General features: G+C 39.5%; 6 protein-coding genes across 13 annotated transcripts in view; 5 read left to right on the top strand and 1 right to left on the bottom strand.

The window, feature by feature from the left end:
- Positions 1 to 1,712, top strand: part of LOC128918521 (NF-kappa-B inhibitor zeta-like) — an 8,945-nt gene extending 7,233 nt beyond the window's left edge. Inside the window, exons 9-11 of the mRNA XM_054222810.1 lie at positions 120 to 286; positions 369 to 479; positions 1,587 to 1,712. Coding sequence (XP_054078785.1) covers positions 120 to 286; positions 369 to 479; positions 1,587 to 1,712 — 404 coding nt within the window. The remainder of the gene's footprint in view (positions 1 to 119; positions 287 to 368; positions 480 to 1,586) is intronic.
- Positions 1,713 to 33,058: 31,346 nt separating this feature from the next.
- LOC128918671 (uncharacterized) lies at positions 33,059 to 41,796 on the top strand. 2 transcript variants are annotated; one of them, XM_054223169.1, is made up of 11 exons: positions 33,059 to 33,155; positions 33,566 to 33,823; positions 34,658 to 34,798; positions 35,671 to 35,862; positions 36,342 to 36,509; positions 36,669 to 36,812; positions 37,774 to 37,984; positions 39,132 to 39,218; positions 39,928 to 40,050; positions 40,524 to 40,675; positions 41,384 to 41,796. In XM_054223169.1, the coding sequence occupies exons 1-11, from the start codon at positions 33,078 to 33,080 to the stop codon at positions 41,489 to 41,491; spliced, it is 1,662 nt and encodes a 553-aa protein (XP_054079144.1). In that variant the 5' UTR covers positions 33,059 to 33,077; the 3' UTR covers positions 41,492 to 41,796. The 2 variants fall into 2 exon arrangements, with proteins under 2 accessions (XP_054079144.1, XP_054079145.1); XM_054223170.1 differs by lacking the exon at positions 34,658 to 34,798.
- A 195-nt stretch (positions 41,797 to 41,991) lies between these two features.
- On the top strand, positions 41,992 to 45,676 carry LOC128918694 (uncharacterized). Its single transcript, XM_054223227.1, has 4 exons — positions 41,992 to 42,300; positions 43,200 to 43,394; positions 44,598 to 44,722; positions 45,095 to 45,676. Exons 1-4 carry the CDS (start codon positions 42,019 to 42,021, stop codon positions 45,324 to 45,326), a joined length of 834 nt encoding a protein of 277 aa, XP_054079202.1. The 5' UTR covers positions 41,992 to 42,018; the 3' UTR covers positions 45,327 to 45,676.
- Positions 45,677 to 48,191: 2,515 nt separating this feature from the next.
- Positions 48,192 to 49,796, bottom strand: BTG4 (BTG anti-proliferation factor 4). Its single transcript, XM_054223158.1, has 4 exons — positions 49,624 to 49,796; positions 48,893 to 49,030; positions 48,523 to 48,718; positions 48,192 to 48,368 (listed from the first exon to the last, which is right to left on the bottom strand). The coding sequence occupies exons 1-4, from the start codon at positions 49,794 to 49,796 to the stop codon at positions 48,192 to 48,194; spliced, it is 684 nt and encodes a 227-aa protein (XP_054079133.1).
- Positions 49,797 to 70,838: 21,042 nt separating this feature from the next.
- On the top strand, positions 70,839 to 82,401 carry LAYN (layilin). Of its 6 annotated transcripts, XM_054223175.1 has the most exons (9): positions 70,839 to 71,120; positions 72,657 to 72,680; positions 73,829 to 74,117; positions 75,709 to 75,866; positions 76,236 to 76,274; positions 76,648 to 76,731; positions 77,466 to 77,565; positions 78,272 to 78,362; positions 78,438 to 82,401. In XM_054223175.1, the coding sequence occupies exons 1-9, from the start codon at positions 70,913 to 70,915 to the stop codon at positions 78,627 to 78,629; spliced, it is 1,185 nt and encodes a 394-aa protein (XP_054079150.1). In that variant the 5' UTR covers positions 70,839 to 70,912; the 3' UTR covers positions 78,630 to 82,401. The 6 variants fall into 6 exon arrangements, with proteins under 6 accessions (XP_054079150.1, XP_054079148.1, XP_054079149.1 ...); XM_054223173.1 differs by having other exon boundaries at positions 78,272 to 82,401; XM_054223177.1 differs by lacking the exon at positions 70,839 to 71,120 and adding an exon at positions 71,162 to 71,400 and having other exon boundaries at positions 78,272 to 82,401.
- A 3,801-nt stretch (positions 82,402 to 86,202) lies between these two features.
- On the top strand, positions 86,203 to 143,267 carry SIK2 (salt inducible kinase 2). 2 transcript variants are annotated; one of them, XM_054223260.1, is made up of 15 exons: positions 86,203 to 86,428; positions 97,250 to 97,366; positions 100,313 to 100,376; positions 110,746 to 110,907; positions 123,355 to 123,479; positions 125,642 to 125,765; positions 126,746 to 126,966; positions 128,474 to 128,626; positions 131,067 to 131,231; positions 134,465 to 134,693; positions 135,424 to 135,705; positions 135,886 to 136,049; positions 137,121 to 137,237; positions 137,913 to 138,004; positions 139,609 to 143,267. In XM_054223260.1, the coding sequence occupies exons 1-15, from the start codon at positions 86,279 to 86,281 to the stop codon at positions 140,195 to 140,197; spliced, it is 2,754 nt and encodes a 917-aa protein (XP_054079235.1). In that variant the 5' UTR covers positions 86,203 to 86,278; the 3' UTR covers positions 140,198 to 143,267. The 2 variants fall into 2 exon arrangements, with proteins under 2 accessions (XP_054079235.1, XP_054079236.1); XM_054223261.1 differs by lacking the exon at positions 137,121 to 137,237.
- Positions 143,268 to 143,485: the final 218 nt, after the last annotated feature.

Raw genomic sequence — 143,485 nt, 5'->3', positions numbered from 1 at the left:
AGGAGAGCCAATCAGTCTTAAGAGGCATCCCCTTATGAATAGCCAAGTGTGGGATGGTTTACTCCAGTGAGGTGTTCAAGCACTGGATTTGTTTGACTTCTGTGGTCTGTTCTGATCAGGTTTAACACCACTACACTGTGCTGCTCTTGCCCACACTGTCTTGGTTACGGAATCTCAGAAAACTGACATCGATACTGACATGGGAAGGTTTCTCAGACTACGCAAAGATCAAATTCTTGAGGGAATTAACTGCTTATTACAAATGGGAGGAAAGCCTGAGTTGCAGGTGAGGACCAGCAGCAGGCTGTTTACTGTGGCCCTACGTTTTCTTATTCTTTTGCAATCACAGGTTTCGCTGTCATTTGCAGGTACTAAATTCATGTCAAATTACCACTACCTATTTAAAAATTGAGGAGAACACAGAACTCATGTGCTTGCTTCAGACTCATAAACCTACGGGACAGAACATTCTTCAAGAGGTAACTATCTATAGCTACTTTTACACAGGCTCTAGCATTTGTACCCAAGAAACCAAATACAATAATACAAGCTGTACCACCTTGTAAACACAATAGATGATGCTGCCAGCCTTGCCCTATCTTGCACAGGGCAGAAAATCCCCTTTTCAGGGAAAAAGCACTGTACAAGCTCTTACCACACTTGGTCCCATCCCAGCACTAGGGACTGCTATATTTGCTGTAATTTACAGGAGTCCAGTTGCATGCAGGTGCTGCCAGCTTAATTGCTCACACCTGTCCCCAATCCAAACTCCTCCAACAATGCCTTCATTTCCAACATTTTACACCACACCAAGCCAGAGAAGGGCATCTCAGAAGCAACACCAGGAGAATTCTTCCTCTGCTGATAAAAGAATGCTACAAGGCCCAAGTACTGCAATATAATGGCTATATTCAGTTATCTTCAGCAGCTTCTTAAAAGGGAAAGAGCTCATCTGCTCTGTCCCTTAGCACACACATTCAACACCAAAACTACCCCAAATCTGCATTACTGGGCCAAAAGATAACCAGATTATCCAGTGGGTATCAGCATCTCTTGCTAAATTTTTGGTGCAGGACAAGACACCAACACTGAAAAGCAGATGCTTGTGTGCTTAACAGAGGACTAGGTTTCTAGGGTGAAATTCTGCTCTGTTGAAACAATGCAATATCCGCAACAGATTCCAGTATTCTTGTCCAAGACTAAGCAAATATTCAGTGCTTAAAAGTGACAGCCCTTTTACCTTTCTCAGGTCTTTTTTGACCCTGTCAGGTGGGAGTTACCACCAGCGTACATGTACAAAAACTGAGAATATAATAAAATTTCAATTAGAAATACAGAATTAAAGTCGCATTTTGGAACCTATCTTCTTAACAATTATGCTCTGTAGGAGATAAAACACAGCAGAAAAAAATAACTTCCTTCCAGCTCATTATTGACTGAACTATTAAACATGCCACCCTCTCTAATCTTATGGTAAAGGGAAGAATCTAGACTTCGTGTGTCAGAACCAGTACACGTTTTTGACACAAAACCTGCATCACTGTTAATGCTGTAAGTTTACTATTCTGGTTTCTTCATCTCTATAGAGGTACAGTTTGCTGGATGCTCCAAGAAGAATGCCCAATCCATTGTCACCAAATAACTCTTCTGAACTTTTTTCCATGTCATCTTCGGATCTCTTTGACGTCATTCTTAAAGGTATTTTGTGGTAGGAAATTGATTTTACCTAGTTGTGGTCTTTGTAACTCAACAGCTGTAACGTAGTGCCTAGCTCCGGTACCTTCCCTGCATTGCTACATAACAATCAATCAGTTCATGTGGAACTGATGGAAAAGATGCCCAGTGACTTATAACAGACTTTGGATTAACTCCAGAGTTCTGCACAGAATCTCTTTTGCTTGCAAAACTCTTTACTTATCCAAAACCAAGTAGAAAACAGGACCATAAATATGCGGCATTAGAAGGAACACTTAGCATGTAGATTGAGCTGAATATTTGTTGGTTTATTGCCTTCCAGGGAAATGCTGATAAGGCTCATTATCTGCATCTCATGGTCCACGTGCTGCAACTGCTGCTGAAGAATAAACAGAGAACAGACAGTAATAGTCTTCAAATGTATTACAGCTTGAACTGACTGTTGAAAATACCTCCTCAGTACCCAGAATTAAAGAGTAAACTAATCAATGGGGAAACCCTCGAGCCAGGTTTCAACAGTATTAGGCATTCAGTGTTAGATACCCCAGTAAAGGAATAGGTCTTAATTTTCTCACAAAGCTGAGTGCTTGTACTTCTCTTTTGACGTCCATTTGAGTTGTAGGTGTTCTACATTTTGAAGCTCTGACAAATTTTTAATGCAGGTGCCTAGCTTAAGAAAAAAATCCCTTTGATTTTAGCCATTAAGAGCGTAGTCTTAAGGGTACCAGTGTAAGATTAGTCTCTACGGTCCGAACTTGATGTTTGGATGTGCTGAAAATCTCAGGCAACATCTAATTTTAAACATGAGCTATGGGAACTCAGAATCTGATGGGCTATATTCAATACTTTGCAGCCTGGCTCTGAATTTGTCCAAGGCTGGAGTTGCCACGCTTTAAGGCAGTCCTATTGGGAAAAACATCCCTCCAAAATAAAACATACCCACACACTGCTACTGAGCATGTTTTTTCAACAAAAATCAAGCTCTTTATTTATTCAATCAGAATTTGCCACCAGTAATGGATTATAGGTGAAGTCTGGGATAGAAAGTGTTTTGAATCAGTTCCTTTCACTCTGGATGATCTAACAGAGGAATACACCTTTATAAAATTTAAATACATAAGAACACTTTACAAGGATCATTTTTTATACTACACAATTTTGCAAGTTAGAAGGATAACTAGGAGCTTAAACTATTCTGTGCTGACAGATAGCCAAATATTCAGTAGAACTCCTGTAAATTGGATAATTATTGTAAAAAAAAAATAAATTATCTTCCCAGACTTAGTATCATTTTGTTTTAACTTCTGATTGTGAATTAGCTGGTTTCTATGAAACTTCCCTGTTTGCTACATATGGAGCAATCCACATTTACGTAACCTGCAAAATGACTGATCCAGCAATCAACTCACGTACGTACCTCCTGTTGAAGTAAATGGGAGATTTTTCATGTGTAACAATTGCAGGATCCACTATTAAGTACTCAGCATGTTTGGGGAATATTTTTTAATGAACCCTTTCCATTTTCTTCTTGTAAAAAAGGTTACTTTCCTCTTATTGGATATTCTTAAGTGTTAAGCTCCAAGAGCTATGTTGCACAATGGTTTACTGAAAAATTACAATGTTTAAGTTAATTCCACTGGGATTTGGGTCACATCCTGTCTCTTATGTCCTGAACAGCTAAATAGTACTCTTCTGTATTTTATCTAGTTTGAATGAGATGTGATACTTAAAAATTTTAAAGTATTTTATTAAAATAAATAAATTTATTATTCACATGATGAGTTGTATAACACCATGGAATATTCGTCCACCTCCTTTCATAGGTGTCCCTCATGTTTTAAGCATGTGAAATATTTTCTTTTTCCCCTCTTTGTCCCAGGTTTTACTTGGAAATACAAATATATTCCCCTCTGATGATTTTTCTCTGTCCCCCCATCACTACTCATTCTTCCTTCATGTTTGCGTTTTAACTCACATCTGTGCTCACAGAACTTTTTATTCATTTGAAGAAAATTAATGAGGATCTTCTAGGCTACCCAGCTTCCACTCGTGTGGTTTAAGGATCAGATCCAACACCCATTGAAATTAAAGACTCCTTATTTTCAGTGAAAACTGATCAAGAAATTCTGCATCACGCAAAGAACCAAGAATGAAGCAGTATGGTGAACAGAGAAGTGCATCAATAAGCATACTCAGTGAAGAAAAATGAATTTGCTTACAGGATATCTTAAAACAAAAAAAAAAAAGTGTAGAAAACTATTGTATAAGAATAAAATATTAACCAAGTTTTTTAGTCACATGGAAACCATTCATATGAAAGGACAGGAATCTTAAGCTATTAGTTTGTATCATTTATTCAATATACTCAAAGCTGAACTAGCTTGTAAAGTATATTCTACAAGTTATACTTTAATTGCATTAACATTAGTTGGTAAGTTTTACATTGTTTCATTGTTCCTTCCTGTCAATAAATATATTACTTCATGCAGTATACAATATGTAACTTATTGATTTTTATGTACTGGTGTAGTCATACTACGCTCACAACAGAAGTGACTATCATGAAAAGACCAAGTTAAGCAGACTTTAAAAGCTGACAGATATGCAAGGGTTTTTTTTTTGTTGTTTTGTTTTTTTAAGTGTACAGCAGTGCCTGTGCAGAAGCACAAATTAAACAAAAAAAAACCAAAACAACAAAATTCCTTCTTTTCAAGGCACATCCATTAACCCACTACCTCTAACTAGGAGCTAGACAACTGTTTTTTCAATGAACCATAAAACTAATTCTCAACATTTTTTCAGCATTAAAATTTTTGCCTACAACTGACTAGTCTCAAATTAGAAAAAATAACCCATGGACCTAAGGAAATGAAGTAATACAAGAGCTTGCTGAAAAAGCTGTAGCTTTTCAGTCATTCACTGTAGCTAACCGCAACAAACTACATACACCAAAAAAGAATAGAAGAGGGATTTGAATAGGATTTGCCCACACTGGTCTTTAAACTGAAGTTTTTAATACATACACATGAACACAAGCCTACTGTTCCGGAAATACACCTGTGTTCCCATTAAACCCTCTTTCACATTAATTACAGAAATTGGCTTCCATATTCAGTCCTGGTGCTGACAAGATTTCAGGTCACTGAAGCCTAAGGAGCGACCTCTTCACCTCAAGATATGTCCTGTGCTTTATTCACACAGGCTACTACCATGCCCATAGCAGAGGGAGAGGAGTTACCATTCTGCACTTGCCGCAGGGCACGACAGAAGCACCCCCAGGACGAAATCTGTCCAGCACAGAGCAGGGGTCAGGCCTATTCTAAGCTGCGTTGACATTATCAACCTGGCTCAAAACTCCACAGCCCTGGGCCCTTTTCAAAAGCAGCAGCCGCAGCAGCATAAAATTCAAGGTGCACAGCTAGACTGTGGCATGCCTGGGACAAAGTGCTGTGCTTCTGACACCTAAGTACCAGTTACGGTGACCAGGCTAGTATTTGCAGTATGAATCCTACAGATAATTCATTCTAAAGCAGATCACGTGCTCTCACAAGCTATAGTCATGCCTTTGACCTGTGACACAGGCCATACTTAGAAAAGCTGCTTTCATTCTTTACCTTGCTCCTCGCCCTGTATTACGAAATGAGTGCTGTTCACTGGGTTACATGGTTACTTAGGTTGCCTGCTCCTTTGAAGATATATGAGCACTGGCATGCATAATTATTTCTAAGAGTAGTGTAGAAGATTTGCCACTGAATTAGTAACAATTCAGCAAAGAAAGATAAAAATAAATAAATAGAACAGATCCGGTGCTTCCAGCAGTTTTCAGTGATGCTTTTAATCAGGAAAGGGGAAACTCATGAGATATCTGTTGCAGAAGGCCCTGGCAAGGATGGAAGCTTTACTTTCCCAGCAGGGCTTTCTGATGGATACTGCACATATTTACAACCAGTGATAGTCACAAGGCCACAGACCCCGTACATAAAGTGAATGACAGAGCAACTGTGGTTTTCAATGGATGTACAGGATCCTACAGCATTCACACCAGTTTTCTAGGCTTTCCTCGCCAAGTCTTGCCATTCATAGTTGGCTGAAAAAAAAAATATGAGCTGGAACCTAAAAGCTGAAGTTACCCAGAAGACAAGTTGCAAGTTACAGCAAGGGGATGAACAAACACATCTGTTACAACAGCCTGAGGCAAAGGATCAGGAACTCTATCCTAGGTGTTACCTCACTATGACTTTTGCTGAATATTAGATCTTTCTCCTACAAAATCAACATCTTAATGTTCCAGAGAAAAACAGGACATTGTCACAGATGCTTGGATGCTGCTATTACACAGTCATGAATGCAGCAAGTCCTGAAAACAAAAGCCTCCAATGCCAAGTCATTGAGCTCTACTGAATAGCTTTTCTGGTGCACACACATGTATTTCCACTAGCTTTCAGAATTTATCAGTAACACAGCTTCTTAGTAAAGTCTACTATAAAATGCTGTGAAAGAACAAAGTACAAATGTTGCCACCTAGAAGCTCATCTATATCTATGAAATGTACACTAAACAAATTGCAGAGGTGTCAGATGGCATTGCAAAAGATGAAAAGATTAGGGAAGATATTTTACGGATTAACAAGAAACTGTGTGGTAGACACATGGAAGCTCTTCTAGATGCTACATAAATTAAAAGAGTAGAAACAATAAAAGAATGAAAGCAGAGAGATTCTGGCCCGGATCTTCAGGGGCATAAAATTCTGCAGGCAGCAGAATGCCAGATGGAACAACAGGACCCAAATTCTGTTTGGCAGAAGGGTATCCCAATCTGGAGGGATCCAACTGCTTTCTGACCCTGCCACTCCAGCCCAGTACCTCACCAAGACTGACCACAGCAGAAAATCCACCTCCTGTTTTGTTTTTATCCTCCAAAATGTGTCCTTGAAATCATGCTTTGCTGCCTATCCACAATTATTGCATCAAAGACTCACCAAGGCTGCTGGATTTTTGCTTAAACAAGCTACCGTCTTCCCAGATCCCAAAAATTTACCTGAGAAGCATATGAACTGTTGCCCACTAAAACAGATAATGTTAAATAGAGAACAATGCCATGATTGTAATTAAAACACATAAAATAAATTACATTTTAAAAATTCCTTCTAACACACAAACAAAAAGAATCCAAGTTTTTAGATGAGGAACCAAGAAAAGAGTCAGGGGGAGGCTGGACACGGAAGAAAACCCTCCACAGCCCTTTGAGATATATGGATGAACAGCTGACATTCAAGAAGAAACACTGACATTTCCTCTACACCACTCTGCATCCTGTTTCCCATAACTCCACATCTCTCTCCATGTGATGACACCCAGGCTGAACTGCAAGCAGAGCTGGAGGAGCCAAGTTTCTGAGCCAAGCAAGAGGGAGAGGCTCAGCTCTTGGCTGGTTCAGATTCTTTTAGAACAGTCTCACCCATCAAGTTTTATTTTTCCTGCTTTCTTTGTGGCTAGAGAAACTTGGAAACCAAATGATTCAATTTAAAACAAGACATGTTTCTGCAGCTGTGCTGAACAGGACAGATTAAATAAATTTAGAGGAGGGAGACCCACTAACCGAAAAATGGAGTGTCTCAAGCACTTTGAAAAGGGATCACGGTTGAGGAGAGGCAAGAAAAGGAAAGAGGACAGGACTCCCACTCAACCTGGACAACAGAGCTCTCAAGCTGCAGCAATCTCTATGACCCAGACTGCCCCAGCCACACACACACACAAGCCAGGAGCTGCAGTTCAATGTTGCCGCACGCTTCATCGGTTTGTTTACCCAGAAGTTTCACTTGTCCTGAGGATAATCATGCTATGCAGCTTAGCGTCTGGAGGTTGCAGGATCAGCCCTAAAGAAGTCCCATCTGTCTTGAGACAGTCTAAGTGGGCTGGAGTTTCAGGCGTCCCTACTTGCCCTAGTTACTTACATCCATGAGGAGCTGGCCACATGGCACCTGTGCCCCAAAGTACCACACTATGACATTCCTGTCTTTTTTTCTGCCCATACCTCATTCCACGTGGTTTCTAGCAGGAGAAAGGAGATTAAACTGAGGTTATCAGGAAACATTTTTCCTGAAGAAAGATGGTGAGGGGAAGGGGGTTCTTGCTGAGCTTCCTGCAATGCCCAGGAAAAAATACTTATTCTTTCTTCCCTGGGTTTCCAGGTTACAGGGTTTGTTTTGTCATCTGTTTTGAAGCTACTTCACCTTTACTTCAGTGGCACAGTTTTGGGGTTCACTTGGCTTAGCAGCAAGAGTTTAGGCTCCAGTGGATAAAACATCACTTCTCAGGTACAAAAGTCACAGAAGATGTTAACCAGTTGATATCAGGAAGGCCCCAGGCACTGCTCTACTCCATGCTTGGCCATACTTCCCTGCTGCACCCATGAGAAGCCTGTCTGGGTAGGTCCCAGCTCTTCATTATCTCTATTTGTTATCTCTATCTATCATCACTAGCCAAATAAGTTTACAGAAGTCTCATTTTTTTGAGCATAACAAGATCTCCAGACACAAATACTGAAACGTGTGTGGTGTGATAAGTACATGCAGAAATCATAACACCATTACCTCAGTAACCAGAGGGTTACTGTGTAACCCAGAATAACTACTCACTTCAGATCTAAAGGAAAGCATGCAGCTTGAATTAACACAAAAATCTGGTGGCAGATTTCAAATATAGATTGGCTTGGTTTTGCTTTGTTTTAAATAAAACCCTCTGGATCCCTTTGCTACTGATGAGTAACCAGTTTTTGAATCCTTCACAATTACTTCTAGAAAGGTATTCACAGCTAATTGGTTGCTAGCGGCACAGAATCACAAAACAACCTGCCTTCAAAGGTCTACACAAAGGCCAAAAAAGATGTAAAGATTTTCATCCTCACAAACCATAAGATTTAGCAAAGTATTTTAAAGTCCACAAAGCACAGCCCCATTAAAACTCCAGTTTTCATTTTCTTCACCAAATTCCTATGCATCTTTTTCTGCTTCTTTAGAGAGCAGGACTAAAAGGTATGTTTACACCTCTACTCTGGCTATGATGAAATCACATTTCAATTAAGCAAGAAATATCTACCTGCTAGAAAGACTCTAGGAAATAGTGGTGAACAGAAATTAATCTACTAGGACTTTAAGTAGTTGGACAGCTTCTGATTTCATTCTCTAAAGCTTCCAGGTGTACACGTTTTGACTCCTAGTTAACATGACCTTTCCATTTCACTGGAATTATTACTCACAAACAAAGGCAATCCTTTTTCTGATATAAAAGAAGATAAGCTTCTGCAGAACCCAGCAGTGCTTCGAGTTCACAGCCAAATAGACTGTTTGCTAAGGTGAAGCATGTACACTATTAAAGACCATCTCGATGACAGTTATGTATGTAATAGAGGTCATTTTAATACTGGATTTTTATTTTCCATGTTCACAGCAGGCTATTTCCAACAAAGTACTTGTCTATTATAAAACAAAAACCCCAGCTACATTCTCTTACAGTTTAAATAAAACCTTGTTTTCTAATTTCCTGAAGAAGTGAAATCCATGAAGCCAAGCACCACTGTGTTCCCCACGTTACCTACTCTCTCAGAATCAGAGCCCAGCTTCAGAGATGTTAATTTGTATCCTCCAAGGTTTTAAACAATATAGCTATAAAACATTGCTATTGCAAAAATACAACTACAAAGTCAAACCAAAAACTTCCAGTCTCTGCATTGTCCCTGGGAATTGAAAAAAATCTTTGGCCTATATCCTCATTTATTTAAATTTAAATTATGATTCAGATGGCTTTTCAGGTTTATCTCAGAATAACCAGTCTTCAAGCGTTTGGGGTTTTTTTCCCCAACACAGCAAGAGTCCCAAGTGCCAGAAGCCTTACATTCATTTGATTCTCCAACAACTAGAAGAGCAGTAAAGAGTGAAGAATAATGACAAGTAAATCAGAGAACGCATGGAAAGAGGAAGGAAAGTAGAATGAGAACCTTCCTCATGTTTGATCAGTTTCACCACTTCAATTTAGTGGGTAGTGTTTGTTTTTCTGAAGATGGCAAATAACCCCACAAGGCTCCAGGTTGTGCTGTCACATGTTTGTATTTTATGTGGAGAAAAGATTCCTTCCTCTTTTGCAGGGATTAAATACATTGCAGACCCAAAAAAAGCAGCGAGCGAAAAAAAACCACACACCTCCCCCCCAAAAAAAAATAAATAACCAACCCAAAACCCACCACGAAACAAAGAAAACCCAAGCACAGGAAAATAAACACATGTTGCAACTCCTACTTCTTCAAACAGGAAGTAGGTCTGCAGGAACAAGTGGTAAATATTCCAATTTTTCCCTCGGATTGGGCATAAGATTAACTTCACCCTCCCCTCTCAATTCAACCAGCTGTGAAACTGAAAGGGAGCACAGTGAATACTTGAAGTTTGTCATAATGTCCTCACCCTGGAGCGAGGTGGAAAGGTTCAAGGTAAGTTGCAGTTTTTAGAGTAATAAGTCCCCCGAGAGTCACTTGCAAGTAATGCCACCAGAAACATCAAAATTACCTTGGCTTTGTGCCAACTGTCACAGCCCAGCCTTTCACTGGAAGTCTTTAAAACTATTTCAGCATTTGCATAAGCTTCTCTTCAGAAAACCCATATGATTGTAAACAAAGCATCATCTAAAGGTAACTGGCCTTCTTTAGCAGAGTCAAAGGCTACTTGTAAACATTATCTGGAGAAGAGGGTTTATGTGGAAAAAGATAAAAAAATGGTCGAACTATGGAGTAGGTTCATCAAATATTTGCAGAACATATACCACCTGTGGCTGTGTGAACACAGCCCTCCCTTTGTTTAGAAACCCTTATTCAATTTTACAGAGAAATAAGACCAAAATTTTGCTTGACTGCCTTACTAAATATGGATCTTACAAACATATTGCTACCAACTTATTCAGATACCATGTAATTAAAATAACAATTAATTCTCAAATCCTAATGCCCAGGAAGAAAAATAGCTATCAATAACATGCAGTTTGTAACATGAATCTGGTAAAGCATAGACTGAAAACACCAGCGATTAAGTTCAGTAAGGGGGAAAAAATAGCATTCCTAACCAAAACGATTACAGGAGTTAAAAAACTGCATGCGCATCAGGGAAGCTTTTACAAATTCCATATCAGAGAACAGCAAGAAATTGCTTTGCTCTCTTCAGGAGCTATTTAAGAAGATGTGAAATCTGCAATTTCAGTGTTCAATAGTATGGTGCTTTTAGGGGCTATTTATCCAATAGCCTTCTCATTTTTCCATCTTCTTTAAAAATTGAATAGAAAAACTGCAGTTCATTGTACTTGGCTTCCCCCCCTTTTTTTATGTCCTTTTGCTGGACTGAAAAGTCTCAATAGGTAATGACTAAAGGGTCACCATGTCAGCCAGGCCTTTGAGAATGACTCAGGCAATCATTCTTTGTCCTGATTACAGTCACGAAACATTTTATGGGGCTATTAAACTCTGATCCCTGCCAGGAAAATGACGGCTTGAGCACAGAGCAACACTGTATATCAGTTCTGTGGAAAAAGGAAGTTGTGTATCTGCTCAGGATAGCAAACAATCACTAACCTAAGACCTAACTGGGAAAATGCTATCACAAGCTATTTCCTTATTCTAGACCTATCACCACTGGACACTGCTATGTGTAAAAACAGCTGTCAGATACATGACTATAAGATACTTCCTATATGAAGGAAAGCTACTGGCTTCATCTCATGCTCTTTGCCTATGAAACCTAATGCCTCAGGGAATCTCAGAGGTCATTTCCGCAATGTTATGCGTGTTGCATTCCCAAAGGCTGAACTCTACCAGATGCAGGACTAGGAGGCTTACCCAACCTCATCTTCCCTAGGATCGAAAGAAAAAAAATAAAATATTCCAGCACCAGAAGTTCTAGACTTACAGTGGAATCCAGAGCCTTGTACCAGCTCACTGAAATGAAGATGTGCTGCTAGAGGTAAGGAGCTGAACACGAGCATAGAACTACTCACTGCTTTCTCTAGACTATGACATAAGCAGCTGCACAGCTCTGGCTGAACAGAGTAACAAGATTAGGCACTCATGGCTCTGTGATCTTCCTTTTGCCCTCCTCCCTCTGCTCACAGGTACTGACTGGCAGCAAGGCACTAGCTTATGAGGCAAGAGATGCAGATTGAAAACTCTCTGGGAAAGAAGGGAATTGAAAGTATATTTCTGTGTGAGTGTTCCAGCTCCATGGATGTTGGCTGGCAGGTGGCTCTGTCTTTTATCTGCGATGATAAAAAAAAAAAAAAGACTACAAAGAATATGACATGGAGAAATGGCTGCTCTTAATTTGGCAATTACCAGAACTTACTAGGTGTGCTCTGAGACTAGGCACCAAAGCAAAGCCCTGCAGGGGACAAGACAATAGGCAGAATCACAGCTAGTTCCTGCATTCCAATCTGTTTTAGGCAGGACCTATGCACAGGATTTCTCCAATGGGGGGCAATTCCAGGCATGCTCTAAGACAGAAATCTCTATGGCTGGGGAATGCAAACTCAAACAAGGAGGTGAGTTTAGGCACTTCCAGCATTAGGCAGCCACTGAGTGGGAATGTTTTGGATTGTAATTTAAAGTGCAGGCAATTCAGATCTAAGTAAATCCTACTTTAAGAACCAAACTCTTTAGCAGATATTCTATTGCACGTTCCCCTGTAAAGCACAATGTTTGACTGGGGACTCCAGCCATTACCATTATAAAAACAAGGTATACCAACTAACCTTTCCCTGTAAAACCAGAGAATTGCCAGAGAGGCACCAACAATTTCTGGCAACCTGCATGTTGACAATTAAGATGCAGTCCTAACTTTTGCTAAAAGATAAATAAGTATCTCTTCTCTCTGAATGTGCTCTCTTGCTTCCCATTTTTTTCCAGGCTAACTAACCAGTGGAACAATGACTGCCATTCAAAATATATCTACAAAACACTCATTTATTTTGTCCCTAGAAAGTTCACTCAGCTACAGTAGTATTCTTGCGAAAGATCTTTAAGAAACATTATGTGCATTTACTAGTGCCACAGAAGGTACAGAGGATAGCAATGGGAAATGTCATCCCGAAATGCTCTTGCATTATTTGATCACATACTTCACAAGAAAACAGAAGTCTCTGCCAGATATATGACACCTCCTTCATGACACATGCAGGCTGGGATAGCTGCCTTTTATTATAAGGGCAAAGGTTTCAGAAGCGCCTCAAATGCCCATCAATATAAGATGTGACATTAACTCCCTTTACCTAGATCTCATTACACTTGAAAAATCTGTTTCTTACGTGACACTGAGAAGCTTACCAATACCTTGTCCACATCGAAAAGAGAACAACACATTTCATACAAAACCGAAGGAGAAGGAACCACCCCAGTTCCCTTCCCTGTGCTTACAGATGTCTCACACAAGTCAGCGGCTGCTGAGTGCCAGGACTGCGGGGATGCTGGGCGGGTGACGGCGGCTTCTACAGCCCTAAGGAGAAGCCAGGCTGCCCTCTGCTGAGGGAAAGGCATCCAGATAATGGGACAAAAGCATTGCTCTCCTGGACAGCAGGGTCAGAGCACTTACTGGTTTTCCCACCTTTAAAACCCCCACGAAGAACTGAAAAGCAGTCAGCATTCAAAACCAGGTCCCCTGGACTGCATTCTAAGATCTGCCACAGATCTTAAGAAACAGAGGGGACAAACCATGCATGAATAATTACATTTTCTATAGTAAACACTGAAAAGACACTAATTGCTTAACAGTTTTTTGTTTTATGCTCATTATAAACTATGCAGCCTGTCCCAAAAATAAAACCCAGCATATCCCATACTAGCTGATGATCCCTTATGGTAAATTCACAGACTTTGGAAAAAATCACGTCTGCTGTAGGGACTCTGAAAACTTCAGATTACAAAGTACAGTAGCAAATTGTCCACATTCATAAATAAGCACCTATCTGTGCTGCAGCAATCATATATCAAATGTAAATTCTTTAGACTGGACAGAGCACAGCTTCTGTTATATAACCTGTAGGGAAGTACAATAAGCTCAAATAACTTCCATGAATATTTTACACCAATCCATTAGCATGTTTTAACTTCCACTGACCATTAAATATTCAGTAGCTGAATGGAAAGCTCTCCTTATGTGCCTCTGTTACTTACCCACATTTGGCAATTCAAGCTAGTCAGTACGATAGATAAATGGCACTCTTCCTCTTCATTTTCTCTATTTTTTCAAGCTTACCTTGTGACAACGGGGAACTACAACTTCAAAATGATGAGGACTGTCAAAGTGGAACTTACTGCGAAAGAAGAGAAAAGAATCTGCCAATTTGTCCAGCAGGTATTTGTAGATAATTTACCAGAAACTATTAGCTTTTTTAGAATGCTTCTCAGTCATCTATTGCTCAACAAAAACGCAGTCAAGACTTTAATTTTGCTGAATGCTACACGAGCTCTTAGATAATCTATTGGGCTTGCTGAAATTCATATTGTAAAAGCTAAGCAAGCTTAAACAGCACGTATAGAGCATTTAAATTTATTGTAAAAAGATTCACAGATCAGAAGACTTCCTTTCTGTACTACAAAGTAAAACAATATTGAAATGGGGGAATATTTTTGTTGAAGCAAGATTCATTTAACTGATTTAGGTGTTATGACGTAAATAAGCTACAGTATTTAAACTGGAAAGACACTAACTCATCCATCTACATAATACAGCTGCAGTACATAAAAAAAATTGACAAGAATTTTTCTTGTTGTTCAAAGGCTTTTTCTGCCCTGAAGGAAGCATCACACCAGTTCCATGTCCCCCAGGAACTTTTCGTTCAGAAGGAGAAGCGCTGATATCGCACAGATGCTTGACATGCCCAGTGGATTTCTTTAATCCCATGCCCGGCCAAAAAGCGTGCCTTCCATGTGGCTCAGAGGCAGTGCAGCCTGCAGAAGGGCAAGAAACATGCACCTGTCTTGGGAAAGGTCAGGTGTTTCAGGTACAAGAGCTGTCCTCCAAAAGCTGTTCAGTTTTAACACACATCAGTATTACTTCACACTCTGTTCTTCATTCTCTTTACCTCACCTGCACTGCCCTATTCAGTCCCCCTCTCTTTAGCATTGACAGCCTTTGGTTCTACACCTCATGTCCAATTACACAGACCCACAGAGAGGGGGACACAGACACCAGATCTACACATGTTCCGAGTTTCTTCAGGGCTACATCAATCCTCCCCCTTTGCTGAAAGGTAAAGGATATGTGTATGGACATCAAAGTTTCACCTGACCTTGGTCAGACAAGGTGCAATGCTTAATGCAGCAAGGTACAGAACAGTATCTGCATGAGACTGCAGGTTCCTAAACAAATACCTGCTTTTTCTTACAGCCCCGTGATGCTCACTGCACATGTGCTCCAGGTTATTGGAGGTCCTTAAGTGACGGAAGAGACTGTGTCAGACAAGCATACGATATTTGTCGAGATTCAGCCTCCCGAAATCAGGAAGGACAGTGTTTAACCAAGAAAGGATGGGTTCGTTATTGCTCAGAGAAGGTATTTCAATTTTTGCATTAGTTAAATCCATAGAGAAACTGCCCTAAAAGCAAACTCCCATGCTCTTCCTTCAGAAGGCACCAAGAGCATAGCAACCAAACGTTATTAATGCTTTCACTGGAGGTTTTGCCTCTTCTTCAACCTGAAATAGGAAGCCCAGATTTCCCTCCTTGCTTAAGGAACACTGGGACATTAGTTGTACTGCTATTTAATTCCTTTTATTCCCTCCTGCAGGTTTGTACTGTCCCCAGAGATTATCAAGGCTACGACAAGGTTCTTGGTCTCTGCATTTGTCAAACTGACAGTCTGGAGAGCGTGTGTAATTCTGAGTGTAGAAGACAACAAAGAGATACTCTGCAGATCGCTTGTACAGAGGAAAACACTCAGCTTTCTATCACTTTCAGAAACGGGAGCAAGGTAAAAGTTGCGATCATTTTCACAATCTACCTATTTTTGCTAGGCTTTTTTGCTTAGATTTTTAGTAATCTTTTAACCAAATAACACCCTCATTCCTTTTTTTCTTAGCAAATTATAGAAAGCAACAAACAAAAACCCCAGACACTATTCTATTATATGCATAGCGTATTTTTGTACCTGGTCTTATATTGCAACTGTGTGAAAAATTCACGTAAAAAATTTTTCTGAACTCTTTTTCTATTAGACTGCTGTTTTCTTAGAAGAATTAAGAACAGTTCTACTAAGGCCATCTTTCTTTTTAAAAGACATCTGCACTTCAGAACAAAGCAAATATACCCATCCAACATACATCGTGAAAATGAGTGGTAAGGGAAAGAAATACAAGACTTACACTGTTATCTGGCTATTAAATGGCTTTTATACACGACAAGCCTTTCCATGGTATTTATAACACAAACAATAAGAAATCTTGACACTTATATCCTGATAGTGTGCAGCAAATACGAATTCATCACTCCATGCAAAATTCATCCTATTCAATCGCAGAACACGCATCAGAAATCTGTATATTTCCAAAATTACAGGAACGGATAGATATTCAGAGATTTCCCCCCAGTTCCCTGAATTACGATAAACAGAGATAAAAGATATCTCTGCCTGCCAAAGGCCTCCTTTCTCAGGTGCTTTATCCGTACAGATTTTCTCTTGGGCTTCAGATTTTAATGTGCTTTTACCAAATAGAATTAGAACATTTTTCCCAGGATTCCAGAACCAAGCCATAGGCCAAAAGCACTATTTGCACAACCATGTGAAAATTTAGAGATAACAACAGGATAGAATCATTTGCCCATGGTACCTTTGCACAGTTTCAATTACTTCAGCCAAGGAAAACCAGTTGCTACTTAAGGAACAGGTCTTACAAAACCAAACAAACCCTAAAGGCTTTGAGTAAGGCCCAAACATTTCAAAGCACTGCCCTAGAATAACAGGAATGTACTAAAAAGTATACCATCTGGCTTTAGATTTTGCAAATTTTACTTGGGGTCTTTAATTAGCTGATACTCACTAAAGCAAAGTCCAACATATTGAAATCCAGAAGTAACCAATACTTTTCGTTTCATTTTAGGGAAAGGATTTTTAGGGGTGTATAATCCTAACCCACAACTATTTCACAACTTCATCATGCTAAACGAGGCTTCATCACATCACAAAAATAGGCCTTCGGCAGCAACAGATCCACGTAAGTTCTCCTGTACAGCTCCAAAGCATATATTTAATACAGCTTCTCTAAGATTTAATTGTGCTTATCAACCACCTCCAGTGCTAACCTAAGCAGGAAATAACAACAGTCAAATCAAACAGACTTCACCATCTTCAAATTCCTGGAGAAACTGTACACGCTAAGCATAGCGAAGTCAAACAAAAAGCTTACCTTCTCTGTACTGCAACTCAGAGCCTCTGCAGCCACAGCCCAAACCCACTGGTCAGCAGACTGCTTCCCTCTGGCCCCCCGCCTTTTCCCCAGGGGGAATGAGGAACAGCTGTGTGAGCTACTGTTGAGGGCCTCCACCTGTGCATGCATGTGACCTGGCACACATGACCAGCCCCCTGCCACCGCTACCACCACCACATCCATAGGTATGCAGAGAAAGCAGAACCCAGGAGCAGCTACCAGAGCTGAACTTCTCTCGTTTCCTCCCACATCTGTCCTTTGTTTTAGTAGTCCTGATCCACAGTTTAGCTTCATTCTTCAGTTCTAATCTACACTATCCTTTCCTTAGCTTTGGGCATGTCAGATCACTTCCTTATTATTCCTTCCACTTGCATCCCTCTCGGAGCGCAGGACTTGAGTCTGCAGGAATATCCTCTAATCTATAGACAAGGCAAATCTGACTAAACATAAAAGGACAAATCCCTTATAAAGGCTGCCAGTTTTGCAAGAAGTGCTGCATCTTTACCAGGATGCACCTCAGCAAAGCTGTTGCAAAAACACAAGAAAATGTGGTGTACAATTATCCAATGTCAAGAAAAGGCAAGTGGCGTGTTTGCATGCTGTCTTGACAGTAAATCTTATTCTAGAAACCAAATTTGCATGTATAAAGCTTAGTCATAAAAATGAAAAGGAAATGCTATATCCTGCAGTTGTTCTGTAGACGGAAATTATCAGTAATGATCCAAACCTAAAAAGGTCTGTGCTTTTACAGTTAAGTCCAGCCATGAAGAACGCAGGTCTTCCCGGGTACAAAGTCTGACACCTTCAAACTCCACATCAAAAATCATATTCACTGGCATCTTAAATCCTACCACATGCATTACTGTTAACGTTACCATCATGTTCATTGTCTCCAAGGAGCATTACCCAGTTTATGATGTGTAAGTACAAATGCTGAACATAGAATAACTTAGCTAATGCACTTTTCCTTAAACTACAGAGAACAAGGCCGAAGTTTTCACTTTTTTCAACATAGAATTAAGAGAAAACGTTGACTAGGAAGAGTAGAAATCTCATTATTAAACATAATTCAGTGTCTTTTTGACAGAGAAAACATTGTGGCACAGTAGGAAATAACATGCAAGTCATTAAGAAAATAACATTCACTTATTAAAATAGGAAAATTAGATATATACGTACTGTTCCTTATGTCTTGCTGATGCTATTTCTGACATGTGTTCACACTCTTTGCAACCTGACTTCTCACTGACTTATGCTGTATAGTCCCTCTAGTTGACCTTAAGTTCTCATCCCTTTTTTTTAGCTATTGATTTTAGGATCTTACTGGAGTTAAGGTGTAAGCTTTAGTAAACTAACCTAAATGGAAAAAAGTAGTTCCTACTGCACTGAAAGCCTTAGGAGTTCTGCTTTTGGGGTCTTTATTTGTTTGGGTGGTTTTGTGGGTTTCTTCCCCTACAGCCTATTTTGATTTTATTTCTGCCATTCATTCAGTTTCAAAGCATAAAAACACCAGCTACGTGTAATCAATAACACAACCTATGTGTGGTTTCCATGTTCTCCATGTTCACATCTGTGGTGATTAATAAAAAATAAATAAACCACCATGCTGCTTAGGGTTAATTCCTGCTAATTCCCATTTGTTTTGGGGAGAACTAATTGGAGTGGCCCAAAACCAAACAGGGGGTGAGTCAACAGTGGGGCTGTGTGGACAATTAGACGTTCATTGCCTAAACTCACACTGATTCTCAGTTATTTAGTGGTATAGATGAACCCTGAGTGACAACTATGCTTTAGTGAATCTCGGCTGTAATTATGAGTCTACACCAAAAAAATGGGTAGTGACAAGAACTGACTTTTGTACTTTTGCTCCCAGAAACAACCTGTACAACACGAATGCTGAATTTGACTGGGCAGACCTTCGAAGCCTCAGAGAGGAAGTAAGAGAGGCCTCCCAAAAATTCCTTTTCTTCCTTTTCCGGTTCCAGTACCCCGGTACCTATGTGCTACGGCTGAGTAGCAATCAGCACAAAAAAATGGTTTGTATCAAGGAATTCTGTCTTTGCATTTACAATATCCTTCTTAGCAAAGCATTTCATGTTCCATATGAATGTTTGGAAATGCAGGAGAATTTAAAAACAATAGTGAGCAGCTTTTCATTTTTGTACATCATACTGTACAGGTGAGTACAGCAATAAATATGTGAGCTTGCATGCATGTGTGCTATGTATATGAGTGCAAAATGGTGCAACTGCTGCAAAGCTGTGACTCAGTGTAACAGACAACACTTCATATTTAAATCAGCATGAGTATTTAAATCAGATGCAATGACATGCAACTGGCATTTCTATTTATGCTCATTTCATTAAGTACATTAGAGTCGTGCCGCTTGGAGGACAGTGTTACGAAGAGGGGCCATTCTTCCCCACAACACCCAGATACGCTGTACAGGTGGGCATTGCAAAAAAACGAGATCTCCTACTGAAATCCAACTGGACAGCAATTACTGGAATAATCACAGGTCTTCTGATATTGCTTATTGCCTCTGTGGCGTTAACAGTAAGTAACAGTTACACAAAAATTTTTTTTAGAGGATATTACAAGATTTTGTACAATGAACCTACAAGCTATTTGTTCCCTTAGGCATCACCTATAAAGTTGAAAATTAGAATAAACTGGAGCTCAACCTCATATTTTATATATGGGGTAAAATTCATCCCTATGAATTGATCCAGCACCACCAAAGCCCTAGTATATTTACCTGTTACTCAGGCCACTTAGAGACACTCAAGATGTAGGTGAATTTCATTCCTATTTTCTTATTCATTAGAAAATAGTAAAATTCTTCACAACTCGCATCTCTTCAGGAAGGAATGAGATCATCAATAAGATTATAACTATTTTTTCTTTAACATCTGACCAAGCCTGCCTCAAAATAAAAAAGACATAGGTAAGTCCTAGAAAGCCATTATAAATAACTGTCAGTCATGAATAAGTTTCTCCAATGGTCATTCATGTGACATTCAGTTTTGCACTCCTTATTCAGAGAAAAGTCACAGTGACCACAACATACCTGAGATCAGATGTGCTGTTTCACAATTAAAAACCAAGATGGTCCTTCAGACTGTTAATCCACCAAACAGCCATTCCTTTACGTTTCTAGCATGTTCTGAAACCAACAGGCTTTTTCTGCAATCAGACTACTGAGGTAATGATAGAAAATGTGATTTATTCATGCAGTAGATACAAAAACCAGATAACTATACTTCCTTCCCCTTGGTTTCAGACTTAATCTGCTGGGATTATTAATTCTTCTGTTTCAGAACAGATTAATGATGTATTTAGAAAACAGACTCTCAGGGTCTTTGCCGAACAGGTGATGATGCATCCTGCTTGTTGAGTGAATAACATGTGAATCATGTTAATAGACCATGTCAAAATAAGAAAAGGAACTTACTTGCTTAATTTTGTTGTGTTTTACAGCTGCTTTGTCAGGGACTCAGCTGGTCACAGAAAGGCACTACCTGCCCTCCATTTCGAAGGCAGCAGCTGAAGTATAATCTGGACAGCTATTCCTCCAATATATCAACAGTCTTTCCCATTAAAAAATGTCACCCCTTGCTGCAGCACAAAGGTAGTATGAATTATGACTCTTGCAGCACTGATGGAACAGGTCAGATAATAAAAAGGCTAAACAACAGTGCATCTACCTGGTTACTTGCATATAATGGAGCCAGAATCCCATGTTTAGCAATGTGCAATGGCTGCTAATTTCCATGTTTTACATGCATTCTTTGTTCAAAAAACAGTCTTAAATGAAAAAAATACTAATAAATGAATATCCATGTTTCAGCCTGCTTCCTGAAAAGGGGTGATGTTTGTGAGCCTGAAGAACAGATAGACCTTGAGTCATTTAATACCAATGTTTTCTTTGAACTTTTGCTGAGACAGTCACTATCTGTAACAACCAAACTGGGACATTTCAAAGAAGAGGTAAATTGTGTTTTGGGGCTACTCATATTTATGTAGAAAGAGCCTAAAACATGTAACTTTGTCTGTTACCATTGTTTCATTAGCCTTTGGCTTTTAGTTACATGCTTTATTTCAACTTTCTAGAACACGAAACACAATTATGCACCCATATTCTTAAGCGTGTTGTTAATACCATGTAATACAGTGGGAAGAGTAGTGACCTTAAGGCAAAACATCCTGTTTTCTTATGGTTCTGCACTGAACCGATACCATTTTTGGAAAGTAACTTCATCTTCCAGCTTCAATTTTTCATCTGTAAAATGAAAATAATATGGATTTCCTAGCCAAACACCTGAGAACTGCATATTAAATTGAGGAGAAATAAAGGAATAAACGAATACACAGTAACACAGATATGGACCATCATTCTGTTATTTGAATTTTATAATAAACTCTCAGATGAAATCAATGGGATAGCATTTCACAGCCCTAATGATGAACCTACCTGTAATACTAACTTCATTCATCTAACTTCATTTGTGGTCTAAAGGACAGTAGAGGGAGCTGGCATTACAGCATGCAGTGAACAAATGAGTAGAGTGGAGAAATCACCATACCCTAATCTGAGACAAAGCTAACATTAATGTATTTTTTACTGAAAACTCAGACACCAGCATGTGTTTATATTTAATAGAGAGGCATCTGTTTTGAAGAGAGACTTCACCACCTCTAAATCATCTCTTCCAGTCCTAATATAATCTCTTTCTCTTTTCTTTTTTTTTTTTCCCCCTCAGGTGAAAACTATATATCGCAAGCTTACGAGTGAAATATCTTCACTGAAAAACCTTTGGATAAAAACACTGAGTAACCCAGAAGACATGGAGGCTTATGAGACCAAAATGACAGAGGCTTACTTAAAAGCAAAACAGCAGGTAAAGCTCAGTTCAAGTTTCAGCATAAATTCATCTGCTTGAGTGTGTGTTGCAACTTCTTTTTCCACATCAGAATTATATTTGTCTACATTGTTACAAAAGTTCTAAGAATGAAACTATTTCATGTCTTGAAAACAGAAATATCCTCATTGTCTCACTTGGAAAAATGCATATGCTACACAGTAAGGAGTTGCAAAATCCAATTCTTTCTTAGGGACTTATTACATCACTTGTTTAAAGGATACCCTAAGATATTAGCTTGCTCAGATGATCACTTAACATGCCAGATAATTGTAACTCAGCATATTAGAGTTTTCAGCATATGTATGCTCAAATTCAAATGAACACACCAAAATTATTTTAAATTTCTAATCTTTGCCATTTTAATAAAGGGCAGAAAGGTTGTGAGCTCTGTTTACATTTGGATAAAACAAATAAAACATATTTGGATCTTATATCCCACCTAGGCAGAAGAAGAAATGCAGCAAAGGAAAGAGCTGGCTGCTGAATATGAGGAAAGTTTGAACAAACAGATGCACTTATTACAGCATGATCTGAAATGTCAGGAAGAGCACTGTGTCAAGTTCAATTCTGCCTTGCGAGAGGTGGTGAGATTGGCAGAGATGGTGACAAATAAGGTGGCTTGTAAAGGAAACAAAACAACGCTGTCTCAGCCAGACTACACAAGGTAATAAACAAATGCAAAATTCCGCTGCAACTTTCTTCTCGCTAGCTAGAAAGCATTTGTGGCAGGCAACTGGGTTGGCTTGTGGTTGGCAGTACATGTACCTAGAAGCTGAAAACTGATTCTTGATCCAGACGATCAGATGATGCAGATCATAATTTTCATATTTATGTAAATCAAGCCTAGAAAACCTCCAACAGAGACATAAGCTCTGAATCAGACTCCCATCATAATTTCGGGGACAGCAAGATTTGTGGGTAGTTTCTTGTGCTACTAACTGATTTGGCTCTGGGATATCACACCAGTTCTAGTCAGTGTGCCATCCGTGCTCTGACAGGTCTTATCACTGTCAGAATCAGAACAGTGCCAACAACAAGAAAACAGAAAAACAGAAAAGCAGTCTTTTTTACCGCATTTGCCAAAGCAAATACTCATCAAGCTCTCTAATTGCCAAAGCGCAGGTATCATTTGCATGTCCATCACAATTCTTCCTTTTCCGCTCTCTTTAAATTATTGTACCATATCTTCAGATGACAAGTAACTGTCTTTATCTCATGAATTCCAGCCTGTTAGCCCAGATAGAGGGTGCAACCAGCAAGATGTCAAGCATGATAATAAACGAGAGTCGGCGCCTCAAAGCATGGGGAGTGCTGGATGAAGGAATGGGAGCTCACCTTCTTAACAAAGCTCAAACTGGGATACTTACCAAGCAGGAGCTAGTGGGTAACTACAACATCTAGAAATTTGCTTGAATATTACATTAGTGTGTAAGGAAATGTAGGCAGGCTGGTGTAGCATAGGTCACAAAGAACTAATAGAAAAGTCAAACAAGACTGTGTTTAGAAAACAATGTCCTCACTGAGTCCCCAACAACAACTTGCGAATTAGGGGGATGTTATGAAAGCAAAGTTGTCAGAAAAACTCTTCCACGTTGTTTCTTAGGAATAATGTCAGATTTGCATTCATCAGGATCTTTGACTGGGTACTTACTAATTATCCCCAGCAACAGAGAGGGAAATGAACTACTGTAGGCAAGTCTCAATAAGTTCAATTAATTTGCTCCTATATGTTTTTTTGTTTTCTAATATTGTTGCATGTGTTTTGGTACGACAGAATGTAAAAGGTACCCCGACACCAAGACACCTCTTTCTTTCACCCTTCTAAAAGGAACAGAAGTAAAAAAAAGGACAAACTGACCTTGGATGTTTAAATGAATGTTGCAGACTGAGGCAATGAGATCTAAAATCCTGAAAGGACACTCATGAAACACCAGTGTCCTCACTGTTACGAAACTCATGCAGACATGGTAGAGAGATAATTGAATTGCCATGTACTATAGACTTTTCCCCACAAGCAACTTCTGTAAAAGGCAGTGGAAAGATAATTTTCTTTATTCTCACCCCATCTCTGCTCCCCATCTATTGTAAAATGCTTTTAGACTCAAATGGCACTGCCCGAGCACCTGATGTTGTCTGCACGGATCCTGTCACTGGATTATTAACTCCCTACCCACACTGCACTGTGCTGCTGACCAGTCAGTGCCCTGGGCCAGTACCTAGCAACCATTTTCTGCATCCCAAGACTGGAAAGGTACTTCACGTAGCTGGTAACGTTGGTTATGATGCCATCAGATCTAGGCTGGTCTGTGCTGTTGATTCTCCTTCAGGTAAGTGCCACAATGCAATAACCAATTGATCCAACTGCCTATTTTTGGAGTACAGGTCTAGTGGGGGTACTGGTTGAAACAACAAAACAAAACAAAAAACAAAACAAAAAAAACCCCCAACTTGCTATACTCGTATGTACTTTTCCCATAACAAAACCTAAAGAAAATCCAAGAAAGCTTCTCATTAGCTTGGCACTAGAAGATAATGTTGTTCAGCTAGATGTAAGACTTACTAGTGTAGATAAGATGTATTAGATGTTACAAGGCTTGTTTGTAAGGAAGTGTTGAGGTATTCTTTGTTTCTGACAGATTTCAGCCACTCTGTTAATTAAACTATAAAAAAAATTACATGCTGATGAACTTGCAACTTTAAGGGAATGGTCAAAGCAAAAATTAAATTTAAAAAAACCCATACAATTGTAAGGGCTTATATCCATTAATTTAATTCTGGACCTAAAGACAACAAAATCAGCATCCTCTGAAAGTTCCATAGTTTCCATTCTGAGCTCTAATGCTTCCTTACCATTAGCATTAGTTTGTATAACAATGTTAAATTTCTTCTGGTTCTACACGTAGGTAAGCGTCATAAGCCTGAAGTGCCTATATTTCCCTACATTCCTTACCCAGTTTGTTCCAACACTGGCCTACCCGTGAAGACAAAACTTCCAGTCTTGTGTCCTGAAAAAATGTTTGATATGGGAGGACTCATGCTAGATCCGGTGACAGAAATAGAGGTTCCGGTGCTTGGGGTTACAATCCATCCTCACACTGGGCAAAAGTTGACTGTTGGTGGGACATACCTTAACCCCCTTACTGGCATGTTGACACCTCTGGAGATTGGGGGTCCTATGACTGAGCCAGAGGGCGGGAAGATTGTTCCAATACTTGGAGTCGGTTTGGATAGTAACACTGGTAGGTGAATGCTCTTCATTATTCAGTAAGTGTGGTATGCACTGTTCATTTAACCTGCCCCTAACAGATTGATTCGAGGCACAGAACTGTGGAACAGTTGTGCAACTTAGCTTTTACAGACAGTAATCCTTCTCTGTTCTCTAGTTTCATTTTACAATTTATCACTTTAAAGGTCAAAAAAACCATCTAGTGAAATTGTAACAGACACCTGAGGTCACCATTCATTAACTATGACACAAACTACTAAAGTTGATTTGACTCTTAAAAATGGTTCAATTGTCCTATTAAAATATTAAAAGTAGCATGAAATGCATTATTTAGAGGCTTGGGCGGTTGAGGTTCTGGAAATATTTTTACATACCTAATATTCTTTATGACGCATGTTAGAAGATACACTAGACCCCAAAAAAGGAGAGGGGGCCTTAATTTTCTTCTAAAGTAGAAACTAGGAGACTTATTTAAGAACATTTTGTGAGCCAAATTATTTTATAAACAACCTCAAACTTCCCCACCCTCGTGTCACATTAGATCTATTTCTGCTTGTAAAGTAAAGTAAATGATCATTGTGCCTTTTTCCAAATGGGAAGGACTGGACCATAATGACAAGTTGCCAGGTGATGTTCTGACTGTCATTTCCTTTTCCTTGACTACAGGAGAAGTTATACCTCTAGGTGGGCTGGTGGGTCCTTCCGGAAACCTAATGCTTCTTGGAGATTCCTTCACCGAACATCTGAGTGGGAAAATCGCCCCAGTACATGGAGCTCACGTCCAGAAGGACAAGGTGCTGCCCCACAGTGGAAGTTACCAAGCAGTGTTGGAAGCTGACTGGCTAGTATCACAAACCCATGTGGTGAATGCTCTAAAGCAATTTAAGGCATCAGTTTTGGAAGATACCTGTCTAGCAGCAGACAAACTAGCAGTACTAAAAGCTTCAGTAGAAGATATGAAGAAGTCTTTCACCACTAGGTTTTATCATGCAATACATTGCTTACAAAGCCTGGAGAAAAAACAGGAAATAGCTTCAAGTCTCAAGAGTAATGGTGGTAAACTGGGTAGGTATAAAACAACCAGCCTGTTTTAAGCAGTAAACAGGTGTCATTACACTGAAGACTGCAGCAATGCACCCATTTCCATCACAGGATTTGGCCACCACATCAGCACTTCAAACTTCCAGGAAGTTTTTTGTCACAATAGCCACTCTAGCAAATCTTACGATAAACTCAGCCAAGTATTATTTGGATAGCATTGTAAGCCTCTGAAAGTGAAAACAGTTCTTTTCATCACAAAACTGCTCAATGGTTTATGTTTCTCATCTTTTTGAACAAACTAGGTATGATCAAATATCCTGGCACAGAGATGTGGATCCCTGCGGTGTTTGGAATGAAAATCCCAGATCCCAGTGGGTCTGGTTTGATGGTGCCAATTCTGGGAATTGACTGGGACTGGAATACTAGGCAGCCTTCTCCACTCGCAGGAACCATGGAAGATAGAAACGGAAAAGGTAGAGCAGGAAACTGAATTGGATGATGTAAACAATAAGAGACAAGGGCATGTTATTTTCAGAGCAAGGAAATGACCTTACCTAAACACATCAGTTTCTACCCCAACACTGAATGGAAAATACCAATTTGCAGAGTGTGTACATTCAAAACAAACAATACCAGAGTAATGGTGAAGGAGAGCTAGGACTGAGACTAAACCACACTCTGGCTTTCAGCCCTTCAAAAATCTACCATACTCTTTAGGAGAACTATTCTGATATTCTTCTCAGTGATAGGGCTGTAAATAGATGCTCTCTGAAGGTGAAAGTCTGCAGTGCCTTGGTCCAATACTTGGTACATGGCATTTACAGCTAAGGAAAATTCAGTTTGTTTTTCATTAAGTTATTTGAAATCAATGTCAGTTCCTTTTGAACTTTACTAAAAGCTGCTCACTAGGGCTGCAGCTGGAATTTGTGATCTAAATTCTAAGCATTATACTTAGTTTTTCTTTATCCACAGGCCTTGTCCCTATAACTATTGGTGCCAGAACAATAAGTCCAATTACAGGTGAAATTGGGCCTGTTATAGGTGCTCAAACCAACCCCTGGACACGCAGTGTAATTCCTACTGTTCAGTCTCTTGGAGCTTTACCAAGAAGAGCTTCAGATCCAGAACTGGTAATTACAGCTCCAGCAAACTATCTTTACTTACAGGTTTGATATCTGTGGAAAATTCTTTGATGATGCTTTTCCACTACTGAGAGGAAATTTCACTTTTCATTTTACTTACCTCTCCTCTTTTCATGATCAGCTGTTTCCTCTCCTTTCTCTCTGTACCTTCTTCTGCTGATCTTTGTATCTTCTATTTCATATCCGTCCCCTACCCTGAAATACACATTGCATTTGGACATGAATATAACATGCAGACTTAGGATTGCAAAGCATTCATCCCCTGTGGCAGCAAAGTTGGATATATGCTATCAAAAGCATTGAATGGATATTTCATCACTAGCTTCAATTAAGTTTATAATCTTCCTTCAGCTTCCTGCAAATCTGAGCTATTATGTCGGTCATTGCTTTACAGGTGGACTTTCTAGAAAAGGAAATAAATTCAAGGCATATATATTGGCATTGCAGAAGAAAAAAGGAAGAAGAGCTTCTTCAAAAGCTGAACTCTCTATTTCTTCATGTGCTTGATGCTGCAAAAGAGGGAAAGGCACAGAAGGTATAGTGCATTCTTTTTGCAGCTGGCTTCAGGAAAGTTCTTTAAAAATTCCTTAAGGAAGTCTTGTTCGTATGTATCAAATTCAAATATCACTGATGCTGCACCCAGGATGGTGGTGTTCTGGATCCAAGACACTTCTCTCCCGAGTACAGTGCAAAGCAAAAATTCAAATGAACGGAGATGTTGCTACTTCAATGCAACCATTCCCAGCATAAGGGAATGGTGTCAGGTGTCCGAACAGAGTAACAAACAGTTCAAATTCAGTATGTGTCTATACACAGCAAAGACAACGCAATTCATAGTGGTATCATAAATAGGGGATTTGTAATCAGTTTCTACACAATCAGAATAATTAAAAGGCTACAAAAAAGCAATAACCAAATCAGACAACCTCTTGTTCTGTCAGAGGAAAGAGTATCACAATATGTCACTACCTCACAAGTTTGCAACGTTATCTAAAATTCCCTCTTCTCTCCCATTTCTTACAGATAAAATACAAGGAAAAAGTGAAAAACATTGAGGAAATGTGTGATTTTCTTAAAGGGTCCTCTCTGCAGGAAGCTGAGAGAAGAACCTCAAAATATTTTAGTAACTGGCTGGCCACCGAACTATCCTTGCTATTCAAAGGTACAAAAGGGTAGCTACAACCAGAAAAGAGGGAGGCAGGGTCGTACATAATTTTCTGTGATGTTTGCTCCCTCTGACAGGTTAGCTTAAGCTTTACAAACTACTTACATCCTCCTGAAGCAAGACAATACAGAGGTAGGATCTGAAAATTGGGCTGTTCTAAAAGATAAAGAATGTAGATGTGGTGAAGCACATTGAGAAGGCATATTACTTCAGATTTGCTCTGTGAATTTCCAATACATTATTTAGATGGGTACTACTGCTAATATTTGCTGTTTATAGCTGACAGAGATGAAAAAGAACAGGAAATACAGGTTCTGTTGGAGATCAAACAGGCACTGGAGAAACTGATGGAGTTCATTGAAAAGATGCAACTAGAAGAAGAACGACTATACATGCAGCTGATAGAGAGAGAAAAGCAAAGGAGCCACATCTCAAGTACTGAGACAGTAACAAACCCAAAGCTCAGAAAGGTGAGGTCACTGCTGGGTTGGGTTGAACATCCCGGTCCCAGTCCACAGAATGCTCTGGTGTACCTTTCAGAGGCACTCTAAAATGACAGCTCTGAAGCCAGTATACTGTGATACTTCCAGTTCCAGGAACTGCAATTTGTGAAGAGTTTCTCCTTTCCCACCTGCCTTCTCTCAATCCCAATCAGAAAAAAAAAAAACAAACACCAGAAGAAAAACAAAAAGTGGAAAGACAGACGTCAACAACAAAAAGAAATGGTGAAAACCCCAGTCATCCTAGACACCAATCACTCGGATGTTTAATAATAGACTTTTGGCAACAGCAATGTCTCATTAAACTGCGTAATTGAAGCTGGATTTCATTAAGGAAAGAAATCCAATGGAACTGTAGAACAACGGTGGCTGGGCTAGGAGTGGACACGGGCTGGCCTTTGGAGTTAGAGAGGAGACCTGACAAAAATGCTATGCTTTCCTGTATTTTCATAAGTGGAAAAGATTCATTATGTCAGGAGCTGAGCAGACACTGACAGCGAATAAATGCAACCTACCATATAAAATCACAGCTGTTAAAGCTGGAACAGATCTAGGAGATCAGGAAGTACCACTCTGTTAAAAATCAGTGCATATTCCCTGTAGGGCTGGATACAGGTGCGATTCAGATAGGAGGGCATTTGCATAGCTGAATTCTCTTCGTACACTCTTCTTTCTTGCAGGAGATACTAAGAAACATCTAAAGACTTAAAAGACTTCCACACAGGCTAATCTATATTCAGCCCTTGAAACCATCATCAGCGCTTCCCCAAATAAGTTTTACCTAGTACTACAGAGAATTAATCTGTTTTTCTCCAAGCAATACCAGCTGAAGTAAACAAAAAGCTTTTTACTGATTGAACAGATGTCAAATAAACTTTATTGAAATATATTGCCAGGAAACTTTTTTTGGCCCTTCTTTGCATCATATTCAGTTTCCATGACAGTTCTTTAAGGGCTACCCAGACACTAGTGCTCTAGAGTTATTACAGTTACACCAGATTTGTAGCTAGTGACTTGCCAGATTATGTGTAAGAAAGCAAATGAAAGCCAGGATTTGCAGTCCACTTGAAGTAGGCTTATATTTTGTATCATTTCTTCCAGGTCATACTTGCCCTAGCCTCTGAGTCTCAGGAACGTATACTGAAACAACAAGCTAATGTGGAGACTGCATACACCAAACTGGAATATTTGAGGGACCTGTCAAATATCCAAACACAGCAGGCAAAGGTACTGACTTCACCTTAAGGCCAATAAAAAGCAATCATGTTACTTACTTTCTAGCAAAAGCACAAGCAGTTGCCATATTCTGAGAATATCCATCCAAGAATACTGCTGCAAGAAATCAAAGCCCTGTAAAATAACAAAAATCTTAAATGAGAATTGCTAAAGTTCATTTATAAAGTACATATCAAAGGCTTTGACACTTGGAAATTCAATCAAATTACACTTCAAAAGGCAGTATTTCATCAGCAGGGTTAGAAAAAAGTTAGAATAGACTAGCTTAGCATAGTTCACTTGGAAAGGAATCAACAATCATCTAGTCCAATTGCCAACTTGTCAGTTTGTTTGCAGAGAGATTTTAAACAACTGGACACCTGAAGTTCCTAGGGAAGTTCCTAGTTCCTAGGGAAGAAGCAATATATTAGTCATTCCACAACTCCTGTGAACATTTTTTTCTGGATGCAAAATGATTTTCAAAAATGCTTGAGTACAGAGGATCACAAGTCACTCTCTCTCAAAGGGATGTTTAAAATCCCGTAACCTGTAATGTGTCAAGAACTGTAGACCCAAATCCTTCTGACAAGCGAGTCAGTCAGTCTTTCCATTAACTCAATTGTCTCAGGATCTACTCCTTACTCTTTGCATTAACAGGTTTCCACATTCCAATTTTGGATGACTTACAATAAAAAGATTAAAAATCAATGCACTTCCCTAATCCTCTTCCTCTCTTTTCAGTCCTTCCTTTAAAGTTCCCTGGGAGGTCTCTATGTCCTCTTCTGCTCTTCCATTCCCATGAGATCATCACTATTAACTAAATTTCAGCTTATTAGTCCAAATGAGATAAGATTATTAGACCACAATGTTGAATAGAAAGCATTTTATTACATGTATGGCACTTACAAATGGATTCCAGAGAAACTGAGGACATTAAATAAAAGTAATGTAGTTCAAATCATATTTTACAACTTTTACATCAGCTTTAAGGATGTGGAAAAATCTGAGAGCTGTGGGACCATAACCATTGCAAAAGGCTTTTAAGCTGTTGAGGCAAAGTACTGTAGCATCTTATTGAGTCACTGGACAATTTGCATAGGATGGCTATGAACTGAAAATATAAGGTTTTCATGAGAATGCATGATGCTTTTTTCCAATGATATTTTTGATAGGCACGAAATGGCCTTTGTCTGCTTTGTGCTGTTTCAGGTACTTTTCTCTGGGTCACAACACTGTTTTGAAAACTATCAGACAACCAGATTTTATGGCATTAGTGGTAACTCACATAGTACATGCAAGGTCATCCAACAAAACCTGATCCCACTACTCAAGTCTACGATTCAGATGCTGGAAGAAAATAGCATAAGTAGTGTATCCCCTGACACATCAGGTAAGAGAGAAGATAAAGGTACCTTAATTTATTCTGGCCTTCAAAAACCTGTTGTTAGAACCTTTCAACTATTTAAACAGCAGGACTGCATTAAAATAATTGATACACACAGAATTAAACAGCTGCTTTTTTGGGGGGGACGACAGGGGGGCAGTGTTCACTTTCATTTCAGTAATAGTATTTTAGGTCATGCAACTTAACAATTTCCAGCCTAACTAAGGGTGAGATTATCATTATAATATTTCCAGTACAAGAAGATAGAGGAAATTGTCCGTTTTATTTTACCTCCAGTAGACTAGCATTGGTGATTAGTAACAAAAATTAAATGAACATAAGTAGAGAGATGTGTACTTTCAACCTCTTTTCCTCTAAAATAATCCCCCGCCCAAGCATTCAATAATTCATGCTTGAAACAGATTCTACACTGGAAATGACTGTCTAGATAGGCAGCAAGAAGACTCTACTGAGTTAAAATTTATGTGCTGTTGAAGTTCATTTGCAGTTGAAAAGGAACAAGTAGCGTAAACCAGATTTCCTTTCTCAATACGCAATACAAACAGATTTCAGAATTTTCATATCCAGATGACTCTCAAGGAATTATTGATGAAACATGCTTTTTTGTTAAAAGTATAAATTTGACTGGTAAAACGCTCTTTTGTAACAAGAACAGACTGATAAATGACTTTTTGAAAGGTCTTTTCGTTTCCTTCCAGCCAGGAGCACTGTGAATTTAACTATTGAATAATGTAGAGTTAAAGGAACAAAAAAAAATCCTAAGTGCATTATAAGGTTTGACTGTACCCAAAATGTAATGATTCAGCAGTTAAGTATATTCTCTCATGTTTCTTCAACAGGCTACTCATCAAGGAGTACTTTAAAAGCATCTGCTGCTCATTCAGAGGCATTAAGGGCTGAAGCAAGTCAGGAAATGGCTTTGACTTCCATAGTACCACCTGTTCTACCCACTTCACATTTAGAAAGGATCAGCCAAGTACAACAAGAAATCCAGACAAGGTAAGAAATCCTTGTTCTGCCTTGTTTAATTGCCTCTGCATTTTTAGTTACAAAAACATATTATTTGCAAATTTGGAAGGTTTTCTCCCCAGAAGGCTTATAATTGGGTTTTGTGTCTGGCTCAACAGAATATACCTGTTACAGTCTACTGCTTGTTCTCCAGGCAATGTATGTAAGAATGTCACAAGTGCCTCATAGTAATGACTGTATAAACAGTAGTAATCTAGCTTCAGTCCTGTCTCATGCGTATTTGTTTGTAGGTTTTTCTTTGAGAAGCATGCTTGTGAACTGGCAGATCTGGAACTGTCCTTATTGATGGAAGAAATAAGGACTATCTTTTCCTTTTATGAATCATCCAAGGCTAAGGAAAAGGAACACCATAAAGGAAATTGGGTAAGGTTGTCATTGCGACGGCTTAGAGTTCTCAGCTGATACACAAGAAAAGAAAGTTTTCCATTTCCTTTCTGAATTCCTTTCAATTTTCCCACACCACTTCAGAAAAGGAAACTGAAGCAAAAAGGAGTTTATTAACGAAGAATGAAACTTTCTGTTCCGACTACTGCAGAGCAAAACAGAAACTAAACTAGTTTTCATTTCTCAGCGTTAAGGTATAAGAAGCAGTGGCCTTATTTTCAGTAACTTGGGTACTTAGTCCCACAGTAAATCAGGCTACTTATGTTAATTAAGTGAATATGGAAATCTAGTTTCTGGCTATGTTTTTTAGATCTTAGGCTCAGTATGACTCAATTCCCATTCCTTTGATGTTCCTGACCATGAAGATATTTCAGCTGGGACGTCTATAGTTTCAGGGGATGAAGCCTAATAAAGGAATAGAAGCAACCAGCAGAAAGGATTCACTTCTGAAAGAACTGTCAGGACACCACTACCATGCAGAACAAGCCCTCCGTCAGAAACAATGGGAAGAAATCAAGCATTCAAGCCTCAGCCCAGACTTAACAGTGCCCAAACAGACCCTACATTTTCTGGAAGAAATTCCACATCAGTTGTCAACTTGTCTTTTTGGCTTACAAATGCCAGATACTAACTTCACGGAACAGCAAGTGAGTTTAAGGCATTTTATTTATGCTACTCCTGCTATTGTCACCTCACTGCTTTGCAAGAATGAATGTTATCTTCATTGTGTGATACAAACATACAGGCTAGCTTCAGACATTGCATGGGTGGCTGTATTATCAGAGCAGCTACAGGTGTAACTTAAATGTTCTGTGTCTCCTTGTACTGGTCTATATATTTTACTGCCTCAGTACAGGTGGAAAAGCACTTTCTTTATCAAAGAAAAACACCACATTTATTTCTTTTGCTCACATGCCTAAATGTAGTTTTTTCTTTTTCCTGTTTCAACCTGTCTTTTGGATTTTGGTGCTTTAATGGTCCTCATTCTAGCTTCCAGTATTTTAGGATTTTGTTACATAGGGTGGATCTACATGTATAACATGCTGTTTTTCCTCTTGTGTATCCTGGGTTTTGCTAGCAGAGTAACACTGTAATCTGTTCTGGGAGCAGGTATCTGCCTACCTCTTATTACCCTAATGCCAAACTTTTAATTCATTTCCTGATTTCACTTAACTTTGCAAGGGCATAGAGGACTTGGAAAAATAAAGCACTTACAAATTTTATGAAAACAAACAGGTAGGTAGAAGAGAAATACAGACTTTACAAAGTCTTCTGAGGAAAAATTGCAGTGTGACCCTATGCCTTAGTAGGTAGGAAAAGTTTCCCTTGGAGCCTCTATAACCTTAGAGAAAGAGTAGTCCAAGCTGACTCACACTTCCCATCACAATTCTGTAGGAAACAGGACCTCACTAGTTCTGGTGACCACAGTACTATTTGTTGGTGTGGAAAATTCCTACCCTTCATTCTCCTTTGCTTAATAGAAACTACATTCTTGGGAAGTTGAGCATTCACCAGACTCTCTAACTCAAATACTACAAGTTTCAGCAGTGAAGATAGTAAAGCTGGAAGCTCTGAGCCAAGTATGTCTGTACAGAGTCCTGGATCTCTACAGCAACCTTCAGGTAGAAGCATTTCATGTTTTTCATGCCTCACCCCTCCCTGCATGAGCCTCACAGTAATTCACAAATCCTTTAAGCACACAGATATCCATCCTGACTGACAACCTACAGGATGTGCACGGCACACAGGCTGGGGCATATATGCAGGCACATGGCAAAGTGCAGTTACAGTAACCTCCTACACAAATCAACCCAACAGAACGCCATCGTTAAAAGCCCTGCTTATTACACCCACTACAAACCCAATGCCAGAAGCAAGTTCATTTCTATAAACAAAATTCATTTGCTCATATCACTATGTTTACCTGCTTCAGATTCTGACTTGCCCAGAGGGCGTGACAAGGATCCTGGACAGCTTTGACTACAAAAATAATGGTGAAGAATTAGCTCAAGAGGTCGCTCAGACTAGAGAGAAACAGCAAGTAGCAAGAGCAGTGGCTTTTCTCCAGAAGCATCATCAGGAAGGGGATTTGCTTAAAGGTTTAAAGGAAGAGTCAGAAGTTGAGCTGAGAAACATGCAGGCACAATTTAGACTGGAACTTCAAACCCAGACAGAAGAAAAGGTACATCAGCTAAAGCATTAGTATTGTCATTTGCTAATAGCTATACAGAGGGACGAGACTTTAGTAAAATCTCTGGACATGTTATTTTAGGCTCAGCAGTGTTTTATAATGGTTCACAACTATTTGACTCGTGCTGTCAAGGGAAACTTTTAGAAGTTCCCTTTAAAATTGATGGATTCCATTGTTTTTCAGTGTAGTTAATTTTTTCCCCTCTAGATTCCTGTTTTCTAACCTGCAGTGAGAATGGGAACATTTCCACGCTTTCATAAGTCTGCAAGTAATCTGTAAGACTTTTTAATGTTTTCTTCCCAGATGCAAGCCAAAGAAATGCAAGTGATCCAGGAGACCAAAGGAGACAAGTTTGGGAATCTTGTGGCATATTTCATCCTATCTCAAAGACATCTACGGCAAACAGTCATTATGCTACAAGATTGCTACAAGCTCAAAAAGATTGCCTTGAGGTCTCAAGAGGAGGGCACAGGCCTGGAACATCTTGTTGTAGAAGTAAAATTCTCTTGATAGTTTGGTTTGGAATCTCGCACTCCTTCAGTGTGTTGTTACAAAATTTTAACATGTACAAACTTCTCAGGAATTTTGTCTGTTTATAGCACTGGGACAGCAAACTCCAGATCACTATATACTGTTTGGGGTTTTTTTATGCCTAAAAGAATTGAAAAAATTTTGGGCTTAGCTACTAAAGATCAGACACTTCAGATCCATTTCTTAACACAGATTTATTTAAGGCTTCTTTCAGAATCTTAAATTTATTTTTGATAGTTATGTTTTTATTTTGGTATTTATAAACAACAATAAAGGGTGTATAGGACTGCAAAATACTGTTACCTAGCTTCCACTACCTTTGATGGCATTTTCAAAAACTCCCAACTCTTAAATCTGTTCTCAATGTATTGCACTGAAAGTAAGATAACAAAGAAGGTTCACACATTTCATGTTATATTTCACATGACCATTTCATCTTTCAGGAGTTATCGACTGATGATGACACCAGGGACATTTCGCATCTCCTGAAGGAAAGCACGGAGTATATATTGTTAGTGCTGGAATTTATACAAACTGCAAGATTATTACAAATAAGAGAGGCACAGTTTAAGGAAACAGTCAGAAGCCTAAAGGGTTGCATCCAGGAGAAGGTAAAACAAAAAAATATATTACCTAGCAATTCTATTCAGAAAATGCTAAATAATTTGCATTGCTATTGTTACTGTGCAAAGGACTTTGTTCTCCAAGTATCACTCTTTCCAGAATAATACCAGAATCTTGTGGTTTGTTTTCTTATATACGATCTGTAGTTTGTGGATGAAGCTAACATAATAGCCAGTGAACTGAAAAAATTCAGAGAGCAGAAGATGAGAAAGCTGGAGGAACAGCTGGAACTCTTCCTGGAAAATAAAAGAACAAAGAAGAATATTTCAAGTAATTTTGATCCATTGCAGGTTAGAAAACAGTAAATCCACAAAGTTTTCTAATTGAACAGGCTGCATAATATGCACAGTACACAAGATTAATGGTGGCATGCTAATGAGACCATGATTGCATCTATATTGTGTAGATTATGTCCTGTATCTTGAGATTCACAACACATATATGAAGAAAATGGTTGAATGTAGAGATTAGGAACGCAATACTTTAATAAGCTGGAAAGGGATAGGAGAAGCATAGGTTTCAGAAGTAAGCTATCCCCCAAGTGAAAGTACAAGGGAACAAAGAAAAAGAGCTTAGCAGAGTTTTCTTCTTTACAGAAGAATAATGCCACCTTGAAAACAGAAGAAACAACAGAAAAAAGAAAAGACCTATGGCAGATTTCCCAAGAGAAGCATCTGGACCTCAAAGAATCTCACATATGGCAAATACCAGATGAAAGAGCAAAGCTGCAGGATCGTTTACCCTGTGGAGAACAAAAGAGCAGGATGAAACCCACAGGGTTTGGTTCTACAGCATACACTGAGCAGCATGATAGGGTACTGCATGACCACCTCCCTTCACACAGCCCCCCTCCAGTTTTTGGGTTGTTTGGGGGCTGTTTTGCTATTTTCTGATTTTCAGACTTACAGAAAGATTGTGAGGACTGGTACTCCAGAAATGCCCTATCTAGTAGAGTGCTTATCATTATAGAGTCTGAGAAATTTAACAGCAGAAAGGACAATAAGAAGATAGCGTTCCAAAGGGAAATAAAATTTCACTTTGAAAGGTGACAATCTGCTGGAGGTCTCTGTATTCGCTGCTTAATATTTTTCTGACAGTTGAATAATGTGAAGAAGCAGAATTTTCTGAAATACAGACTCTAAGTTTATACAAGGGGAGGAGTAAAAAAAAGGTCACATAGAAGCAAATGTGAAATTTTCATTGTGCTTTGTATAGGTACTTACTTTTACATCTCCTTACTTTTCCTTGTAGAACTCCATGAAAGAATGCAGTGAAACAAAAGCTTCCTTAGGAAAGGATTTTCATCCACATTTGCAGAAGCTGGTAATGAGACCAGAAGAAGAAAAAAAAGGAAGAGAGATGCAGCAAAACAACAGTCCTCTATCATCCATCACCAAGTCTTTCTGTGTTCCAGGGATACATCATAAGGCAGATGACCAACTCCTACTGTTCTTGACTATAAGTAAGTCTGGTTTGTCATAGGAAACTCAAGTGACCTATGATTCTTTTTTGATGCTGATGCATTGCCTGGGGGGCATTAATGCTTTGGAAATGTGATGAACAGGGAAAAGGTGGGGTGGAACTCAGACTATAGTTAGAGTATAAAACGAGGAAGAATGATATGATTCTGAAGAAAAAAAAGCCAGTCTCCAAACTAACCATCAGCAGGAGAACACCTAAGCACTCCTAGAAACTGAGCAAACGAGCAGGAAGATTTTAGGTTAAAAGTACATTTTTCAGCACAGAAAATAACGGTTTTCTACCCTTTCAAGTAAAGGATATTATCAAAACTCAGGTGTAAAACTGGATACTAACATGGGTGCTTGCCTTTTCTAGGATGTGAATATCATTAAATGTCTTACCTAGATGATGTTTAGTGCATCTGCAGAGCTGAGCTTATTCCATCCTTAGGTTTAGCAGGTCTGTAGGATTTTTCTTGAAACATCAGCAGCTACTTGATAAGTAGCAGAATTTCTTCTTGGGATTGAAAAGATTTCACAGGGATTAGGTGAGCTATCATGTGTGATCAATTGCTTCATGTTTCAGAGTCTTTTCTAGCACCTTTTCTATGAAGTAAACAGGTGTTTATTTACTCAGCTTGATAAAATGGGATAGCACAATCCTGGAATTCAACTAAACACAAAGAAATAAGGCAAAAGAAAACTTAATTTGAAACAGTGCTATCTGAAACAGATGAAAAATAATTCCTTCATGCAGCAAAATGGTAATTAAAGAGAGCACACATCAAGTGCATCAAGCAGTCCAATTAGCCTTGTTGCTCTCTGATGACCCTGTAAGCAATTCTCAGAGCTTCCTGAATAGAAAACGGTATAAGAATCACACAATTATTAGAACCTTGGAGAAAGATTTCCTTATCTAGCCTCTTGGAGAGATTCCAATACACTTCTGCATTTTTAAATCTCTTCCAAAATTAAATATTTAGTCAAAAAGCAGAACTTTTATTCCTAACAGTTGATTTTTAAACTGTTGTCTCAGGCCTGAATACTATGTAGAAAAGTCGAGGTTAGCTTATGGAATAACAAGAGGAATGGACACAAACCTCTCTGGAATTATTTGCAGTCATTAACTAGTATATACTGTTCTCTCAGATATCAAGGTGCTGAAGCAGGCAGAACACCTGATGGCATCCAGAATCATTCTTCTGAATCCACAGTTCACAACACCTTCTCTGCAAGGTAAAAACCTTAAGTCACTTTTATTGATTACTACCCCACAAACAGAGCTGCACAAAATAATCTCACAAGACACTTTCTGCCAACTACCTCCTTTTTGTCTGCTTAACAACAAAAGACATGAGCCACATGTGATACCTGCATAAGTAACTTGCCTACAGCTGTGAATTAGCAATGATGTAGTCCTTGTAATAAACCGAAGACTGGGCTTAGGGCACTTAAACAGGTAAATGTTGTATTGATTAGCTGGAAAAAAAATCCTACCAATTCTGAGGAGATATGGAATTTGACACTTTGATAGAAAGTCACTATTTATAGAGTTGAGGGCAGATAGAATTTTTTTTTCTCATCAATAAAGAAATGCATTGGTGACAAAGACAACTTTGTTCGGAAAAATTACAATGAGTATTCTGTAAGCTGTCAAGACAAGTCTTCCTGTTTAAACAGGCTTCGATACGGTATTTGAGATAGATGAAAAAGGAGAAAACTAGTGAAGTGGATAACGTAAAGAGTTTTGGAGAGAAAGATATTTTTTCCTGCAACATTAACATGTTTGCCCAGACTTCAATGCTGTGCTCCAAACAGCAAAACTATTTACCTGTTTCACCTTACTTGTCTACGTAATTCCAATGCATGAAGTGTTTGCTCAAAAAAAGTATGGTAAGAGACTGATTGTTTAGAAAAAGCAATATTTCCACATTTGTTTACACAGGTGGTGATAAACCTAAGTGTACAAACACCTCTTTTCTTCTTGGTCTTCTAAGAGACATGAACGATGAGCTCCAAAGTCACGCAATGGCAGCTGGACTACTAGAAAGCCAAGGGCTGGACAAAAGTAAATCTCACCTCCATTCTTTCTTATATGGAAGTCAGAACTTGAGTGTAATGTGAAGCTTTGTGTTTATTGTGATAAGATTTTGCTGGACAGACATCATAACGTTACACTTCTCTTTGGAGGAAGTGCTCTACCAGTAAAGGAGAAAGGCTCGGAACACAGAATTACCCTCAGCTTTGCTGTTGATCAGCTCTGAGGCGCACATAAGTAATGTCACTTTTCTAGGCCTTAGTTATTGGAAATTTCACCATGAAGAGTGAAGTTTTGGGCATTGCCTAAGGGTATCAAGCACTTCATGACTCAAAAAGAATTCATAATACATCAGAAGGGCTTAATTTCATATTGAACAACCATATTATATTATGAGGTGAGAAATGCAGTATGTTATACATTTATATTGAAGTGTTACCTCTTGGACAAACAAAATGAAAATAGAATCCAATTAGTCTAATGAAATGCTACTGTTCTTGCAGAAACAGCAAGTACTTCTCAGGATATACAAGATGCCTTGATGACTCAAGAAGGAGAACTAACAGTAGTTGATCCTGCAACCCTTTCTACAAGAGAGTTTGTCATATATCAGTATGGCATCTCCATCCTACAGTTTCTCAGATTTCACATTGATGTAAGTTTTTAAGATACTGATATTTAATAATCAGTACTTCCAAAAGAAGATAGTTACCAAAAAATTCTTCAGCCAATGGGCTGCAAAGCATCTACCAATTATAAGATAAGATCAGGTAGAGAATGACTAGTGTGCAAACATCAGGAATTGAATTCCATATATGTTCTCTCCCCAGTGTTATAGGACCATTTTGAAGTCAAACCTCCGTGCCACAAGATCCACAGTCAGTTCATATATTTGTTGTGGCATCTTTCTTGAGCACATAGCTTAATTCTTGCATTACCCGATCCCTGCATACTGCATAATATTGTGATAAAACATATTTCCTTTATAACTTGAAGAAAGGATTCTCTCATTTTCTTTGTGAAGTTCTTCGCACACTATAGCTTTAGTCTAGGTAAACTCTCTAGGGTCTTTCATAACAGTATCAAATAAATAATAATAAAAATCACAGTGACTACAGCCAGAGCTCCAGGGCTGCAGTACACTTTCATTTACTTAATTAGAAAACTGGCAAGATGAACTACTATGATTTGCTAGGGTTTTTTTTAACAATCTCCATTTTCATGTGGTATTTGTTGGCTCTGTATACCCACTGCAAATCAAAGCTGACATTTAAGTGAACTTATATTCCATTAATCCCTCTTTCTTTGCAGATCTGATGTGCATATGGACTTTTTATAGAAGCATTTTTCCTTCTCTTTGCAGGCTCCAGAAATTAACCTGTGTATTGCCTCCAGCATACCTTTTAGTAATGCCACAGGCAATGCTTTCAGAAACTCTTTCTTTTATCAGGTTTGTCAACTTCACATCTAGACAGCATATGGAGTATTTTCATATCCATTAAGTTCTGGGACTAGGAAGTAAAATGCAAAAGTGTTTCACACGTTTTAAGTCATAGCATGCTTGATGCTTTCTAGGAAAAAATACCGACATAAGAAATCCTCAAATGTATGCTCCAGATACATCTGAACGAACTTAACAGAGCACTCTAGGATACTGAGTTTGAATATATGTTTAATGTGAGGGTCATACCCAAAGCATATCTATTAAATCAGCTCTGATTACCCAGTTTCTCATGTCCAAATTCTACCACTTCCATTTCTACCAAATTCTCTGTAGGTCAGATTTATAGAAAGCAGCAGCATATCAGCATTTTACGTGCTATAATTAAATTACAGAATCTGACTCTTTAGTATTATTCATTTCTAAAACTCAGATGTTGAGAGAGAAGTTCACGATACATAGATACAAAACTGTCTAGAAACAGAGAATTCAAGAATGTTTAGATTCACATCATAGAGTATTAAGTGGCCTTACAACAATGCTGTTCTCTTGTGTATATGGATATTCCCCAGCACTCTAATGTGAATCTTTTAGCTTCCATAAAATTGAGAAAAAACATTGGAAGAGTTGCATCAGCTGAGCTGACTACTGCTGTGCCCTTGTCTCAGCTCTGGATATTTGTTCTCTCTCAGAATTCAAAGAACAAGCTATTTGTTCTAAGGGATTGCCTGAGTTATGTAGGAAGTTTCCTTCTCCTCCTTGTGCACTGCTTAGCTCATATCACTGCTGCTGACCTCAAACACGATGCCAACCCGCTCTTTCTGAAGCTTTTTTTTCAGGTACGTTAATATGTTCCAAATGTAATTACATTATAGCAATATTCATAAAATATTTCCATTTTAAAAGTGGGGGGTTAACACCTTTGTACAACTTCCAATAATAAAAATCAAAAAGAGATAAGACAGTTATTTAATATAAACTATTACCTGAACTGCCATTACAGAATCACAGATTCTGTTACAGTTACACAGTGGCTGTTCACAGATAGATTCATAGTCAACATTCAAAGAACACTGCTTCACATTAGCTGAAGACAGTAAGACAACAGAAAAATCCACCAGATCATGTCTTAATATCCTGCCTGCATACAAACAACACTAACTCAGAAATACCCATTTGTTCCACTGACAGCTAGGGAGATAAAAACAGACAACCACATTCTAACCATCAGCCGGCCAGTACATGGGAGAATCAGAGAATGCGCTTTCATAATCATAGTCCTGACTCAAAGAACACAGTTACACCAGACACAGATTTGTTGATCAAGAAAAATGGAACTGCAGTGTTCTTCCCATAACACCTTGATGTGATGCAACCATTTCCATTCAGCCTTCAATGAAGTGCACTTTTGTATTACAGGGGATACCCATTATCATTTCATTTTCCCCAAAGGTATTTCCAATGTACACACGGTTATTTTAGTCCCCCACAGAAAGCTACCCTTTATGAACCACATTATGCAGCATATTTGTAGTCTGTATCAAATCCCCATGAGAGAAATGAAGTTTTTTTTCTGGATAGAATAGGCTTCCAGAATTGAAAACCTGTCTTGATATCCTACTATTGTTTGATCCATCTCCGCCTTCCTCCCCTCCATTAATATCCCTATTCAGTAGTTAGCTGTAAGGAATTGTGTTCCACTGCTTCCAGGTTTTCAAAACATTGTGGTTTTTTCTAGGCACTAAAGGCTTGTCTTAGTGAAATGTTCTCTCTCAGACTCCAGCTGTCAGCAGTTCCTCAGGGTGATAAATCTTATGGAATAAGTCAGATGTTGCTAAAGGAAGAACCATTCTTCAAGGAGGAAATAAATCTCATCTCCCAACTTTTTGAGGTGAGAGTGAAAAGCCTCACAGACATGGAAGCCTTTGAGAAGGTAATAAGAAAGATCATGAGATCTTGTCTGGTTGAGAGATTGTCATCCCTATGTTCTTACTTTTTTACAAAATGGCAATTTAAATTGGCTTATAGATGCCTGCCTCTCCAAATTGTTGCTTGGTAAGGTCAGACTCCTGTGGGATGTCAGTAGAAGCTCTATACATTATTTAAACTCCTGAGCTTAAAGGTACTTCTACTGTATTGGAAAGGCATAGCATTGGCTTTCCGCAAAGAGATGTTCATAAACAACGCAGCCAAAAACCTCTTCAGCCATCCCTTGAGTACGCAGATCTAGGATTAACAATCCCATCTCCACAATGATGGTAAAACTATTGTGACTCAAACTAGAGCTGGTGAAGAGAAGGGCCATTTGTACCATCAGAAACAGGTGTATCCCTAAGTGTCCTCAGGCATATGGATAAGCATAAGCAGTTTGAGCATTTTGCATATAAGCCAACTCAGCTGGGATCCAGAGGGGAGGCTGCTGCCATCCAGGGAGACCTCAACAACCTGGAGAAATGAGCTGACAGCAGTCTTATGAAGTTCAACAGAGGGAAGTGCAAAGTCATGCACCTCAGAAGGAACAACCCCACACATCAATAGATGCTGGAGGCCACCCAGCTGGAAAGCAGATGTGTAGAAAGGATTAAGGGTCCTAGTGTACACAAAGTTGAACATGATCCAACAACATGCCCTTGCTGAAAAGGGTGACTAACGGTATTCTGGGATGCATTAGGCAAATTATCACCAGAAGGTCAAGGGACTTGACCCTTCCACTCTACTCAGCACTAGCAAGGCCACACACAGAGTACAGTGTCCAGTTCTGGGCTCCCCAGTACAAAATAAAAATGGACGTATTGGAGATAGTCCAACAAAGTGCCACAAAGACGATTAAGGGGCTAGAGCACCTCCCCTGTGAAGAAAGGCTGAGAGGGCTGGGATTTTTTTAAACCAGAGAAGACTCAGGGGGAATCCTATCAATGCATATAGACACCTGCAGGGTGAGTGCAAAGAAGATGGACCAGTGACAGGACAAGAGGCAAGGGACACAAACTGAAACACAATTCTCATGCAAATCATTAAGACAGCATAAAAGAGTAGTACCATGAAAAAAATATATTTAAAGGGTCTATAAAAAGGCTTTTAAAATTAACACTGATCTGCTCTCTCCACTTTTGTGCTTATTGTGTAACACATGAAGAACAATCTCTTGCTTCATACAAAACCTGAGGAACCACTGAATGACAAGTTGCTTGTGAGGAAAAAATTGCATTTCCTTCATGCCCCAAGCAGCTACGGAAAGGGCAGCTTTGAATGGAGGACACGGTAAGAATGATTTGACAAGAGGTATTATTAACTGTTGTAGTAGGCAACAGCAACTGAACAATCTGGGTGGTCTGATATAAAGCAAGCCATGACGCCTCTTCATTATAACCTCACTTCATACTACAAAGCTGATCTCTATAACCTTCTACATCTAGGCACATTGTATAAAGGGCAGATTAGATCTGATGCCAAGTTATGTCACAGAAAGATTGATGACTTCTCTGTACACTACCATCTCTTTCTCAGTAACAGAGAAATTAAGTTCCAGTGAAACTTGTCTCTCTCGTTTGCTCTTGTGAAGAGTCTATGGATATCACTTTAACAGTGGAATTTCTACTGTCCAACTTTAAGCATTCTTTTCCATTTTTTTAGCTTTGAAGAGGAAACCTGCACTTGCTTGTCCCCTTCAGAACTTGAGGACAGAGTGGATATGTTAACTGAAGAGCTGGTGGATATCATAGAGGATGAACACCAGTTTTTAAACTGTAAAGGCAGTGAAGACTTGCTTTTCTACTACCTTGAAATAACTAGTTTGGAGAAAGACTGTTTGGTAAAACAAATAGATGCATTAGAAGAGAAAATAGCCTTAAGCAGAAAGTTGTAACGGTACTCAAAAGAAGACATGGTGGTTTGGTTCTAACTTGGTCCTCTGCATTTGTCCTCAGGCTTTAAGCTAAAGTAAATCCTGTATTTTTGTTTTTACTATACTGTATTTTTCCCCTTCATACTAAAGGCTCATTAGATCAGGAGTGAAAGCAATGTAGTAATTTAAGTGACAAGACTTTAGCCTAAGTGACTGACATTTCTGGCTATATCCAAGTGGTGAAGAGACAAACACTGTTGCAAAAACTCAGACTTGGAGTTTCCAGGAACTGAAGCAAAATATAGATTAACTCATAGATCTGCTTAGTGTTAAAAACTTTTTTTTTTAAACTAACATATCATTTCACTACATATTCTGAAGCCTCTGCAGACATCAGCTGATAGTTACACTTTTCTCCTGACTTTATGATACAGTGAAAACTATAATCGGTCCAAATAACTGTATCTACACAGCTACACATCAAGAACAAGCAATGTTATATCCACCACTGAAAGCAACTTGCCCAGCCCAGACAACCTTTCCTTGTTCTGAAGTCACAGTATTTCAGCTGCTCTGTAGTACTACCTATAGAGGAACACAGGTCCTGCACTGTAAAAGGCTAGCCCTGCTCTTAAGCTTGGGGGGATGGTCTTTCCTCCTCCCAACGTCAAGAGCCAAACCCTGAAATACACAAAACATTCATTATTTGCTGACCAATGAAACATCACCTCTTCCCTGCCCGCCGCACCTTCTGGTTTAAGTAAAAAGCAAGCAATAAAAGAGCAGAGTCACCTAAGAACCTTCCTTCCCCACCAGAATAAGAATTCATGGAGACACAGGACAAGATTCAAATTATTTCAAGAGTCACTGAATATCCCAACACTAACACTGTTACCTCATTATACATTAAATCTTAAACACTGAGAAGTGGTTGAATTGTTATAATTTCACAAATTATGTATCCATTCCATTCTCTCAGAACTGCTGAATCAATTCTTCACACCTTCACCCCCTGAAAAGATGCTTATTTTGATCTTGCTAGGAAAAAAAGACCACTACTGATTGCAATAAAGGGATTAAACAGCTAAAGTGCAAGTTCTATTATCAAAGCCACAAGAATTAGTTGGAAACACTGCTTCTGACTTACAGTAATGAAGAAGCCACTCCTCACATCTTATTTAGTCAGTACCCCACAGATTAGAATGTTCACACATAAAAAACTGACTTTAAAATGAAGCCTTATAAAAAGGCAGTTATCTCTAGTTATAGGAAGTGTAGGATTTTTACTTTTTGCATGAGTGATCTACCAAACCCTATGAATACCAAGTTCATTGCAAAATTCTTGTGCAAGAGTACATGTGACTGATGTGGGTTTGTTCTGAAGAAATATGGATGAAGTTAGCATGAAGCAGGACTGAGACATAACTGTGAGAATAGCTGATTACAGCCCTTCGCCTCCTTCTGATTATTCCCATCCACATCATGTTTGAAAGGTAAGCTAGGATACAGTTTACTGAGCAACTATGGTTTGACACAGCAAGTATTAGCTTTTTCACACCTATTATGAGATTTTCCTAAAAACTATACTATAGTTTTAATTCTTTCTCTAGGGATTCACTTTTATAGTTAGCCCTGCAATCTTGAACACGCTCCTAGCTGCCTGCTTTTACTGGACAAAAAAAAAAAATAATGTTTCACCTTCAGGGCTACTTACCAGCAGGTTTCCCTCCCCATCATTGCTTATTAGGTAATGATGGAGTACAGCAAGTAGAGATGGCTGCAGTAAGTGACAACCATAGGTATTTTACATGTGCTATTAAATTTTGACAAATTAGTTTGTTCAGTATTTTGACCAGATTAGCCAGCAAGACAGAAGCTATTGACGTCATCACTTCTGTAACCATTATGCCCCACAGTTTAATCAGCAGGTAATGATGGAGCAGGTGACAAGTTGAGTCAGTAGGAAGACATACTGCAAGTCAACAGAGCAAAGTTTTGTTAATTCTCATTGAGACAACATTTTCTTACTCAGTACTGGAAATAATATCTTAGAGCATGGTTTTGAAGCCCAGTAGCATTCCAGTGAGTCCTTTTCCACTGAAAGGGGAGTCTCCATCTGTTTGGAGTTCTGGACTAGCTAGATGACAGTTTGAATCAAGCTATCCAGAGCTATGAGAAATGCTTCCTATGGGCCACAGTACTGCAAACTGGCAGGCTAGATATCCTTAGAGATAATAGCTCCATCATTCTGCAAGGTGATGTGTTAGCTTACAGCTGTGTAAAACTACACCACCATGTATGCACCCCTCTCCTGCCCATGAGGCTGTGTTCTTCTGACAGGTAGCCTATAGTCTAGGGGCAAAAGCCTAGCTGGAGCGACAAGTCTTCCACAGCTGCACATACCAAAGCTTCGCTCAAGGGGGAGCACAGAGGTGATTCTGCTTGTGATGTGTAGATGTTTTGCTCACAATGCAGCTTCCCTTGCTACCTTTGCCACAAGGAAGCAGACTATCATTCAAAGCATCTTGGAGGATGTTTTTATCTTCCTGGACTTTCTTGTGTTTTCACCAAAAAGCTTTTTAACTCCCTTCAGGGCACTGATAGCAGATCAGATGGCTTTTAAAAAAAACATGAGTAGATTTATTGATATATGCATTTCCTTTTTAACTTACAAGTAGAGTCTCACATTAGTTTTCAATGTTATGTTAACATTAATAAAACATTTAAAAGGTTATATAGTAAAACTGCAAAGTTTCAGATGTACAAGAAGAGAGATAAGGATTAAACAGTAAGGGCTTTCTGTTTTTATGAAACTTTGCAATGCCAGCCTTCACTGCATACCATAACTCAGTGTTTCAACAGCCTATAACAGGTGCAGCCACAGAACTACCGCTTGGTATTGATCCAGTGGTATCTATCAACACGCAGTCCTGTGAAAGCAGCTGTCGGCCTGTAGACTTTGTAACCCCTGGGCTGGGCATAGCATGAGCCATCAGTCATATAGGTCTTCCTATGAAGATACTGAGACCAGGGTTGTATGGGTGCCTTGCAGTAGTCACTGAACTAAACAGCAAGAAATGAGATAAAGTTAAAATGTGTTTGGGAAAGAAGGGAGATTAAATCTGGCCATCTGTTAACTCTATTGTGTTCCTTCATGAGAGAACCTAGAGGGCAGATGCCTCTTACTGAAAGCCACATACCATTACCACATGCTTACCTGGTAGACACTGTTAGGGTTGCTGACGGTGGGAATAGCTTTCGGCTCCTTGTTGAAGCTCTCCTCATCTGAAGAGGTGCCAGAATGATAGTCTAGTGCTGCTCTGTCAACAGCATAGCTGATCTGCTGAGGAAGCTCTGGGTTTTCCTCTCCTTCAAAGTGTGCAATTGTGAAGGGCCGGTTCTTCTCACCATATCTGAAAGTGACTGTATTCGTATAACGCAGCTCTGCACTAGCAGTATGGACATCTGTTAGAAGTCAGCTGACACTAGTAAATACGCCCTCAGGCACTAAGACCCTAGCAATAGGATTGGAGCCGATCAAGTTTGTGTAGGGCACTTGACATGTTAGTCACAGCTTCTCAACTTACCTGCAACACACCTCAAATGGATCAACCCATAGCGTCATCTCTTTTGGCAAACCCAGCTTATTAAAGTCCACATTACTCTCCACACAAGCTTGCTCCAGCAGTGGATCTCTTGTGTGATGTTTGTTTATCCTTATACACCTAGGTAAGAACGAAGTGCAGGTGGATTTAAGATTTCACTGCAACTTTGCAAGTTTTGCTCACGAAGAAGTACACTTAAGTTGACTATTTATTTTCTCAACACATTTATCCTGTTGATGCAAGTTCTCACTTATAGGCCCAACCAGCAAGGTAGCCTAACAAGCTGATTTGTAAGCCTAAACAAGGTTTTGTTTGTTTTAAACACATAATGCAGTGACTCACTTAACTGGTAATTTTTTAAGGGAATTAAAAGCAGTTACAACAATTCCACAAGTCAATTTAAGACCACTTGAATTCTGCATTCAAGAAGTCAGAGGGCTACTCAAGATACATTGTGCATTTTGTCTTAATGTTTCCACCTCAGCTCTCTAGTCTTACCTACACAGGCATATCCTGTGAAACCACTTTCAAAATAGGTGCATCTTTACCAGTTAATAATCCGTCTTCCCTTAAGGGATAGCTAAGCAGTTCTTTCAATTTTCTGTCACTTATTTCCAATTTAAAGGCTCCAGGCATTGAAAGGGTACTCACTGCACCTTGAATGTCATGCAAAGGCTCCATTCCCCCTCCTGTTTTACTAAGGGTCCTATTACCTGAAGGCTTGTCCTCTGGATGGATTGTCCAAGTACCAGTGATTCTTATACTTCTCAAACAATATTGTTGTCAGCTTAGCTGCAAATTTCTCAATTTTATGCTTGCTCAGCTTGTCTTCCCTTTTCACGAGCCTTGTGATGAAGAAGACTGTGGCAGCAATTTCATCTTTCATCTTAAATTGAAGCACACAAAATCCTTTAGCTGTTGGATAGTCCTCAGTAGAGATGAGGCACTACACTAGAGAGATTTAAAAACATTAAGGCACTATCAAGTTCCAAGGACAGATATTGCAAAACCTGCATAAGCCATGACACATAGAGCCTAGATAAGCCCAATTGCCAAACAACTGATAAGTTTAGTTCTGGGTATGAAATCAATTTAATGCATTACAAGAAGGCACTCACACTAAGGAAGTTAACAGAATATTAAAAAAAGAGTTTAAAAGATGGCACTCCTTATTATATAGCACTTATATATTACAGTCAACAACCAGCAGTTCTTACAATTACATGGTTCTTTTACATACCACGAAGACCACAAACATTACCTTCTCAGACCAGAGTTGTTGAGAACCTGAGATATGCTTTACAAACAGCTTCAAACAGTCACCAAGTAAACAGATCTAATGCTACAGGAACCTATATAAAGGGGGAAAAAACCAACACCCAAATCCTCCCTCACTTTTCCTCTAGTATAGCTTGCTTAGGGTTTATATAGAACAGTTAATCATGTGGCTCTGAGGAATGTAACAATATTCAGGTGTGCACCATTAGACTAACTAACATGCTGGTTTCAAAGCTATTTCCAGACTACTTGGTTTTATTCCAATATCAGCTCCTTCTTTTAGGGTATATTTAATTTATTCGGTACTGTATTGTGTTGTGTCCATCAGTCTCTCTCATCAACATTTGCGAAATATTTAAGTGAAATATTCACCAGGAGAAAAACAGTACCAGGCTTATTAATTAATTATTAAAATTGCACTTGACTGTTCTAGCAGACCTTACACAATACAGTTACTTTCCTTATGAAGCCCTCACATTTGTTATTCTTTATTTTGAAAATTGCATGACTTTGTATTTGTCATAACATTAATACTCCTAGTGATCTACATAAATGTTCAAATTATTAGCATAGCTTTATTTTATTTTTGAGGCATTTCATACAGAGAGTGAATGGCTTTGTTAAAGAGTTCATACGCAAGCATTTTCTCAAATATGAGTGTTTCATTGTTTAAAACTTCAGGCAATAATTATCTGGGGCACACCTGGAGAATAGCTGATGTGTTCTTTTTTCCCTTTGCTGTCTCAGGAAGTTGTGCCTCCAGTGTCAGATATCAAGAACTGTCAAGACAAAAGAATAAATTAAGGTAAAAAGAACTGAGTATTTAAACTGGCTCTTAATTTGACTGTAGGTGCAGCCAACAATTTAAGTGCTTACATTTCAGTCTTGTGTATAGATTGTGATACAAGACAGGGGATAAGAAAAACAAAGCACAAAGGCACAAATTTACAGAAGTACACATCTTTGCAGAAGTGTACCCTCAACCATGAATTTCTGGCTATTTCTGGATTTCTTTTCACCTCTGCTCGCATAGTTAGTTCCTTGCTCTTCACAGTTTCTTTCTGCATCACATACCAAGGCATTTAGTAGAAACTCTGGTTTTAAGGAATGTGTAATAAATTACAAAAAAAGATGTCTTCTCTTTCTTTTTCTCACATATCAAAATACCTCCTTAACTAATGGGGACCTTTCAATAACCACTCAAATGAAAAAGAAATCAAAGACTGAGATAGATAATGAATCTTCAGAAAAAGCATTCAGCAATGCCAGGACCTGAGCTTTAAATAAGCACACCAGTGTTTCGACCACAAGAGTATCCTTATCATGCGCTCTGCACTGCTTTGGTTGCTTGTGATGACACGTAAGGATTTTGTTCCATACGCAAGCCACGAGTCATTCCTTCCATTTCATATATAGCGTAAGAGGGCAATGGTAGCCTTTTCTATGCTTTTTGGAGAATGATGTAGGACAGCAGCAAACCACTGCTATGCATTGCCAGGGAGAATTTCCACACAATGTTTTTAAAGAGTTGGTTGGTCTCTTTCAATGCAGGCTGTGAAGATTTTTACTCACTGCTGACGGCCTGAATCCAATACACCAAAATTAGCTGTGGGCAACAGATGAGTATTCTTGAACAGGCAAATTGGATTTTGATGCCTGAGGCCTGAATTTTATTCCAGAAATTAAACTTGCTTTAAAAATGTCAGGTAATTGATGAAGACCATCAACACTGAAGACCGTGTTTACAGCCACATCAATTTTTCTTTGTTTTAAACATCTGTTGCATGGCAACATGTCAAAAGAAAAAAAAAAAAGAAGTTCTCAAGTGACTTGAAACTTTTGATCACATAGATTTTGCTATGTAGTGTTGCTGAACTGCATAAGAAGTGGGCATTATAAAAAATGGGGCTTTGTTTCTCATTTTAAGAGTGAATCCATCAATGAGTGGGGTTAGCCTAACAGATACGGCTAGATACAGATCTTCTATAAGTAGGTCTTCACAGTCTCATTCTTGACTCACTGTATGCCTTATGGTGGACTGTCAGCTCTCTGAACAGCACCGGAACAATCTTCAATCCTGAGAGGCAATGTCTTATAGCATTCTAACCCTGCAGGATTTACTCATAACTCTGTCAGAGCTGTACATTCCTGAAAAGCATTCCAGCGTTCTCATCCAGCCACCCCTGAGGTCGCCATATATTATGTCCCCAAGAGATGACACTGGCTTCATGAAGTATCCTAAAAGTCTAAGAATTTTCTACTGGAGTTATAAACAAGTATCCCAAAGCCTTGCAGAGGAAAAAGCTAGGAAACGTGCAAAGTATGAGGCAAATGCAATGAACTGATCCCTTTTCTAGTGTCTTTGCTTTTAAGAAAATGCAGCTGGGAGCAACTACCACAGATCTGGGGTTTTTTAACTCTGCTGAAAAAATCAGTGTCCAGGAAAATATAAAATGAGAGCAAGATTTGCCACCTAAAAATGATGGATAATGCACATAATTATAATTTTTGAAATCCTTCTCACTAAGTTTAGCCCACTCAGGGTTTCATGCACAATCACAGACATACAGATTCTGACTTCTCTAGGGATGCTGCTGCCTTTCTTTCCAAAGCTTAGGAAGTTGCTATTTAGTCTGGTTTCTTTGCCTTCATCTCATTTTTTCACAATATCATATTATAATCTAATAAAGGATATTCCTTCTTCCCATAAACTTTAGTTACCTTTTATTCTTGAACTATCAAGGCTAAAATAACATTTCCACTGCAAAACAGTGCCCTGGAGTCCATAATGTGATCCTAGTTTCCATTTGGGATCTGACTCTGACACAGTTCCATCTCAGGAATTATCCTCGATAAATGCCAAGCTGGTTTGGCTCAGTGGGACGCATCAGTTGATGGGACTTTGAACTGTCTCCCGCCTTCCTACTTACTTCAACTTGTCCAGACAGGCCCTGTGAGTTAGGAAATTCTGTGACAAAAGAGTGAAGTGACTAGATTCCACAAAGGACAATCAAAGAGAAATCTGAATCCCTACAACACCTCCTTTGGTTGAGTTACTTGTTCCCATAGTTAACATATAAACTGCAAGTCAGCAGTAAACAAACGCTTCACCTGAGAAACCAGATTACAGCAGTGCAATCAATCATGCGATAAGATGCCATTTCTTGGATGTTAGAAGGCAAAACCCAGGCCAAACTGCACACATTTATAACAACAAACACTGGAAAATGTAAACAATGTCTCTGGCAATTCATCCAATTGACTCTAATTATTAAGGTTGTCATTGATACAGAAGTAAGGTTCTGAGAACTTTTTAATATCACACAGGAGTTCAAAAGTGTTTCCGTTAATGGCACAGAAACCAGAATGGCACAGAAACCAGAATAGCACAGAGTATTTCTGGCTTCACATTTCAGTGACAAGAAAAAGTGGCTCTCTTAATTAGGCATATTCACTGAACTCAAATCCTTCATAATGCTGTCAGTTGTCACTGACTTGAAGAAAACATAGCCCTGGGTACTCTATTTGGATAATAAGCAGCTAAGAAACAAAATATCACAACCAAAATTTGAACAGTGCATTGCCATGTGGTATCTGTTAAGTAACAGTCAACAAATTGTGCTCCCACTCATTCCCAATTGCATCCAAACAGAAACTGTTAGCATTCCAGCAGATTTTGCAAAATCCATGATGAATAGCCAAGTGTTCTGACTGACATGATGCATAAGAGAAATGAGTAGACATTTGCACCTTTTGTAAAATGGGGCTGTTGTTTTTTAATCCTTATTAGGAAGAGAAAAAAACCAAACTACTAAAAAACACTGCGTTACAGTGCCTGGACATTCATGGGACTGATCCAGAGCTCACTGAAATCAATGGAGATCTGTCCAAAGACTTCAGTGGGATTCAGATCAGGCCCCTAACCCAGCACAAGCATTCTTAGCCAGATTACATTATGGGCCTCCTGGGTCACCAGGCAAGCCTAGGCATGAACTACAAAGGCAAAGAGTCAGACACAGTTTCTCTAGTAACTGCAGGCCAAACCAAGAGCAAACACTGTTTCCCTAAACACACTACTGGCAAGAGTCACCCCAGCAGAATTTTTTGCAGTTTTTTTGACTTAAAGGATTGAGTACATGGAACTAACAAAACAAAGCGCAGCTTGCTAGTAGCAATCTTCCTTCTACAAGCCATTTGATTTTTGTGGATGATGGATGACAGACAATTTCTCCAGGTAAGCAGCTGAAGTTCATAACTATTGATGAAAAAATCAATAAGCCTGACTTATTTCCATATGGAAAAACATCCTAGGTGACAATCTTCTTAGAAAAAAGCACTTTGCATTTGCTTTGTCAGGCTATATACTGTCCTGATAGCATTCAGAAGTTATCATGTAACAGCGATGTACAAACAATGGTAGTCCTGCATGAACACAGCACCAATTCAATTGACTATGCCATTATGTCAGAATGCAGAAGAAACCTTATATCTGGATGTTAAAACTTGCACGTTTATTTAAATTGTGCAGTCTCTGTGCAAAGAATTATTTTGACGGAAACAAGACAAACATTCCAATCAAAGCCACAAACTAAAATTTTAATATACTGTTTGTTCAAAATTTTTTCCCTTTCAGCTTATATAAGTAGACACTTTCTGGGCCTCATGAAAGGGCTTAACAATAGGTATTTCAGAAACGAACCATGTTCCGACTAAGGTTTTCATCTTGATTACTAAGTTACTCAATGGGTGTTCTGTAAAAACCCAGGTGATAGGTACTTACAAATAATTTTTCTGGTTACAGATTTCATCATGACTACTGTATTTTATTATGCAAAGCACACATGACAGTATGACCATGCTAATTACACTGACAAGGAAGAGCCTTCTGCTCAAGGAAAACACTCACTGATGTAAAAGGTCTTTCAAACAAGGTCTGTGAGAACACCCATATCACACAGGTAAGCAGGCAAACCACGATGGTATGACAAAACAGTGTCATACAGGGCAGATGTAGCAGATAAGGTGTAACTGCTAAGGAGGTATATTATACAGCTATAGAAGATGTTCTGGCTCGCAACTCTATGTGTAACAGTTGATTTCAGTACCTGCTTTTACCCTCATTCTGTGACCTGCCATCTTCCTTTGCAGAAGAGAAAAACTCTGTGATTCATGCGGCTATGTAGCAATGTTTAGCACCTTCTAATACTTTAAATTCAATTCATTCAATTCATATTACAGTATAGGAATTGGGAAAAGCTTAAATTTGCTTGAAGAGGAGCTTAAGTGTCTGAGCACCACATATTGCTAGAATTTAAGATCATCAGTCTTCAACTGCAACTTAAGCAATAAACTAAACTTTAAAAAAAAAACTGGTGCTGGTCTAGCATATTCTAAAATTAAATAGTAAAGGAAAAACTGCAAAGGTACCTGGGCTTGTTTTATGCAGTCCAGGAGCTATTGCAGTAGCCTTGTAAATTTTTCTGCTAATGCAATCAAGTTTTGATTACTTTCATCAGTTCTTTCTTCCTCTCTATATGCATGCCGTGATTTTCAGAAATGACAAGAGATTTGAGCCATCCAGGGTGGACACAATTTACACGGGCCTTATAGATGTATGTAGTTCTCAAAGAGGGTGGGATGCTCTGAAATTTCTAAAGGACAAGCCCTTCAAAAGCATCTCAGGTCAATTAGATATCCCAAATCACTGGATGGTCTGGAAAGACTTATTCTTACAGTGCTTGTTGATCACATCACTAGCTAAGAATCCCATCTTCCCACTGTTACTAACGTGGCAGGGAGGAGCATGTTGTTCTTCTGTTGCACTTCTTCCTCCCACACAAAAAGGGGCAATGCAGAGCACAAAATGCCTTTTTGCCTGCTCTGCCTTGGTTGCCAGTGTGGCTAGTATGGAGCAAAGGACATTGTACTAATCCATATGGGCTTATCTATCTGCCTTCTGCCCCCGCAAACACAAGTGGCAGCCGGATAGGGTTGTGTTGGTGCTGATTGTGAGGAAGAAAAAAGCAAAGGGTTACTTAGAGAAACAAGACCTGAAATGCAAGGGACTGAGAGAACTGCAGTGAGCTGAACAGGTCAGGAGTGGCATACAGAAATGGCTGTCTAGGCCCTCAAGAAATAGGGAGAGAGGTGGTGTGGGTCACTGTTGCATGAAGATGTGCAGCACGTGCCTCCCGCTGCAGAAGCACAAAGCGTTCACTCTTTCGAGCTGTTTGTCTTTCTTGGAGCTTCCTTCTATGGCAGCTAGACTCCTGGCATGAAAAAAATAAAGCTGAAGCCCCAGTATCCAGCTGTCAGCCTAGAAGTGTGTGCCTGAACTGCCGCATGTGACACTAAAGCCTGGATCACCTTCGGTGTCTGTGACACAACCTGTAGCCATTTGTCCACAGAAGCAGGGCAGAAACTCCATGTATGCTTCCTATTGACTTTGCCCATAGAAACCTCTTTTGAAACAAAGCTTCCATTGGCAAGAGCCATCTGCACGTTTCAAAGCAACAGTCCAGTCTCCATGCACAAGCCCCAGGTGAGTGACCATGACGACAGAGTGTACACAAAGGTCACAGGCATGGGGCTGGCCCACAGCCCAAACTGGGGACACTCCAACCCAGGAGTCCCAGGGGAAGAGATGGGGCACCCAGGGACCACCTAAGCATCTCCAGAGGCATGTCTGCCAGTGAAAGAGTGGTGGGTGCTCAGTTGAATAGGTTGCTATGCTGGCCATGGAAAAGGGAAGGAAATGAAAAGTGAAGAAGCTATCCAGTTTTCCCTTTCCATTAAATCTTTTTAAGCATTTTATTATAAATTCAGTCTTTATCAGGATTATTACAAGGCAAGCTTCTTGAGGGTAAGTCTTGAATTCTTTTTATGCATTTTAACAATAAGGCATTTATGGGTGAAAGCTAGAAAAATTGTTCAATTTGCAGACAAACTTATCCTTGTAACCTCACAGACTCTGTCTCACTCCTGATTTAGGAATGGCCTGATAAATTTATATAAAATATTTTTATCACATTATTAATTGCATACACATGTATTAGACACAAGGCATAATTGATTGTAACTACTTACACACATTCAGTTCTGTTCTGCAGAACAGATTTGCTAATTTCTTTAGCTACCACAAATTAGTGTAAAAGGTTTGAGAAGCCTGACATTTGACTAACAGCATGATCTGTGTTCCTATATTTTTCTGGAATAAAAAGGCTTTCTGAAGTTCAGGGAACTAGCGAAATTCTACCATTCTTACTGCTGCTGTAGTTATATGCAGTTTCTTCTGAAAACCTTTAAGTGTAAATTGCACAAAATGGGTGCTTTAGGACATTAACTCAAATGCCCCAACTAGAGAACAAGGATAAGTCGGATCACTGTGACATATGCACAAACAGCTGACATGCTGTAAACCAGGTAGAACGTTATTCATCTTGAACATTTTGTCTTGGTCCAAATTTGCAGCTGCATTTGCACATCCAGCTCTGAATACAGCTACCACTTAGTCTGCACTCATGCAGCAAGGACTGCATGGCAAGGCTTTTCTCATTTCCCATTTCCATTGTGGTACATTATAATCATTTAAATTTTAGTATTTCGTTGCTTTGTCTTTGCACTCATGAAATGATCTTTATGATGCATCCACTGCAGTTTTTAATTATTTGGAACAATAAATTTGTGATATAAAGACTTTGGATTTAGTAGAATAACAGTAATGATGATATGAGCAACATTTTCCATTATTGTCAATTGCTTTTAGTTATAAGAGCATTTGAGGAGATAGAGTATGTTAATATAATTATTGGAAGTGCTTTCTTTTTTTTCTAGGTTTGAATGCCATGACACCATCACAAGAGTAGTGCTTGGTTTGTAGGCAGTGTAGTTAGCTGATTGTATCCACCACTTCACAATCACTAACTTCACTGCCATCAAAACAAGGCACAGGATTCCCTGCTACAACCTCAGTATAGAACACTGCACTACAAAACCTCCTTATGTCATCCTTATTCCTAGTGCAAAATCAGTAATAATGTTTATTCATTTACAGCTTTATTTCCAGAACTTTAGCCGTCCAACAGAAGTGTACGGTATATGTGGGCAATATCAAGTGAAATCTTAGATTTCTTGAAGTTGGTGCTAAAATTCTTAGGAACTTTCATGAAGCAAGACTGCTGTCTGTCATGTTTAAATTGTTTAGCCACATGAAGACTTATTGTATACTTATTTGTTTATGCAGCAAGATTGGACAAAGAATTTTTTTGGTTGTACCTTTCAGTTTAGCTGTCGGGTATTATGAAAATAATTTTCATTTAGCTTTCATGTCTTATTTAACAAGCTAGTAAGTGAAGGGTGTTTTGAGGAATGATTAAACACTAAACTCACGAAATGCTATAAATGTTTTTGACTCTGCCTACTTTGCTTAACGTTCAAGAATTTTAATAATGGAGAAAATACTTAATAGCACTAGAACCTGCTCTGTTTTTTTTTAACAAAACCCAGTCTTCATCAAAGTAGGAGTTGAAAGGGAACTGCCTTTTACATCAGCCTAGTTACTAGGCAGTGTAGTTAGCTGATTGCCAAAAGTAACAATCACTAGCCACACAGCCAGGTAAAAAGGCTTGGAAGATATATCAATGGAAATCAGATGCACAGGAATTTCAACAACAGAAGGCAGGTAGACTAAGCTCTTTGCAGAAGCATCTAATAGACAGGCAGGACAGTAAAATAAAACAAGTGAAACGTACTGGATTGCCTGTCACACATAAAAGAGACATCAGTGCATTTGTGAAGTCACTTTAACTGTACCTTACTGTGTGACACACTTCATTTACAACTGTTCTGCATACAGGACACTAAAAAACACGAGAGCAAATTGAAAGGGTTTTTTTCTTCCCAAAATTTGCAGGCATCAGCTCCCGTTCTGATTGTATTGGTCTCAGCCTTACACTTGTTTTCACATTTACCACCGTTTACTCTTGCTGAATATATAAAATTGAGGGGGGGCAGGGCTGAAAGTAGTAGGCTGTGTACTTAATTTCTTCATAGTAAGCACATAATGTCTGTTCTGATTTAGTATTTAAAAGTAGCCAAGTGAGAGTGCCCAGATTCAAAAGTGGATAATTTTGGGGACAAAAGCCAAAAAAGGCCACCAGTGCTGCATCCACTTTCACACATAAAATCCTGGAATAGAGATATTGAAGCACAGCTCAAAGCATAAGTTTATTCCTTAGTTGTCTTAGTTATTAATAGATCTTCGCCTCTGCCCAGCAGCAGCTAGTGCCAAGAGTTCATTGAGTGAGAGGTGCGGGAAACTTGGTAGTGTGCGGTTATTAAATCAACTTCCACTGAAGTGCTTCTGCCTTAGCCTGTCACTCAGGGACAGGTTTAGGTGCTATTTTTAGAGAGGTATAATTCAAGAACTGCTAGACCAAGCCAATTCAACTTTTGTAGAAACTACTTAGCTGCAGAGCAAACTGTATATTTTAGCAAATAACATCAAAACTGAGTTTATAGGTCATGCCATCTTTCCAAAGGAAGGCATAACTGGGATGCTGTAGTGCCTTTCAGGTTGGATCCTTCTGGAGTGTGCAGAGCCTTCTGACTCAGTGTGAGTTTTACAAAAGCTAACATCAATCTGGCATGAACCTGCCCACTCGGCACTTTAGCTAATGGTTCCTGTAGTCTATAACTGGTGGATAGGATCAATAATATTTGGTATGCTATGAGCTATATGTACTCATGTTTATACAGTGACTCAAGCACTAAATTGGTCATGAAAAGAAGCAAACTAAGTGACATGGTATCCAGATCACTGAGGGTCATCTCCTGCAAAACAGCGGGATTGGACTAAGTATATAGAACTTGGGGTTTCTCCTACTACTTTGCCAAGAAAAAGAAGATGCAAACAACAGTTGTGCTTGCTGTTGAGACACTGATATAAACTTTTACTGAAGCCCCTATTAATCTAACTGGTGAATTAGTGTTCCACATATATACCATGAATACAATTCATACAAGCAATGCAAACTAAGACAACTAGTATTAAATATTGTAATAACATTTTCAGCCTGACTCTGTAATTATACTTTTTTTTTCTCATTTTAGTAAAACGTTTCTCATTTTTACTGAAAAGCCTCTAGCCTATATTTGGGAAGTAGGCCAGATGAGAGCAATCTGCAAGAGGTGCAGAAAGGTGCTGAGGTCTGCAAGTCTTTCGTGCAAGTCAGCAATCCTCCTTTTCCAATTAATAATTCCAAAATGCATCCCATCCATTATCACCAATTAGCCTTCTTTCTGAATTCTGGCTGAAACTAGCAACAGTTCCCTGAATCTTCCGTGCACTTTTTTAAAATTCAGTAACAATAGATGATAGCAAGGTTTTGCAGCTTTGGGCATCTGGCAGCCATAAAGATGACTGATTAATTTCAATGAGTAAATTACTTTATACAACTACAGGATATGCTATAAGCCTCACATAAGTCTAAGAAAATTAAAATTAATACACTGAATGAAATAAGAATAATGTTCACATTATTATCAGTCATAGGTGTCATTTACTGTTCAAATCCAGACTTCAGACTTGATTCAGACATTCTGTTTCTGCGGCATGGTCCCCTGGGAGAGCAAAACCTGGAAGATCTGAGAAGTGAATATTGTCTCCACAGTGGTACATGGACAGTTTTTTTAAAAAAGAAAGCTTAGTTGCATTAACACTGTTATTTCACAAACTGACAGTGAATTAATTTATTAGAAAGACTTATTTTAATTAGTTAGCTAATTTCAAATGAAATAGTAGTGAAGCACATGGCAAAAAAGCTGTTCTCTTTTGGATGTTTATTTCACTGGATGTTTATTTCTGTAATTCATTAATTCCTAGAGGCTTTACAAGATATTTTATGATTAACAAAGAAATTTCAAAATTATAAACACTGCAAATCTGAGTAATCAGTTTAGTGCATCTAAAATAGGAACGCTAGGCTTGTCTGAATAGATCTTTGTATTGCTAGACATTTTTCCAATCTGGTCACTTTTTCTTTTGATCTCAGTCTTATTTGGCTGTCTTTAGTTAGTAAGTTCTAAGGAACCATGACTGAGCCTGACCTGTGGACTGCCTTCATGACTAGAACTTGTACTGCCTCATCACCACGAACTTGCCTGATGATCTTGTCTCTTGGTCGGACCTGGTTTCCACTCCTGGGCATCCACTGCTTGCCTTTCTTCGGTATTGTGTTTACATTAACTTCCCATACTATGGAATAAAAATGCAGCTTCCTATTGTGACCTAATATGTGGCTCGGTTTTGCTTGTCTTTTCATCAACTCAGGTATTTTACTTCCTGTTTGTGAATGGGAACAGTAAAGGATAAGAATTCAAATTCTAGAATATTGGGTGGCTGTCACTTTTCAATATCAGGACTCCCAAACATCTAGAGCTTGGGCTTGTCTTTAATACTATCATTTACATTAATCTGTTGGGGGGAAAAGAAAAGCTGCCATTTTTTTTTATTAGACTTAAAGCTGATTAAAACTTGGGAAGGGTTGTTGAAGAAACCACTTTAAATTATGAAGATTGCTTAATTTCTAAAATCAAATTGGCATGGAAGAAATTGTCATCAGACAAAAGAATCTGCTGCACTAAAACCCAGGAGGTTTTCCCATCAATTTTACATCATCTTTTCTTAACCAATTCTGGATGGAAAAGAACAAATAAGAAACTCTTTTTCTTCTCTTGTTTTTTATTAGTTATATGCTGAGATGTGCTCCTTTCTGGCATTGGTTAAGGGTTTTCCCAAAATACTTCCTGGAACGTCTCTTTCGTAATAAATTGCTAGGAATTTATGAAAACAATTTAATATGCTTTTATTCAGCTTAAACAGTGATATCTCACTGTAGCTGAAAGCTATTCATTTCCCCAAGGCAAAAACATACAGATGTGCTCAGATGTCTGAGAATCACAATACTGAAAAATTCTCAGTAGGAATTTATTCTCACTAGGAAATTATTTTTTCTTCCAACTGTATAAAGAGAGGAGCTTTAACAAGTTCTAGGATGTATACTTCTCTTCTTGTAGAGAGAAGAACCGGGACCATTGACTGAAAAGAGTTATTAAATGTTCCAAAATTCAAAACTGGACTAAATTCTATCACCTTTGAAATCATCACAGTTTTAAATCACTTCTACAGAGTAGCAGAGACTGGCTTAATCCAAAGATGCATACCGAAAGCAAAAGTTATCTCTGGTTGCAGCTCTCAGATGAAAAGAGTTTTGTAATGAGTCATTATGCATATATGAGTCCTGAATTACCCCAATTTTTTAATCTCAAGATTCTACAGAATAGTATTTGCTAACTTTAGTATGTATATTCATCTTGACATTTGGAATTATTCCATCTGATTTAAAAACAATGATTATTTCAAACCTCATGTAAATCTAGCAAGAGAAGGTTGCTCTCCCAAGCGGTGTGTTTTCTGGATCTCCGGAAGAAAGAGAAATCAAAGTACTTTATCCAGTAACCTGTTGTGCTTGTTTCTGCTGTGTGTTCACTCTAGTTCTCAGCTTCAATGAGGAATTTAAAGTTTACAATCTAGTCAAGTATTACATGCTTTGAATTAATTCTTCTGAGTTTATTGTGGTAAATATATTTCTTTTCAGGCCAAGAGAAGAGAAGACATACTAGCTCTCCTGAGGAAACAGAGAGAAGAAAGGATTCCAGTAAGTCTGATTCCTTTTTATTATGGATGTATCTCAAAGTTTGTGCATGCTTACAATATGGACAGCATTCAAAGGACCATAGTCCAGTGTGTGAGTGTTCATGGGGTGTTGCAAACTATACCATGGTACCAGTCTTGCATAGCAAAAGCACCTCAGTTTGAACTGAGTAAGCATGCAGAAAAGTTCAACAAATTCCTGAAGCAAAGAGGATCCTGTAGGCTGTGTGTTTCTGAAAGTCTCGGGCCAGTCGGACGTAATAGGCATAGAAGCTAAATGAAGTTTAAGTGAGCTAAATATAGTTATTGGACCATTTTCAATCTGAAAACTGCAAGGAGTTCGACAGTGATATTATACATATCTTAAAGTGTTTGAAGGTATAATTGACTGTTTCTTGATGCTACATTTTATTTTTGTATGGGTATATCTATAATTTAGTCAGCTACAACACGCTGGCCTTGATTACTTTCTCCAAGACAATAGAATAGAAGAGTCATTGAGAATGGATTGTGTGTCTTCTTGCAAACTATCTCAAAAGGATGACTTAGTACATCAAAATTTTCACAGAAAATACTGAGATGCTTGTGGGAGGAACAGACAGGAACTGAAGCTGACCTCACTGGTGGAGGCAGACAGGGAACAGGGCAAATACAAAAAGGTGGAATCTTGAAAACTGGAAGAACTTGGGACTGAGAAGAGAAATACAGCAGAAGCAGTGACTACAGTGCTGTCAGAATGGCAGTGAGGACTGTGTCAGCACTTTGCTGAAGGCCCTGGATTCTATATAGAGACACATAATGAAAGGACCTCAGTTATTTAAATTAAACCAATTTTAATACAATTATGTGTAAGTGCCTAAATTTCAGTTTAATATACCAAAGGAATCTTTACAGCATGTCCATTGTTAGTTGCTTTGATTTTTTTTCATTATTGTCTCTAGGTTTTTTTCCACTGAAACACTAAAACTCAGTTTATAACAAAGTTATTAAACTGGCTGCAGGTTTCACATGCTCTGCTCCCTAAAAAGCTCTCATAAACTAAATTTGAGCAATAAAAGGAAGAACTCCATTTAGGGATTTTTATTATTATCAGTAGTGAACTCTAGATTTACTGATTTCTAATGGTTTTTCTTGGCCTGGCCGGATGTTTATGAGGAGAAGAAAATTCAAGGATAAGAGGTCTGTATTATATTAAGGCACTCCTTGTAATCTCAGTTGTAATTCACAAGACACAAAGCAGAGATAGATGAGGTTTTACTCCATATAAGGTTAAACATCTGTCCTTCTGAAGAACTACATATCCTAATTAATACAATTTCATTACTCAATGGTAGAGAGCAGAACTGAATTTTTAAATCTGATAAGTGTAGTGATTTGAGCAGTAACTTGGAAAACAAGATTTCAAAGGATAGGTACAGAAATGATGTATTCATTTTAGACATAAAAGCCTCCTTTTTTCTTCCTCCTTATTTAAGTTTTTAAGTTGGTCCATATTAAGTACTTCCTCTTCTCAAAATTCATTTAAATGCTGAACGAAATACATCTGCTTTGTCCAAATTCTGTGCATTAAAGTTAGGCCTTAAACAAAACATGAGTCTCTCCTTCTGACACTCTAACTCCTATGAGTTTTATACTCTGGACTACTTAGGTACTATATTAGCACATTAAAAAAACCCAAACTGTTTACTATTGCTAGTGTAGTCTTTTGTTTCAGTATTTGTGTAAAGCTGTCTTCTGGGATAAACAGTAAGATTAGAATGAACTAGTGATAATTAATAAGTCTTTCTATCTTTTTAGAAAGAGCTAATTTCTCATCCGCATAAACCATAGATTAAAACTGATCAAGTAAGGTAAAGAAAATACTTAAAATAAGTTTGGTTTGTGGTTTTTTTCCTCTGTCTAAACAGTCAGGCCCTATTTTGGGTGGAAAGATGTTCTGTTGGTGGTTATTATTATTATTACAACAAATACTCTGGTTTATCCTATATTAATAGCTATTATTATGAAATTAGACATTAATAGGCTGAAAGTCTTCTGCTATTGTTCTGTACTTTACTCCTTTATTCTCTACATAAGGCCCTTTTATTTCTAAATAGAGGTTAAGGGAAAGAAGTGGAAGCTTAGACATATTTTAAAAGTTATGAAGACTTTAATTTTGCTACTCTGGTTGGAATTCAGGAAGTCAGGAAAAAGACCAGTTATGAAAGTGTTTCCATATTTCTGAAAGGGCCATGAAATATCAGAAAGTCTGTTCCTTCCCAATGCATGTCTTGGCTGAATAAGGGAAGAAGTACCAGAGTGACCTTGTCAGTAGTATCACACTGTATGGGTGCTTTCGTTGGTTATATTTTCCAAATTTTAAGAAGTTTCCATGTTTATTGCCCCACTATAGATCCAAAAATAGGTCACCAAAATAGCATATTACATCATCATGTCCTGTTGCTTGAGATGATTCATTCAAATTCTTTGGAAAGTCAGCCTTAAAAATACTAACACACAAATACAGAGCAAGGGTTTGATCCTGAAAGCTATTCTGCCTGGATGCACTGCAGCATTCTTATGGAGCCCTGTTGCAATTGTCATCACACACGTCTGTAAGATATAGCTGGTAAACTAAGTCTTTAGGAGTACCTGAAGACTTTGGAAATAGGTGGGATGAAATGACCTGGAGTAGACTTCTTTTAAGTTTAGGCCAGTGACATAGGTGCAATGGTTACTAAACCAGGCAGTGAAGGATTCCGTAATTTGTAACAACCATCAGGCCTCAGAGTGCTGACAATCTGGTTATGTTACGTCAGACAGTTTCCTTTCTGGCATTTGGCTGTGACATCCTGAATGATGCAAATGCTGTTATTTTTCAGCGTCAGTAAGTATCTGTTAAAATAAACAGGATCCCTGCAGCTATCAGGTAGGGACTATGCAAGCAGAAATACATGTTTAAGGTCATCCACTGTCACTGTTAGTCTGGGATTGAGAAGAACTGGAAAACTGCCCCGCCGAAACTACACCACCATGTTTTGGCTACATGCAGTGTTGCACTTGCTTTCCCTTTACGCTGTCTTTGCCAGAGGGATTATCTCTTTTTTTGAGATTAAAAGGCAGTTTATTTAACTGGCCTTGTATATTTAAGTCATTCCTCAATTCAGGATAGACAGGATTATTATTTTTAACTAGTGGGTAGCTGATTCTTTTCACATTTACTGCTGACACTTCCTGCTCTGTACTGTGAAGTTGAGGCAGTTGCTTTTGCCCTTAAAGTACTTCAGCTCTGCCCTGTCTATCCCAAAATCTTAATCTCCTTCCCCAAACATACTTGTGTCAGTCAGATGGGAGCTAAGTGGGCAGTCCTAAAGGTGTGTTTGGGCCGTGGGCTAAGCTACAGTGTGAAGAGTTAAAGAGAATAGCTACACTTACCGTGAACTTGTTCTTTATTCCTAAAAATGCTGACAAGGTACCTCACAGCCCTTGATTCAGCAATTTCATCCTTTTAATGAATGCCATTTAAATTATTTAAGTGAGGCCATTTTCCTCACACTGGCACGAGTTTAAGCAAGTTGGTGTCATTGAATATCCACAACTTAAAGACTGAGCAATGAATCTGCAGCTTACATCTTCCTTCCAATTTAACATACGGATATGAAAGCTGTGAAGTGACTGACAACAATTCATTATGAAAGCAAATATCTCAGTAAAATACTGGGCATCAGGTGGAATTAATTTCTAGTATGGCCATTTCCTCTGAAGTTAGCTATAAAAGAAAAATAGAAGTATCTGGAACAAGGGAAAAGGCTGAAGGTGTAACGTCTGCTGAGGTGAGCAGCTGCAGGAGTAGGAACAACCTACAGAATCCTTCCTTCCATCATCAGATACTTCCAGGAGAAAAGCTTAAGCTGTCTTGAAGCTGTGCCAAGGACAACTGCTGGAGCTCTTTACCCAAAATGATAATTGCATGGGGAGAATTAAGATTCATGCTTTATGTAGCAGCTTATGGCCTGTGAAGAAAACTGTAGTCTAGTTTATTAAACTATTACATTTTTTCTTTTAAACATTTTAATTGAAAAAATATGCATCACTGTATTTACTGAAGCAAACTGACACAGAGCACAGGGTATTGATTACTGCTGTATTTAATTAGAATGATTGTCTTTTTGTAACAGTTTGTTAGCACTCTTTACTAGGAAAGATGCGCATACCAATTTTACTAATGTCTCACAAAATATTTATAGTCCGTAATGACCAAGATGATTCCTGTTTCCAGTGGCAAGTCAGATGAATGCCTGAGGAAATATTTCATATTTTGAGAAGAGCTACATTTGTCAAAATATTTTCCATGGACAGAATATGCTCTCTTCCTGATTCTTTTTTTCTTCAGTAGGTCCTCTTTTTTTTTGTTGCTTATCTTTTTCCTGATTTCAGCAAACTCATGATTTGTGTATGTATTTTCATAGGCCTTCACTTTCCAAGTGTTTAAAAATAGAAATAATGATTTCTTCCTTACCAGTATTCAGGGGAAATGGCTTAACTAGTTCAGTGCTTTGGGGGTTTTAGCTTTGTTTAACTAGCAGCTTGAGGGGTTTGTAGTGAATTTGTATTGCTTTACATCCACAAATTGATACAGATCTATCAATGTAGAGTTGTGTGCACTGATAAAAAGAAAAAAACAATTCCTTAGAGAAAGGCATCAAGCTAGTATAAAGCAATTCTATACTGATACATAATTAAATCCCTATTGGGAATTATATTGGAATAGCTTTCAAAAAAATCTGCCAATAAACTACGTACCTTTAGCAATATAATTATATGAATGCAATATGTGCATGTTGAAAGGGTTTAATCCAATTGCTCTGTGCCTGAGTGTAGAACTGAGGAGTTTGGAATATGAATTCTGTGCAGTACTTCACCTGATGAAATGTGATTTTTCTGTTAGGTTGTATGTTGCCTTTGAAGTTTTTCTCAGTGAACTTTCCCATAAATTCTGATACTTGTATAAGCATCCTTTCATGTGGATTCTCTGAACTAGTGTTCTGTGATTTTTTCCTTTCTACACGTAGCTAGGCATTTACAAGGCATCTCTGCATTTAGATACACATATAAGTACCTGACATGATGACATAGACTGGGCTAAGTCTGCATCCTGGCAGCTATTTCACACTGACTCTTCTCTGTAGAACTGGCCAAAAAATCAAACCCCACATCATTTTCAGGACATTAGTGTGCCTGTAACAAGCTGATGTTTCATGTAGACTAGCTGCAGCTGCCCCATCAGCAATTTGCTTTTTCTGATGTAGTTCTGTTATTTCCAGCAGGCAGAAGGTATCTGAAGCTGACCTGATGGATCAAGAAGCAGTAAAGGCCCTTAAATAGTTTAGCTACATTGTCTGATAGAGAGAATAAAGTATTTCTCTGCCCCAGAAAAAATATCCTGCTATCAGAACCATGTTGCTTTCGATTTCAAGCCATGTACATTCCTCATTTGACTACATATCTAGTTGCTCCTACTGAGACATGGCATGAATGTGACAAAGGCTGTGGATAGGCTTGCAGCAACTTGTCAGACTATCCATAAATTTCTTTGTTTTGCTAAAGTTAAAAGAAATCCTTAATTCAGAAACATTTTAAATTATGTAATTTATTTACGTAATAAATTGTTACCTCCTAATGTGCTGTTGTTGATCTTGAAAACACAAAGTTTTTTATTGTCCTCTTGCTTTCCTATTGTCTTGGAACTACAGCAGTGAACAACGTATGCCAATAGCTGCTTATCGAGGCTCAAAATCACTCTGAATTCTGTTCTTTCTTGGCATCTTACACCAATGTACTGTGAGACAAAGTGGAGGGCTCAGTTGACTGCCTTCTCAGTGTGCAGGAAGTGAAAATGCTTATTTCATTTGTGGGTTTTTTGAAGTTGTCAGCATGAAAGAAAAAGGGCAATAAAATGTAAAAGTGTCAATGAAGCATTTGGTATGCTAGGAATTCTAGAACTGGAAAGACACGTGGTTACATCTTTCATCAAGAAGATAGACTATATATTTATTTCAGGTTCGTGCCAGATATCATCTATTGATACAATTTGCTTCAGGAAAACACATTTTCTGTTCTGGTCCTCTCATGTGCTCTCTCAGACATGTGCACCCCTCTACCTCAATTAAAGTACCAGTTTTGTCTGGCTAATATTGACATAAATCTTTATCATCAAAGTTGGCTTTTGAAATATTAATACTAAAATATTTGGGAGCCAAAATATGTGCGCAGGCAGTTGTAGACTTGTATTCTGTGCACATCTGTGATCCTGGGATTTTTGATTTGCAGGATTTGAAATCTTCTGAACTTACTAAACAGCTTTCAAATGGCACACTTCTATGATCTGAAGGGGCTGTTAAATTGAATATCTGTATTTCATCTGTGCTAATTTTACCAAAATCATAATTGTAGAGGAACTGCATCACCTGTGTTAGGAAATTTCTTTACAAAAATGGAAAACACGTCAAACAGAAGAGTCTGCCGCTAGTTGCACAATAAAGACACAAAGTTTTGTTATCACGTGTTATACATAGTGTCTGAATGCTTGGAGATGACCTTTGTTAAAAATAGATCAACAAAGGCTTCTGTCAGCTACTGCCATTTTCCTGTTGAAGTTAGCAAAATCTTTGGTAATCACTTTGCTGCTGTTGTGTGACAGTGTATTTCTCGGTTGTGCTTTTGGTATGGGAAAGGCTGTAAAACACAAGTGGCAGAATATTTATTCACCAGTAATTCAAGAAAGCGTGTTGATAATGCTGCTGCTACGTGCCATGGGTATATTCAATCTTTGTTTTTCCTTCAGAGCCATTACAGAAATGCTTTCCAATGGGTTTAGAATCAAACACACTGAAAAAAGGATGGTCTGCTAAAATGATTAGCAGGGGGGTTAAGCTGTGTTACAAGAATACCTACAGCTGTAAAGAAGGTGAATTTTTGTTTAATTTCTAGAGATGCTGTAATTATTTTGGTTACTTTGGTCTGCAAAACAAGAAAATCCCAAATGGGATTTCCTTTGTCAAAAGTTCTACAAAGAATGAATGTACTAGCGGAACTTCAAGAAAATGAAGACTGGCTTGATAAAGGCTTGACCTCTGTCTTATAACTTAGGCTAGCCAGTTCGGAGCTCTCTTCTTCCCTGTATTTGAGGCGTTTCCAGTTATACTACCTAGCCGTTTGGAAATAGTTACATGCATATGTGACTTTCATGGACATACCTCACATTTGAGTTGTTTAGTCTTCTAAAATACATGAAATTAAATGCAAAACTGTCTCACTGAAATATTAGTCCACATTCAGGTTCATGAAATCAGTTAAATTGTTCATGTCTGTAAAGTTGCTCAAGTGCCTGGTTATTTACTAAATCCAAACCTTGATCACCAAGGATTTGGGAAATGTAAAAGTTCGGTTCTAGGATACCACTGATGTGTGCATGTCAGAGACATGACACATGCTGCAAAGCTGTAGCCTTAGTTCAGCTCCAACATCTACCCCTGGAATTCCTGATTTCTCGTGACCTGAAGTGGAATGTCTTCATGATATTTTAAAGGATCTTCTTCTGTTCAAGATACTGATCTCAGAAATAGGTTCTCCAACTGAACTCCCAAGAGTTGGTCTAGGGTTCAAGTCTTTCATAAAATCATTAATCTCCTATTTTAAAACACTGACCCCAGCTAGGATGTGTCTGTGCAGAAACTGTGCAGAAACTCTTAAAGCTCCTGTATTAATTTATTTTGGTGCTCTGTCCCTTTCTGCAACCTGCAAAATGCTTTTAGAGGCTGAGCCGCTAAAATCTTCGCTGGAGAGCTAGTGATTCCGGAAACAGGTGCACACCAGCTTCCTCGACGCCAGGAAGCAGGCTCAGCATGTAATAAAGTTTGAGGCAAAGTTCCTGTGTTCTGGTTTCAGTCTTGAAGCAGCTTCTTAGAGGCAGCTGCACATCAGTATAGGGAGGGTCAGCCTGTGGTTTCAAGGGCTCTAAAGGGTTTCAGGGGATGCAGGTGTGGTTTCCGTCACTCCTACATTGCGGTGGCTGGAGATGTCTCCTGCACTCACGCCTTGTCGTTTATGTGTGGGACAGGGAAGTTATAAGGCCGGAGCCGGGGGCGGTGTCTGAAGCGTGGCAGAGGGAACAGCGGAGAACGGGGCAGCAGGGAGAGGCAGACGCAGACGCCTCCGGCGCAGAGATGCGCAGCAAGAGAGGTGGGTCCCGCCCCCGGGCGTTGGCTGGGGGTCTTGCCGCCCAGGGGCCGGCCCGGAGCTCGGGGAGGGAGGAGGCGACGGCTCCTCCCCTCTCCCTCCCCTCCCATCCCCTCTCCTCCCCTGCGGCCGGCAGCCGGGCCGAGGGGCCACTCGCATGGGGCCGGGCGGTGCAGCGCGCCGGGCGCCCAGGGCAGGCCGAGGGAGCCAGGGAGGATGCTGGCGGCCCTGGCCCTGTGCGCAGCCGCGCTGGGCTGGGCGGCGGGGGCACGGCGGCTCAGCGGTAAGGCGGTGCGGGGTGGCGGTCCCTCCGGCGCCGCAGGGCTCGCAGCGCGGTCCGGGCTCGTCCCCTGGCGCGCAGCTCCGCCGGCCGCTCCCCGCCTGCGGTGGGGGGTTTGGCTCGTTGCGACATAGGCGAGGATGCGTGAGCCCCAGCTGCCTTGTGCTGGGATTTTTCCCGTCTGCCTCCGCGGTGGGAGCGAGCCCTGCGCTGGGGGGCATCCTCCGCCTTGGGTGGGAGCACCCCTGCGTCCCTGGTCGCCAGGGCGGCGCGCCGATAGCCCGGGTTCGTTCAACTCGTCCATGAGAAACCCTTCGGCTTTCTCTGCTGCGTTTCTGCCTCGGTTCTAGGAATTTTAAATGCTGGCCTGGCTAACAGAACCGCTTTTGTCAGTGGTAATTACCAGCCTGGCTGAGTTTCCAGTTGTCTTATTCTTCCTCTACACACTCTCTTGATTATCAGTCTGTCCTCCTGGTTTTGTGCAAAGGAATGTCGCCTATTTAGATGCCTTTCATAGGAACAGATATATAGCAGCTGAAGGCTGGTCCAGCAGTATTTTTGGATGTAGTACCCAAACTAGGTAGTCTAGTCTGGTTTTAGGGCACAGAATAGCTAGTCTGGGATAAGTTTCTGCCTGACTTCATAGGTTGGTGAATTCAGCAGAAAGCCTGAACACTGTCACCCATGAAGTGTTCGTGTTATTCCAACATAAGGCAAATAATAGTCTTATTATACCTATAAATACGTTTTTAATTCTGCCACGCTGCTTTCTGCAATAGGGCTTTTTGTGGGAGTAAGCTGGAGCACTCAGCTGCCAGCTGTGGGGTTGGAAATGTCTTTCTGTTACTTCTCAGTGTAATGGACTCACCCCTAGTCTTGCATTACTGAGGCTTACTGAAGTCAGCAGACTTTGAGGCAGATCACATGTGGACAATGAGGAGATAAAGGGAAAACAGGAGGAACCCTTTCAGCATTGATTAATGCTACATATCCAATTATCATCTGTTACCTAAACTATATTTGGGAACCTAACTAGTAGTGAAGTCTAGACAGTAATGAATTGCAATAAATTTTTCCTTAGCTGAAAGCAATGCCAAGTTCGGCTGATAACACAGAGATTTTCTGCCAGATAATGGGGAAAAAAAAAGTATGTGTTTTTGTATCAGAAAAGAACCCAAGTGCAGTTTATTTCTAGACAGTGGCTGCAGTTTTTTAATAACAATGTGTTGTCTGTGTTTTTCTTACATCTTTCACAATAGCAGTGGACATATCCCTCAGAAGAGGTAAGGATTTTTGCCTTTTTCACCAAGCCTGCATGAGTGTTAAGTTACCAAGAGAAACAGGGGTTGTGTCTAGAGATGCATTTTTGAATACTGCCTTTGCAGTGCAGCCGGTTTTCATTTCTGTGTAAAATGTTAGCGGACTCTGATTCTGCGTACTTACCTGTTCAAAAATCCCAGTATGACAGGCATTTAAACCCTCACTCTTAGAGTGGCCATGCAGAAACATACAAGGATAAAGAAAAGCCAGCATATATCCCATAGAGGGGTTTATAATGACCTGTCCTCACATCCCATTTGTTCTGTGTGCATTGCAAATGTTGCTAAATGTTTTTCTTCTGTAAAAAGATGTATATTAGCAGATTGTGTCTGCCCTGTGTTTGGAAAGAAATATTTACTGAGTAAAACAAAACTGTTTCCTCAGTCTAAATATTGGGACTCTTCTGCTGAGAAACATACAAGTGCATAATTTTTGATTATGCATCTTTTCACTTTGATCTTTACTTTCCTTGTAATCAAAATAAGCTATGCCGCTTCATGCATGCGAAAGTCCTGGGCTTATGGTAGTCTGAAAACAGACATTGTTTACTTCCTGGGCAGTCAGTAACATTACAGTGCAGAGCAATGCTTACAATTGGACTATGTGAACACGTCGTGATACACTGCAGTATATACTCCATGAAACTTACATATACCCCAGAAGATAAATGATGGTTATCTCTGATTGTGTAAGGGGTTCTCTAGTTTTATACATTTGAATTCCTTAAAAAAAAAAACAAAAACACCTCCTTGAACCCTTGTGAAGGACCTCTCTTTTAAAAAGATTGCATGTCATCTTGCTCTGTGGCACAGCATTGCTTCTTTATAACGAACTACTAGAGTCTTCAAATTGCAGAAAATTCATGAGGGACATGAGCAGTGCAGGACATGAAAGAACAGTGCTATGCAGATCAACCTTATCTCTTAAGTGCAGTAAGAAAAGTTTGGAGATGCCGTTTGCCAGCCCAGTAATACAAGAGGCTTTTTACCCGTGTTGTATTTTCCATATAAACTATTGTACAGTGCAAAACTCAACCGAATGGAAGTATTAGCACTCACTTTTGGTACTACCAGGCATAGTTTCTGTAACAAGTTTCTTCCCATTTCTGCAGTTTGCCGGGGTGGAACACAGCGACCATGCTACAAAATAGTTTATTTTCATGATGCTTCACGCAGGATCAGCTATGAAGAAGCATACCTTGCCTGCAGAGCTGATGGCGGACATCTTGTCAGTATTGAAACAGAAGCAGAGCAAAGACTGATTGAAAAACTTATTGAGAGTCTCTTAGCTTCTGATGGAGATTTTTGGATTGGGCTTAGGAGGAAAAAGGAGGAGGCAGACAATAGTACAGAGTGTCAGAACCTCTACTCCTGGTCAGATGGCAGCTCATCCAAGTTTCGGTAGGTACCTGTGAGTGAGACTAGGAAGCAGCGTGGTCTGGGACTGTCACCTGCCTTTAGAAATCAGAAAGGATTCTTTCAAAAGAATCAAGCAGTGTTGTCCCAGCTGTCATCTGTGTTCCTTCTGCAGTCACTGAAGAGTGGTAGTTCCTCCAGAGAGCAATTCATCCCATCCAGATGTAAGCGGTAGAAAAATTACCCTCTAGAGACTTTGCTCTCTCTCTGTTGCTCTGTGTAACACATCTAGAATGTCTAGCTTGGGATAGATTGATAATTTTTGATTGCTAAAAGGAGGTGAAGAAACAAGCAATCTGGTCTTAAAAATTTCCGATTAGGCATGTACAAAATATGTGCTTTGACCTGAAGGTTCCTGCACTTCAGATCCCCTGAAGTTTTGTCCCTGGTGTCCTGAGCAATGGGCTCTTTTCCTTCTACTTGCTGAGGAAATAGCATTTTTTTTCCTGTGAGACAGTAAAATTAGAGACCTGCAGTATTTATTGTAGGCATGAAAAATCAAAATTTTCACAACACTTATTAGATTTCTGCCTCCTTGTCTTGAGGCAAGTGGAACCACAGCATTTGCTGTAACTATAATACAAAGGCAACAACATTTACAAACAATACAAGTTTGCTAGAGTTGTTTTCACTACTTTAATATTTCTGTTCAGCATAGAACCAAAATGTGTTTATCCTCAGAAGTTCTGCTAAGTTGTGATTTGATTTCAGTCCTGATTTGCGGTGACGCACACACACACACACGACGGGGACTAGGAGAGGAAGGAAGTGAGGGAGGCATACAGCATTGCAATGATTGGAAAATTACTGCTTTAACATGTGTGGGGTTTTTCCCATGTTGAATACCTTGGTATATCTGTAATTCTTTATATTGTATGGATTGGCTTTCAGAAAGTGCTTGGCATGCAGAACATTGCTTGTTCCAAAATCAGTGGGTATTGAACATTTTTCAAAATCAGGACATAGTCTTAGAAGTGTTCTCCAAGATGCATAAAATGCCTCTTCAGTAATGATTGTATTATAGAGTGCTAAATAGTGAAGTCAACTTCATGTGTGCCATTTGGAAAGGCCTACACAATTCTTCAGTGGTGAAGTTGATTATTACCAAAAAAAGAGAAAAACAGATCTTGCTTTAGCCTTTTCATTTTCTTATTAAATAGGTGTCAAAATTTTGCAGGCATTGGGTACTGAGGCTGGAGAGCAAAAATAATTTTGCTAGATGGTTTTGCACAGGTCTAAAATTATGTAGAAAAAGTCAAAGTTCTCCTGAGCTTTTACTCAGCCTCGCACAGGAGTTTCAAGCAGTGAGGTACTCGGCCCTTCAGTCCCTATTTGTTGAACACCTTGCTTGCTGAGTTTTCTCTGAAAATTAAGAATTCCAAAAGGAGAAGATACACTGTAAATAATTGTATTGTTATTGTTCCTACTTTTACACAGTGAAAGTTGGGGGTGAGAGTGGGGTCGGGTGTGCTGAGCTGTAATCCTCTTTGATTCTGCGCTCTGTGATGCCCTGTGTGCTGTATTCCCATCTGAGCTTCTGCAGTACTGTAGAAAGTAACGTCAAATCTTTTCTTAGGAACTGGTATGTAGATGAGCCATCCTGTGGGAGTGAAATCTGCGTTGTGATGTACCACCAGCCATCTGCCCCACCAGGTGTTGGAGGTCCTTACATGTTTCAATGGAATGACGACAGATGCAACATGAAAAATAACTTCATTTGCAAATATTCTCTTGGTAATGAGTCATTCTGTTGTTTTAAAAAACAACGTGCTCTCAGTCCTCAGGAGGAGGTATGAGGAGATTGCAGTAGCAGACAGGGAAACCCCTTCTTATCTTCACTGGAAGGATCGGGTGGGAGACGGATAACATTAAATTTATGCGAGTCCTGGGGAAAACAATGGCAGTATCTAATATCTGTAGCTACTTGCCTTGTGGCTTATATGAATTCTCAGAGGATTTTTATAAAGTATTTGAGATCTCAAATGGTGTGTGAGGGAGGGAGAACACTAAAGAAGGGTGCTTATGTTATTAGACTATATTCAGTACACTTGGTCTCCCTTCTCAAGCCTATGAAGAAATTGCGCATATCTTTTTTTCTTCTAGAGAAACCAACAAATGCTCCAGTAGAGAATTCTCAAAGAGGTAAGTTACAGATATTTGTTTGGGGCCTTTTTTAGTTGTATGTTAATTTCAGTAGAAATACTTTCTGTTACATTCATTGTCAAGAACACTTACAGACTGAAAACTTACTGCGCAAGAAGCTTCCCTTTTTTTTTTTTTTTGTTTGCACTTTCCTTGTGCTGTGTTCCATTCTGCAGGAACACAGTCTGGCTGTTGTTGATGCAGTATCTGGGGCTGCTGGTCATGCTGCAGAAATTTAAGCAAAAGAGTACCAGTACACCTTACGCATCTTTGCAGCTGGCAGTCTCTTCAATCTCCTCTCACTCTCACTTTTTATGATTCTTAAACTCTTTCAAATAACATCTGCAATATTAATTAAGCTGCTTCTTTCCAGATGTTGCAACAGAGCCCTTGAACCCAGTACTCCCCGGAGAACATCATAAGAAAGATGCTAATGTAACAGTTGTAGAAGCCAAAGGTATGTTGTGTGTTCAACAGCTGGCCGGTTCTCTAACTGTGCAGGCACACATTTCTCACATGTGGCTGCAAACAGTCAGCATTTCAGTTTGAAGTGTTTGACTCTAAATGTAGAAGACTGAATTTAGACAACTGCATCTGAAAAAAACCAACCACCTTCCCTCATCTTTTCCAGTACAAATCTAAATTCATTGCTTTGGCTACCAAAATGTTCTAAATCTAAAGCAATGCAAAGTATTTTGGGTCTGAAAAAGGTACTTTTAATTTATTGATCATTTTTGAATGTCTCCATTGTTAACGTTTAGTTAGTAAGTATTATTAACTACCAAAAACTTGCTATTTCTTCTTACCACACTGATTTTCCCCCCTACAAATCATAAAAGACATTTTGGTTTCTAAGTCTTTTGGATGGGGATTCCTAAGCTGTTAAAAGACAGCATATCTCATTAACTTACACTACTGTTGCTTTCTTGTGGTTGGACAGTGAGGCTTGTTGGTTCCTCATCTTGAAGATTTGAGCTGATTTTTACTTTAACCTGCTTAACTAGACGATCAGGTTCTGTTAGACTTGCTGCCTTTGAGAAGTAGATACTGCTAGATTATGAACAAGACTAGAAGCCCCTTGAGATGTGATGATGCTGCCTTTTGCCACTGTTGGGTTTTTTTTGTTAAGTTCTCTGCATGTCAAATGCAGCTGGCAGTGAGTAAAAGCTGGAATATAATTTTTACCCCTAGAACCTGTGCAGAGTCTTGCCTACATCCTTATTCCCAGCATTCCTGTGCTGCTTCTGATGGTCATTGCAGCCGTCTTCTGTTTTTGGCTTTTCGTGAAGAGGTAAGTGGCATTCTTGTGTAACAAGTGAACCTGTGATATCTTGTCCTGGCAATCATTTACAGCTAGCTTCGGGACCCTGTACAGTGCTCCGGAGAGGACTGCTTTCAGCCAAATAAATGTTTAAAAAGTGGCATGGATCCTCCAGGCTGAATTACTTGCAAAGTACATTTTAAGTAAATCACATTATGCCATTTTATTATGTTCACAGACATATAGTAGTTAGGGGATAGCGTAAAACAAGATGATGATTTTGAAGTGTTAGCACTCAAGTTTTCTTATTAAAGAAAAGATTTGAATTATCAGAAGATCCCCTTCAAAAGGGAAAAACGTAAGAGAAATAAAAGGATATACGTTTGGCACAAATAACATTTACCAGCATTTCCCTGTGTGCACAGTACCTCTGGTGGGGATGCTGGCTGTGGTTTTGGGAGTGTCAGTGGCGAGTTTTGCTGCCTCAGCCTCTCAGCTAGCAGCAGAGTGCAAGGGTACCTCAGCAGCCCTGCCATGGGACTACTCCAGGTGTGCAGCCTGCCGTCACACACCTGGAACGGCAAGTAATAACAAATGTCATCCTGAGTCCAGCCTTTGAGTGTCAGCTTTCCTTCAGGGTTATGATTAAATTGCTGTAAGAGAGTTGTGGTACTGTTTTGTATTTGCCTCTGTAAAAAAGCATATTATGACTTGTGCTCTTTCCTCCATCCCTAAGGAGACAGGAGCAAATAGATGCAAGCCCAAAGGAGGAAGATGCATGGCTGTCTAACCACAGGAGGAACAGTCCAGATCTGGATATTTATAAAGTAATCAAGAAGCAATCAGAAGCAGATCTGGCTGGAACCAGGCCTGACACTAAGAATTCTTCCTTCCGTACACAGGCAGATAAGGTGCTTGACAGCCTCTCCAGGGATTATGATGATGCACCAGTGAATACATCAACAAGTGGCTTTGTGACATTGGCCAGTACTGAAAGTGGCTTTGTGACCAATGATATCTATGAGCTGTGTGGAGATCGTGTGGGGAGGAGCAAGGAGTCAGCCTGGGTGGAGAATGAGATTTATGGATATTAAGGAAATGGACAAAAAAACCCCTGGAATATGGATGACAAAGCGTATATCAATGCAAGTTAACCTGCCCTCCCTATGTACTTGTTTTAATAATAGTATATGTGAAGTTTATCCTGGTCTTGCATTATCCCTATATTCTTCTCTCTTTTGAAAGAATATGGGTTTTTAAAGATCCATTTGATCTTTATCAATACCATAAAGACCATAAAGATCAATTTGAAAACAATGTACATATTTTGGTTTGCATCGAGCCTCCTTTTGCCCCAGGAATGGTTTGTTAATAGTCCTGATTCTTTTTTGTACTCCAAAGATACATCTTTGAAACTAAAGGACAGTTCAAAATCCCTATTTAACTCACCTACTCCTCTTCAAAGGTGCTAAAAAGTCAAAAGTCAGTCACTGGTGACACTTGGTTTCTCATAGGTGTTCCCAAGAAAGCTGCCGCAGTTGTAGGTTGGTGGTTATTTCTGTGTCAGCCTGTATCCCAGCTGTGTTGGCCTCCCTCACCATCTGCCTATGACACTGACAGACACTTCACTAGGAGAGCAGTGTGGTTTCTGCTTCTTTCCCTCCCTCCTAGTTCTTACTGCCAAGGCAGCGTATGTGAGTCACAGCGCATAACTGTGTGTTACTTACGCCATTAGGTTGGTTTTTAAAAGATCCCAGCAAGTACTTTGGTGTCATAAGGCTAACTGGGTTCCCTCACTTAACTTCTGGCAAAAGGAATTGCAAAGCAAGGAACAAGGGTCTTCATCTCCTCTGCAATGCTAAAGGAAGGGAATGGGGTACCGCAAAGCATTCTGATTGGTCTCAGGAATTAAAACAGCCTGGTTAGCTGTCCAGAGATGTGCTAATTTGGCCTAAATGACAAATGGAGTACCATTCCTTTCTTGTAGAAAGAGTAGCCAGTTGCAGTTTCATTCTAGATCTCTTTCATCCTTGGGCCTGTGATGTGTACTGAATTCCATGAAGACTGACATCCTGATGTTAATCTTCATAGAGATGGAGTTTATGGAAAGGTAGGTGAACATAAAGAGTTGGATTAAAAACAGCGTTTTGACAGGTAAACTAAAGAATCATGATAATCAGTTGTAATAAATTACTTGTTGCCTATTTACCAGGGACTTCACATATTCCGGTACGTAGGTTAAGTAAGTATTAAGGTGAGGTACTGCAGATAGTTCATGGGATTTCCTCTCTGACAGTGTGAGGGAATTATATCTTATTTTACCACAGATTTTTAAGGCGCCTTTTTGACTATCGACTAAGCCAATATTAGTACCTCCCATTCTTCTGCACCTTTGGAGGAATAGAAATGAATGGCATCAGGGCATAGTAACTGCTACGCAATTAAATAAAAATTCAGGTTAAATGAGAATTTTCCTGTTAGATATGTGGAACAAGCAAGAATATGAAGCAACAGCTTTTACCTCAGAAAGAATTCATGGTCTGTAGTTCACTGCTTGACTTCTAAGGGAAAATGACAAGAGATGATCCTTCACCCTAAGGGTTTTTTCACATCATCATCTCTGTTTCTCTGTTATTTGCAGCACATTTAAAAAAGTTGTTAAGGAGCTAGGAGAAATCAAGAGTGTGCATTTGCTGTGGAAGTGGTATGAAGGACCTGTCCAAATGTCTGTAGAAGCAACTTCAGAGAGGATAAAACTCCAACCTGAGGATAGCCAGAGCAGGCTAGCAGGATGTATATAGTTATTTTTGCCAACTGTACATAAATATGAGATCTCTGGTGTAGGAAGTTAAAAACAGCTGTGATGACCTATTAAAAAATAAACTGAATTTAACTTGGTCATTGGTATGCTTTAAGGGCTTTTGAAGCACACTTCAGGAGATGACTTGTATCACAAGAATAAGGAACGTATTTTGGAAAAGAGAGACGGTGGTCCCATGCATCTTTCTTCACAGCACTGTCTTTTGTGCTTGGGAGGGTAATGTCATTTATCACTGAGAATGCAGAAAGGCAACTAAATGAAAAGTTGTGTCTTTAAACTGTGCTTGCTTAACTGTGGTTTGGTGAAGAGATATCTATAGTTATCCACAGCAAGTTGAGGACCACACAACTTTACTTGGAATCAGGAAGGTACAAATTTGCCCATTAGCATGGATTCTTAAGTAACTAGTTGTCTTTGATTTTGAACTCATCACATGGACAAGTTTTCATCTTCTATGCATTATAGAGAGGACATTCCAGCATCTCCTATATAAGCTTGTAATTTCCTATGCCATGTATAACTTGTTTTTTGCTAGGGCTTTCTGATATGCATCTTGTTCATGAGAAATGATCAGATCAATGGTTGTCTCGTTATAAGGGCTCAACGACCTTCATAGGAGCTTGGAGCTAACTCCTGTGGCAAGATCTCTGCACTGTTGAATTTGTCAGTGCAGCTAAGTGTAACGGGAGTTTGAAAACTGACATTCATATTGACTTGAATATGGTCAGGGCAGAATCCCATGTGCTGCTGGATATGGGTTTGATTTAGCTGAATTCCATTGTAAAAGTTACTTTGCAGGAAGTTAGAAGTACTTGCAATTATCAAGGCTTTTGGAAAGGAATAGGAGGGGAATTCGGATTTATCAAATAAGCACATGATCTGGTTGCATAAAGGACTACTGTCTGTAAAATGTTTGATGTTAGCGCTGAGATCTGCAAAACTGAAAACACATTTACAAACATAAGATTCTCCCCCACTGAAATGAACAGGCACAATCTATTCCTGTGCTTTCCCAGCTGCTTCAGGCTATAGACGGGCAACACAGCATTGTTTTGCACTTTCTGCTTTTTAAAGATGTTTGTCCTTACCTGAACACATTGGTGCTAAATGGACATGTGGAGCCTGAAGCACAAGTTCTGCATGAAGTCAATGGCTGTGAAGTACTGATAGCAACAGTGTGGCCTCTAGATTTTTGTCGGTACAGAGCTAGTCTGAGATTCTTATGTGAATTCAGTCCAGTTGTTAATACTGAAGTCACGAATATGCTTAGAAGTTTGGCTTCAGAGCTGTACAGCTTCTTGCTTGGGATCTTTGCGTGTTCGTAGCAGTTTATGTGTGGAAAACACTGCAAAGTTAGGCCATTAAGATTTAACACATCAGACAGGACAGATATCTCAGCTGTTTCATACATTGGTTTATATATTCTCAAGGCAAATATGTTCAGCTTTGAGAAAACCATCACAATTTGCTTTGTCTGCGCTTACTGTGTTTTCAATTATTACAGCTATGGAGCTGTTCCTTAAAACAGGATTTTTATTTGATTGTATCCCATTGGACTGAGAAAGAAGTGGGAGTGCCACACAGAGAACCAAGTACATTGAATGTTGGGAAGCCGGACATCTGCACTGAAGAAAAGAAAGCATTTAGGACGTTATCATGTATGTGGGGCCATTTGGATTCAGCTCTGTATTCTCAGTCTGTTCTTAACTACCGGGTGTCTCAGTCCCATATGAAAAACAGAAATAACAGTATTTTACAGGCTTCCAGGGATGCTTGGAATCTAAAAATGAGTGACTCTGAAGTGAATTTTGAGACTACAATAATGAGGCCTTGTAATTGGCAAAATTTTAATTTTATTGTCCAGCAGATCTGTGCAGCCATTTTAAAGCATGTCTAGACAAAGTCATTATGTATAAACACTTATTTGTTATGGTTTGGTTGACCAGTTCTGGTAACTGGCCCTGTGTGTAGCAAGTAATCTTTTTTACTTATTCTGTTGGATCATGTTCAACCTTTTCACAAACCAAATAAAAATAGTAAATGCCTGTTTATCTATCTGTCTTTTTATAAAAAAAAAAACCAAACAAACCAAACCCACAGCACACCCAAGTTTTGCCATTCTGTATTGGTTGCAATTATATCAACTTTTCAACAAAGCTTTTGTCCATAGATCTCAAGCACAGGACTTCTGAACACAGGAGTACTAACTGCAATAAGGCAAGAACTACTGGTCACTGAAGTTAGTCCTCAATATTACAATTTAAATGGACGTGGGAAATCTTTAAGCTTTAAAGCCCTATCTAGATTTCTTAGTTAGTTCAGGTTTACTTGGTGGTCTTAAGTAATCTTGAAGATTGACACATAACTCCTAGTCATTTCTCAGCCCAATGCCCCTATTTAATAGCCTCCAGTATTGTGGCAAGGAAAGATTTCTGTTCATCTCCTTTCCCTGCGTGAATGTTTTCATTAAGAGTATTTCCTCTGTTTAGAATACCTTGTGCACACTGTGATGGACAGAAATGTGATGTGGTAGTGAAGTCTTCTGCTGGACGAGTTTTGTCTGAAGGCATACAAGATGTAATGCAGACCTAAAAGAAAGGTACAGGTTGAGGCAATCTTAACACTGAAATTCTTACTGAAGCCAGAACTCTTCAGACTACGTTGTTAAAATAATAAAAAATTATATCTGCTTTGTCTGTCTTTACACTAGGAAACTCTAGGGATTTGCTAAACTCCAGGTTTTCGATCCATCTGGTTTTTGGTTTTGTTTTTTTCTTCTTCAATCTGAAACCAGGTAATGGAGGGAAAATGACCAAGCAAATAAAGCGTGCCAAGCAGGAACGCAAGTATTACTCATCTGTTGCTCTGCAGGTGAGTATTTCTGGCTCCAGGAGAGCAACATTTTGCTGCTAAACAAGCCTATCTATGAAGCATTTGCAATGAATTTAGCTCTTGACCAGGTTCCCTAAAACTTTGCTCTTCTCCATTGCATGGAAATAAATAAATAGGAAAAGGAAGCAAGCCAATTTGTATAAGCCACCAGGAAACAAGGGCGTGCCAAAGGTTTTGGCAGAAGGTGTTTTATGTGGGACTGAAACAATAACAGAAATGAGTGCACGACGTGGCCATGAGTGTGCTCTGCCAATGTAAATATGCAGGAAGATGTTTCTGAGTGTGCTCTGCCAATGTAAATATGCAGGAAGATGTTTCTGGATCTCTGCGCTATTGCTGTCTCTTGCGAACATGGAAATATTTCAGTCAGTTGCTTCTCTCACTTCCTGAATGCCATAGGTGAGGTTGATGGACACGATGGCTCTGTCCTGCATATCTGGAGTATCACAGAATCTCTGCCCATCTCACGCTGTTCCTCCAGCAGACAGTGGTGCAAGATGAAGCCCTGAAAGAAGTAAGCCCTTCCAAAAAAAAAAATCTTCTACCTGTTTTGAAAATGACACCCAGTTAGCAACCATTTCTCCTGAAAAGCAAAATGCTGGTATAGGAGAGTAGTCATTGCTGGGCACTTGCAATGTCTGAGGTCTCTAATGCAGTAATTAGTCTTCTTTTATCAAGCAATGGTGTGTCCACTTTTATATCCCTGGTCTCTCCTCTTTTTTTTGGCAGGCACTAAGCATCTTTTAGGCATTGAAAAACAGGAAATGAGAGGGAAAAGCTCAAGCTAGACATTGGAGCTTAGGTGTGTAAACACATAAAGCCGTATTTTGGCAAGTGTATGTGTGCCCTGGTCTTTTCAGCTGCTGGCTTATTGAACTCAGGCAAAGTCAGCTGCATGTGCTCAGCATCTCTGGAAGTTATTAGAAGGCGAGGTGTTTATATAATCTCTTTCTTTGACATCTCCGTTTAGTAGAGTATCACAGCTGTAGTATTATGTACAGGAACATTGACCACAAGAGGGCACATGTGCTCTACAGTTTGTGTCATTCAGCCGAGGGTTGAAAAATAGGCTGGAAGAGCTCATTTGTACCAGTGTTTGTGAGAAGCACTTGAATCACTTTCCTTGAATCAAAGCAAAAGCCATCAATGGCTGCTAAAGGCTGCTGTGCAAAGAATGGTTTTGTGACTGTAGTTCTTCCAGCAGCATTATTAAGATATGTTTTTGTAACCTGGACTTTCAGGCCCAAAATGGCATTGTGACTTGCAACACAAAGTTTCTGCAGAAGTTTTCTATTGCAAATGCTACATCTGACTTAACATTTGATTTTGCACCAGTCTGGTGAGATTTTACATGGATAAAAGCGGGCAGGAAGCAAATTTTATTCCTAAAATTTTTATTTGTAATAAAGTGATTCGGAATGAATATTGGGCAATATTTTGCACAATGTAGAAAAAGTTACTTTTAACACGCCAAGCTTGCATCATGCTAGAATTATTGTTTGGTCAGTGTTTCAGATTTCTGGAAAAAAATGAAGGATCCTACAGGGCAAAACAGGAGCAAAATTTCCCAAGTAGCAGCTCAGGATGACACCCTTTTCAAGTAGGATTATGGTAAGCTTGCTCATGCACCTATCAATCATTTAAAAGGGTGGTTGTCTGACTAACTCAAGTCATCAGTTAGTCATTGCCAGAACTTCTTAAGGGGATAAATAGAACAGTAACAGCACGGTTATTATCCATAGCAGTCTAAGGCAGCAGCATCATCTCAAAATGTCATTCCTTAGAGGAATCTCATGAACTGTCAAGTGCAGTGAAGGACAAGCATTAACTTTTCATGGAGGTCTTCAGTTCCCTTTGCAGAACAGTCATTGCTGTTTGACAGGTAACAAATTTAACCAGCTTTCCACAAGTATGAGGCAGCTTTACGTGTAAGACGTATTCAAAGGGGAAGCAAGAGACAGAAGTTTATTTCTTGCATTCTTCCACTCATTTTTTGTGGCCATGCTCTGTTTTGAACTGTGTTTGCATCCACTGCACTCTGTGTTCATAAAAGGTCTGTGACTGTTGCTGAACGTGCATCTGATTTGACAGACACGTGTGTTCTTGTACCATCAGGTTTTGGACCTGCCTTGTTTAGTCAGTGGAACTGAGCAAACCTCCAGGGGTGATTCCTGGTCTCCAGCTGTCAGAAGGTACCAGTCTCCCAGTGTGAGATGAGCCAGGGGAGAGGGAGCGATCAGAGAGGGGCAGGCATGAACTGGGAGAGGAAAGATTGCTGCAGAGTTGAAATAAGCATGGAATTTTTAGAATGAAAGCAAGGTAACATGTAAGTGCAAACATAAAGTAGACTAGGTGGACTTAGTACTGGAAATTTAGCATAAAAGGCCTTCACTTTTTTCGCACTTACATTGTAAACTCTGCAGGGCTTCTAACCATTTTATGCCAAAGGGCCTAACAAAGCTTCCAAATCTGTCTTTCTAGGTGTGTAGGAAATAAATAAATGAATAGAACAGAACAGAACAGTTGGATGGGACCTACAACAATCGTCTAGCCCAACTGCCTCACCACTTCAGGGCTAAAAGTTAAAGCATGTTATTAAGAGCATTGTCCAATTGTTCCTCTTAAGCACTGGCAGGTGTGGGGCACCGGCCACCTCCCTGCGCGCGCAGGTGCGAGGGCCGACAAAGCCGGGAGCGGGAGCTCTGCCCCGGCCGCGCCGCAGAGGCGGAGCTGGGGGGGATGACACATGCCCGCAGCACGGTGGAGGGGCCCGGAGCGGCGCCGGGCGGCCCGGCCGTGCCGCGGGGCCCCCCGGGGAGTGGAGAGGGGCGGGCAGGCCGGGCGGCCGCCCCGCCGCGGTGGCCGTCGTTGCTGCCGTTGCCATGGCGAGGCCCCGCCCCCGCTGACGCGCGCTGTGACGCGCGGTTGGTGGCGGAGGGCGGAGGGGCGGGGCGGCGCGGCTCCAAGGCGCCGCAGACCGAGCTGAGCCGCCGTCGGAGCCGCTGTTGCCGCCGCCCCCCCGCGCCCAGCATGGTAATGGCCGAGCCCCGGCGGCCCCCCCCGCTGCTGCCCCGCGGGCTCGGGCCCGTCCGCGTCGGCTTCTACGACATCGAGGGCACGCTGGGCAAAGGCAACTTCGCCGTGGTCAAGCTGGCGCGGCACCGCATCACGCGCAGCGAGGTGAGGCGCGGCGAGGCGAAGGGGGCCGCGGTTCGCCCCCTGCCCCGGCTTAGCCCGGCCGCGCCGCCGGGCCCCTCCCGCGGCCGCTGAGCCTGGCTGGGCGGAGGCCTCTGGAGCCCTCGGGGTCTGGAGGTGCGCGCAGGGCTGCGGGGTGCTGCTGTAGGCTTTGAGGGGAGCTGGCCGGCAGGGCTTCCTGCGGCGGGGCGGCTGGCGCTGGGGTTACGGGGCTCCGCTCCAGGCTGTGGAGCGGCGGGCGGCCTCGGGGCTCGGCGGGGTTCTTCTGGGGAGCTGGGAGTTCCTGGGGGGTGGCTCGGCGGGGGTGGGCAGCAGCGCCCTTGCAGGCTGCTTAGTTCCTTTTGTCCCTTCTAGCACTGGAGCCTCCTCCTATAGGGTGGGCGGGGGATATCTTATTTACTTGAGGTGTTCGGCTGCGGGCAGGCTGTGGAGTCGGAGCCCTGGCCGCCGTTCTTGTGGTTTTCTTGCTTCCACCTTCCTGGCAAGGGCCGTGCTCACGCCTCCGGGTCCGGCTGTCGCGGGGTGCCCCAGTGGCCCGGGCCATGGCTGGCGCGTTGCAGTCACGGTGAGGATGCTCGGGCTGGGAGGGCGTAGGGGGCGGGTGGCTGTCGGTTCAGCTCGTGAGCGTAGCCGTCAGATAGCGATAACTTTCTGTTAATTGGGAAGGCTCAAATCTTGTGCTGTGCCTGCTTTCGTGTCCTGAATATTTTATGGTTTCCTGAGCTGGCCAATACTTGTAGGTGAGCAGTTCTTCCACCTCGGTAATCTGTTTTAGCAAAGGAACTTCTGTGTCCTGAATTCTTCAATATATCATCCTGCTGGTTAACCAAATTCAACCATTTTTAGTCCCTTTGTTTAACCACCCCCTGTTCCCCACGTATGTCACCCAGTGATTACTAGCCTGTAGATTGCTAACATCTTATGCTTTACCTAAAACAAAACCAATTGTAAGTCTGTGTGGATAAAATGTAGTTGTGTTAACTTTTTAAAAACAGGTATCTAATGAGAGTAATGGCTTTGGAAGATCAGCTTCCTTTTATGTTTTCTTAGGTAGTTTTAGTTGCTACACCTAGAGGTAAGGTTTTTGCAAGGCTCTGTTATGGTTGCTTTCATTGTTTACTGAAGAAGAGCCTATTGTGCTGCTCTGTACCAGACAAAAGTAAATAAAATATTGTCTGTAGTACAAGGTAAAAAAACTGAAAAGACCTGCAATTATTCAGTTACTGTGGTCTTGTGTGGTAAAATCATTCCTTATAGGAATGAAAAATGCTCTTAGTTTGGACCACAGTTAAGGAAAAGAAACCTGTAATGCTAATGTTGTTCTGGTCGTGCAGTGGTAGATGAACTTCACATCCCAAGTATGAAAAGAAATTTCTCAAGTTTCATAATAAACATAATTACTTGTAAATCCTTCCTTGCTATTACTGAAGAGCCAAGCAAAGACCTTGTAATGTTAGCGTTCTGTTTCCAAGTTTGATGCCATATGCCAAACTTCTAAACACTTCCCTTGAAGATAGTAAGTTGTCATTTACTTCTTAGTTCTCATTTCTTTGGCGGACTTTGTGATGGGAATGAAAACTTTCATCTTTATTTTTATGTGTTGTTTTAGAAACTATATTTGTTTAGTATTGTTCAAAATAACAAAGGCTGCAGAAAACTTAAGAGCTTAACAGTTCCCAAGTCTGGTATGATTTTTCTATCTGTGTCCTAAAAATTGCTGAATCTGAGTGCATTCTAATACAGTCTTGAATTTTTTTTTAAGCAGCTTTCCTTTTCTGAGGAGCCTTGTGTCCAGTCTGAAGCTGTTTTATCTTCTGTGTGATTTTCACAGCAGATTTGCCTGTGTTGGAGAGTTGTATCAAGGTCTTTCATTTTTCAGTACAGCTACCTTGACTTTCTGCAGTAAGAGATGCAAGAATGTTTCTCTGGAACGTAACTGCTGAGTTAGTTGCTGGAAGTATTTACATGGTCTTTGAGGAAGAGGAACTCTATTGAGGTCACTTCTAGTGGTCTCAGGTGAAATTAATTCCAGTCAAATACTACTTTGAATAAGTATTTCAAGTTTGGATTACCTCACTTGATTTAGTGTTAAGTTTGCTATGCATATAAAGTGGAAGTCCTGCTTATTAATGTTTCTAGACGGAAGGCTGTTCATATTTCAAGCTTGTTCTAAACTGTTGCTTAAATTTATTGAGTTGCTAATTTCTCACATTCATCTGTGCCTTCATTAAACTTCCAGTGGAAGAATATTCAGCTTATTAGGTTCTGGAAAGGCTGCACCTGTGTACCATCAGGTCTGTACTGCAGGAATGTCTGTGCTGTGTTGCTGTTGAGTATTGCTCAGAAAACCCTTTTAAAAAGGATGATTTTCTTGTCTGAGTTTCTCATGAATCTTCCTATTTGAACTGTTTAAATTTGGGATGTGTTTGTTGTTGGGCTTTTTTAGCATTGGTACTTTGAAACTGTATTTTATGTGACTTTGACCTATAAAAATATTTGCCTATTTTTTACATAACCCGGACTAGGCAATAACTAGCAAATAAAAAAGGATGGAATCTTACTACCTTGAAAGGTTAGCACTTAGATTATGTACAAAATCCGACCTTTTTATGGAAAACCTACATATCGGACTATAAAATTGTAACTTGAAATGAGAATAGCAAATATAGTTGCCATAAATTGTTAGCAAAGTATAGGTGGAAATAAAATGAAACCAGGCCTGAAGCAGAAGATACACATAAGACGTATATGGTGTCTGTGAATAAACTCAGAAATCATAACTTGAATCCTATATTAATGCAACACTAAAATTGCATGACTAAACAGTCAAGCAGAGAAATTTGGAGCGAGTCCAGAGGAGGGCCATGAAGATGCTCAGAGGGCTGGAGCACCTCTCCGATGAGGACAGGCTGAGAGAGTTGGGGTTGTTCAGCCTGGAGAAGAGGCAGCTCTGGGGAGACCTTCCAGTCCCTAAAGGGGGCTCCAGAAAAGCTGGGGAGGGACTCTGGAGCAGGGATCAGAGTGATAGGATGAGGGGGAATGGTTTTAAACTGAAAGAGGGGAGATTTAGATTAGAAATCCTTTCCTGTCAGGGTGGTGAGACACTGGCCCAGGTTGCCCAGAGAAGTTGTGGATGCCCCATCCCTGGAGGTGTTCAGGACCATGCTGGACCGTGCTTTGAGCAACCTGGTCTAGGGGAAGATGTCCCTGCCCATGGCAGGGGAGTTGGAACTAGATGATCTCTAAAGTCCCTTCGAACCCAAACCATTCTAAGTGTGAAAGTTAAGAAAAATGGTAGGATTGATACATATTTGTAGTAATAGAGGTAGTGCATGACACTCTTTAATGACAGTCCACACAGGGTGCCCCAGAGGGGGCTACATGGTTGAATGTGACCTTTGCTTTGCTTGTTGTTTGTGTGTTTGTTGTCATTTAAGCTAATGACATGTGCTTTCCTGCCATGCTAATTTATCCTGTTGCCAAGAAATCCTGTGATCTCAGGGTAACTTTTGTTAATGAGGCATGCACAAATAAGCAGAATTTTTCCTCAGAAGAAGACGAGACTAAGAAAAGAGAACAAAAGTAATTGGAACCATAAAGTTCAAGAAGATGGATATTTGCTTCTAGTGAAATATGATGATGTGTGAAATAATGAACAGTAATGAAAAGCTCTCAGTATAGATGAAGGTACTACTTGGAAAAAAGCAATGCACTTTAAGGATGAAGGAAAGTCTTTGTGAACAGGCTATGTGTGCGACAGTCATGTTCCCCACCTGCCCCCCAAATTATGCAACTAATATTCCCTGAGGATTAGTCATCTGTAGAAGAATACTAGCCATTGCTCCTCAGGTGAAAATGAAACCCTTCTGACTAGTATGTCCTTATAGTTCACAGTTATCCTTTTATCTGTCTGGTATGTTACAGCTGCTTTGCACTTTTCTCTGAAAATTACCAGCTCCTGGTACAAGATGTGATACTAGTTTAGATGTAGGTGCTTGATCGAGTGTGCTTAGGTACATGTAAAAGTGAATGATAGAAGTGGAGACAGCAGCTCCTTTGCATAATAGCACACAGTTTGGATTAGTGGAGTAATTTAGTGAGAAAATTACACTATTGCCAAAAAAACCCCAAACACAAGGTGCCAATTTAACTGTTTGCAGCTGTGGGTTCTCTAGATCTGTTGCAGGGGGGAGAGGAGGAGCACATATCTGGAGACAGAGTGGGAGGTCACAGGTAGATTAAGTTGAGCATAATGTGCTACCCTAAGGGGTGTTAATGCTTTTATAAATCTGTGATATCCAAACCCTTTGCTGTTGTAAATTAGAGTTGCTCTAGATTGCAGGAAGTTGTGTTTGTTAATTTTAATGCAGTTTATCTATTTTTAGGATGTATTGGCTTAACAACTCAAATCTGAATTTCTGTAATCTGCATGAAACCTTAACACTTGCACTGACACAAACAAACCTCTTTTTTTTTGTGTGTGTGTGTTAACTTGTTAGGCCATGTTTTGGGGGGCGTGTTGTGGTTTGGTTTATTTGGTCTTTTTTTGAAAGACTAGGTCAGAGAATTAAATGCATAACATAAAAACAATGAAAACTGAAAGCTGGAGTAGCTGAAGGATAGAAGAACTTTCCTCTTTTTAGACAAGCATTTTACCTTCACTGCTTGACAGTTTCAATTCCCAGATGTCAGATGAGGATTGAGCAAACTCCAGTTCTCTAGGCCTTTAGTGAAAGTGGGAAGGAAATGTGTGCTGTGCCTAAAATTTTTAAATTAAAAGAAATTATGACAGTTTCAAAGATATTTTGGAATATAAGTCTTTAAGCAGCAAAAACTGGTGGTGGGGAAGGAAGATAAGGGAAGGAACAGGATTCCCTCTTTTTTTCTGTCATTTGAATTGTGTTCTAATGCTATATATTGTTTTTCAGTTGGGATTTTGTGGTTTGTTGTCTTTTATAAGTGATAAGTATTTAAAAAAAAAAAGCCAAAACTAGATTCATGAAACTTGTGTAATTGTACTTAATTTGGCATGTGCCACATTAGAGCTAGTTTGCTTGTGCTATGGCAATGATTGTCCATACTAGAGAAGTGAGAATTCATTTCTGTGTGCAGTCAGTCTCTCTGCACTGTCTTCAAAAGATTAAAATGATATTGCAGCGTCTCCATAAGATGCTAGTAGTTGTTAACAAGCTGTACATTCAGGAACAAAACACACTTTCCAGATAGGAAACTGTTCTTCATCTTGAAGCAGCTTCTCCACCTCTAAGAATTACTTCCCTTTTTCCTGTCATCATGACACAGCTGAGATTATGGACAAAAGTGAGCTATTGCTATTTGAATGCCCTGTTCCTTCTCACTCTGTTATGAAGAAGTTGCTGGATTTTAAGGATTCCCAAGACGTTTTTCTCTAAATCTTCTATGACCCTGGCAAGATGCATGAAAACTGAAGACTCAGAATAGACTGAGATATCTAATCTGCATTTGACTGTAGAAGCAGTGGTGCCAGCTGCTACTATGCTGCTTTTCCTATAGAAGCCTGCCACTGTGTGCACATATATAATATACACATTGAGAGTTGTACAAGCATTGCAAATAGCAAAATTTTTTCCTTCAAGTAGGCACGTGCTTTTACTCTCTGTGTTCAAAACTAACACTTAATATTACCAAATAACTCCACATTGTAAGACAAAGTATGGGTTGATGTAATGTGGTAGGTTTCCTAAACTAAAAACCTATTTAAACTGGAAATATAGCTTGTTCTTCATTAGTTTGCATCTCAAATAAGATAATTAGTAGAGAGCTGTGCTTAGAATTATTTCAGATGTCTGAAAGACAGAACTTATGTGGTTACACAACACACACTTTTATGAATATATCAGTGATAGCTGTCAACTGAATGATCTAGCTAAAGCAGTCTCGTTTGTCTTTTGTTGAACAGGTTATGGATGTAGCCGCACAGAATGCATCTCTTAGTATGATGACAGAGGTAGCAAGTAGCCTGCTGAGGCAGTGGCTCATTCTGTAGTGCTCCAAAACAGCTTGTTTTCTAATGTTTGCAAAGTCACATGTAATATAATTTTTCTAGTTACATAGCTGCCTGCAGGAGTTCAGTATTAACTGACTTAATAAAGGACATTTTATTAATGCTGTCATTACTATCTGGTGATCTCTTCATAAAAACATTTTTGTGGAACTATTCATCCAAGTCCTTGATGTGCTGTTGTGCCTGAACGCCCAGTGTGTAAACAAAATGGATCTTTTCAGGCTCAAAAGCCATAAATGCAGAATACTTTCATCAGTGATACATGTTAGCGTTATAATTTTGAGAGTAGGTGGATGATTGTGTAGACAATGTAGAACATTACTGTGTGCTTCTGGGGAGTGTTAACCTTCTGTGACTTGTTTTAATCTACGATCGCTTTTTACTTGTGATATGGGGAGGTAAGGAAATGTTTTAAAACTATTGAAAGAGGATTTTCCTGGAGGCATTCTGCTCCAAGAAATGTGTGACCTGAAGACTTGTTTTCTTGCTTCCACACTTTCAGAAGAAGAATTTGGTTTCAGTCTTTCAATGATCTTTGGGAATTGCTGTATTTCTAAATGTGTGCCACAAGGAGATATGATAGGAAACTTCTGGAAAAGGAAGAAAGTAGGAAACATTGGAACATGAAGTGCTGTTCTTGGACAGAAAGTGTAGTGAAGGTTAAAGCAGGATTTGTAGCCATGCTTCCCAAATTTATATGACCCATTCTTTTCTTATTACTCTTTTTCTAAATGCTTCTTTCCCCTAATGAAATTTTACTGGTTGTTGCTCAGGAAGTAAGATCTGTTCAAGGATTTTAACCATGTAAAGGTTAAAAATGCCTCCTGCATATTCTTATTTTATATAAAATCACTTTTTAAAAATTGAAGTGATTATACAGTTGCATAGTCTTACTAGCCTTGGAAAACATATAACTACAGTAGGCACCAACTATTAAGAAATTGAAGTGGAAATGGAAGTATTTAATCTTTAAAACTGAAGGACAAATGAGTTATCTAGGTTTTTCTAGGTAAATGGATCCTCTTGTTATCTGTGAAAACAAAGTTAAAAATGGATATTTTTTTTTTTGTTGGAGGTCTTTGCAGATGTTAGAAACTAGGAACTGCAGTGTTCAGAATAATGCCTGATATCTCTGGAGAAAGCTGACAAGATAGACGCTTGTAGATAGGTTTGGAAGTGGTAACAGGCTGTATTTGAAGTATTTGTACTTCAAGTAAAAGGAATACTCAAAATTTAAGAGAAAACTGTGGAAGCGCCAAACTATACTGGAAAAAACAGAGTCAGTGTGCTTGTAAAGCTAGATTTTTCACTAGGATAAGGAGATGGGGGGTCAAGCTTCATTGCAGAAAGTATCACTAGCAAGACATACAGTTGGAGAAATCTCCCCCTCCCCATCAGAAGGGGGTGAGAAGTATAGAAGAAGGAAGTATAAATATTTGTGCTAATCAAACGATGACAGTGTGATGAATAGATAAACAAAGGTTCAGCATGAGCCCCGGAAAGCAGGCTGCTATTGGGTTTTTTGATTGGGTTTGGGGGTTGGTTTGTTGTTGTTTTTCTTCCAAATTGTCCACCCCCCTTATTTATTTCTTGGCTGCAGTTTCAGTTGTTTGTGGTTGGGTTTTTTCCCTCTTCTATGCTAGATATAACCTCTTTTCTTTGAAGTCCTATGTAGCTTTGCTTTTATTAGCTTTCCTGTACTGCACACGTTTCCTATGTGCAAGAAGAGTAAACAGGAGAAAGTTACTGGTTTGTTTTTTTCTTTGCTTGTGTTTGCAGAGAGCTTAGTAAAACACCTGACTATGGGGAGGAAATGCACAGTGACTGTAAGGTGAAATTAAATGAACCGGGGGCAGTCTTAAAAGTTACAAGTGATACAAGTTTTAGGTAAAGCTTCTATACTGTTGTCTATGTGAAGAAAGAAGTTACTGTAAATACCTCAAGTTACTTGAGAGGCTGATGCTGTCTGTGTAAAATGCTATTCTAATTAGGTTGCCATTAAACTTTAAATAAATAAAAAAATGCATCTTGCATTTTTTTTGTATTACTCTGGATTGATGAAGGAGGCATTTAGACTTTCCTGAATACCTCATCTATTCAAGACTTGGAGGTACCGTGTTGCTTGACTGAAAGATGTGTTACTGTTTTGTGATGGGGATGTAAGACAGCTACAGACTAATCTCTTCATTCTTTTGTAAATAAGAAATAGTGGGCTCCATTCCCCTTAAATCTGGAGGTCACCCAAATAAGGGGTATAAGCTGGGATAGATGTGGAAAATGAAGGAGAAACCAGCTTGTGTTTCTGGTTGATTCCAGAGACACAGTGTAAAATAAATTAGAGGAAGTGGAGAAAAGTGACACATAGGTTGTTTTTAATAAATATTTCCTGATGTGTGTTTAAGAATTTTTTCTGGCTTTAGTAGTTTGGTTTGATTACTTTGACATTTTGTGACTTTCTAGTGAAGTGATTTCTTCTTAAGCTAATAAATTGTGCCTGCAAAAAATAAACAATAACTAGAAGTCATTTTATTAGGTGTGATCTTAGAGTAGGCCAGGGAGACTGGCCTGGGTTTTGTGTGGGTTTTTCTCTTAGGCTGCATGAATGATTGTTTGCATCCTCTGCTGCCACATGGCATATAATCAGACCAAATAAGGAAGCAGCTTGCTGTTCTGGTGTTATAAGTGAGGGAAAGGGGACCTGCTGAGAGAATGAACAGTAACTGTAGGGAACAGTCAAAGGGGGTGCAAGTCTGGCAAGACCAAGAGGGAAGTATGCATTTGGATAGTCCAGTTCCATGCATATTACTGTTCTTCTTTTGCCTGTTCCTTGCATGTGTGAAGCCAGGACTTCATTATCAAGTTTTATACATGTACCAAAGGTAAGACAGAAAATTAATATTGTAGTTCAAAGGATTGGGAATAGGATGAGAGAGTAACAAATAGGAGCAGAAGCAGGTGATGCACATCTTTTCCTTGCATGGAGATAGTGTCTTCGTAGTCAAAAGACAGAAACTTTCAAAGGGAGATCTGTAATCTTTTAGGACCACCTTGATTATCACTGTTCCTATGTACTTCTCAGTGTGAATGTAATGTAATATGGAAGAGGGCAGAGTAGGTGCATTATGGAGAGTAGCTAGCAGAAGACAACAGGGAGAAGCTTGTTTTGAAAAGATCAGGCATTGGGATCCCCTAAATTGCTATTATATTAGAAGAAAGTTGCTGAGAGCTGGGGAGGAGGAGTGTGGAGTGGTTGAATACCATTTTAGGTACCATTTCTTCCCAAATGTCCATTGTTATGTGTTGATGAATAAAGGCTATGGAATAACTCGTGATTAATGGTGAAACTGTTGTGGGATGTGAACCCTCTTTCTTGATTTCTGTCTAATGGCTGTATATGTCATTATACTTATAAGCATGTATTGTTTTTTGATAAATCTAGTTTCAGTGAGTTCTACATTAATTGGATATTGTTTAAAAAAAAAAATGGCCACCCATATCTTTCGAAAAAAGTTTAAAAAATTTGTTTGTTTACTTTGGAAAATAGTCTTTTTCTGCTTGAGCTATGTAAGAGTGCATCCTGTATCTTAACAACTTTTTACTGATTACAAGGCTAGATCAGTTTACTCATTCATATCAGAATCTTATTTTTCTGGTGGTTGGGGAAGACAAGTGACTTTCGAAGAGGATATCAAGCAAAAGCATAGTGAAATGAAGTCAATAAATAGTTAATTCTGAATTCAGGTGGGTCCATAGTGGGTCCATCTCCTTACTGGAGATAATGAGGTTCATCTCCTGTGGATTTTTGTCTCCTGCATAGCAGCTGCCTCCTATAGTTCAATAGTTTATGAAATGCAGTTACAATTGGAAGCATTTGTGTGACCTACATTGTTTGCTCATGCTTCATCATTAATATGGGATATTCAAGGTGAACAAACACCATTTATATATTCAGTATTCTTTAGTATTGTTATCCTTTACATGATTTTTATAGCAGCTATATTTTTCTTAAGTTTTTTTTTAAATGTCTTACGATTGAAATTTTTAGTCTCCTAAGCATGTGTAGTTCTCTGTAATTCACTTCGTGGTATTGGCTAAAAACAAGGTCAATAAGACCAGGATCTGTTTCCTAAACTAATTGAGATCTGTTTGCAAGGTTTGACTGACAAACATCTTCACATAGGCTTTTTTTCCTTGAACAGATGAACTGCAAATTCCTTATGTAGTAGCACACTAATTACAGTTAAAATAAGTGTGTAATAGTTGAAACTACATGGATCCACCATGTTTTGATAACTTGTGTCGAGCCAACAGTTTTTCTTTAAAATATCATTTTGCATTTCTGGGATTCCAGTTGGCTACCTTGACTCTAGAAATGGAAACAATTAGGCTTTTAAAGAAGATATTCTCTTTACAACACTGCTACATGGAGGGTCCTCAGTTGTTCCCACCTGCTTCTGATGTAAGAGCATTCTGCACCTGGACTCATTAGAGCACTGGCTTCCATCACCTGTTCTGTGTCTTCCATTTCTTGTAAAACTTTCCTTTTCTGACATGCTGATGTAGGTGATATTGCTGCAGCCACTTAGTAGGACTACTGACATGCTTAATGTTGTGCTGCTGTATTTCTAAGCGTCGGATGTGTATTTCTGAGATAGAAGAAAGCCCCCAGTTATCTGGGGTTGCATTATTCCCTTTATAATGAGGATAAACTAATGAGGAATATGTTGGGGAGTTTTAATCTCACTTTTTCTATTTGTCTGCAGGTGGCAATAAAAATCATTGATAAGTCTCAGCTGGATGCTGTGAATCTGGAGAAGATCTACCGAGAAGTGCAGATAATGAAAATGCTTGATCACCCACACATTATAAAGCTCTACCAGGTATAGTTAATGGTGTCTCTCTTTCCCTTCTGCCCCTCTCTCTTGCTACTGTGTGAAGAGTTTCCTCTACACTAGTGACTTCTGGCAGATCACCAGTCTGCGACATACTCAGGTTTTCTGGAATTGATTTGCATTGGATAAGTGTCTTAACTGTCTTGAAAGTGCATCAGTTGTGGCCTTTTTCATTCTATGGTAATCTGCTTAAAATATACAACCTTCTGTGTGTTTTATGTTAGTGAAAGAAATGAATTGGAAATACCCAGTGATGAGACTTTGCTGTCTGTTAGTAGTCAAAGTATTATGTAAGCTAGAGCAGGGTAGGAATTTTCAGCATAATGTGTGAGTCCTAACTGGGAAGATCTGCATGGATATAGTGGTTTTATTTAGTCAAGTCTTGGCTCAGTGCAGATTTTCTTTCTTATCCAAAGATGATAAGACAAGAGGATACATAAATCCAGATTCTGCAGATGTGCTTGTGATGTAAATGTACGCACCAAACAGCTTCTCAAACACTTTATCTTGAAGTGCATTTACTAGGAGACTTATTTTTGGATTTACTTTTGTTGGAATCTTGCATTTCATTTCTGTTGTGGATATGGACAATTTGTATTTATCCTGAAGTGAATTATGTATGTTGTGGACTTGAATGCATCCCTTTATAACATAAGGATGATAATCATGGTACAGCAATGTGTATTTTACATAAGAGACAAACCTGCCCTTGTGATAATGCATACAATTGCAGACAATGAAAACTTTTGAAGGTTTTTACTTATCACTCTTCATACTGTGCATAACTTGTACAGTGAAACATAGGTTTGTTTTATATTGTTTCTTTTTTGTTTCATTATCTGTTCCTGCTAGCATACGGTAAAATATTTGACCTGTTAGCATTTCTGCTTCAGTTAAGTCTTGCTTTTAAGGCTTTCCGGAGAATATTCCCTTTGGGGTCTATTTGTTAGTGTTCTGTTTAACAAATCACATAGTGCTTCTGAGATACTCTTACTTGTTTGAAATAAACTTAGCTCAACAAATAAATGAAGATATGTGCATGCTAAAACCAAACTTTGAATTTTAGTTCATCTGATTAAGACTATAGTGGCAATGTGAGCACAAGGACCTGGACCTATGGTGTTGGAGTTGGTTTACGGAATAATGACAAAGATCCCGGCTTGGACTTGTTTAGCTTTAATTTCATCTTATGGGAAAGAGTCTGCCACTTCCTTTTTATAAATATTGATTCACTGAGTAGAGGCAGACCTTAAGGAGTTAAATTTCTAACTAGCTTAAGTTAGTTCTACCGCAGTTCCTTCTGAAAACACAAAAATGGTAAAGGAGAGAGGAATTGTAGGGAGGAGAGTCTGAAAATAGTTAAATTAAATCTGGACATCAGCAAGATCACTTGAAGAGAAGGGGAATTGTTATGTACTGCTTACCCCTTTACTAGTAAGGGATTGGCTTGATAGAAATGCGTTTGGTAGATAGGTGAGTTTATTTTTAAAATAGCCTTCAATCAAATTGTCTCACTAATTTACGTGTATAATGTGCCCACCACTATACTGTGGTCACACTACAAGTTTTTATGAATTGTCTCATGTCAAGGAACTACTGAGGATTGTCAAATTCAGGTAATGAAGCTAGCAACCTTGGCTTCATTAAGAATGGTTCCATATATATGTAATCTACAGGCTGTTGCAGTTTCCTGTCTCCAAATGCTGATTTAAAGCAGTGTTTCCAAACTGTTTTGCCTTCCAGATACAGACATTTAAGTCATAACATGCTCAGCTGTTATAGAGTTAAACAAGGGTGCAGGAGAGACTGAAGAACTGCCATCTTGTTCTGTCTGCTGACTTTTCAGTTTTTTGGTAATTCTACTGTTTTTATAACTATATATCTTTCAGGGTTTGCCTTTTTTTCTCTCTAACAATAATTTATTTGTGAGCAGTCTTCTAGTACTTTCAAGCTTGTGCATAAATGAAACACAAAAATCAAATTGAAGGAAGTCTTGTCCACAGACAGCTCAGGCTAAACTGTTTTACAGTGGTTATTGAAATAGCCCCAAAATGTGTTGGGTGGTGAAATTACTGAGTTGTACTGGAGGGCAGTCCTAAATGACTCTTTTATTTCCAAGTAGAGGATTTTTCACTTTCAGTCTATCTTTTGATTATGGTATTTGTACAATGCATTCCTGAGTAGTGCTCTAAGCAATTGAGGAGTAGATAATTAGGAAGAAAGCTGCAAGATAACTGATGGGGCTGCTGTTTCCCAACCTGTATCATGGAAGTATGGAGTTTTGAATTGTTGGGTGAAGTCTTTCTGTTCAAGGCCATGAAAAAGTGGTCATGGAAAAGTTTTGAAGTCTTGCCCTTACCCTCTTTCTTTTCTCCTGTTTGTTTCCCTCTATTCCTTCCAGCATCCCATGTTTTTGAATTGTGAGTAGTCTGTTCTTGTAACAGGAAGGCTGGAACTTGCCAGAAAAGAAAGTAGAAGGTGCTTAAAGTCTGATTTATTTTTATTATTTTTTCCCTCCCCCCACCAGAGGATGTGATTGTTCTGTAGTTGTACTGACTGATTATACAATGGGATACTGTGATGTGGTGCTTCTACCTGAATTTTTCCAGGTTTTAAGACTGATGCTTATCTGGTATTTTTCCTTTTTTTTTTCTTTCTATAACTAGAGAACTATTGACAGTGTTAGCCCTAGTCATCTTTCCCAAGCATGAAGTATTTAAAGCTTGTCCTTGTGCTTAGCATGCAAATGCTCCCCTTGAAATTGTTGAAATAACTTGAAAAAACGAAGTGAAAGACTGTGATAACTGTATGTGCAAGGCAAAGACTTTCACATCTTTACCAGAAGAGAACAATGAAAATAAGTATCCATTTGGGTGTGTGTTTACTTTTTGCTCTTCCCTCAATCAATCTCATGTGCAATTTCTCCATCAACAGGTGATGGAGACCAAAAGCATGTTGTACCTTGTGACAGAATTTGCCAAAAACGGAGAAATTTTCGGTAAGCAAGAGAATATTTTCATGTTCAACATTTTAATGTTTGTCAATTGCAGTTATCTTGCCCAAGGATCCCTTTTACTGTATGTCACTTTCCTTTATTTGTCAAGAAGTGTGAGATAACTGTCACTTTCTCATTTTAGAACTAAGAATTTTAGGAAAAACGGTTACAGTGTACACTAGCGTAAGGAAAAAAGTTTAAAATTACTGACGTTCCTTCAGCAGAATACATAGCTTGTTAAGCAGAACAGAGCAGGATAAATTCTCATCTCAACTGACACAGTTACCAGGTTTTCAGCATTGAGCTGAGATGCAACACTATATTTAAATGATTAGCTTGATAATGAATAGTGGCCCATGCAGTATTTCAGGTAAACTGAAGAATCTGTTCCTTATGCAGTTATGTACTGATTTATCAGGCATTATTTTAAATATGTTTTCAGGAAAACATGTTGGGCAGGAGGGGGTGTCAGTGTGACTTGGGGTAACACTCATAATAAAAATTCTAGTTTGTCATGTTGACCTGCATAGTCAAATTCACATTAATTCTTGTTCTTTGGCTCAAACTCATCACTCAAGCAGAACCTCAGTGTTAAATTTATATGAAATACAGTATTTTTTTTTTAATTGTAATACTTCACAATGCAACTTTTTTGTTATGTAATGCTCAGCTTAGACTACAATAGAGATCTCATTCTGTTTCTTTGGAAAAAGTTATTTAAATTGGTGCAGGACAATTGTAGTATATAAATATTCTGAGCAGGTAACACTTCACACTTGCTCAGCCATCTTAGTGTACATGATCCCTCAAAGTGCAGAACAGCAGAGACCCTTCAGTGTTTTGAAGGACCTGAAGAATTGAGGTCTAAACTTTAAAATCTACAGCTGCTGATTATGTAAAAGGAAATTTTTGAAGTGACTGTGCATTGCCTTTACTCTTCCCAGGGGCTATGGACTGAATAAGTTAAAGCAAGACTGTGTTTTTGAGGCTTGTGTTCTAGTATTGAAGGTGATTCCTGCACTCTTGTCTCCCTTCTTGATTGTGGTAACTGGCGCAGTAAAAAAAAAATCTTCTACATATATGTAACACAGACCTGGTTATGGCAGCCAGGTTGTGGCCTTTGAGCTCTCCTTCAGTGTAGCTTGAGTAACTGTCATAGCTCTGAAAAGTCAGGCTTGTGGTATCTGCTGTGCCATTATCGGTTATCTCTAGGGCATTTTGTCTTCCACCACTGTACTGTGCATACACATCCCAAGTCATTGTTTAGGATTTTTCTAAGCTATTGAGGCTAGGGTAGCAGTGAAGCCCTCTTGAGGAGGGACAGGCTGAATTTTTTCCCAGAACTTGCTATATATAGCAGTGGTCCTTTTTAGGCCACAAAGAAGAAACACATGAAATGTGACACTAAGTAGGTAGATGCATTTCATTTTTTACCTGTGTTAGTGCCTTTAACTTAACTGACCTGTGTTAATACCTTTAACTTTAAAATACATATTAGTGATCAAAGTAAAAATGCTTTTTTCAGCTCCTGCACATGTGACAAAAAAATCTGTGAGCGCTTGAGTTCTTCTGATCAAAGACGAGCTTGCTATTCATAAACTTGTTTGAAATAGTTGACAACCTGCAGAATAGCAAGACAATGTTCAAATAAGGCTGGAATGATAAAATACCAACAGTTTTACTCCTGTTTCTGTATACAGCATGTTAGAATGTTTTGGGGGGTGGTAGTCTTTGGATATCTTGTGTGTTTCTCAGGAATGTGTGTTTGGTTGTGTTGGTTCGTTTTTTGTGTTGTGTTTTTTCTCTGAAGGAACAGCATGATTTGCTTTACACTGATTACCGTCTGGAAACACGGAGTAAGAAGAAAAGGGATTCTGTTTTTCTCACCTTCTAAGCTGCTGTTCTCAAACCAGTGCTAATCTTGAAGCCCAACCATGAGTTGCAGGCTGGCCTACAAATTTTTTCTTTTTCTTTTTTTCCTTCTGAATTTTTTCTGTTCATCTTATTGCTTGCCTTGGGAGCTACAACATTGGAGGTTGTTTATCTGGCAAGATTTGAATGCAGACTTGCGTCAGTGATTAGGATAAGCTAAAAATCTATCTAAAAATTACCTTTGTACCTACATCAGGTTAAGCTTGTTTATTTTATGTAGTTTTAGGGTTTCCTATATGAAATGTTCTCAGAACTTGGTGAAGATTCTAACTATTAAGTTGCATTTACGTGGCCAGAAGTTGAGGGGTTTTTTTGCTGCTGCTGCTTTTTGTGATAAAGTGAGGAGGTCATAATGAAAATCAAATTAACAGAAGGCAAAAAATATAAAACTTCATTCAGCATGGCTAAAGATTCTAGAAGTAACTTGAATGGTGACTTTTTGCCTTCTTATTTGTCTTGGCTTTAATGTTTATCATTTCCTGTAAAACTTTGACTTAAACTCTTAGTTTATTCTGAAGAAGCAAAGCCTTTTGGGCTCTGAGACTTTCCCTGTTTGCAGATCCTTTAATGTATGTTTCAGACATAGTTTAGCTAATTCTCTTAGACCTCGTTTTCTCATTAAAATAATTAAGGAATCTTTCTGGATCCATTATTAGAGAATTAATATTTCTGTAGAGGTTTTTTCTAAATTGTTCAGTTTCCTGATTTATTGGAACGATTTCTCAGAGTGCCTTTTGTAATTAAGGATGGGGTATTCTGTTGTCTGTATTTGTCACTGTTATATATGTTTTTGGAGAAGGAAGCAGAAATGAGGTAAGGCAGAAACATGTTAGAATTTCAGAGGGGGAAAAGTCTCTCCTATTTTTTCTACAGGCTTTCAATCAGAAAGTGCACTACAACAGTAAGTGCTAGGTGAAGAGCAATCAGTCACAGTATGAATAACAACTTTGGTTTAAGTTTGAACAGTACCCAGGACAGTGGGTTTATTTTCCATGAATGAGTCTAGCATGTCCTAGTACAGTAAACAGGAGGAAGGAGTAGAAAAATAGCAGAGGAGGAGAAACATTCTAAAAGGTAAAGAAAATCTCTTTAGCTGGAGTACCTCATACATAGCAGGTACTGTTGCTTTGTTTAGGAATTGGACTGAGGTGTTAAATTAACCACCTTGCTTGCTTAATGAAAGCTAATTTCATTAGTTTTTTATGCTTGATACCGAGGCACTCAGAGTTTTCACATGCATTTTAGTTACAATAACAAAATCAGAGTTGCTGAGAGAGCTTCTCTGAAACTGTCAGTCAACATCACCAGGCAGAAAGAACTCAGAGGGCAATGGCACAAAGTTCAGCATGTAAAGGGCCCTGGTCATTGGAGTGCCGAAGAGGTGGAGCCTGGCTGATCTTTATTTTTTACATTGGGGGGAGGGGGGATGGATTTCATGGAAACAGAACTCAAACATTCAAAGTTCCTCCTTGTTTCTGGGTTATCTCCCCCCTCCCTTAAATCCTTACCATTGGATTGCTTGTGTCATAAGCAGGATATCATGTCCAGGGCAATTTTGATGTAACTGGAAAGCAGAGAAAAACAGGGTAGTAAAAAAAAAAAAGTAGAAAGATGATTCAAACTATATGAGCTTTTCCTCCTTCCTGTCCTGATCCTTCTTTGGGTCTGTTGAATTTGCCATGTCAAGTCTAACAATGTGTGAAATAAAGTCTTCCTTTTATGACATTAGTTTTTAAACAGCACAAATAGTGGGATGCTCTTCTAGAATCCTGTACACAAGTGTCTTCAAAGCTTCTAACATTTTGGTATGTATGATCCTGCTTCTTGGGGGATTTTACTTCATTTTCTCTTGTAAAGCAAGACAGTTAGAGACCTGTGGAACCTGCTTTTTCTTTCTCTAATCAATCTCCAGAGAGCACTTAAGAATTGTGCTCCGTTTTGTTCTTTGACTAACCTTTGATTGCACTTGAAGGGGGGATTAAAAAAAATAAGAAAACAACCAAAAACCAAACAAAACCTCACTTTGAGCAAGAGCAGATTATTTAAATTTTGTCTCCAAAGCTAGTGAGGTGGGAGAAGTATAATGAGAAAGACAAACTTCAGTCTGTCGGGGGTGATCTTCCTGTATGTTCGCTCTGTAATTAGTGAGGAGCAAGAGGCTTCTCAGGGGGCTGGTTCACAGCTTTGACTGACCCTCCAGAGGAGCCTCTTACTTCTTCTCTGAGTATAGGAGGAGCTGGGAGAGATTAGACTTCCTAAGTTGAAGTTAGCCTTTGTGATTGCTCTTCTGAGTAACTTTGCTATTCAGTGATGTACAAAATTTGTGAGAGTTTATAGAAGTCCCTTTTCTATCTTCCTCTTGAATAAGACACTTTAAAGACCATAGCATGCTCTCCAAGATAGTTGTCAATAGTTGGTAACTGGTAAATGTACCCTTAAGTCCATGCCAGGCTTTTGAGTTCGCTGGGTGTAGCCTGGTATTAAACCTCACTGAGTCTCTTCAACTCTGCTTCATTGTGCTGACTGGTAGTTCATGGACAGGATTGTTTTTTAACGCCCCAACTAACATTCTTCACCATCTTCATAGCTTCAGTCAAATTTTCCATACTCAACAGCAGTTCTGAATTTGCCTTTTGCCAGTTAATGTCATTGCAGTCAATGTGTTTAGAGACTTCAAATGCTGTTCCATTTTAGACTTGTGTTTTAAGAAAGTCTTTAGACTTAGTAAAACATTTGAATTAAAAGGTTTCAGTTGTGCTTAATACTTTGCAGATCTACTAAGCTGTTAGCTATCTGTTTCTGCTATGGTTTTGAAAGTATCTTTACAGCCACAACCTTGTAACCTTCTTCAACATCTCTCACTAGAAGACATTAAAACAGCTGAAATGCAGTTTATCTGTTAGCTAAACTAACTACAGCGAACCTGTTCTGAAGGACTAATTCTTTAGTTTCTCATCAGTGACTGTTTATATTGCAAGAATCCAGGCTGCAGAGTGGGAAGCTGACTGTTAAGCCTAAACCCAATGTAATTGTTCATCAAGAGGAAAGGGAATATCCAAGCTTTCAGTTATGGTTGTTTCTACCCCCTCTTGCTTGATGTCCGACATACTACATGTGCATTTTAAAAACAGTAAACATGATCAAACTATCAGCTTGTGTGATTTATGTCTAACTTAAGATTTGTAACTGTGACAGGGTCACTGTACCTATGTATGTATTTTTCTAGTACCTCATGCAAGAAATGTGAACAAGAGGAAGACTAAGGAATAGTTAAGAGGCAAACATTTCAACTGCCAGACGTGGTGCCTGGGAAGACGACCTTCACTGCGTTTGCATGCTGACTTTGTTATCTTACATCCCATAGTTGACTTTCCTGATTGTTTAGCTGTTCCTTACAACCTTCAGTCTGTTTTGCAATCAGGCATTAGGTTGTGAGAACCTTGCTGCCTTTTAGAGAACCTACAGGAAATAATGGGGTACTGTCAGGCTATATTATCACGCCAAAACTCCTACTCTTACACAGCAATCTCTGTTTTACTGTGAAGAACCATAAGAGTATTCTGAGATTTTTCAGAAGCATTCACCATGCAAAAAAAATGTATATTTCTTCATCTTGCCAGATGCCAATCAGGCCGTCCACCACCACATTAAAAAATAACTCTTGTGGAATGACATTAATGCACAGAAATGCAAAATGAGCTCCTTTAATCACTCCTGTTTATGCTCTGCCTCCCTTGTCCCAAAGGGTACCTTGGGACTTAAGCCTGTTTTTGCTAGTGGCTCTTATGCATTCACAGTGTGTGCCCAATGCTTGTATGGGAAAATAGTTCAGCCCAGGCAGTCTGGTGGGTCTTATCTTCTACATACACAAAATCAAACATCCCCGAGAAGTAGATCTCAATGTAAATCTGATTTTTGGAATAGCAAAGTACTGGACTTGCAGAGAGGCTGGTAAATGTTTGGAAAAACATTTCTTACGTGAAACAGCAGCTACATGTGAAAACACTCCTACATTAAATAAGTACAGTAACTGGTTGTGCAAAGGAAAAAATAAGTGGTATTAATTTTATTGACACTTTGCATGAGTTAAGAGAAACACTCAGAACAGTTTAACCAAATGACCTAAATTCTGTTCTGGATTTTGCTCTACTCATTCGGGAAGCCAAAGTCATGTTCTCTTGTCCTCAAACCAGTTTTTGCTGAGAATGAGATTCCCCTCATAATTAGTCCTTTGTGATATTGCAGTATCCCAGCTCTGGTGATATAGAAGATGGTCTTACAAGTTTTTTTAGAGTATTTCAGCATAAATACTAAACTTTAAGGAGGCATGTTTGATAGCATAAACCACTGTGCTTACAACATCAACTTCTCAGCATTTTGTGCCTGTTCCAGTGAAGAATAAACTTGAAGTATCTCCAGAAATGCTTTCACATAAAGGAGACAATCAGACATCGCTTTGATTTATAAAAGTATTAGCATTTAATTATATCTGTACTTTCAAAAGCCTAGTTTTACCTAGCAGTTTACCTAGCAGTCCTGGACAATTACATACATGTTTTGAGCACAGATGCAGAAAGCTGGACTAGAATGGGCTTGAGCAGCTATCTGCTTTGTCTCAGCCTTGGTGCAGGTCAGCTGCACCATTCTTGAAAATGTCCTGAGAGAGAGATTCAGTAACCTTCCTAGATGAAGCTATTCAGGATCTGAGGGTTGTTTTTTTTTTAATTATGAAGATTCTTTCTAATGTTTAATGTTGATTTCCTTAGCTAAAATTCTCACTGATTGCTTCTGTTAATAGGCATTTGTAAGACTAGAAATATGATGTGTCCCTTAATATGGGATAATTTGTTCCTTACCATGCTTGAACTGGATGAGTGGTGTCTTGACTGCCTTACACTGAACCCAGATCACAGAATAGTTGAGGCTGGAAGGGATTTGTAGAGAATGTGTACTCCAGCCCTGCGGCTCAGCAGGGTCAACCAGAGCAGGTTGCTCAGGAGCATGGATGGAGAGTACAGTCTCTACCTGCTCTGTTGCAGCATTTGACTACCTGCACAAAAAAAACCAAACCCGAACTCTTTCTTAGGTTTAAATTGAATTTCCTGTGTTTCAGTTGGCGCCTTTTGCTGAGAAGAATTTGGCTTTGTTGTCTTCCTTCAGTCCAGTACATATACAGACAATGAGATTTCCTTCTGCACCATGTTTTCCCTAGGCTGAACATACCCACAGCTCTTTCGGCCTCCCCTTGTATCACAAGCACTCTGGTCCCTTAATTATCTTCATTAACCTTCACTGTACTCACGTGGGTATGTGTGGGCCGCTTTAACAGAGCCTTAACATACCAAATTAAAAATGTGTACAATTGTCTATCTAAATGAAGGATAGTATTGTAAATGAAAAGCATTGACCACTGGGTTTGCCAGACAATGTCTCAGAGTCGTATGTTGTGAAGTAAACACCATCTTAACCTCTCAGTTGTCCAGTAAACAAATGTACTTGGAACTACTGAAAAGGCTGGACAGGAAGCTGCCTTGTGCCCGAAGTCCTGCTGCATTCTGCTGTGAATCCAGCTCAATCTAAGATAGCTTCTGGTTTCTATTTTATTATAGAAAAATGAAAAAAACCTACCATAGAAACACATAGCCAGAGGGTATGACATGAGGGTAAGATTTGTCAGAGGATATGTTTGTGAAAGCATAGGTAGCTTTACTGTATCGATCTTTGCAAGGTACAACAGGATTCTTTGCTCTAGGTATCTGCAGTAAAAACTATAGAGTGATGTTTCTTGGCTCCAGAAGTATATACACACATATTCGAACAGTGTCCAGATTCTAGCTATTGTGGTAGAATGTCTCTAGCAAATTTCAGCTGTCTAAATTGGTTTCTGTAATCCAGGGGCTGGCACGCTGCCTGTATCTCACCTTTCCTATTTGCAAGCTAGTTAATGCACAAACAGTATCCTTGCATGTACGTTCACCTATTTGGATAGACTGGTATGCTCTACTTCTCCCGGAGAGAAAGCGGTCTATTTCAGAATAAATGACCTATTCCATGCAGACTGCTAGACTTGATGGAATACTTAAGGCCAAGGTGTTTTGTAATCTTTAAGTAAATCCAGAGGTGCTAGAGCCATAAAAGCAAATGACAGCTTGGATTCATTAACTTGTTTGCTGCATTGTTAACAAATGATGGATTAACAGCTTAAAGGGCTGGCTTGCATTCAGTGTAGTTTAGCTTTGTGCCTTTGATATCTGACTTCACCTTGATATCATATGATTTGTCAGTCACTTTGTGACTGAATGATATTTAGCTTGCAAATATTATGATCTCCCATTACTGACAGGCTTTTGTTTGTTCTTGTGCTTTGCCAAGTTAAAGCAGCTGAAAGTGCATTAAGACTCAGGTTAGAGGCTCTAAGGAGAGTTTTTAGATCTGCAGGTTCCAGAGATCAGAGCTAATGTGCTTTGCTTACAAATGTTTTTTGAGGGATGCTGAATTGAATATACTGCAACTGAGGCGTCTAGTCTGATGATTCAGATGGTTCAGGAGCAGCCACCTCTGTGCTTGCAGAATGTGCTTGGGAGGTAGTAGGAGCAGTGCATGAAATCTTTTCAGTCTCACCACAAGTAAAACAAACTTAAGTTACCTCAGTAATGGGGTATAGAAATTTCTCCTAAATGATCTCCCTATAAAACATCTTTGAAATAAGCCTGTTTTATTGAGCATATTAAGAAGATGGTGTATTGATGATTGCATTTGTTTATTTAAACCATATGAGTGAAAATATAATTCAGAAGTCACTTTGATATGACACTGTCTGGAGCACTTCATGGCAGTGTACTCACTCAGTGTACTCGCTAGAGCAGAGAACTTGTGATGTGTAAGAATGCAAGGTCAGTGAAGTGGTCAGTTTTATATGATCCAACAACAAGTAATTTCCTTTTCATGTTTTTCTGAATATTTGCAAAAATTCTCATAACTTTTGGGCGGGTCTGTGACCCCTTCTTGTGAACAAGATATTCCTCTGTCCTTATCTGTAGTAACAATGAAGCAGAAGTGCGCTGTTGGTGAAGTTTTACTGGAAATGTGTTTTCAGGTTTTAGAGTGTGCTTAATGTGAGCTGCTCAGGCCTTCTCTGCTTATCATAAAGAAAGCAGAAAAGCTTAAATGAAAATGTTGCAAGCACCTATAAAGCCCATAAACAATGTTTTATTAAAAAAAAAACGAAACCAAAAACAACCAAAAAAGAAAAACCACAGCCTAACAAAGCCAAGTATTCTGCTTTGGCATTGTGTTGGGCAAGATGATCCTTTTTGAATCACTGAGATTACAGAACTAGCTTAGAAGATTTGGTTAATCATTAAAGGATTTTGTCAGAGATTCTTACAAACGAAAGTAGGCTCAAAACCTCCATTACATCATGTTCAGTTTTCAACTTGCAGAAGCCACTGTTTTAACCTGTTAACTGAATATAGACAGAAATGTTTGTGTATGAATATGTCTGTAAATGATGATTCCTCTTCATGGGACTTTCTCTATTAATGATAATTAGAAGGGGCTGGAGGCAGCTCCAGTAGTTTAGTTCTTGGTCACTGTTTTTTTGTGTAACTTCAGTACTAGTTGTGATGCAGTAAGTGACTGGAGATTGCTACGTGTCTATAGGCTTAGTCCTTGCCTGTGATCACTGAGTACAATAACTATATGTGTTTGCTGCACCTTGTCCGTTAACTGCATTCTTTGTAGGATCTTGAAGACAATTCTAAAACCATCCTAACAGTTGATTCTTTGATTTTATGCCTCATAAGAGAAAGAACTGGCTATAGAAACTGTTTCTCTCAGGACTCACACAGCTGCTGCTTCACTTGTTGTTGTTCCCGAGGACAAATGAAGTCTTCAGTTTCATCAGAGCTATCATTTGTTTCAGGGGTAACATTAGTTTTTACAGCATAATCAAATACGCAAACAAAATGTTCTTTCTGCTTGTGATGCAATGAAGATGAGAGGGAGGTCAGGATGGGTACCTTATGAGTACTTGTTTTATTTCCAGAGAAAAAATAACGTTTAGCCACTACACAGCTTCTGTGTGGCGTGAAGCTTCTGTGAACTGATAAGAGGTTAAAGCTTAAAGTACCTCATGATGGTGAAGCCAGTTATTCCAAGTATTCCCCATTCCACAGGACTTGTGTTATATGAAAATATTTATCAGAATAGTCGGGAAACTATAAAAGAAGGAAGAGAGAGTAGAGTTTCACTATGCAGCAGCTTTTTCTTACTTTTTTTCCATTCTTTTGCAGGGGAGGGTGTGGGAATAATGGGTTAGACACTGGGATTGGCTGAAATACTAATTGAGTTTCCTAGTGCTAACTATTTGAGAGAAATCATTTTGTTTCAGGGTTGTTGCTTGCTGTCTAATCCATTTAAACTTGCTTTATTTTAACAGATTACCTCGCCAGCCATGGCCGTCTAAGTGAGTCTGAGGCCAGGCGCAAATTCTGGCAGATCCTCTCAGCAGTGGAGTATTGCCATGGTCGAAAGATTGTTCACCGTGACCTGAAGGCTGAAAATCTTTTGCTTGACAACAACATGAACATCAAAATAGCAGGTACTCAGAATGTAGATGATATTCAGTAACACCTTATTTTTATGGAGGCTGTTCCAGTAATTCAGTTGCTGCTGCCCGAGATATCCTGCTGTGCTTAAGGTACAGAAAATCGGAGAGGTAATACACATAATATTTTTGCATTATGGATATCACAGTAGATGTAGCTAAAATAATTCCTAAATTAGCTCTATTATACTTTCAGGAAAAAGGAAATAATTTTTAGAGTTCTAGTCTTTTTTTGTGGGTGTTACAACATGTCTATAATGCTGCCAGATGTTCAGGTTAAAACAGTTAATCAAATAACTTCTTTCAACATTAGAAAAACTCAAAATGGAAGCTTATTGATTTTTTTTTTTCTTTTTGCATGCATGATTTCATTTTAATTATAAATTTAGACACAGCAGATGTTGCTAGCAATGGAAATCATTTTGTCGGTTGTCAACTTGTTACAATTCCACAAATCCTTCCGTACTGACTTTAGCCCAGCGACACTTGAAATGGGAAAGCTAGATAACATCTTGATTTGGAGGACTGTTGAACTTCAGTTGTGGGTAATATGGGAGCAGGAAAGGAAGGCTAACAGCTGTAAGAAGCTGGTTTGTATAGGAGTAAGCTTGCTAGTTCTGAGAAGGAAGTGCCAATAGATAGCCAATCCAGCTGAGAAAGGTAAAGTGATAAAACATTTCTGAGTTGTAAATCACTGCTGGATTATTTTACCCCTGAATTTCCTCTCTGGCATTTCTGAAATGGATGAACTGGAAATGTATCTTGATCTCTGATGCTTTCTGTAAGGATAAAATTACAGAAAAGCTTTAAGTGTGCCAGCAGCTCTTCAAAAGATGTGCTCCTTTTTGTCTATGGAGTATGGAGACAGTGTTCTTAAAGATTTTTAAGGGAAAAGTTAACAGCTGTTTAACTGGTTACCATCTGTGTCACAAGGATTCACCCCTTTCTCTGCAATACTATGCCGAACATTGGGAAGACTAGGCTATTAATTCTGGGGATTAACTTCACCCTCAGCAAAAATGTTTTAAATCCTTTAAAATCATCTTTATCAGAACGGGAAATCTACAGTCTTTTAAAATAAGCACTGACCTTTGAGATGAAAACTATTTCTTGAGCAAGAATTTTATTCTCTTTAAAGTTAGCAATTACTATGGGTTCCTTTATCAAAAAAAACCAAACCAAAACAACATAGGTTATCTTTGCTTATGAAAAGGGATTTTACTGATGCACTAAGAAGGATTTCTTATCAATGTATGTATTAATGGAGCAGCTTTCCCAGATCCTGGATCTATGTGTTGCTTTTGTATTGACCTTTGGTTTTGTCTATATATTTAAAACGTTTATTTCTTCATTCCTTTACCTGCCACCTCTGTACCTAAAGCTCCTTTTTCACATGGTTTAAGAGTTTACAGAAAGGTGAAGTAACAGATAAATTAAAATTGAGGAAAAGGAAAATACAGCTATGAGTTACAGAACCATGACTTTCATAGAGTATTAGGCTACTGCTTGTTATCAAATCTGAATGCAAGGCGGAGAAGGAACAGTGTGGAAAACGTATTCTCTGAAGCTAGAGAGGGAAGCCTATTAATCTGCTCTTTGGCATGTTCTCTGTATTTCATGGCTCTTTAGCATCCCAGAGTGGGAATTTTACAGCAGGCTTATAAAAGCTGTAAAAATTGTTATTTAACACTTTATATAAATTAATTGCAGAGTCTTTGCAGTCTTTTTCATTTCATTTGATATTAAACTGTTTATGGTTATCTTTTAATTTTCTCTATTCTATTGTGGGCTTTTGTATTAATGTTGAACTGTAGAAATATTAAAAGCTACCATCAGATGAAGTAAAAGGGTTTTGCAACTGTTGTAGCAGGGAGATGCAGTTCTGGTATAAGTTCTTATTTTTATGGCATTTGATAAATGAAGAAAGCTAACAAAACAATTGGGATGGAGATAATGAAGTGGCCCAATTATAATAACTAATAACATCGAGATTGAATTGGTGGCAATATCTCAAAATTCTGAAAACTAGTAGGATCATTGTAGTGTTTGCTCACAGCTGTTGGTAATAAGGCTGTAAATTTGACAGTGAAAGGGTTTAATACTGTGTTGAGCTTTAATCTAGCGAGTTCATCAGCACTACCATTTGTAGAGTATTTCTTCTTTTCTCACTTCTGATTTCAAACTTGCATTTATTTCTAGCAGCTACTCACAGTCATAGCACCTGGAGATTTGACTGACATACAGTTGTATTTACCAGGACAATATATGGCTTCAGTAAGTACTGTGTCTAAGGGCTGCAAGCCACATGGACCCCACTTACCCTGAGTAACTGAACTAAATATAAGGGAATTTTTGTGCTATTGTTCATCTATGCTTTCTTTCCTTGACTTCTGGATCTGCCACTCTTCTCCCCATTTTCACCACCATATTCTATCTCTTGTAATTTCTTTTCGTCTACATCAGTGTTCTGCACTGTAACCTGTCACGTTCAGCCTGGCATAGTTATTCAGTGCTCCTCAGGGGCCTCAGCTGCACTGGAGAGGGACCGTATTCAGAGGTATTCTTTTCGTGATGTCCTTAGCACTGCGGGGATGCAAGTTCCCTGCCTCCCTGAACGCTGCAGTGCAAGCATGACACAGGCTTACAAAAACACTACTTCAGAGGCATCTCGGGAGAGCCGTTAACCGAAGAAAGGTTAGAGACATGAACTGTTGTGTCGCAGGGAATTTCAATGCGTAGGTTCTCCACGGGCTCAAATAAAAGCATTGATGAATGGTAGTTACTAGATTCTATCAGCTGCTGCTGTCTCTTTCCTCCTCTTAGCTGCTCTTGTGCTCTACCTATGTATTACTGAAAGTTAATTGTAGGCGGTCTGTACGTAAACGATCACGTTAACTGGCAGTGATTCTTACGGTATGATTTTTTCAGGTATCTTTGTCAAACTTTATCAGATTGATAGCAATTCCCATGTCCAGCTTTGGTGATAAAGTAGCTGGAGGAAAGTTATGACCGCTAGAAAGTTTGTAGTGATTTATGACGAGTCAGTTGTTTTATTTTTCTCTATTAAAGAGATAGAGGAATTCCACAGAATGGTTTATCTGTGCTTTTGGAGTTACCTGGTGCTGTGCAGATCCCCAAGAACAGTCTCTACCAGTGGTTCGTATTCTTCATGGTTCATTTATTAAACTGTGGAAGAACAAAGGGCAGCCAGGATCCCAACTCTGATAGCTAGAATTACTCTCTAATTCAAATTAATCAAGCAATTGAAAGACAACACAGTAATTGATGGATTATTTTGACAGAAAGCTCTGCTCTGTCAGTGTTTGCATTGGACCCCAGCACTGTACACAGGGCTGTCCCTTGCTGATCACTCCGGGCAGCTATGAAATCCACATAAATGCTCGTGGCCATTCCAGGCTCTTCCTAACTTCCAATGGACTGCTTGATTCATTCTTATACTTCTGAGACTTTTATTGAAGCTTTTACTCTTTAAAATACAACATTTTTTTAGTCAAATACAGAAACATGCATAAAGTTACTTCTGTATCTCAGCTACCAGGAGGATAAACTAAGATTCAAAAATCAGTGTTCCTAAAACTTGAGCTCATGAGACTGCACCTTGTATGCTTAAACAAGGAGGCTGGACTGAAATGTAACAGTTTTGTGTTAATATTGCTCTAAAAGAAAGAAGATAGATAGAACTCAAAGGATCTTTCAGTCTTAGTAACTAGACAAGAAACAGAGGATGTGTAAAGACCTTGAGGCAAGAGCTTTGATAAACTATTATTTTCTAGAAGAGCTAGGTAGTTGGGAGCAAAAACCTCAAGCTTAAATTTTAGCATAAGTAACGTAAAAGAAGGCATTAGTCAGATAAAATGTCCACTAAGAAGGTTGTGGCTCAAGAACGCCATACCAAGCAGTCTCCATCAGGTTTGACATCGAATTTTTTTTAGCACTAACAAGGTAAACCTTGTTTGTTCTTCTCAAAGTTAGTGCCTGTAGATAGCTGGATTGTTCACGTACCCTTTACATTTTGCTGGTTTTTGAAGGGATCATAGGGACTGGATTTCAGTTACTGATCACTGATACGCTATGCTGTCATCAAATAAAACTTGCGCATTGTCTGTACAGGGAAACATCTGTGCATTTGTGAAAATTAAATACAGCTTTGAACTGAGGATGGGATAGTGAGCCTCTCTCTGTATATTTCCAGCCCCACAAAACTGCCAGATTGCGATGCCTTATAGATGTCTGCAGAAATCATGCCATCTTGGTGGTAAAGCTACTGTGTTTGAACCAGATAAGGTAGGAGAGACTGTTATTTTGAAGTAGGCTGTAGTGCTGGTTTGTCTTGCTGGTGGACAGTAAAATATGCATTGACGTCAGAACTGGCTGATCAGCATTCAGTTCATGAAGTGGGTCAGGTTTGTTTCTAACACACTCATACCTTTCCTTTATCAGTACCTCTCTCACGGTAATCTCCTTTGCTCATATTACTATTATAACAAAAGATCCATGTGGCTCTGTGGAGCCAGGCAGATTGAATTCTGTTGGTAATTTTAGAAGAATGGATTAATTATAGCTCTGAAGCGGGTATCCCTTCTAAAGGATTTTTAGAGGTACAAATTAGAGACTACCTCATATTGCTAGATGCACAGCAGAAGTTGCAGTGGCTCTGGCAGGGAGCTTCCATTTCTCAAATTGCAAATGGGTCTGAAATCTTAGTCTGGTTCCATTTTTAACAGGAAAACAGATTCCATTTAAATGATGTATGTTCAAGAAATTATACCTTTCTAAAGTCAAGATTATTCTAAAGGGGGTAATGAGATTGAGAAATAAAATACCGCAAATGTTGAGAGCCAATATTTGCAGATTGCACAAACACAGAGTTTATTCAGCTGAACACAATGCTGCAAATGATCATATTTTTTTAATGTGCAGATTCAGGCAAATGTTAAGAAGATAAAGATCACTCCATTCTATAATCTCAGTCCTCTGGTAACGAGTCCAATTTCAGTCCTCTTTGAATTCTGTGTCTGGCATTTTTTTTTGAGGGCTGGCACATTTTCTCCTTAAACACCAGTAACGTTCGTAAAATCCATTTCTCCGGAATGCGAAATCTTAACATTGTTCTTAGGTTAAAAACTATTACCTTTGATCCATAATGATTCTGGTAAATCAGCAATTGCAAAGTAGAAACAAGGTGGAGGGGGAAAGAGAGAATAAGAGACTAGCGATTGCTTTGTGCTTAATTGAATCCTGGCCATTCCAACACTCCAAAAAGTGGGACAACTAAACCAACAGTAAAATAATTAAAAATTGAGGAAGCCCAATGGACCAAGCATCCAGTATCCTATCTAAATCTTTAACTTCTTTGAAATGGCTTTCATGGATGCTATTAATTCTTGAGTTCTTAAGAAATGGCTTAACATCATTTGAAGGCACAAGTGTAGAAAGCAAAACGGAAACAAAAAGAGGTAACCATAATAATTTATGTACTCTAACAAATAATGCTGATCTCCCCGCACAGGTAATTTTCTCCAACAATATAATATAATTGGATTTCTAAAGATAAGAGCAGATTGCTGAAATATACAACACTGTTTTTAAGTCCTATGTTACATGAAAAAGTCCAGTATGCATTAGTAGGTGCCTTTTATTGTGGTTTGTACTGTTAATGCATGCTATTTTTTCAGCAAAAATTCATAACTAAAGAATACTGGTGTTCATTACCATGAAAAATGGAAGAAATAGAAGGTTTAAAACTGCAGATCAAAGACAGAATGAAGGAACCATTTTCCAGGTTTATAAGACACATACCACATACTCCTAGACAAGTACACAGACTCATGAGGAATTCCGTACTGGGTCAGATCCATCTAGCAGTGACAGGGAGAGTATACCAGGCTGGCCATTTTCTGCAGCCTGTTCCCTGTGTGCACGTCCCTATGCCCAAACCCCAGCAGCCAGTGTTGTATTAGTGCTTGTACAGAGTGCATCCTTAGCTACTCTTTCTAGTATCAATTGTGTATCAACCTTTCATACGTGGATTTGCCTAATAAAACTTAATCGTCTATGCTGTCACAAGACTATCAGATGCAAGCCAATTGTTGCTGTTCCACCCAGTCAAGCACTGTCTCAACAGCGTAAGTTCTATAATTCTATTGCCCAGAGAGGGACTAAAGGTAACAGCCTTGCAAGGATCATGCCATTTAGTTCTAAGATATCCTTGCTCTTGAGCTACTTTTGGTAACGATAAATAAAATTATTATGTGTTATGAAATCAAGCATGTAAAGATAATAGTAAAAAACCAAAAATCCTAATCCTAAACAGGAAGCTTCTCTTATATTGATCGGTCATACTTAAAGACTCTATTCTGTCTTTTGCTGTTCAGATTTGTTCATGTTTCTTTTTGAAGTGGCTCTCACATGCTCACATTCACCAAATAGCTAACTGTAAATCCAGCCTGGATAGGCAGAGTTTCACTTTCTTAGGAATTGAAATCTTGTGTATTTCTAAGCAGGTCATGCTTTCTAGAGCTGTGCTTACAAATATTACGTGCATGTACTTGTGTGAATCTGATATGAAGATTTATGAGGGTGGCACCTGAATAGGAGCTGCAGTTCAGAGATAAAGATTGATGTTTACCTACAGTACTAAGAGGATGTTGAAAATCTGACAAATTCAAGATAAGTGAACGGAGAGATCAGATTTAATGACACCTACACAGATGGCAAAATGCTTCTGAGAGAATAAATTGCTTCATGTCTCCTGAAGTATTGTCAAGGTTGCCAAGCCAATTATGTGTGAAGAAAAGTCTCCTCATAGAGAATAAAAGAATTCACAACAAAAGCGTAGCTATGATAGGAAAAAGGCAGGTGACGTACAGCAATTGGGGGATTTTTCTTTTATGTAGAAGATTTTGTTGTTTCCCCCTCTGTTATTACAGCTGAAGTTGCAGTTGTTTCAGAGCTGAAGGAGGATGTAAAAGGAAGGATAGCATGAATGTTATATGCAGTGTTTCCTATGTAGATTTGGAATCTGAGCTGACCTTGACCATTTGCACCTCCAGAGTATGGTGACGTGCCAGGATGCCATTGCATAACAGTTCACGCAACTGTCAGGCATTCTATGTGCTTGCAGAGCATGACACTGTTATGGGTCTCTTGTGGGGTGACCTTCAAATAGTCTTTCTGGCATTGTAGCCTCCTTACTGATAGGCAGTGGGGCTCTTCTTTGATTATGGACAAGTGCCAAAAGTTCATTGCTGTGAGATTGGGTATCTGATTTTCTGACTTTGAACAAATACAGAGACCTTGGACTGATGTTGGAGATTTAACCACTTGAGGGTTCCACCTGTACCAGCTATTTACAATGTAAGATGTTCTCCTGTAAGAAAGTATGTTAATTATCCGGAGTACAATATTAATTTTGGGACATTGGGTTAAAAGGGTAGAATGAAGCTTAAATATTTGTCTTTTAAGTTTCCCGTTTGATTGTTGACAATGCAAAAATAGATGAGGGAAAAGAGTGTCATCACAAAAATGACAGCTCATCATTAGCAGTCAGCACACAGATACATAAATCTCTAAGGACCTAGCATGACTGTAGATCCGATTTAATCAATCACTGTTTCCAGCAAACTCAGTCATTCATATTTGAACTAGAGTTTATCTTTTTAAAAGTCCTCAAATTTCTAGTCAGATTTTTAAAGTAATCAATCCACCAAATACTACTATGCTGCCTAGAAGATGAGTCTAAAACAAATCTGTTAAGAAAAATGATGAAATATAACTGTTTCAAAGTTATTTATGCCCCAGAGGCCCTTTACCAAGCAGTTTGCTTAAGTCCGAAGGCTCTGATCATCATCTTTATTCAGTAGATTCTCATGAATTGTTTCTTGCAAACTGAAGCCATGGGCTGCAGCTCCTTATTTGTCACTAGGATCCCTTTAACAGATTTGATGTCAGATAAGCCCTGTAGTTGTAGGCTTGAAGGGAGTATGACAAGGCTATCTAATGACCAAATCACCTTTCCTAGAACAGAGATCTATTTGTTCATAACAAAAGCATTTTGGGGAGGAAGAAAAAAAGGTAAAACTGCATGGATATAAGAGATGTATCTATTCTTGCTTTGTGTGAATGCAGACAGTGGGTATGGTTAGTGTGAGATGAGAAGTGAAAAGGATTAATTTACTTAAAATAAAAGGCAATTTCTGATCGGTCGTTGAGACAGTGATGAAGTATGTGCAGAGTACTGGACTGTATAGTTACACCTGAGGGAAAAACACATAAGGCCAATGTTTACAAAAGGAAATGAGACTTAGCGCTTCCGCTTATACCCTGATGTATTTGGGTCACTGGACTGAGATGTGCCCAGAGTATGTGATGTGCATTAAAGGTGGCAGAAAGTTTATAGCAGAATTACAGCATCGAATTTCAGGCTGTGGAAATGCTGAGGCAAAAGTTTTCAGCAGAGTGACTGGTTTCTATTTGCTGTTTAGAGAATGACCAGGCAGTTCAGTTATGCTTGGCCGTAGCCTGGGTCAGTCACTGATTTGTTACTTGAATTTGGGCTACTCTATTAACTTGTGTGTTCCAGTGTCCTCACCTGTAAAACTGGTATGCTTTTTCACACCCTAAAACCCCTGATAAGAGAGACAAATTCCATAATCAGTACCTTGAAATTCCTAAGCGCAAAGAGCGGCTTTATGCATGCTGCAAATATTTTGAAAGATGCATTTTTTTTGTGGAAGAACACCAGTGGGAACTGGTCTAAGTGAGGTTAGATATTTATATTGCCATATCTAGCTGTTCCTTAAAGATTACCACAAATGAGCTTTAGAAAAAGGAAGGATAAAATGAGGACAGAATGACACTGATTGCGTGTGTGTAACTGTGGCTGATCTACAGTTACCAGTTGTTTACCTGAATCAAATGGACCACCAACACAATGGACTACATAAAAAAGTCCATATATTTTAATATAATTTACTATGAATGCCCCACAGTAATATTGCTGCTGAATGGAATAGTGACTGTTTTTATTACCTTAACAGTGTATGTCACCCAGTGTAGAGATTTTCATACTGAGAGCTGGGTGGTTGCATAGTCTTGATTATCTATTATTCCTAATTAGTGCACTTCATTAAAGACAACTAAAAATACCTGCTTATATTAGTGGTACTGCTTAACACCATGTAGAGTCCGCAGTGCAATGCAGTAAGGAATCAGAGGTAAGGAAGCTATTAAAGAGGTAGTCATTGTAATAAGAATTAACCAGTGGTACACAAAGACTTGGAATCTCTTTCTAAGTCTTGTAGACTTCTTGCTGAACTCTTTAGTGACCTCAAAGTTAAAAGGATTAGTGAAAACAGCCAAAGGCCTATGAGATCATGCTGTTTGTGTATGTTTCCCAGATAAATTTTGAACCCGTTGCTTGCCCATAACCAAATTTGACAGAGAGCAGGAACCTCAAAAGGCAAAAACATTCCTGCAGGTTCATGTATAGGTGTTAAAGCAGTGGGTGGTATGTCTTACCTGTGGAAACAGTTGCAGAAGGAGCCACAAAAATGATCAGAGGGATGGAACACCTCTCCTATGAGGACAGGCTGAGAGAGTTGGGGTTGTTCAGCCTAGAGAAGGGGAGGCTCCAGGGAGACCTTATTTTGGCTTTTCAATACTTAAAGGGGGCTTATAAGAAAGCTGGGGACAAACATTTTGTAGGGCCTGTTGTGACAGGACAAGAGGTAATGGTTTTAAACTACAAGAGGGTAGATTTAGACTGGCTATTAGGAAGAAATTTTTTATGAAGGTAGTGAAACACTGGTCCAGGTTGCCCAGAGAGGTGGTGGATGCCTCATCCCTGGAGACGTTCCAGGTCAGGTTGGACAGGGCTCTGAGCAACCTGATCTAGTGGAAGATGCCACTGTTTATGGCAGCAGGGGGCTTAGACTAGATGACCTTTAACGGGCCCTTCCAACCCAAACTATTCTGATTCTGTAACTTATTACAAACTAAGGAAAATCATAGAACCATAGAATGGTTCGGGTTAGAAGGGACCTTAAAGATCATCTAGTTCTAACCCCTCTGCCATGGGCAGGGACGCTTGGAAAATCTTGGAAGACAGAATAAAAAATGCTCTAGAAGCCTCTTCAGTTCTGATGTTCCCAAAACTGCTTCTTCCGCCTATGTTCATTTTTTATATATGTTGCAGGAAGAGTTCTATTAAAAGAACTATTGGAGCTCTTGTGTCCTTCTGTTAGGAAAGCAAGCAAATACCTTTACCGTTAAGCTCAGTATAAGTAGTCCGGTTCAATTTCCATACAGCTTCTCTAGAACAACTCCAAGCTAAACCTACGCTTGGTAAGTTTGCGTTTAATATCTCTGTATTGCTTTGATACTGAAGGTTCTTTTGTGGTTTTATAGCTCATGATGTATGATGAGAGAGCCAGGCTCTTTGAGTAGCACAACCTATACAAACAGAAGTAAATGAAGCGGTACCAGTAGTGCCAGTACTGTGTCTGCTAACCACAGTTGTTTATCAATTTTGCTATCTGCTGATCAGCACCGCATTGTGTTAACATACCTCTGAGGTATTCGGCGCTTGATAGTACTAAATCAACAGCCTGATTACTGTTTATCAACACTGTTGACTTTCACAGGATTCCTCGAGTCACGCCAGCATGCAGTATCACTCTGCAGGAGCCTGGTTAGCTACAAGGGTAAAGCTAGCATTATCACCTTACGAAAAGAAACACTTTCTGTAACCTTCTACTGCATAGTTTGTTCCTGTGTGGAAGAAGTGGCAGGGAACAGTTAAATCATTGTCCACACAGGAGTAGACCAGGGACAAACATAAACAATGTTGTTGTGCTTGACAGTCTTTGCATGTCACTTGCCAGTGCTCCACTCTGTGTTTTCCTTTGGAGATATAGCTGAGCAGTTAGTGAATTGAAGCCAGTTTGCCTGAAAGCCTTAAAACCAAAGAATATTTGTCCCTGTTATCAGATCTCTCTCCTTGAGATCTTCTTTGCTTTAGTATTAACAGCATTTGTTGTCACAGAGAACATACAGAGTGGCCTGCAATGCAAGTGGAATAGAGGCCTAAGCAGTAGAGTGGTAATTCTGGGAGCAACAGGGAAAAATGCTGGTTTCATTGAATTCCATGAGAAAACTCCACTAAAGTGGAGCAAGTATTTTGATTCATGGTGTGAACAGGCGTTATCTAAAAACTTTGCTCCGATGGCTTTTATTAAAAGCCTGATGAATAAGAGCCTTGTGTATTAATACTGAGGAGTGTCATGGAAAGAGTGTATTCAAAATGGGTATCTGCAGTGGATGTAGGAGGGACTTTTAGGATCTTGGCAGGACGAATAAAGAATGCTAAAGCAAATGATATATGAACTAAGCAAAGGGAGCAAGCGTGGTAGTATGACCTAAGAGGAACTGGAGGATCTGGGCTCTGAAGAGCTCCAAAGGCACTGGTAAGAGTGGAGTGGAAGGCCACAGCTACAGATCGGAGCACCAGGGAGTGGTAGCAGCCACCTGAAATTCTGCATTTTGAAAATAATCAGTTTCAGTTCAGTCATAAAGCCAGCTTCTTCAGTATTAATGTTGCTTGCTGTACAGTTCTAGTAAAAAATAGAAATGCAACCTGGGAAAGCAGCAATAGGGGAAGCTAAAAAAAAATTGTATCAGACTTGATCTGACTTTATGTCTCTATGCAATACTGTCTGTCATCTTGCTTTTTACTATTGGATTATTACAAATGGTGACTAATACTGAAGTCCCATGGGACCCATGTCTGGTCCCATATTAAGCCAGAAAAAGAAACATTTAAAAGAACTGCTTAGTTGTGGAACGGTAAATTTCAGTTGTAGATTGAAAGGGCTGTAGACAATCCCAGTAGCAGAGTTTCCTTCCTAGCAAAAGGCTCTGTTTTCCCATGCTTGTTGCTTTTGGCAGAGTTCCTTCCTGCCTCCCTCCCATCTCCAAAGTTGATGCTTTTGTTGTCAAAATTTGTTGTGTATTCAAGGCTGGAGAGCACCTAAACAAGATTCAGGGAATCTCAGATTCAGTACTGAATCTCATATCTCTTGGCAAGTAAATAAGCTCATATTATGCATGAATGTCAGTTTGTTGAATTTTAGTGATAGCTGTTTATAAACTTCGATTTAGCAAACGGGTAGAAGTTTGCTCAAAACTCCTACAGGTTGTGAAATTTTGCAGAGTGTTTTAATAATTACATAGTTGTCATGAAAATAGCAGTAGAGGACGTTCGGCATCCCAGTAAATATTTTCAGTGGGAGTACTGATAAAAGTATTTGTGATAGAGCCTTTCATGAACGAAGGTGAGCTTTCAGATCTAGTCCATGCATATAATTATTCTTTGTCACGCAACTAGAGTTTGGAGTGACTTTCCCCTTAATTTCTCAACAGATTTTGGATTTGGAAATTTCTATAAGAGTGGTGAACCTCTGACGACATGGTGTGGAAGCCCACCATATGCAGCCCCAGAAGTCTTTGAAGGACAGCAATACGAGGGACCCCAGCTGGATATCTGGGTATCATTATTCTTTTTTCAACTGGATTCAAGTCAACTTTTAGGAATCTGGAACAAAGGAATCATCTTTGATTTTTCTTAAGCTGCAGACAAGCTGTTCCTCTTCAGCTTTATTTCTTGAGTGTCATAAAATGCCTCTTAACATTGAATAGAATTGAAGTTACCTATCCAGGTGGCTATTAAATGTACACTGTAGGTGTATGTTATCCCGCTAGAGGGAAAACTAGCTCCTCCAAAACTCTCCTGGTTGAAGGCATGAACTTTGCTTTTTTTCCAATGCATTTAGTATCTTCTGTGTTAAGTGGGAATTGAACTTGTAAGGCTGTAAGTTCTTGATGAGGTTAAAGGGATTCTGAGCCACTGAAACACAAGAGGGATGATGACTGCTTTGCTCTTTGGGCTGGAAACAAGCACATTTGTGCCACAAACATTTCTACTGCAGGCAGCTGTGTGTTTTTGAATTGGTGTGTCTCCATCTGTACTACTCTTAACGGAAGAGGACAGAGAGCGCAACCCACATTCCTATGCAATGGAAACGGGACTAAAATGAACTGAAGAAATTCTGTGCACCCTTCACGCATTGTCAGAGAGTGTTTTTCATTCCTAATTTGCTTTTGTTTGGGTTTTTTTTGTTTGGTTGGTTTTTAATTTTAGTATTTTGGTACTTACCATGATGGATTCATATTCTAAAGCAACCAGAGTACAATTCGTTTGTCAGTCTCTGCTCTGGCATCAGATTTGCAGTGATAATATCGCACATAGCATAACATGGGCACTGTCATTTTGGTCAGAGCCTGTTATGCGAACAGGGCAGTTCAATGAAAGTCACCTTTCAGCTGCTAATCTAATTTAAATTAATCTAATTGCATTAACAAATAAAAGCTGTACTTTTACTTATATTTGTGTGCATGCATGTATCTCTCTATATACATACACATATATGTAGCTAGTTAGAATTTAAGAAAAAAAAGGCTACAGCCTTTTTGAACCTTTAGTAACTGACAAATAAACGTACAGCAGACCGCAGCTATGCTTACTCTTTCAAGTAGCACAGGCACTGTTTGAATGTCAGAAGTGACTCTCTGAACTTTGGTAAGTGTTCTTTAAATATATAAGATCCTAAATTGTTAACAATCTGCCTGCCCACAAAGAGAAGCACACATGTGTTTAAGATAAAATCATCATCATCATCTTCACTTATCTTCTGAGATGAGTTAAAGAGTCTGTATTTCTGCACCATCCAATCACAGGATGGGTCTGCTGAAAGTGCTAAGCTTGCAGGAGGAATGCAACAATCGACAGTTCAGTTTTTGGCAGGTTAAGGAAAGAAGAAGTACTTCTAAAAATACATATTTAATTTTATTAAAATCTGTGTACTTACAAAGTTTTAAGGTGAATGTTGAATGCCTACTTTTTCCCCTTGAGAAATCCAGTGCTGTGGCTGTCTATTCCAACTGATTGGCATGAGGGTCTGCTGTGGTTATTTCATCTAGTGTGGCGCTGTATTTTTTTCGCATATACTGCAAGACTATTTCCACTTGCAGCGCCAATTAACTTGCATACTTTCAAAAATGAGTCTGGCAGTTGGAGGAGAGCTCTTGCCCAGATTGTCTCCTTTTGCTTATATCAAATAATCTGTCATGCTTAGCACTGCATACAGCAGTGCAGAATTACTAGTTGGTGTTCCCCAGAAGCTGACCGTTCAGGAAGTTACCACTGTCCCTCTTACCCAGGCTTTTACAAATTGGTAAATGTAAAAGGTTATAGTTTCTTATTTTGAGGGGCTGCTGTTTAAGGTTTGTTTTTGTTTGACCAACATTGAGATTAATAAAACGTATCTCTAATTCTCACCTGAAATTGGGGCTCACTTTTCAGGTATCATTCAGTCATCTGCGTGGAGCTTCCTGCTAGCAGCCAGAGTCTCTAACCCATTACACTTCAGCTTACCTGCTTATCAGCACAAGGTACTGCAAGCCTAGCCATTATGGGTTAGCTGACTGTTCTTAATGTTTAGGGATCTTCAGAAATCTAACTCCTCCTTGTACAAATTTCCTGTTTCTGCAGAACATAATTTTAATTTTTTCTCTGACAGGATTTGGCTAGCCAACCTCAGGGACTTTGCTTCTGGCTTGGAAAACAAAATGACTATTCTCTTTCTTACAGAGCATGGGTGTAGTTCTTTATGTTTTGGTCTGTGGAGCATTACCTTTTGATGGACCAACGCTCCCCATACTAAGGCAACGAGTTCTTGAAGGAAGGTTCAGGATCCCTTATTTTATGTCAGAAGGTAACAAGGTGTCCTCTTATGCTCCTAGTGTTGTAAACCTTGAGTAAATTCTAGAATAATGTCTGTTGCAATAGAGCAAACGGTGGTGCAGCTGCACACTAGATTATGGTATGGCAGACTACTCATTTTGCAGAGAAACACAAATAAGCCTAGGTGAGCTGTATGCCTTTGCAGTTAGGCTGCTGCTAGGCAAACCAACTCATTTTTCCCTGTGCAATGCATGGAGATTGCAATGTGGCTGTACTTATGGGCAGGGAGAGAGTCGAAATGGAAGCTGAAGGATCTCTCATCCTACTGTGAACAGAAATATGGGGATGCAGGGGGAGAGGCACATTTGTGTAGCAGTTAGCTTTCATCCTGCAAGTCCACGTACATTTTAATGTGGAAAGAAAATATGCTGAGAGCAATATCGTTGTCAAACCTAAGTTGTGGATTGGGTGTTTCCTGGTTTTTGACAGTGTCTGCTAACCAAAGGCAAAAAAGTGCACAACCAGTTCATATGCCAGGTTCTCATTGTCCCGTATCTGGCACTCCCGTGTGTGACGTGAGATCTCTCTCCCTCAATTAATTGCCCATCTGTTGGGTTTCACTGTTCCTCATGCCTCTTCAGACAAGAACAAGCGATTCACAGAGGTTGTTTGAAGCTTTAACAGTTAATGTTAGCACTGTACTTAGAAGGGCGCAAGCAGCTTCAAAAGAGGTATTAAATATTACTATTACCCTAATGTGGGAGCTGTGTAGAAGGAAAGGCACTGTTGAGCCTTACCATGCATTTAAAGAAGTTGGGCTTTTGTCCTTCTTAATGTGACTTACAGTCTTACTTTGAGAGGTTGTTTTAGCCTTCAGGAAATGTATTTAACACAGAAGTTAGGTAGAAGTAAGGCGGTTTCCTATTGTCGTGCTCTGTATTGGTAGGGCTCAGGTGAATACATGCGAGTACCACTCAACAGGTTGGTAATTTTTTTTCTTTCCCCCAACAGAGTGTGAACATCTGATTAGAAGAATGTTGGTCCTAGACCCATCCAAACGGTTAACTATTGCTCAGATTAAGGAGCACAAGTGGATGCTTATAGAAGTTCCTGCACAGAGACCTATTCTTTATCCACCAGGAGAGGAGAATGAGCCTTCCATTGGAGAGTATAACGAGCAGGTCTTACGGCTAATGCACAGTCTTGGAATAGACCAACAGAAAACTATTGAGGTAAAACAGGTTCAAACAGATATTCGTCCCTGGAGGGAGGGTCTCCTGTTTTGTTTGGATGACTAGAATTTATTACCTCAGTTGCTTGCAACATTCTTTATTTCAACAGTGAAGAGAAAAAACACAAAAACAAAACTGGTGGTGTATTTTACCTAGTCAGGCCCTAGCAAGGGTAACCATATTAAACATGCTGTGCTGCTGCCTCCTTGTCCTACTCATGTTTCAGTCTGTGCCAGCAGATTGCTCAGGAAGAGGAAAGACATCCCTCTAGAAAGTTACCTAAAGATCATTCCTAGTGGAGAGAAGGTGTCTGTGTTATGCAAACTGCAGGGAGAACATTGTGCAGTATGCCCACAGCCAACTTCACCTGTGTGCTTTATGCTGACCGGACACACTTGTCTATTCCAGTCCAAGGCATCCATTGCCCATAGAGGAAAACATGTCAATGAAAAGGCAGCACTCTGAGAGAAAGGATGCTCCTCTGGGTCAGAAACGCAAATTGGAACCCATGGAAAAGAATAATGTGTTCTGGTCACATGTCCCAGGACTAGGTACTGTCCTTTCAGTGTATTAACTATTTAATTTAAACAAGCACACATTTAAAAAAATTTTGTGGCGATTGCTTTAAGCTAGAGGGTGTATAGAAATATAGTGTGCGCTGTGTAAAAAATGGTAGCCCATTAGGGCTGCCTGTTAAAATGGTGATACTTGCTGCTGCTTACGATTGGTCATTTCTGGAAATTTGTTTGTTAGCTAAGTTGATTCTTAGGTTTGGAAGTAAAATAAAGGAGCCGTATTAGGTTCCATGCTGTTAGATTTCCTGGGAAGGGGTTGGGTGAGTCATTACTTCTCAAATGGAGAGAGAGGAGGGAAAATCAGAATTGAAAGTAAATTCATTTTGAACTTCTAGGAGGGTGGAAAATGAAATTCAAAAAGGAGCATAAAAGCAGTAAGCAGTTGAATGTCCGTCCAGTCCCAAATCTTGCTTCTTACCAAACGTAAATGCTAAGACTCCCTATGGAGTTGATACTTTAAACCATTGCGGAGGTTGGCAGTTTGAGTACTTTTCTGCAAGAAGAGGCTAGTTTCTCTGTTTTGCAGAGGCTCAGTTCCCCATTGCTTCTAGTGACTTGGAATGGCCATGTATTCAGGGGGCCCTGGAGCTCAGTCCCTTTGCCAGGTTCAAATCTTTGAGGGTTCAGAGTAGCACCTCAGTGTTAGTTAGCTACAAGTACTGTTGCAGCCCAGAACATGGCAAGCTCCTGTGAGCTTGCCACTAAACTAAGGTTGATGGGTTTTTTGCCTGGCACTCTGGTGTGACACTTTCTCAATTCAGAACAACATTTGCCAACCCCATTGACTCTTGAACATCATCATCTTTTCTGCTTTTCTGTTTGGTTTTTTTTCTCCCCCCTAGATGGCAATTCTTTCTCTTTCCTGGTCTTGTTGAACATAGAAGATAATGCATATTTGGCTGTACCCACACTTTTGTGCCTCTCTTTTTCAGTCTCTGCAGAACAAGAGTTATAACCACTTTGCTGCTATCTATTATTTGTTGGTGGAAAGACTCAAGTCACATCGGAGTAGCTTTCCCGTAGAACACAGAGTTGATGCTCGTCAGCGTCGGCCAAGCACCATCGCTGAGCAGACAGTAGCCAAGGTAAGATCTCATTCCTAGCAGAGCTGGGCTTAAGGCTGTTCAAGACATACTTCTCTTTCAAAATGGTGTTTCTACATAGATTCACTTAGAATCCAGTGCTGTTTTCTGATTTCTATATTATGTAGACTTGCAGCATCATTTTGGAAGGACTTTTTTGAATTTCCCTCCTGTCAGAACTGCATGATGACAAATCAGTTGTCTGGCAGGCCTCCTACAACTGTTCCTACTGCCTCCTCCCCACCCCCTAGTGGCGGGGCGGGGTGGGGGTTTAAAAAAAAAAAAAAAAAAAAAGAGGAGTTTGGTGGAGACTGGATAAGTTTTAAATGTGAACGGGAAGTTGACTGCATTCTAAAGTCCAAAATGCAAATGCAAAGGTTTTGGCTTTAGTGGGTATCTGTGCATGGGTTTAACCTTAACTCCCAGTTTATTTCCTAGTTAAAGTACTGTGCTTGTGCTTCTAATTAGAACACTTCCATTTTTGAGAATTTCAAGCTTCTGCTGGGAAGTCATGGGTTAAAATGTTAGAGAAATACCGTTTCTGGAGACTGTGCAACACTTGGAGTATCTTTAATGTGACTGACAAACGAGCTGTTGAATTTATGGAGAGCTGTGCTAGCATGGAGGCTAAAAGCATGCAGGCGCTACTTAGTGTTTTAAACATTGTCGCTCTAAAGGGACCTGTTGAAAATAAAATTGCTTTCTCCCCTGCTGTTCTCTAGATATGCTTTCTGTCTCCCATAAAATGAAGCATGGCAAAGAATAGTAAAGAGGCACCCAAAAGAAAATATTAGGACCAACCTGTCTGGTTAAGATGCCCAAGTCATTGTGGTATCTTAAGTACCTGATAAAAATATCATTGTCAAGACTAAATAATGTAATTTCTTTTAAGATTTGCACCACTTGTTCCTCCTGTGACCCAGCAAGAGTCCAATTTCATGGGAGACTTCGCAGCATGGCTGCAAAACCTCTATGTGTATAGAGCCAAAGTGACGACTGACTAATTGATTTAAGTCTTAAGGATGTCACATTTATTTTATCAAGAGCAATTCTGGGTGCTCCTTACATCTGGTGCCAGCCCTTCCCGGAAGGCTTTCCACTTAGTATCCTCTCTAATTATACTGACTGATTCAGCTACAGGCTCTAAGGCTATTCAGTCTGCTTCTTCCCTAGTAATTTTCTTCAGAAAGGTCATGTACAGTTTATCATGTCTTATTCCAATAATTCTCAGGTATTTTACATGTTCTTTTGTTTCATTAAGATACACAGACATTGTACAGCGTTTGATTTCTATTAATGCATAACAGGAAACATGAAAGACTTGGTCTAAGATGACTCAGATTTATCGTGGTCTCAAGTAAATATTCTCACAAGTTCACAGCCTCCTAGGTACTGTATTGCTGTTGTATAGAACAAGTGCCCAGACTTCACTTCCAGGAGAAATCACAACCATGCTGCTCCATTTTTGCTTGAGGCAGCAAGATGCTACTTGGTTTTGGATTCTGTTGAAATGAAAGCCAAATCGCTTCAGATATAAAAACAGAGGCCCAGGAACAATATGGCTGACAAAGATTAAAACCAGCTGTTTTCTTAGATAGTAGCTCAAAGGTTAGCAAGACACAGTATTTGAAAGCAGGTAATTAATTATAAGATGTAGTAAAAGCAGGTGGAGACAGATGAACAAAGAGGAAGAAAAACCCTCCTAGAAGGTAGTTCCTTATTGTCCTAAATTCCTGTACTTTCTAGACAGGTTACCACTTTTTCCTCAGGACTGCAAGCAATCTTGCACTTATCCTGAGTAACAAGATAATTTGTTTTCACACATGGTGGCACCACAGGCTGCTGGATAAGGCTGCTTGTTTCCTTTTTGACAGGCAAGTTGTGTGGATACTGCACCTCAGGAAATTAAGGTTAAGACACAGTGAAAACCACTCGTTTCCTAATTGTGCTATGCTTGCCTTTCCCGAGGCACTCCCCTCCCTGCAGCCGTGCTCCCTCTGTTAAAATACGTTATTTCAGATCCAGCCCGCTCTATTCTCTCTCGTACTTTTTCCTACAGGAATGAGTGCATGTTAGAAAAGTCATTGAAGATAGCCCTGTGCCTCATAGTAATATTAAGGGTTGTGTACTGAATATAAAAAGTAATTCTAGCATCTCAGAAGTTGGAGGGCACCAAAGGGTCCCAAACAGTGTCTTTACTAGTAAGTGCTCAGCTTCAATAAGTAGCTAGCTTAGCGGGGTTGGGGGTTGGTTTGTGTGTTTTGGGGGGTGGTGCTTTTTTAAAGTCTAAAGACTGTGTAATTCATTAAGAATGAGGAAATCAATCTTATGCTTCTCCTGCTGTGGAAATGGGATAGCTATTGTTTCTTTTTAATTTGTGACTTTGAATGTTGTTTTCTACCTAAAATTGTTCTGGTTTTGGAGTTATTAAAATCTTTTTTAGGCACAAGCTGTGGTACCATCAGTTAACTTGCATTCACAAAATGCAAGGTTGTTGCAGTCTGCAGGTCTTCCCTCAGTTTCGGGAGCAGAAGCCTTTTCATTCCCTCCGTCCAGCTGCCAGGGAGAGACAGCATTTATGGAGGAAGAAAGAGTTGAGACGCCAAAGGTACAGCTTAAAATCACCCTAATGTTTTGTCAAAAATTATTAAGGCTAAAAAAAGATTGTCGCCTTTTAAATTACTGCCTAGTAAAAGCACAGCTAGTGGTAGTAGCTGTAGCTCTTCAATAATTAATTGAAGATCAGTTCCTTCTGACACGGTAGAGTTCATCATCCTAGCACAAAGCACTGTAGAGTCTGGGCCAGAGCATTTGCTAATCCAGACTAATGTCACCTCATTGACCTTAGTGTGCCTCCTGTGTCTTCACACTTGCTGAGCTGGAGAATCCTGCTGCTTCTCTCTGCTTTCAGCAGCCTTTTCCTCAAAGATCCTCTGTTCCCAACCTGCTCCCAGGCACATGCTCTTAAGCATATGCTGTCCCCAAAACTCTGGTCTCTCCAGGAAGTTCTCATTCCTGGGTAACCTCTCAGGATAGACAGCAAGTCAAATACAAAGACCTTTAGTATTTAAACACTTGATTTGTACATTTCTTGTACTAGCTGGATAGAACACGTTGTGCCTGTTTCTCTAAACTTAAGTATTCTCTGAGTGTCAGTGTTCTAGATGTTTCAGAGGCTTTTTCTGCTTCTCTCTTGCATGTAACTTTCAATAGCTATGCCTCTTTTTTGATCACTAGTGTGCCTCTAGCATTCTTTGCTTACATTCAATCCTACCACACTATGATTTGTAAAAGAAAAATCAGCCTACAGAAGTGGGTTTTTTTTCTTCTTCTTCTCAAACATATTTTTACAAGGCCTGAAGATTCGTCATATATTGTTTCTAATACAAAGGGTTCACTGCTGAGCATCTAGAGTAACCTACTCAGCTACTTACCCAAAAAATTCAGACAAATGAGAACAGGAAGGTATAATGGAACCTTAACCATGAGTTTCCATAGCCAGCTAAGGCAATTAAAATATTACCCACTTAAAATTCCATATCGCTGCCAATTTCATAAGCCATCCAAAAGGGTTGCATTTTTGTTAATTTTTTTGTTGAATGGTAAATAGCCAGCAGGACCTTCTGACTGTCAAAAGCTATTAGAACTGCAGCATCTCAAATAGGTTGTAGCAGTTGTAGGCCATTTCTGTAACTAGGAATGCCTGTAAAATCTTCACTGGAATCGATGTAAAATTGCGGCTCCATCTAATGGGTTTTGTTTCCAGTAATCAGACTGGAAGACCTTGTAAGCTTTCCACACCTCCACAGTTAACAGGCTTAACTGAACTTAACTAATAAGATGTGACAGCTCCACAGCCTTACAAATGCATGGTTACAGCTTAACTCTCTGAAGGGAACTACAGTCTGGTCTATTTTGCCATGCAACTTTGAGGTCTGTGACAATACTCTGCAGGGTAGCAAAGAATAAGTGAAGTACATGGGAGTTAGCAGTTAGAGCTTTTGTGAGGAAGGGGAATTAGCTTAAAAAAATTACATTGATGAGGTATATTGTTATTATTCTCATGAAACTTTTGTTGTTCTTTCACATATCACGTGGTATTATAACCTTAATTTCAGCATATTGTATTTCTCCTGGTGCCAGCTTGGGGGTTTGATTTCATGCTTGCAATTTTGAAGCTTTTATTGCTCACTTACTGGTTAGTTACCAGCACTTAAAGAGTGTGGCCCTGGTTCTCATTGCTGTTTTAAGTAACTCCTTGTGTGGTCTCTTACAGCTGGAAAGCAAAAAGCAGTTCAAAGATATTTGGAAATTAACATTTCAAACTTACTTTGCATCCCCCTTTGCTTTTATAGATGCAGTTTGACCAGAGTAGATCAACAAATGGTTACTACAGTGAGGTGGCAGATCACAATTGACTTGGGAATATTCAGTGTCTCAAGTATTATAGAACATGTCCGCGAAAGACTTCCAAGCTCTGATCCATGTGCCATGGTAAACTGCAGAGGGCCAACTGCCCACATGGTACTGGTTCTCTCTTTCCTTTCCAGCAGTAGAAAGCATTTGAATGGGAAAGTCACAAATGGAAAGTAATGTGTGACAGAAATTAAGCTTAAAGACGTAATCCATTAAATTAAAAGTGAGGCCACAGATCCAAAATTTTACTGTGCAAGCATTATCATTATACTGATGCTCAAAATATTTATAGCTATTTCTCAATACAGCATTAAATATTTTCCTAGTGTACTACCATATAGTCTGCTTGCAAGACCATTTGTTAAAAGCTACTGTTAATTGTCCGGATGCACTTGTTCTCAAAATATTGAAGAACTTTGAAGAAAATTCAGGAACGGTTCATCAACAGTTTTACATAAAGTCATGTGTAGTAGTGACAGGTTTTATGCTAAATGAGTGTGTTGTTTCATTCATATTTTAACCCAACCTGACCCTACCAAAACGGTAGGAGCAACTTGTGCAACAGGACACTAATTAGAGCTTCTAAGGTATTACAGAACAGAATACCCACCCCAAAACTTGGTACATGCAAGCCGTGGTCCTCAAAACCCAAGTAGTTGCATATGGCAAAGAATTAGCTAAGGTACAGAAGAATTCAGGACAAACTGATTCAGAGAATTAAAACAAAATTAAAATACCAGGAGTATTTTAGGTTGGAAAAGTACCTCTAAAGGCCCTCTAGTCCAACTTCCTGCTAAAAGCACATCTACCTTCTAAGCTAGATGAGCTCTGAGGTCTAGCTCTGAGCCTTACCAAGTTGAATGAATCCAAGGAGGGGGATCTCTAGACAACCTTTGTTTGCAGAGGAGCACCATGAATCAAATGGACTTTTCCTGGTAAGGGTGCATTTATTGTATTATTCTTGAACACAGCTCTGCAAGAACGCTGCAGAATTAAATACAAGACTGTTTTTTTATAGTGCTTATCTGAGCATGATAAATAAGCGTGGTAGGTATAGCAAGGGGAAACAATAATATTGTGTGTTCCATAAATATTTTGTATTTGTGACTAAGCTGGCAAAGGTTTTTAATAACTATAAAAAAAAAAAGCAGCCCTGGAGAACATAGTACTGTGGAAATAAGAGTATTTAGATTTAGGGACTTGAGTACTAAGAGAATGTCAGTGGTGATCCTACCAGGAGGGATTTGTTTGTCATGTACAATTCTTAACAAGTCTTACTTAACTCAGTAGATTATAGGGAGGTTCATGCAATTTAAATATCCAAGCTGCTTTCAGTCTACATGATAGGCAGACATTTCTTGCACTTTGAGGTGATGCTCTGTGCACATAATTGAAAGCTGTCCATCTTCTCCTTGTGCCATTTAGGTAAATGGCTGCCTGCTAGATCCTGTACCTCCCATGGTGATTAGGAAAGGATGCCAATCACTGCCTACCAGCATGATGGAAACTTCTATTGATGAAGGAATAGAGACAGAAGGCGAGTCAGAAGATGACCCTGCACAGGCATTTGCAGCCCTCCAGGCAGCTCGCTGTGGAAAGCGACGTCACACTCTGGCAGAAGTTACCAACCAGCTGGTGATGATGCCAGGCACAGGTATAGAAGTTAGCATAGATATCTCAAAGCTCATTTCCTGCTCTCAGCACTCAATCTAATAAGCCCAGGATGAAAAACACTAGGTTTTAAGAGTGACAAGCACAAGACAGAGTTTCTTGGTTTTGTTACTTAGCATTTGCTATAAAGGCTAAAGGGAAAAAAACCATCCAACCAAAAAAAAAACCAACAAAACCACAAGAAGACACCCCAAAACCTGCTGTACAGACAGTGTAAAACCAAAGCAGCAAATATACAGCTGGCTACAGTCAAGTACATCCCCACTAGCAACAGGTAAAGTCTGGTGAGTTGGCTTGCACTTTTTCACATAACGTCCCCAAATCATTCATCCCCTAACGATGTACTGACAGAGGAGGACAGTGGGGAAAACAAAAACCTCTGGATTCTCAGATAGTCCAAAGCTGTCAAGATGACCAAGTCTCTCAGCTCAGGCTTGTCAGGATTATCTATAGAAAAAACCAAACACTGGCCGCTCTCCAAACAAACCAGTGAACATCATCTGCATAGCATCTTATCACTGCGGTAAAAATCAGTAGCAAATCCCCGTTCTGGTACTGCAAATGTTAAATTACAATTACTTTATGAAACTTGATTTTTTTGTTGTGTTTCCTCTAAGACAGTCACTGTTGGCAGAAATAGCTTGAGCCTGTGGCACTTCCTTTGCTAAATTACTGCTACATTTTCCTTTTCTGGCTTTTGGTTTTTGTCACAGGGAAAGTCTATTCATTGGATGAAAACTCATCTCTGGGCAGTATTGATTCAGAGTATGACATGGGATCCATTCAGAGAGATATTAAATTCCTGGAAGACACCCCTTCCTTGAAAGAAATGGTGCTAACTAACCACCAAGCACCCAGAATGACGCCTTTCATAGGTCTGAGACCTGCCAATCCAGCCATGCAGGCGCTCACCTCCCAAAAGCGAGAGACCCACAACCGCTCTCCTGTCAGTTTCCGAGAGGGGCGCAGAGCTTCTGACACATCCCTCACACAAGGTAATTATAACTATTGTCATGACACCTTATACCTAGACACATCAGTAACTGTACTCCCTACGCAGAAGCACCAAGCCATCTTGTGACTTAGTTGTTACTCAGCTTATCTCATATTTGCTGTGCTAACCAGATATGAATTAACTGATTTTCTGACAAGGATTTTGTTCAACTCTTCTCCAGGAATTGTAGCATTTAGACAGCACCTCCAGAATCTGGCACGAACCAAAGGAATCCTGGAACTGAACAAAGTCCAGTTGCTGTATGAACAGATGGGATCTGAAGAAGAACCTTCTCTGGCATCAACTGCCACCCAGTTGCAGGACCTCATTAACAGTCCTCCTCAGGTACTTAAATCAGAAATCAAGCTCCATCTTTCAGATCTTCATGCTTTGGGACTTATAAGGAGAGGATAAGGTGTTCTGGAGATCTGAGAAGAGCTAATTCACAGCTAAAATTCCCTGTTCTGTCTTCTGCAGAATAGAGAATGGGCATTTGCAGGCTAGCCTTTACCATCCTCATGGTGTCAGTGAGAAGGCATTGTTAGCTTTCTGAATACAACATTTTATTATTGCTTTTAATGTGAAGGATGATTTAGATTTAACAAAGCCCAATAACATCTTTCCCTGTTGGAGTTGGTCTGGTATAATTGTAAGTAGTGCAAAAGCCAAGTGATAATGGTTAGCCTGATTTGCGTAGTGAAATGCTAAATAGCTTCTACCAGCTCCCTAGTTACTTGTTTCAAATGGAACAGGTCACAGCAAAGAGGAATAGTAAGTTTCTGTTAAACCCCAGGAACAGAATGGGTAAGATGTACGCAGGCACTCTAAGCACCAGAGGAAGTCTGCTGTTCTTAAAGCTGCAGCTGTTACTTTCTGACTGCTGGAAAACTTCAGTTCTGACAACCACAAACTTGTAATGCTTTCACAAGAATCTCCCGCTTGATGTAAACACGCCGCAGTGCTCATGGTATTCTCATGACAACAATTCACTCCCCTCCCATATCAGCACTCTCCAGCTTGCAAGAGATGTCTACTCTCTGCATATTCCTCTCCACCACTATTGAAAGCTTTTCACTTTCCTTTTTGAAGCTGTGCAATCAGAGCTGCACAAAAGCACATTTAGAGTTTGCACAGTTTTCTAACACTGTACATGTACTATTTCAGAGGGCAAGTCAGAAAATACATTTTATATATAGTATCATTTTAGTTACAGATGTAAGCTCTTGCCCTTTGGCAGCACAGATAGTACAAAGTTTTGTAATTTAGGCTCCTCACCATACAGTGAAACTGGTGAGTGACACCAGAGACCAGTCCATATGGCAGCTAGGAAACCTTTGTCAGGGGAAATCCTTAAAGAAAGGGTTGAGGCAGAAAAGCCTTTTCTGGGGATGAAACTTGTTCCTCTTCTCTCTGCAGGAGGAAGCATCTCAGCAGCAGCAGGAAGCTGCATCTGCTTTCCCTAATGGTGCACATCCCCCATTAGTATCCAGACGGCAGAGTTTAGAAACACAGTACTTACAACACAGGCTCCAGGTACCATACTTCCCCTCCACTGAATTAAAACAGCTGCTGTTACTACACAGCAGACTAGCCTTCTTGATCTTATTACTCAGGAAAAATCAGTCAAAGGCTAAATTAGCGGAGAACAGCTGAATTTGAAATTATGCTGTATTTTTCTTTTGTCAGACACTGACCCTAATTATGCAAAAAGTATACTATATTACTGCTGGTTTCCTACTCAGTCTGTTACTGTGTAGTGTTATTAAGGCAATTTGAAGTAACTGCTAGTGAGTACCGATTATGTTGCACCCCATAAATGTTATGCATCAGCATCTGAGGAGCCACTTCTGACCCCCTGGGCCTTACTGTTCCACCACCACCACCTTTTTCTTTTTTTTTAAAACCAATTTTCATATAGCTTTATTTATAAAAAACTTTTTCCCAGCTTGCAGCTTCTCTTTCACTTGGGAAGAAATCTTTCTATGGATGTTTATGGCATGATCTATCATGCAAAGATATTCTTTGTCTGAGGGTTAGAAGCCAATAAGCAGTAGTGGCTGTGGTTTTAGAAAGTAGCTCTATTGACAGCTACTGAAAATGGAGCTGGGCAGTTACACTATCATAAGGGTAGTTGGTCTTCTTTCACTTGCTTTCTGGACTAATGCGTTATATCAAATGCAATTTAAAACAGCACTGCTTTTCTTGCAGAAACCCCCTCTACTATCAAAAGCTCAGAATACGTGCCAGCTATACTGCAAAGAATTGCCCCGGAGTCTGGAACAGCAGTTACAGGAGCACAGGTAAGAAGCTTTCAAGCTATTCAAATAAGTTATTTATTCTTGCTCTTAAGAGTAATAAAAGAACTAGAACAATCTTTGCCCAGTTAGAAATTCTTTGAGAAAGGAAAGCTTCACTTTAAAATTTGTAAGGGCACAGTCCTTGTATTAAAAGAAGGACAACAGTCCTGCCACGTGTTTACAAATTTCTGTGCTACGAGCTCTTTATCAGCTAACACTACTAGGGTGCAGGTAAACTGCAAATACCTGCATGCTACATTTAGTACTGATGGGTGTATAGAAGCATAGGAGGAAGCTACCCTACTACTTACATTGTTGTACTTAATTTCACCCTCATCCTCCCAACCACCCCTTGTTTATAACCTACAGACTGCAGTATTCAGCAAACATGTATTTCTGCCTGCTGGGAAGCCCTGCAGTCATTTAGGTATTTTCTGTCTCATTCCCATGACCCAATAATTTTACAGTAAAGTAAATCAAATTTTTCTTGTAATAACAAGATCAGTTTAGAAGTGACCCTCCTCTGAAAAAGTTACAGTAAAGAGTGAATAGGTTTGAAGTGTCCCCTCATAACTGTATGTATTATAGCAGACAAGATTTTAATTGCCAAGTTAAAGGGCTGTAAGCTCTTTATGAGCTCTTAATTTGGTAATCAAACAAGTAAGCAAGATAGATACTGAAGACAGTTACTGAGTTTTGCAAAAGAATCACAGAAAGAGGAAGGAAAATAACATACCTACATGCTGTCTAGAACAAAAAGACTGAGGAACAGGGGTATAAAAATGCCACTTGATTTCAAGAAAGCATGCAATCTGATATTACTTTCTAGCTTATGGCCACTCCTGACAACTGTAGAGTTGATTAATCCCAATCAAGAATTTAACTAACAGTATTGAGAGCACCTTTGGTGTACTTCTGTACTACTTTTAAGAATAGGAAGTCTGCAAGGAGAAATAAGCTGGGGGAAGCAATAGATTCTTTTTCTGAATGCAGTCTCCTTGCGTCAGTAGTAGGTTTCCTATTTCTGCACGCTTTGGGAATTGGCTGGCCGGAGAGCTCCACTCTGTCATATCACTGGAATTTGTCAAAGGTACCTATAACCTTGCATTGCATGTAATTTCGTACTGTTTGTAAAGAGTCAAAAACCTTGGAGTTTCATAAAAGTTCATAGGGAACAGTGCAGTTCAGAGAAAATACGGTGGGGAAGGAGACTTTGTTCATTTCCATTAGTAGCCAGCAATACTCAAGTCTTCAGCTCCCAAGTTCCACAGAGCACTGAATAGCAGGCTTAATACTCATACAATGCATCTTATTCTTAGCAAACAAAATTAAACAATGCATGGGATTAACTCAACTGCACAGGAAAAAAATCACTAGGCGATTAAAAAGGTTATCAAAGAGGTCTACAAACTCAGTCTCTGCACATTTGCTGAAAGGTAAAGATTCTGGTGCGCTGTGAAATTTAATACACAAGATTGCCCCGGAATTTTCCAGTTGTGTACCTCAGTCCCTGCTGGAACTGTTTGAGTGACTAGCATGCAGGACTCATGCTAGCACCTTAACACTTCAAAAGACAAAAATAATTGCTGTTTATGTCCTTGATTCAGGCTGCATCAGAAGAGACTCTTTCTCCAGAAGCAGTCCCAGCTACAGGCCTATTTTAACCAAATGCAAATAGCTGAGAGCTCATACCCGAGGTCAAGTCAACTGCCACTTTCATGCCAGGAGGAGCAACAACAGCAGCAGCAGCAGCAATCAGCCCAGTTCAGCTTGCAGCAGCCTCTGAGCCCTGTGATGGAGCCTTCCTCAGAACAAATGCAATATGACCCTTTCCTCAGTCAATACCAGAAGGTACAGCTGGATCCGCTGCCACCCTCCCAGATCACCAGCTCATCACGGTTGTCATCACCAGTTCAGGTGCAGCAGCCACCACAGTCCTTACAATATTCATATGAGACTTGTGAATTGCCTGTTGTTGCCTCTTCTGAGCCAGACTACCCAGACCAGTGCCAGTATTCCATGGACCCAGCACAACAGAGCAGTGTAGCATTGCCTGACAGCCAGAGCAGCTCAGCAGCTCATGAGTCCCAGTCAAACTATGATGCGTTAACCCTCTCAGAATTGCCTGGACTCTTTGATTGTGAAATGATGGAGACTGTAGATCCCCAGCACAGCGGCTATGTCCTGGTGAATTAATACCATAAGGTGACTACCATAAGTGGAAGACAATTAATGGAGAAGCATGTGAATTTTTGTTTTTTCTTCCTACCCAAAAGTTCGTGGTAATTTTTCGACCCTTGAATTAACAGGGGAACTAAAAATCCACCTGACTGGACGAAAAGCGGGGGGTGGTAAGAAGTGTTTGGCCACTAGCTCCTCTTGCTGGTGGCAGGGGCTAGAGAACAGACAGTGCAGTTTCATCCCACAAAGAACTAGTTTGCATAGAAGGAGGCAAAAAAAAAAAATATTGAATTTTAGAGGAAGGAAATAGCCCCTTTTAAAAAGATTGTGGAGTTTGTCAGCATTCATCTAACATTCACTTGGAGAAACGAGAATGAATGTACATTGTATTGTACTTCTTGGCAATAAAAGCAATAGTTTTCATTGAAATTCAGGGTAGATTTGGGTCTGTGCTGATGGCAACTGTAATACTCTCAAAACAGTAGCGCAAGGTGGAATTAAAGGAAAGTTGCACTTTGACATCCAATTGCTGGTTAAGCTACTGATCTGGAACTACTCCATGGTAAGTCTCTGAGATCACCAGGCATCTCAGACAGCTGCCACTTCCTCCTCCTAGCAAGCAAACAGTATTTCTCAAGCCTGCCAAGGAACTTTTAATGGTCCGCTAAGGGAAGCTTTTGGATCTCTGCTAAGTGACATCTTTACGTTGTCAAAAGATACCTGGAACCGACACAGGCCACCACAGCGGTTTGTACAGACCTCTGGGTGGGAATCAGAATACTAAAGGATAAAGCCTTAGCTAACAGTGATAGAAGGTAAGAAGTACCATGAGAAAAATCAAGAGCTGCAAACAATGGCATTAAAAAAAAAAAAAATCCACCTGGGTAGCTTTTGAAATGAACCGTTTTTGCAGGGAGGCCTTTTGTGGAGGGCTCTGTCTTGGGGAAGTTCCAATCGCTGGAAAGGATCCATCTGTCCTTCTGTTGCATTTTGAAAACAAGCAAACAAACTGTGTTTTGAATTTGCAGTATGTGTTGCTGGTGGTTTATTGAGCTTTGTATATTTGGACAATTATTTAGGGTTTTAGAACTTAAGGATAAAAACAATGAGCTTAAAAAAACCCCTGTGAAGTGATAGTGCTGTGCCTTTTTCAGTTCTTTATCAGCCTATATGCTTTTTTTCTGAAGAAAGTAGACAATACCCCATTTATATCCTTGCTACAGCCAAAGTCCCTTCAGAGCACACGTTCCACCATGTGGAACATAATGTTTAACTTTCTAGTGTTTTGACTGCTCGTGTATATGTAACATTGAAAGTATTACAGCAATATTTAGCATCACAAACTGTTGATGTATCAACCATTTCAAGAAATACTAAACTCAACAAGCAGTTGCGTCTCCAGAACTTTCAGTCATGAAATGCGAGTCATAGAAGGACTGTTTAGGAATCTGCAGGAAGTTTAGATCTCTAGTTTGGGTTCTGTCTTTAGCCTTTAAGTATTGTGGGACATCACAGCATGACAGGCAAACAAGACTGACAGCTAGACAGTTCAGCCCTTTTCTGAGCAAACACATTAAGCACAAATGCAGATTCATTAAAGCACAAAGGATGGCAGAGAAACGGTGCTGATCACATATGTAGAAAGCACCACTGTTTGCTGGAAAGTTTGGTGAGCTAAGGTCTTTGATACTAAAAATAATGAGGGTGTAGAAAGGTGGATAATCAGCCAGTATTTATAGCAATAAGACCGCATTTAAATGTGGAATAGTAGGACTTTAGTCACTGCATTGTAGGCTGTGTGAAGCAGGGAAGGGTTTAAAAACTGACAGAAGGCACCTTGCTTCCTGTATACTACAACTAGAGAGGCAACTCCTGTTGCTATGTAGCCTGCTCTGATACTGGTCCAGTTGTGCAGCTGGACTCAATCCATAAGTGCTCAGCTTCTACCTCTGATATTAGTGATTCTCAAGGCATGAGCAAAGGAGAGTTTAAAGAACAGGGATCACATTCATACACTACCTACGTGATGCAAGATTAAGAAGGCTAGAAAGCTCCATTTTAAATAGCCGAGATAGAAAAGATTTTTATTGTGTGGTTCCCTTCAAAAGGAAACCCATCTGACACACTAAGTAGCTGTGGAACACGGAAGCTCCTATGACACCTTAAGTGACTAACAAAGGGACGGGAAACAGCTTGACAAACACTGCAGGGTAACAGGCCAGGCATTTCACTACTGGGGAAAAAAAACAGGCAACACAGAGTCCCGTCCTTTCATTCCTTCTCCCTACCCCACAGCATAACACTTTCTAGAATTTTAATATCTGACCAAGCGCTCAAGGAACTATGCAGTGAAAACTGCTAACGGGACACACACCACCTATGGAGACAGGCCTAGTTCTGCTCCAGGAACTGGGTTACTGCCATAACTATAACCACTTCCTTCCGCATCCAACTCCAGGATACTGTACATTTTGGGACTCTAAGATAAAAATAGTTCCGTTCTTCAGTGCTGCAGTTCATTTATCAGGATGTGCCAACTAGTCTAAGCTCATTTGAGCTTTGCAGTGCTGGTAAGGGGGAAGCTACAGTGTTTTTTAATGTATGTTAGACTGACCCTTCCCCTCAAGCAAAACCATATTTAACATTTCATGTAATTTCCTTTAAGCCAATTAGAATAAAAGGCTTCTAACAAGGCAGAGTATCCATTGGGTACCACTTCGTACTACTTTGAAGTGGGTTTTTTGTTCAAATCTGTTATGTCTAACTGTGTACACTACTGTTAGAGTAATTATTAGCTTTATTATCTCATATTACAGACTCCTTTGAAGAGACTTTGGTGTGATGTATATGGGGTAAAAATTTCATATGGAGAAAAGTGCAATATGTGTGTGTGGTACGTTCTTTAATGTATTTTTTTAAGGAGTTAGAGGGTTTAGTCTCTGCTTTGGGATAAATGCACTAGTTTTGTGAGCTCCAGTTTGGCAAGTTCATCTGTAGTATTTACATGTAACTGATATGCTGGACTCTGTAATGCAATTACAGTGTATTAATACAAAATAAAGAATACGTGCATTTGATTTTTAAATATCTGGTGAGCTAAAGCAGCCCCTGCCCCTGTGTTCTTAGCAGCCTCTTTATGTATTATATTGAGGTTAAAAAAAAGAAAATGGAAGTCTGCTGCAAATGCTGAATTTTCTAGACTGAAGTTTGCTTCCTATCATTTTGACATACTTAGGGTACTAGCTTCCACTGACTTCTGAAGGCAAATATGAATGGACAAAGCATCCTAATAGCTTCAACAAA

This window comes from Rissa tridactyla, chromosome 17 (assembly GCF_028500815.1).
Source record: "Rissa tridactyla isolate bRisTri1 chromosome 17, bRisTri1.patW.cur.20221130, whole genome shotgun sequence".
Taxonomy (NCBI): Eukaryota; Metazoa; Chordata; class Aves; order Charadriiformes; family Laridae; genus Rissa; species Rissa tridactyla.
This window is presented reverse-complemented; position numbering and strand designations above follow the sequence as displayed.

Excerpts from the sequence above, each read along its gene's own strand:
- LOC128918671 (XM_054223169.1), top strand. The coding sequence starts at position 33,078 with ATGGAAGAAATAAGGACTATCTTTTCCTTTTATGAATCATCCAAGGCT. Across the intron at positions 33,156-33,565 it reads AACACCATAAAGGAAATTGG|TTTCAGGGGATGAAGCCTAA; the intron begins GTAAGGTTGTCA and ends GGACGTCTATAG. Across the intron at positions 40,051-40,523 it reads AAGCCAAGGGCTGGACAAAA|AAACAGCAAGTACTTCTCAG; the intron begins GTAAATCTCACC and ends CTGTTCTTGCAG.
- LOC128918694 (XM_054223227.1), top strand. The coding sequence starts at position 42,019 with ATGGATATTCCCCAGCACTCTAATGTGAATCTTTTAGCTTCCATAAAA. Across the intron at positions 42,301-43,199 it reads TTCTGAAGCTTTTTTTTCAG|GCACTAAAGGCTTGTCTTAG; the intron begins GTACGTTAATAT and ends GGTTTTTTCTAG. Across the intron at positions 44,723-45,094 it reads AGCTTTGAATGGAGGACACG|CTTTGAAGAGGAAACCTGCA; the intron begins GTAAGAATGATT and ends CCATTTTTTTAG.
- BTG4 (XM_054223158.1), bottom strand. The coding sequence starts at position 49,796 with ATGAAAGATGAAATTGCTGCCACAGTCTTCTTCATCACAAGGCTCGTG. Across the intron at positions 48,719-48,892 it reads CCATTTGAGGTGTGTTGCAG|ATATGGTGAGAAGAACCGGC; the intron begins GTAAGTTGAGAA and ends AGTCACTTTCAG. Across the intron at positions 48,369-48,522 it reads ACCCTAACAGTGTCTACCAG|TTCAGTGACTACTGCAAGGC; the intron begins GTAAGCATGTGG and ends CTTGCTGTTTAG.
- LAYN (XM_054223173.1), top strand. The coding sequence starts at position 70,913 with ATGCAGGTGTGGTTTCCGTCACTCCTACATTGCGGTGGCTGGAGATGT. Across the intron at positions 72,681-73,828 it reads GGACATATCCCTCAGAAGAG|TTTGCCGGGGTGGAACACAG; the intron begins GTAAGGATTTTT and ends CCATTTCTGCAG. Across the intron at positions 75,867-76,235 it reads CATTTGCAAATATTCTCTTG|AGAAACCAACAAATGCTCCA; the intron begins GTAATGAGTCAT and ends TTTTTCTTCTAG.
- SIK2 (XM_054223260.1), top strand. The coding sequence starts at position 86,279 with ATGGTAATGGCCGAGCCCCGGCGGCCCCCCCCGCTGCTGCCCCGCGGG. Across the intron at positions 131,232-134,464 it reads AAAGAGTTGAGACGCCAAAG|GTAAATGGCTGCCTGCTAGA; the intron begins GTACAGCTTAAA and ends TGTGCCATTTAG. Across the intron at positions 134,694-135,423 it reads GGTGATGATGCCAGGCACAG|GGAAAGTCTATTCATTGGAT; the intron begins GTATAGAAGTTA and ends TTTTTGTCACAG.